General features: G+C 42.5%; 1 protein-coding gene across 1 annotated transcript; it reads left to right on the top strand.

Annotated features, from left to right (window-relative positions):
- The first annotated feature begins 67,169 nt into the window (after window positions 1-67,169).
- PLXNC1 (plexin C1) lies at window positions 67,170-127,357 on the top strand. Its single transcript, XM_067559809.1, has 30 exons — window positions 67,170-67,277; window positions 69,375-69,509; window positions 71,263-71,363; window positions 75,086-75,200; window positions 77,249-77,408; window positions 80,988-81,057; window positions 82,432-82,531; window positions 82,665-82,748; window positions 90,391-90,530; window positions 91,601-91,780; window positions 92,963-93,050; window positions 93,600-93,815; window positions 93,921-94,112; window positions 95,167-95,269; window positions 96,886-96,987; window positions 97,398-97,501; window positions 100,282-100,335; window positions 100,786-100,910; window positions 101,465-101,663; window positions 103,207-103,353; window positions 113,181-113,358; window positions 114,586-114,689; window positions 117,881-117,935; window positions 119,104-119,135; window positions 119,225-119,323; window positions 121,588-121,751; window positions 122,344-122,491; window positions 124,493-124,633; window positions 124,720-124,794; window positions 126,304-127,357. Exons 2-30 carry the CDS (start codon window positions 69,393-69,395, stop codon window positions 126,406-126,408), a joined length of 3,498 nt encoding a protein of 1,165 aa, XP_067415910.1. The 5' UTR covers window positions 67,170-67,277; window positions 69,375-69,392; the 3' UTR covers window positions 126,409-127,357.
- Window positions 127,358-128,415: the final 1,058 nt, after the last annotated feature.

Here is a 128,415-nt window from a genome sequence, read left to right as displayed (position 1 = left end):
TTGTTGGATAGTAGCTGTGGCTTTGTTTTAACAAAAAAAAAAAGTTATTTCACTTAGAGTCTGACTTGAAGTAAAAATGTGTTTGTTCTTGTTTTTCGGTTGTCTGGTTTTTGGTATATTTATAGTCCAGTGAGATGAGATATTCTTAAAGCTACTATTACCAGTAAGTACAGCTGCCTGAAAATGCCCTGCAGTTTTCTGAATTGTTTTATGAATTTGCTTAGCCTATGTCTGCACTTGCTGCCAAATTCGGCGGCCGTCGACGGGAGGTATGCAAGCTACATAGAGTAGCTTGCGTATTTCCCATCGACTTCCTAACTCCTACTTACTGTGGTGTCTTCAGTTCGCTGTGCCGATGGGAAATGTGCTCCTGTCGACACAGTGTTACTCCACCTGGAAGAGGTGGATTAATAGCGTCGATTTCTGGGTCGATTGAGCGGGTCTCCACTTCCGCTCAATTGATCCGGATAAATCTATCTGAGGGCGGCAAATTTGCCTCTGTTGGTCTAGACCAGTGGTTCTTAACCTTTCCAAACTACTGTACCCCTGAAGCCTGAGTCCCACCCCCACGGGGCTGAGGCATGTAACTTAGTTTCATGGCGCCCCTGTGGCTCCAGGCAAGTGCCTTTCTTGCCACCCCCAATACCAGCTCTGCACTTGCGACCCCTCTAAACCCCCAGGTTAAGAAACACTGGTCTAGACATAGCCTTAGACTAAGTTTGCACTGTGTTTCCATTCAATTTTCAAAAATGTTTTTTAAATGAGTTTACTGGAGGGAATTTTTGCAGAACCAATGGTGGATAATATTCATTGAAAGTGAAGTTTTATTTTATGAACATGAAAGCTTGCACTGGAAACCTGGTCTCTAAAGGCTTCAGGATGAGCACATTTTATGTAGTCTACTGTTAAAGAGCAGCTGTCATACCAGGGAAAACTTAAAAGCATTCTGATCTTAAATAATCCCTTGTGTAACTGTCCAGAGGCAATAGAGTTACCCCAAGGATAGGATTTGCTGTCTCCTTAGAAACAATTCTGTCTGTAATTATCTGTTTTGATGGGAGCAGGGTGCACTTTTTGATTTTTTTTTTTTTTTTTTTTTTTTGGCCAGGGAAATATGCCTACAAAGCAGAACTGTTGGTTCTTTGTTAATCTGCTGTTGCTTACTCACTACCTGAAGTCATAATTAGAGTCCCGAACTACTTAAACTCACCTGCTGTTGGGTTTTGTTATAAACTCAAATCTCTGCCCAAGTTCATGTAAAGGTCTGGAGACCTTTGTAGTTCATGTGAGATGATTTTAGTTTCACACACAAGTGAGGCCAAAGCTAAGGGTTTTGAGGTTCACACCCAGGTTAAAGGATGTGGTTCCAAATGACTTTTGCATTATTAATCATGTTTATTCCGGTAGTGCCTAAGGACCAGCCAAGAATGGGTACCCATTCTGCTATGCATTGTACAAACACAGTAGTAGATGATCCTTGCCCAGAAGTGCATAGTCTTGCATTCTGGGGTTCACCTGAACATGAGACTCAGGGTGAAATTCATTGGGAACAAACCCGAAAAGGTTGGAACCAAGGGAAATCCTTGCTAATGAAAACCACCAAGCTTTGTACAGCCCTAGCCATAACTCTCCATATGTGACAACATAACATTGCTTACTTGCTGTGGAGATGGCTACAATTGGAAGATTATTGGCCTCAGTTGAAGAGCAAGCATCAAGAGCAGCTGAACTCACAGTTAAGTAAAAGCCTTACTTTTTTGCCAGGAGACCCGGTGAGCTATGGTAATGAGGAGGGAGGGGAATGCATATGGGTGGAAAACCACATTACACACCAGCATTAATTCTTCCCCTACAGGGGACAATGAGACAAACTATGTTTAAATGCAGCTTTTGTACATAACTTTCCCTTTCACGTGTTATTGCAGTGCAGTGGCTAATTGGACTGCCTACGGCTAAGTGAAGAATGAGACATTACAGATAAGCCCTTGTATTGAGTATGGTCAGTCCTCAGGTGTGTAATGAGGCAGGCATATGAATTGTCAGCACAACACTGCCTTAAGTGCGCTACTGAAAATCTCTTATGGGGATTATACAATGCATTTATTATGAACAAGGTCTTTGTGTAGTAATTTTCATATCGAAATATCACAAGCTGGATTAATCTTGTGCCTGTGTGAGTACAAATAGATGATATGGTGTCAGTGCCGAAAAGAATTTGAAGCTTTGAGCCGAATTGTTGTTTACCGCCTTGTAAATCCAGAGCAGCTCCAGTGACTTCAACAAAGATTGCATAAAAATTACATCAGCGCTCGTATCGCTAGACTGGTTCTTAGTGCCTGCACACACAGCTGTGAGCCCCACTAGCATGTCCCAAGTTGAACCCTGATTTCTCTACTTCTAACCCTTTGAAGTAAAAGTGACCCAAATCCATCCTATACCATAAGGGTAGCATATGTAGAAATGATGATACAGGAAGGGTTAAGAGGGGTTTCAGAAGGACTAATTGGGTATCAGGAAACTGGAAGGCTTGGGAGTACAACTGGGATGTTTTATTTGCGGAGAGTTTTAGGTTTTCAGCAGGAGACATGCTGCCCAGGGGCTGCAGTGTGCTGGGCACAGTGCAGAGGCAAGGGGGCTACCCCACAAATGCCCCTTGCCTCCCAGTGGTCCCCTAAGGTGCAAGTAAATCTTGAAGGATCCGTGGATTTGGAGGATTGGAACTTCTGGCCCCGCCTGATTTAAGCACTGCTTGGAAACTCTGCAAGATTACTCATTACATTAGTTATTCCTCTGTGGGGAGGATGGGACCTTACCTGTGGCCATGAGCATACAATAATGGCAAACTGCAAGCAATCCAGATTCTCAGAGGCAAGGTGATTGATTAGAGCCAAGATACCAAGACTGCTTGAGTGTGAGGTTTTTACACCTTTCCTAAGTGCAAGTGAATTTTTTTTTAAATATATGCTCCTGACAAATCAGTTTGAGTGGCAGGCGGGAAGGGTAAATCTTGCTCTACATTTTCCCACACTGACTAATTGCAAATGCCAGCTTTGCATTGCTGGAGATGCTAGAAATTGTAACTCAAAACATGGTTTCCCAATCTTGGGGGGGAGTTAACACAAATGATTTCCGTATGCATGTGATTTTGCTAAAGAGCTATGTGGCTAGGTGTATGACAGATTGCATGTGCACTGGAGGGGGGGAAGGGAAGCTTAAATGAAACCATGGGGGAAATGCCAATTTGTCACACTGCTATCTGAACATTCTTTACCTATTATTGTTACAAGTAAAACCTAAAATGACTAGAATTGAAAGATTAGGGTTGTGTATATTTTGTGCATTTGATGGCACTTTGTGTATCGTCAGTTTCCCTGTTTAGTCAGCTAGTTAGACCTTACAGCCTGTATAGAACTTTTACACAGCAACAGAGGAGAGAGAACCAACTTTGAAAAAGATTCAGTGTCACTGCAAAACCATAAAGTGGTAAAAGGTGTCAGGGCAAAACCTGAAATTCTTTAATGCAGTTCTAAAAATGAATTAATGTCAAATTGATGGTGTCCCTCAAATAACTTGCCTATTTAAAGACCTATTCTAAAATAGTATAATTGCTGCTGTATGCTGAATTCCTTCAGTCTAAAATATAAAAGCAGTTAAATATCCTATAAAGCAAATTGTGTATCCTGGTGTTATAAAAGAAAAGACTAGCAGGATCTTACTCAGGGGGACAAGGCAATAGGCCGTGTTTATTGTAAATGTAAGAATATCAAAAAGCAGTCACATTCACACACACATTCATACCCAAGAAGTTCTGCAAGCTGGTGTCATATAATTACCAGTCCTTTTTATGCATTGCTTGAGCCAGCCTAGTGGCCAACTAAGCTGGGCACGAGGAGGGAGCCAGGCCTCTGTCGGTTGCGAATCTAATGCTCCACGATGAGGATCACAGAATGAGACCCAAAGTTTCCATGTTCTTACCTCATTTTTTATACTTGCTGGCTCTCATGTAAGGCTATGGCCCTGTCATACTGCCTCCAGGTTCAGAATGGTTGTTAATCACCAGCTAATTGCAAGCATGACTAGTCTCTTCTTTCTGTACTTTGTCCCTTCCCAGGGTGGATCCTTCTCTACTTTAGGGCTGTTTATCTGCACTTAGGGTCGTTGATATGCATTCTTTGTCCTTCAGGGTCAGGATGGCAGTCTGCATTTTTACTTCCCTTTCTGTTGCCCGCAGTTTAGGTTGGGTCTTTTAATGCCCTGCACATACATTCCTCACTCTCTCTCTCTCTCTCTCTCTCTCTCTCACACACACACACACACACACACACACACACACACACACACACACACACACACACACACACACACACACACACACACACAAAGAGAATTCATCAAGATATTTTAAGGTTCAGTAGTACGTGTTTCAGGAAAGAGTTTAGTTCAAGAAACTAACAAGATGGAGTTTACTTATGCCACACTAAACTGTACTATACCACTATCATAACAGTCAAGGAAAAATCTCTCTCTCCCTCTATTTCACTTATACAATAAAACAAGGAGCCTCAATCTAATTCATTTGCACAGCTTCTGGGGATGGCTCACACTGTCCAGCACCTTGAATATACAAAGTTATGTCAGCCTAGAGGACTGCTATGGTTGTGTTTTAAATTAGGACTTTATTAATAGTCCTGCTGATGCATCCTTTTAAATACCACTTGTGACACACACGCTTTGCCATACACAGCAATACACTCAATGCACCTATACGCAGAAGCCAGTGTCGTCCCTAATTCCGTGACTGTGAAAGTCACCCTTTGCCACAGTGTACTGCACAACATCGCAGCTTTCATTTAAAAAGAAAATGGTGACTAACCCTCACTGTTTCAGAGAACCTTGAAAATGTCAGATGAGGCCTCAGCATGACAATAGTTGAGAGGGGTGCACTCCTCCATGCAGCTGAGTGGGTGATTGTCTTTGGAACTGAAAGATGATGACCAGTGGTACACTGGAAATTGACTCTGATGGCCAAATAACAGTGGGGCTACTACAGTGATTGAATTCATTTGCATATTTAAATAAGTCTCCCATTTTTTAAATATATTTGAAGCTGGTGTAGCATTTCCACTAGAGTGCCACCAAATGCAAGCACCTTCCTGCAAAGAGTATGGGGGTCTTTAATATACACTTTGGCTTCATGGTTAGTTGCCTTTTGCTCATAGAGGGAGAAGAGGAAACATTGCAAAATGGTGTTTTCTCAGAAATATTAACTTATTCCCAGGAAGCAAAAGCATTGATCAATAAAGCTGTAGTAATAAAACAAATGTTTCCAGTCAATACAGACTATTTGTTTTCTTAGCTGCTAAAGAAAAGCCTTCCACTATATCACTTCATTAAGTTGTGCCTCAGTAATTCTGCCTTATCTACAAAATGCACAGGGGTAGCATCAACAATCAATATTGTTGCAAAGACATGTTTTTCCGTGAGTGCTTTTGTGGCTAGCCAGGCATAGCTTTTGCATTAGCTAAAATGGGGTGGGGAAGGAAAATTGTGCACTTGATTTGAAAAGGGGGGAAAAAATGATTGAGCATTATTGCAACCTCATTTCTCCTTTTCATTGCTAGAAATATTGTCATTTCATCATGATGGTGCTGTTTGCTCTTCAGGAATAGACATTGCCTCTGTTTATAGCCTAGTTATCTAAATTATGGAGCACACCAACCTTATTGCTTTTCCACTGTCTATTTCAACCTTGGGGAAAAAGCCAAAGCACATGCTGTAAACACTAGCTAAGAGCTTGACTTTGCCTTTTGCACTCTAGGTGAGCTGTGGGGGGTGTGGATGAGGCCATATGGCAGCTGCTGTCCCCAGAAGAAATTCTGACTAAGTCCTTCAGGGGGGCTCTCAGGTAGTGAAGACGGGTGCAGCAGCTATCCCCACAGCCACAGTGCAGGATGTTCTGCTTTCTGAGGAGGGGCATGGGGCCACACTCTTGTTTCCCCCCCCCCCCCCCCCCGGCTCCTTTCAAGCATCTTGCATCTGTTGTCCCCTGCCTCTTTCTGTTGTCCCCTGCAGAGGTGCATGGAAGGAAGAGGAAGAAGAGGCAGCTCCATGCATCTGTGTTTGTATTGGACACAATCTGGCCCTAAGCCAACAGAGCTGTTTCAGTATTAGCTATAATCTACTCCATGGGCCAGATCTTCTGGTGGTGGAAATCAGCATAGTTTCATTGCAGGCAGTGGAGTTCCTGATTTACACCAGCCAACGATCAGGACCTACATGTAGATTTTACTGCCTTCTAAGTCCTTTCTCCACTCCTTCGGTGGAATATTTGTAAGGCTTCTGTCTTGGGGGTTTATTTTCATTGGGGGACATTTTTAGCAATTTATCTAGATGTCCCAAATTTGGGGGGAGTGTTGGGGCTTTCTCTTTGTATATATTTACTGAGTAATATTCATTATATTCATCACTTATTACAGGGGTGTATGCTGCTATGAATAATCTTGGTAATAACAATGACTCCTGTAGCACTTTAAAAACTAACAAATTTCTGCAGGCATAAGCTTTCGTGGGCTGCAACCCACTTCCTCAGATGCATGAAATAGAAATCAGATAGGGGGTATATATATATATACATCCAAGGGTAACAAACAACAATGGGGAGGGGAAGTGCTAACAGTCAATTCAGTTAGAATACATGAGGCCTATTCACAACCATTGATTAGAAGGTGAGAATGTGTGAACAGTGACAATTACTTCTTGTAATGAGAGAACCATTCCAAGTCCCTGTTCAGATCCAGTCTGATTGTGTCAAGTTTGCAGATGAGTTCCAGCTCTGCAGTTTCTCCCTGAAGTCTGTTTTTGAAGTTTTTTTTGTAGAAGTATGGCAACTTTCAAGTCAGTTACAGAGTGTCCTGGGAGATTGAAGTGCTCTCCTACTGGTATATGGATGTTACCATTTTTTATGTCTGATTTGTGTCCATTTATTCTTTTGCGTAGTGACAATCCGGTTTGGCCAATGTACATGGCAGAGGGGCATTGCTGGCACATGATGGCATATGTTACATTAGTAGATGTGCAGGTGAATGAGCTGCTTACGGTGTGGCTGATGCGGTTAGGACCTGTGATGATGTCACTAGAGTCGATGTGTGGGCAGAGTTGGCAACGGGGTTTGTTGCAGGGATAGGTTCCTGGGTTAGTGTTCTTCTTGTATGGTGTATGGTTGCTGGTGAATATTTGCTTCTGGTGCCATAGGGAACTCTTAATGTGCATCAGCAGGGCCTGTGTAGCCCAATGAATGCACAACATTGGTGCACTTTAGAAATCACACCCTATAGTCTGCATTAGTGCTCTGTGTAGACAAGCTCTTAGCTAAAAGTGACCATTTTTGTTTTTCTGGTGTTTATTGGATGGACACCAATCTTTAATTTTTGTTTTATCTGTATCAGGGGTGTTATTGGCGTGCATTGGTTAAAATAAAAAATCGGAAGCCCTAAATATTATCTGACAAAACAGATCAGGTTCATTCTTTTCCCTTACTCTTGTTAACTAGTCTGCAAACTGAAAGCGGCTAGAAGACTATTTAGAACATATGAACTATTTGCATAACAATATTGAAACTGGGTTAAAGAACTGGGCAAAATATAAGGCAAAAGCAATTGTGAGATGGTCCTGGATAAAAGTGCAACCTTAATCTTAAAAATGTCAATGTTATTGGTTTAACCAGGAGGAAAAAAGATGAATCACTTATTCATGATGAATCGTGAATTATTTAAATTTGGCTCTTTTTAAAATAAATAATTAATGTGCATTATAGGCTTGAATCTGCAAGCCATCGAAGCCAGCAGGTGCTGAAGGCACTCAGCACCTTGCAGGATTGAGCCCCACATGTTGTATGTTCAGTGCATGTTCCACCCCACTGCTCTGTGCCAGGATCTGAACAGGACAGAGGAGAGAGCGCACTCCACATCTCATATTGCATCTAAGAGACAAGAAGCTTCAGTCCTCCCTGCGCCAAGCAGGGGAACCTTCAGGATTGTCTGTGGGGACGCTGCATAGTTTGGAAAGAATAAGATTAATCATAACTAGGAGGCGGCTGAAAATCTGTACAGGGCTAAGCACAATGGGGTTCTGGTCCATGACTAGAGCTCCTGGGCACTACTGCAATGCAAATGATAACGAACAATGACCGTAAAGCATCTCCTTCCCTTTTTTAGGGACAGATGCTACCTGCATTTGGGGGGGCCCTGCACTCTTCCTCAACCATCTGATCCACTGAAATGATCAATTGTTACTAAAGTAATTGCCACATTTTTGGAACTCCTGGGTACCATCAGAGAGTGAGAAGAGATCTGGATAGACTGCAATGAGCTCATGGGAATTAGCCATGGCTCACACTCTCACAATGCCTCCCCCAAACTGCAAGATCTACTTTCAGCAATAAGGAGGGAGGCCAGAGCATAGGAAGTGACTCCGCCAAGCTGCAGGAATCTGCATGGACCTTCCTTGACTTCTGGATGGGAGCCCTGGATAGGGTGACTGGATGTCCCGATTTGATAGGGACAATACCAATTTTCAAGGCTTTTTCTTATATAGGCGCCTATTTACCCACTACCCCCGTCCCAATTTTTCACACTAGCTGTCTGGCCATCCTAGCCCTGGAGAATCCTACTTTAGATGGCATGGACTCCACCCAGGAGGTAAAATGCTCTTCCTTTGCAAATGTGCCATCTATACTAAATGTGTAATGTGGATGCTTCCTCATTCCGGGCTCAATCCTGCGATGTTCTGAGCACTTTCAATGGGAGTTGAGGGTGCTCAATATTTTGCAGGATAGGGCCTTTGGCAATATTACCACTGTTCTCCTGATAGGACTAGAGAGACCAGGGACCAGATAGAGTTATGCACCCAAACCCTTTCAGTGCAGAACTGCAATTCTTCTAAGAAAGAAGACCCAGCTGGGCCTCCCTCCTTCATCCAACTGAAAAGACTGCACAGGGCACAGCCACTGACCAAGCGCACATGAAGGGGATTGGTCCCCAATATGCAGAGAGCTGCCTTCAGCACCAATGGCCAGACTTCTTAAGGACTAATCATTTGCACCATTCACACCCCACTGTAAAGATGAGTAGGAGAAGAAGGATGCCGGGGGACCTGTCTGCATGCAGCACCCTAGCCCAATACAAAGGCTGCTTGAAGGATGGCACTGGGGCAAAGAGCTGCAGGAAACCTCTTGTAGCAGCCAGGTCACCTGTAGTCCAACCTCTGCCCACTTCCCTAAAAATCCTCATGGGAAGGGAGTTGAAGGGAACTCATCTGCTTCTGTTTAGTAAAGGAGCAAATGCAAAGTTTTGAAAAAAATAACCTCAGCCGCTGAATGGCCAGCTGCCTCTTAAAAAAAAATGTATTCAAAGCCAATAGTGTAATATAGTTGTTTGTTTACCGAATCGGTGTATCATACCCATGTGTTTAAGTTTCATTCTGTTGTAAATATTGAATACTTGTTGCAGGGGAGGCATAAAAATGCAGAGTTATTTCATACCTATAAATATGTATATTTAGATCAGTACTGGACAAAAGCAAAGTACTTAGAACTTCACTGGTTTCAGGAGGATCAGGGAGTCATCCCACACCTCCTGGCTTGTGTTGTGACAAAATGTGTCACAACATCTCAGACATGTAAGAAGAAAGCCCACATGCTGCTTCTGATAACTATTCACCCTCAGGCTTTCTCAACAGATGCGAGCACTAAACTCCAAAATGCTTGTGCCGTGCTTACAGACTGGCAAATGGCCCAATGCGTCTACCAACAGAAGGAGTAGAGTTATGCCTTAGTTATTTACTCATTAGAATTCTTCTGGAAAGAATTATTGCAATATGTAGGACATGATCCCAGGGCTGTGGCAGAACGTATCAGTTGACATGAGCTATTGAACTCAGGAACTAGAATAGATCATTTTCGGCGAAAGTGTGATGCTGTCTAATGTCTTGTGCATTTCTAGCTCTAGTGGAAAGTTATCTACCCCCGTTGTAAATGTCTTCGTTAATATGTCGAGGTTAGTCTTTGCATGCATGAAGTGGCAGGTTGTTCATCTTAAACTGAACCGTGAAAACAGTCTCAACCTGGATATGTGGCTATTACCGTGCAAGCCCGGCAATTAGACTGAGGACAATTCCAATCTAAGCCCCGGTTTTTAGCTGTTTATACTGTTCTGGGTTCAAGTTTCTCACCTTGAAAGTGAATGATTTTGGAAACCTGAGTGTTATTTTGGGGAGCGGGGGACAGGGGGAGCATACTTTTAACCTATTAAAATACAATTAAGAATTGTTTTCTTTTTCCTTTGAATAATTCCAAAACAACTCGGTATGTCTGCACTGCACTCATGGAGTGTGACTGCCGCCTGAGTAGAAATATCTGAGCTTAGCTTTTATCTTGCTAGCTCAGGTCCTGAAGCAGTGAAGTCATGGCAACGTGCACATCAGCCTGAGCTAGACCTGAAGCTTGCGGATCGGGATTATCTTTTGGAGCTGGGAGTGACCACCTGGGAATTTCTTATCTAGGCTTGTTGCTTCTGACAACACTATCTGGCCTTAATGATTTAGGGACTGAGTGTGAACTCTCTACACTGCTGAGCAGTTACTCATACAGTACTCACATTGTTGACCCCTTACTCTCATTGCAGAGCAATTATTCAATTGGTCTCTTAATAATTATTTATATCTTTCACAATACTTCATTTTGAAAGAATCTCTGTATTTAGTTGCTTGAAGGCCTAATAGTGGTGCTCTGGATTGTTACATGGGAGACCCGAGTTTGATTCCTGCTCCTGTTAACTCGTGTCCTTGAGGCATCAATGCAAATATAAAAAAAATAATAATAATTAGCCTACTGCCAGGGAATATGCTCGTGTCAGATCTCATAAAATAAGCACAGTTGGGATTGGCCAGTGCTCTAAGTGGGAGACCTCCGATGAAAAAATGTCAGTTGCCTATAGAACATGCATCTTTCCTGTGCACCAGATTGCGGCTGCTATTCTGTCTGCGTCAGAAGCGCCTCTGGCAATTTATGGCTGAGCTTCTCCCTTCCCTTGTCAGGTTTTCAGTTATAAAAAATGGAATCCTCCCTACTCCCTGTATTTATTTTCTGTTAATATAGCCATTCTGCCTTGCAGTTAACTGCTGGAGCCCCCACTCATTTATCTTGGAAACTAAACAATCCATCCCTGGAGGTAATTCACAGGCATACCTTCCCCACTCACAAGCACAGACTATTTGCAAACAAGGAACGCTTTATTAGGGTAAAGGGAACACATCCATAGAGTATTTATGCATATAAAGAATAAAATACCTTCCTCCTCCCGCCCCCACAACTCTCTTCCAGTAACTTGGCCAGTAATCTAATTCCCTTCTCACCTGCCCATGAAAATGTCCCACAGGTTATAGACCCTTGTTTGTGCCATTCCACCCATCCACTGAATCCCACTCAGTTTGGATCAGTGAGTAGCAGTAGGATAAGTGTCTTGTGCTGGTCTGTCACAGCCCCCCAGGAAGCTGCTTGCCTGGAAGTGCCACCGACCCAGCTAATGCTTCAGATTTAAGGTGCTGAGCAGGAAGGCCCTCACCAGAATCCACTCAGTTCTGGTACTGGCCTCTAGTCTGTATCATGTCACAGCGATATGACCGGGGAGAGGCGCTAAAGGCAGTTAGGATCCAGGAGCAGAGCCATTGATGCTTAGTAATGATCTTTTTGCTACCTAGTAAAAGCGCTTTGAACTCTCTGGGATCCCACTGTCCCCTTCCCTCCAAATCCAAATATAATTATAGTGATTAACCAAGTGTCACTAGAAGAATTGTGGGTAGCATCTCTCTCTGGCAATCTCTTTTCCCTTTTCACCAATATAGGGAGTAGAGAGCTCATTCCCGTCTAGAGCTTCTGGCCATAAGGCTTACATTAAGGATATGATTTTAATTGCACCCTAGTCAGGGAATTCAGGAGGATATTTCCCATAGGAATATCAACTCTGTTCCTTTGCCTATATCTAACAGACATCTTGCCTACAGGATCTCACAGCATATATGGAAGTAAAACTACCTGCTACATATGCACATCTATAGGTGTAGAAAAGCGTGCAATTCCTTTAAATTATGTTAATGAATTATGTTCCTGACCCTGAACTTGTAACAAAAAACAGTGAAACAAAAGCAAGTTGGTGAGAGTCTCAGATAAACTTTGCATTAAAAGTAATCAATTTGCTGTACCTTGCAATCAAGAACAATTGCAAGGTATATTTGTTAAGCTTTCCCAGTGCTCTAGTATTATCAAAAATTGCTTCCATGTAGGGGATCTGTGAGACTCTCTTACTCCTGATTTGGCAGGGGCTGGGAGCAACACAGTAGTTATACTTGCACCTCCTCCAGGGGGTACATCATCAACATCATATAACCAGCGTAGGGGCTCTAGGAGCAGAGGTAGCTTCTGGACAGTGCTAGAAAAGGCTGAGAAGAACCTGAGACAGAGATGTTTAAAGACTTGCTTGAAATCATCAGTCACTAGCAGAGCTGGGCTTTGAGTTTGTGGCACTCAGCTCCATGATCCATCCACTGCCTTGCTAATGGCTGTGCCTAATTATGTATTGCAGCGGATAAAACCACAGAGAGGATGGCTGGCCCAGCCTCAAACCATCTCCAGGGGAGCTGACACAACTTCCTCCCCTGCAGCTGCAGAGTACTACGCTTTATGACCTTTAAAGCAACTGTTAACCCCCACATGTCAAAATATACAGAGTAAATATTCTTAAATCACACTAAGTAATTATCAAACAGCATTTATTATTTTGCCTATCTGTACAATTCAATTATCAATGGAAATCTTTTTCACCAGTTTGTGTATGGTGAAATTGACATTTACCAAAAAAATGTAATCCTTCTAAGCCTAGCTATAACCCTCAAAGTTGAATCTCATGAGTTAATACAAGTGCATTTTTTCCCTCTCAATGTTTATGAGAGACCTGGGAATTTTTTTTATCCTTTCTATAAAAAAACAAAACAAAACCTCCCGTAGTCACCTTTGACTTGTGGACTTTAGTACAAGGTTAATTTGATGATTACCTGTTCTGTTCATTTTCCTCTGAAGCACCTGGCATTGACCACTGTTGGAAGACAGGATACTGGGCTAGATGGATCATTGGTCTGACCTAGTATGGCTGTTCTTATGTTCTCTTTTTTCAAGAAATATCTTATGAGAGGGAAGATAAATCTTAGTACCTGTAGAAAAGAGGCACATTTTTTGTAAATGTCTGCATGAGTAGCCGCCACCCCAAAAACCTTACTTTACAATCATTAGTGGACAAATGTGCTGTCAAGGTTTTAATCTCAGATTCTTTCAAATAAACAATTTTCATCACCTGAATCAGCAGTGACACCCTGTGGCGACACAGCTGAACTACCAGATTGTTTCTATAGACCAGATGTTTCCAATTTGTGGTCCACAAATCTTCTGTTGGTTGCAAGGTGCTGGCTCTCTTCCTTGTTTCCAGTTGGGAAAACACAGCCCAGGTTGCAGGTGGTGGGTTAGAATGAAATGAGGAGGTTTTTAAGCTGAGGCTTGACAAAGCCCTGGCTGGGATGATATAGCTGAGGTTAGTCCTGCTTTGAGCAGGGGGTTGGACTAGATGACCTCCTGAGGTCCCTTCCAACTCTAATACTCTATGATTCTATGAAAAGGAAATGACTATTAATGCTTTTCCGCGAAGAACTGAAGACTAAGGCCCAAATTTTTAAAGCAGGTTAGGCTTTGCCATGCTCACTGTCACAGCACCTCACTGATTTGAGACTGTTTCATTTTCAAAAGGGATTTTGGTGCTTAAGAATCTAAATCCATCTGACCAGTGGAATTTAGATTCCTACATCATTGATGTTGCAACACTGAGTGCAGGCCTACTGACAGCAATTCTAGGCCCCAGGTCAGAACAGTCAATGGCTTCCCTAGAAAGGGATGGCTGAGGTCTCTGTGGGCTTCCACCAGAAATTTTTGCTGATTTATCATATGCCATCCAGGTTCCTGGGTGGCTGAAGCGGTGGTATCTGCTACTCAGCTTCCCAGTTCCTTGGACTCCCTAGGGAGATTACTAAGGAACCCAGGAAGGTAAGTAGCAGATACCACCACCTCCTCAGCCACCCAGGAACCTGCATGGCGCATGATAAATAAGTTGGGCTCAGGAGAGGGGTGGAGAGCGTGAGTGGTGGAGGCCTCGGGAGAAAGAAGTGTGTGGAGAAGAGGCGGATATGTATCTATCCTCTCATCTGCCCGCGCCCTTTGAAATCGCTGGGCCTCTGGGCAATTGCCCCCTTTCCGTCGGTAGGCCGGACTGAGTGCAACAATCATAGAATCAGAGAAGATGAGGGTTGGAAGGGACCTCAGGAGGTCATCTAGTCCAACTCCCTGCTCAAAGCACGATCAACCCCAACTAAATCATCCCAGCCAGGGCTTTGTCAAGCTGGGCCTTTAAAAACCTCTAAGGATGGAAATTCCACAACCTCCCTAGGTAACCCATTCTAGTGCTTCACCACCCTACCAATGAAAATGTTTTTCCTAATATCCAACCTAGACCTCCCCCACTGCAACTTGAGACCATTGCTCCTAGTTCTGCCATCTACTACCATTGAGAACAGCCTAGCTCCATCCTCCCTGGAACCCCCGTTCAGGTAGTTGAAGGCTGCTATCAAATCCCCCCTCACTCTTCTCTTCTGCAGACTAAACAAGCCTAGTTCCATCAGCCTTTTCTCATAAGTCATGTGCTCCAGCCCCCACTGGACTCCTTCCAATTTGTCAACATCCTTTCTGTAGTGGGGAGCCCAAAACTGGACACACTACTCCAAATGTGGCCTCACCAGTGCTGAATAGAGGGAAATAATCACTTCCCTCAATCTCCTAGCAATGCTCCTACTAATGCAGGCCAACATTCTGTTAGCCTTCTTGGCAATAAGGGCACACTGTTGACTCATATCCAGCTTCTTGTTCACAGTAACCCCACAGGTCCTTTTCTGCAGAAGTGCTGCCTAGACCGTCAGTCCCCAGTCTGTAGCTGTGCATGGGATTCTTCCATCCCAAGTGCAGGATTCTGCACTTGTCCTTGTTGAATATCATCAGATTATTTTTTTTTTTGGCCCAATCTTCCAATTTGTCTAGGTCATTCTGTATCCTATCCCCTACCTTCCTAAATATTTTTTAAAAATATGGGCCTTAATGCCTTAATCAACTAAATATACACAAACTTCTCTAAAGTTACTTTTCTATGGTGGTAGCAATTGCTGTAGTTACCACAGGGAAGTTACCTGATTACTAATGGCAGGGGCAGTGAACGACAACTGTGAATGGGAAGGAAAATGTCCACAGGTTAATCACTGTACTAAGATACAGTCTGTGCTATGAACAAGTCTGTTACCCCATCCCTTAGATATATGTACCTTCCAGAAAATAAAAACGGTCAAAGACAAGCCATATTAGAATCATAGAATATTAGAGTTGGAAGGGACCTCAGGAGGTCATCTAGTCCAACCCCCTGCTCAAATCAGGACTAACCTCAGCTATATCATCCCAGCCAGGGCTTTGTCAAGCCCCAGCTTAAAAACCTCTAAAGACGGAGATTCCACCACCTCTCTAGGTAGCCCATTCCAATGCTTCACCACCCTCCTAGTGAAAACTTTTTCCTAATGTCCAACCTAGACCTCCCGCCCTGCAACTTGAGACCATTGCTCCGTCATCTGCCACCACCGAGAACAGCCTAGCCCCATCCTCCCTGGAACCCCCTTTCAGGTAGTTAAAGGCCGCTATCAAATCCCTCCAAAAAATGTACCTTGACCCCGACGTGATTCAAATACACAGCCGTCTGATCTGGAGTCAGATGCGCTACCATTACACCACGAGGTCCTACATATGCTGTCAAGATACTGATACCACTTTAATCTATGGCCCTAAAGAGAAATCCAGTTAAATCTGTGTCAAATTTGCTGACTTGTTCTGGTCAAAACCTCCTCAGCCCTAAAAATTCTGCGGGGGGAGGGAAAAGTTTCAATGATTTGTTTAAAATGTCCTTAAAATTTATTTTAAAAGCAAACACTCAGAGCTGGACAGCTAAATGAAACATTTAGGCGTGGGCATCTATACTATAGACTTGTCATATAAGTGAATCTCTCAGGAGTGTGGAAAATCCACACCCTTGAGCAATATATTTATACCGACCAAACTCCTGGTGTAAACAGCACTGTGGCAACAGGAGGGCTTCTCTCATCAACATAGCTACCACCTCTAGGGGAGATGGAGTACCTACACTGCCGGGAGCAGCTCTCCTGTAGATGTGGGTAGTGTATTCACTAAGCGCTGCTGTGGTGCAGCTGCATCGGTGCAGTTGCAGTGCTGTGTGTGTAGATAAGCCCTTAGTGTGACCTGAACTGATCTGTGGGTGGGCTTTTTTTGGAACTGCCAGCAAACAAACAAATTAGTTATTTGCACAGCTTTCGCACAGAGTGAAGAGCAAGTTCTCTAGAAATGGGAACTGACTGAGGCAGGCTGCAAGTGGAGTGAGCTACACGCCCACAGGCTCACCACAAAAAAGGCATGATCGCTTCCCACTCAGACAGCAGGGGAAGAGCTCCAAAGAATGGGTCATGTCTTTCTTCAGAGCTGTTGATGAGGCTTAAGGGGAAGGTGTGAAAACACACACGCACCCACTCCAGCCCAACCTCTACAAGAGTAAAAACAGTGCAGGCAGAAGTCCAGCAGCAGAGTGGAGGCTACCCAGTTTCTTGCACTGACTGCAGCATGTCTGATTACCTGTCTTGTGGGCAGGTGTGGGCGTTGGTACAAGCAGCTCATGCCCCTCAGAGACTGAATACGGGCTCTTGAGGCTAGAGTGGCTGAACTGGAGGAGCTCAGGGAGACAGAAGTACACAGGGGAGACTTTCTGGGACTCAGTGGAGCAGTCGCCACCCCCCAGCCTGACAGCCTGTGTGCAGTTGAGGAGAGTGATAGCCTTGCGAAAGGAGAACATCAAGCTGGAGGGTAGGGAACTGAGACCCTCCTTTCATCATAGGAGCCTCTTGCACTGAGGCTATCTCACCAGGCCAGGTGATCACTGTCATTAAGAGACATAATAGTACTGGGATATTTGATTACTAGAAATAGATAGTTGGGTTTATGCTGACTGGGAAAACCACCTGGTGAATTGCCTGCCTGGTCCAAAGGTTGCAGACCTCTGAGAGCTCTAGACAGACTTATGTGCAGTGGTGGGAAGAAGCCAGAGGTTGTGGCACAGGTTGGTACCAGTGACATAGGGAAAGGCAGGAGAGAGGTCTTAGAGGCCAAATATTGGCTACTAGGTAAGAGATGGAAGTCTAGGACCTCCATGACAGTATTCTCTAAAACACTTCCAGTTCCAGTCACAGGGCCAGTTACACAGGTAGAACTGAAGGAGACTCTGTTGGGAGGAGGGATTTAGGTTTGTTAGGTACTGGGGAACCTTTTGAGAAAGGAGGAGCCTATATAGGAAAGATGGGATCCACCTAAACTAAAATGGACCCAGATTGCTGGCATGTAAAATTAAAAAAAAGTCATAGAGGAGTTTTTAAACTGAGGGCTGGGGGGGAAGCCAACAGGTATGGAGGAGCACATAGTTCAAACAGACACATCCCTTATGGGAGGATTTATTAAAGGGGATACTCTATATATCCTAGTAAAGAAGAACTATATAAGAAGTTGATAAAGTACAAGTAGGAACTGAAGAAAAAACAAGTCTCATTCAATTGCATCAAATGAAGGCAGACAACTATATTTTGATTAATTTTTATAAGTGCTTGTTTACATATACAGTATTAATAGGGGTGAACTTGAGTGCCTTGTAAAAAATGATATTGATATAATAGCCATTACAGAAACTTAATGGAATGATGATAATCAATGGGATATGGTAATACCAAGGTACAAAATTATATAGGAATGACAGAGTAGGTTGCAGTGGTGGGTGAATGGCACTACATGTGAAAAAGCAGAATCATAGTAAAAATCTGAAATAAATCAAACAATACCACATAATCTCTATGGATAGAAATGCCATGCTTGAATAATAGGAGTATAGCAGTTGGAATATACTATTAACTACCTGACCAGCATGGTGATTGTGGAATGCTCAGGGAGATTTGAGAGGCTACAAAAACAGTAAACCCAATAGGAATGGGGGATTTCAACTACCCCCATGTTGACTGGGAACATAGCACTACAGGATACAATGCAGAGAGAAAATTTCTAGACACTATTAATGACCACTTCTTTGAGCAGCTAGTCCTGGGATCCACAAGGGGAGAGGCAATTCTTGATGTAGTCTTAAGTGGCACACAAGATGTGGTCCCAAGAGGTGTGTATAGCTGGACTGCTAGGTAATAGCCACCATAATGTAATTAAATTTAGCATCCTTGTAGGGGAGAAATACCAAAGATACCCACCACAGTAGCATTTAACTTCAAAAAGGGGAACCACACAAAAATGAGGAGGCCAGTTAAAAGGAAGTTTAAAAGGAACTGTCACAAGCGCTAAAGGCCCAGAAGCAGCATGGAAACTTTTTTTTTTTTTTTTAAACTCACCATAGTAGCTCAAACTATATTTATATCCCATGGCTAAACAGAGGCAGTTAGAGACAGACAACTTTTAAAAATTGGAAATTAAATCCTACTGAGGAAAATAGAAAGGAACATCAACTCTGGCAAGTCAAGTGCAAAAGTATAGTTAGGGAAGCTAAAAAAAGAATTAAGGGCAATTAGCAAGACAAAAACTAAACAGCAAAAAAACCCCAGTAAGTACATCAGAAGCAGGATACCTGCCAAACAATCAGTGGGGCCACTGGATGATGGAGATGCTACAGGAGCACTCAAAGAAGACAAAGCCATTGCAGAGAAGCTAAATGAATTATTTACATAGTCTTCACTGCAATTCCCACACCTGAGCCATTCTTTTTAGGTGACAAATCTGAGGAAATGTCCCAGATTGGAGATGCCAATAGAGGAGGTTTTGAAACAAATGGATAAATTAAGCCACCAGGACCAGATGGTATTCATCTAAGAGTTCTGAAGGAAGTCAAATATGAAATTGCAGAATTACCAACTGTGGTATGTAACTTATAATTTAAATCAGCCTCTATACCACATGACTGGCACATAACTAATGTAACACCAATTTTTAAAAAATGCTCCAGAGGTGATCCTGGCAAATACAGGCCAGTAAATCTAACTTCAAAACCAGGAAAATTAGTTGAAACTATAGTAAAGAACAGAATTATCAGACACCAAAGATGAATGCACTATGCTGGGGAAGAATCAACATAGTGTTTGTAAAAGGAAATCACGTCTCATTGAGGGTCAAACAAAAATGTGGACAAGGGTGATCCGGTGGATGTAATGTACTTGGAATTTCAGAAAGTAATGAAGGCAGTCATTGAGATAAAAGGGAAGATCCTCTCATGGATCAGTAACTGATTAAAAGATAGGGAAAAAAGAGTAGGAATAAATGGTCCGTTTTCAGAATGGAGAGAAGTAAAGCATGGAGTTCTCCAGGGGTCTGTATTGGGACCAATGCTGTTCAACATATTCAGACATGATCTGGAAAAGGGATAAACAATGAAAGGGCAAAGTTTGGAAATGATACAAAATTACTCAAAGCTGACTGAAGAGTTAAAGGTATCTCACAAAACTGGCAGATGAAAATGGGCAACAAAATGGCAGATGAAATTCAAATGTTGATAAACGCGAACTAATGCACATTGGAAGACATAATCCCAACTCTATATGCAAAATGAGTCTAAATTAGTTGTTACTACTCAAGAATGATCTTGGAGTCATTGCGGATAGTTCTCTGAAAACATCTGTTCAATGTGCAGCCACAGCAAAAACAAAAAAAATCCACTAAATGTTAGAAACCATTAGGAAAAGGATAGATAAACCAGAAAATATAATGACACTATATAAATCCAGCGTACATCCCCACCTTGAACATTGCAATTGGAATTCAATTAGAAAAATTACAGATAAGGGCAACAAAAAACGATTAGGGGTATGGAACAGTTTCCACATGAGGAGAGATTAAAAGGACTAGGACTGTTCAGCTTAGAAAGAAAGGGGATATGGTGGAGGACTATAAAATCATGAATGGGGTGGAGAAAATGAATTAGGAAATTTACCCCTTCACATAACACAAGAACCTGGATGAATGGGGATGGATCAGTCGATAATTGCTCTGTTCTGTTAATTCCCTCTGAAAATATCTGGCAATGACCACTGTTGGAAGACAGGATATTGGGCTAGATGGACCAATAGTCCAATCCAGTATGGCCATTCGTATGTTCTTATAAGGAGCATGTAAAGCACGAAGGATACTTTCTCCAAGAATCAGGCAGCACAGACAATACTGAAGAGGTTTATTCACAATACTGGGAAGTCTGATAAATCAGCTTGAACTTCATGGTGTTACAGTGGTCAATTATATATGCTTTCTTATCGATTTCATAGTATGTTTAAAATTTTTTATCTATTCACTTACAAATACAGACATTGTCCCATCCGGAGAGAACAACAGTGATAATGGTCATTACATTCATGCAGAGACACTTTTAATCACTCTACTTACATCAAGGATCCTAGGGCTACACTCAGGGCGGGAGTAGGATGGAGGAAGAAGGGGGAAGGGGTCCTTACAGATAGGTGATAGGTGGCAGGTGAGACAGAAATTCTAAAAGCAAAGGTGCTGTTCTCATTGGAATTAGAATCACTAAGAGGACATCTGGCTTCCTGAGCCATCGGATGCTTACACTAGCCATTGTCCTTGAGGATCAGGTATGCCTGTTAGCCATTTAAATTAATTTAGACCTACAACTTGTCAGCTGAAAACAACCTCAAGCCTTACAGTTCCCTCCTGTTTGACAAATCAAACCTGTAAGTGAGATATGATCAATTATTTAGATACTTTGATATTCATGATCTATTTTAGGATTATACGGGGGAGGTGTTATGGAGAAGGGAGGAAAACAGGGGGTGGGGGCAAGAGTAGAGAGCATAGTAAAGTTGAAAACAGGACAAAAAGAGAAGCAGCAGCAGCTATTTGCAGGATAATCCACCAGGTGATGAGGCTGTAGGATGGGCCAGAAGTTGAATCTGCCAAGCGGGTTACAATCTGGGTGGAGAGTTGGACCTTCACACGGCCTTTAGCAGTGTTCTTATGAACGGTGGCAGACACAGAGGCAGCAGCAAGGACCATTTTAGCCAGCAGCTCCTTTGCTATTTGGGCATGGGTATTGTCCGGATATAGATTGCCATACCACTCAGGAAGTCTTGTCATTCCTGTGAAGATGCGGCCGCACAAATGAATGTCACTCAGAGTGAAGGAGTCTGTAATCTGTAGACACATGGAGGAGTTGGCTGGACGCTGTAGTGGGCCGTAGTTGTAATATGATGCAGTGGTGATATAACACCACTGCGTGGCAGACACTTGAACAGCAGTCTCAGCATCCAGGAGAGGAAGGATAGTAACAACCACAGAAGAAGAAGTATTCAAAGGGTGGAGGGTAGAACAAGAGCAAATGATATAGTCAGCAGTTTCTGTACAACAGTCCGAAGTTGTTATGAGCATGCCGCCACTGGGGGCGGGAGACATAAAGCCAGAAAGTCCTATTCGATAGACAGTGTTGTTAGACACATAACCAATAGATTTAAAATAAAAAGAGGAAGGAAAAACATGGGTGGGGATAACAAAAGGGTATGTAAGAAGAAAATCAAAAGAGGAGGTGGAAGAGGTTTCAGAGGATAGGGGGGAGGCAACAATTAACTGAGCAGATATATTTACCAAGTTTGCAAGGGCAGAGGAAGAGAGGGTGTGGGAGGGGGGAAAACCAAGGCATATATCTAACATCTTTTAACATATTGAACAAATCACGAGCTAACATATCACAAGCACATCCCTTAGATTGGGCTATAGTCATGCTGATTATGATATCGGAGGATTTTTTAATTGTTGTATAGAATCCATCCATGGCTGTGTCAATAGCAGTGAAAGAGTATAATAAGCCAGCATTGGTGTATTTTAGGGCCTGGGTAGTCTGGCTTTTAACCCAGGCATTGTAAGATCTATCCGCATTGGCATTAAGCAAGTTTATCATGGAATCTGAGCTTCCAAATAGTCCCCCATGTCACCTAGGATGCCTTGCTTTTGTCTTTTTACTGCATGGATGCAGACAGTATATTGGTGCACTAGTAACTTGAACTGTTCTTGTAGCCATTGTAAAGAATTAGGGTGGTCGAAACATACTTTTTGTAATGGTACAGTAAAGTTAGACAAATCATATTTAACTTTAACAGAAATCATAATTACATCATGGTCTTAAAAGTGTCTTATTAGATCCCAAATAGATAATACCATCAGGAGGGGTGGAGTGGAGCACAGGGCAGGTGGTAGAGGGGAAATAACCACATTTTCACCTGAAAAGACAAAATTAGTGCACAGAACGCATATTAGATAAACTTAGTTATACAGCTTAATTCCGGTTTTCTGAACCCAAGTTGGGGTTTCTCGTACCTTTATGGATGTATCTATATGGGCCAATACCATATGCGGACCTGAGTATTTTGGTTGGAGTACACCAGGATTGTATGTTCTTACCATGACATGAGCTCCCTCCTGTACATCCACACAGGAGGGGGATTCTGGAGAGTCCTGAGTTTCTTGTCTGTCTTTGACAGTCAGTCACAAAGGCTGCAAAACTTCATTTAAACGTTTGCTGTATTCCCGTGTAGTATCAGAAACCAGAGGGAGAGGAGCTGGAATTACACATCCTTTCCCCAAAGACATGGTCATTCCAGTAATGAGTTCGAAGGGTGAGACTCCTGTAGTGGCATTAGGATTTGCCCTCATTAAGAGGAGAGCCACCACAGGTAGTTGAGTCTCCCAGCTAGTTTCTTGTGAAAGTAAGGCTTTTGTGATTTTCTTTTTCAGTGTTCGATTGGCTCATTTCAGTAGCCCAGAGCTCTCAGGGTGGTATGGACAGTGAAATTTTTGTTTAGTGCCTAGAGCAGAGCAGAATTCCTTCATGATTCGTCCTGTAAAGTGGGTTCCCTGGTCTGAGTCCACTGAGCATGGCAAGCCCCATCGAGGGCAGAATTCAATGGCCAGTAAGTGGGCCACTGTGCTGACATCATTTTTAGAGGTGGGAAAAGCTTCATTCCATCGGGTGAAATGATCAGTTATGACCAGGCAATATTTTGTTTTCCTCTTACAGGTGGTAGGGGGCCTATGAAGTCGATTTGAATCTCTTGCATAGGACCCGTGGGTCGAGGCTGGTGTCACATTGCCACTTTAAGCTTTTTGCCTTCATTACATTTAGCACATACAAGACACCGTCGAGAGTAGTCATGTATGTCTACTGTCATCTTGGGCCACCACCACTTTCCCTTGATGTGGTATGGCATAGCTTTTGGGTTTGGGTGGGTTGGTAGGTGATAGAGATCACAAAGGTGAGCCACAATTGATTTAGGAGCTATACATTACTGATCCTTTGTGACCCAAGTGTTGGCATTATCAATTTTATAAGCATTTTCAATCCATGTCCATTTTTCCTCTCTAGTGGATTGTTCTTGTATTTCAGATAGTGAAATTTGCTTCAGGTCAGGAGTTTGGTGGCTGCCATTTGGAGATTTTCCTGTGGAATTGTTGCAGCCTTTTTAGCAGTCTCGTCTATAACTGCATTTACAAGAGAAAAGGGGTCATTGTTTCTGGTATGTGCCTTGATCTTAACCACAGATAGCTTAGAAGGTTTTTAAACTGCTTCCAATAAGCCTTCAATATACCCACCCACTTTTAAGAGAGGTACCGAATGAAGTGAGTAAAACCTATTAGTCCAAGAATCAAGATAGTCATGAACTACCCCAAATGAATAGCAGCTGTCTGTGTAAATGGTAACAGCCTGGCCTTCAGCCAGGAGGCAGGCCTGTGTTAGTGCCACTAATTCGATTACTTGAGCCGAGCAGGAAGGTGGCAAGGAACCTGAGCGGTGGCATGTACCTGATGGGTCGCAAACTGCCCAGCCAGAACAAGGTTGACCGGTGACATATTACCGGCATCCGTCAACAAAGAAAACAAGATCAGAAGAGGGGTAGTGGTTGTTCAGACACAAGTTGGTCCTGTATAATGGTGTCCTCAGAGGGCACTGATGAGGTTCCCCTGTTGTTGGCATTAAGATAGCAGGATTAAGAAGGTTAGAATGTGCAATTATAATGTGAGAGCTTAGAAGGGTGCATTCCCACTTGGACCATCGTGTTGAGGTGACCTTTGAGAAGTGGTCCCTGTCCAAGATTTTGTGAAGTGCATGAGGCACAAAAATTGTAAGGGGGGGCTCCAGAAATCAAAGGTGAGGAAACAGTAACAGCTCAAGAGGCTGCCTCTATGGCTTGAAGACAGTCGTTAAAAGCCAGAGTTACTGGATCAAGGCGGGTTGAATAGTAGGCCACAGGGCGGCGCCTGTCACCGTGGTTCTGAGTGAGTATAGCAATAGCATGGCCATCCTGTACATGGGTCCAGTGCTCGAATGGTACTCTGGAGCTGAAAGGAGGGCTGTTTTAAGCTGCGTTAAGCAGTGGTCATGCTCTGGTGACCAAGAGATGGGGTCCGAGGAGGCTTGGGCCCCTTTAAGAAGGTCATTGAGGGGTTGTGCTAAGGTGGAAAATGATGGGATATATTGTCTACAAAAGTTAAGGAGGCCCGTTAACTTACGTAATTCCCTAACTGTTGTCGGCCACGGGCCTGTAGCAATTGCGATCCAGCGGTCTGAAGTGAGGGCTTTGGAGTCCTGGGAGACCGTACAACCCAGATATTGAAGTGTAGCTAGAGCCATCTGAGCTTTCCGAGAGTTGGCCTTTAAGCCTGCATCGGCTAAGGCCTGGAGCAGCATTTGAAGGGCATGTAAGTGGTCAGAGACAGTGGAGGAAGCAAGCAATAAATTATTAACATATTGCAAACAGGTAGAATTGGCAGAAGCCCAGTTTACCGAAGAGAGGGCTTTTGCCATAACCCGGTGAAAGAGGGTGGGAGAATTATGATGTCCTTGGGGCAAACAAGTCCAGCTGAACTAGGTGGGGCCAAAGGTAAACGCAAACCAGTGTTGTGACTCTGGACGCATGGGAAGGGTCCAAAAGCCGTTTGCAATGTTTAACACAGTGAGGATGCAGTAAGAATGATCAAGGCCCAAAAGGGCGACTGATGGGTCAGCTACAATGTGCTCAAGTTTATCTGCATATTGATTAACAGTGCGGTAGTCGATGGTAAGGCGCCAGGAGTCATCAGGTTTTTAACTGGCCAGATAGGAGAGTTGGTGGTGGGGGGAACACGGAATAAGTATGCCTCGTTGGTGTAAAGAATTAATAATGTCACCTACCGCGTTTAAGGCCTCAGGCTTGAGGGGATATTGTTTGGTAGGTGGGGGAAGTTAACCGGTAACCTGGATGGGTGGGCAGAAATGAGCAGGAACCAAGCCACAAGATAACTTGTCCTCAGCCCAGACGGAAGGAAACCTGGAACATAATTCTTGAAAAGGGTTAGAGGTACTCCAGGTGAGTCACAGATTTAGCAGTGGCAATAGAAGAGACTTGTTGCTTCAAAGGGGAATGGTATGAGTGCGCATGAGTTTATCAGTAAATGTAACTGTGCTCTGAGCGAGATTAAGTGTAGCTGCAAGATCGTGGAAGGCATCCATGCCCAAAATAGTTCCCTCAGCATTTGGAGCTACATAAAAAGATTGAGTCCAGAAAAATAGATTGGATTCTATAAGAATGGGGTGGCTCCTGTAGGCAGTGATGCGTGTGCCTCCTACCCCTGAAATAGTATTGTTTAGTAATGCGGAGGGGGAGGTCAAAAGGGAAACGGACGCTCCCATGTCCACAAGAATTGTGCATGGCCGGCCCCTTATCCAGGTTTGCAAATGTGGTCTCGAGAGGTTTATATCTACCACCATAGCACTGACGAATAAGGGGGCCGCTGATTCCTAGCGGGTCATTGAGTTAAAAAATCTAGCCACTTCTTCCCTGCTCAGGTGTGAGTAGGGGTTGGCAGTGGGCTGAGCTGTCGGCTGGGGTTGGTTACCCGGGGCCGTCCAGATTGGGCATCCAGCTGCCCAATGTCCAGTCCCCCCACAGATAAAACATGGCAAAGTGGGGGGTGGGTGGGAGCGGGGCCAGGACCGGATTGAAAAGGCAGAGTACTGCGGGGGTTCAATTGGCCCTGGTCCCATACCTGACTAGGGTTTTGGGCTTTACACCTACAGCTTTTCTGGGTATGCCCAACACCCCCACAGGTATGACAAGTTATTTTACTTTTTGCTGTTGCCACAGAAATGCGGGCAGGTTTTTCTTTCTTATCTTTGGCTTGTCTAGCTTCACATTCAGAAGCCCACAGGCAAATAGATTCATAATCGGAGCCTGGGTTTACTCCCAAATTAAGGGCAGTTTGCAGATGGGAGCTGAAACCTTCCTTCAACATTTTTAAGAATGTCTGATCGGTCTTTTGGGGATCCATTTTTGCTCACGGTACTTGGCAGAGGCTTATCCTTGCCTTGCACGCAGCCCACTATCAGTCCCCAGTTACCAGCCCCATTGCCCAGGGCATTTTGAACGGCTTTTTTAAAATCAGTGCAAGCACGGGTCATATCAGCTTCTGATTTAAACTTAACAGAGGCTCAATTGCCATTTTGATGTTCCTTTAAAAGGACTTTGACCCATGAAAAGTCAGGGCATTTAGCTTTAGTCAGGATCTGGAGATCCCTAGGATGTAACCATTTTATTTATTTATTTATTTATTTTCAAATATCAAGTTTGGGTCTTTGGGCTTTAGATCTGGGAGATCCTCTAATAAGCCCCTCATTTCCTCTGTACTGAGAGGAGTATACTTATAAGTATGCTGAGCTGTTCTGTTACCTCCCTGTCCCATCCATTTTTATATTTGTTTTGTGAGCTGTTTCCAATTAATTTATTTTTGGTTATCTTCATTATCATTGTCTGAACCAAAATCGGTGTGATCCTCCTGTTGCATGATAGCAGCAATATGATTTTAACCTGTAAAGCACTGTTCTCCGTTTAGAGGTCATTTAATTTATGGTTCAGATCTGCCTTTTGACCCTGCACTGATGTGAAAGTCTTTTGAAGTTCCTCTAACTTTTTTACCTTTCTTTCATATTCACAGTAAAGTATCACAACTCCTTTCTCTAGCTTTCCTTTTGTTTGACCAGACCACCACAACAAGCTGTCTTTTACACTTACAACAGTCCATTCATCTTTTACCACAGCCTCCTGAACCTTTGCATTCTTTTCTTTTAGAAATTCAATGGTTTTTCCTCCCGTTGAGGGCATCATTGACGCACCCTGGGGCAATTCATACAACATTGTCACCCAGCATCCTAAAACCCACTTAAATGGTGTTTCAGGGGAATCGGTCGAGCACACCCTTGTACTCAGCACTACTGAAGCACACTCTGGTGCTCAGTACTTGGTGTTGCAGCCTTCACTGGAGCGATCCCTGCAACACGGAAACCCTGGCAATGCAGCCTTTGCCGAAGCGATCCCTGCACCCCGAGAACCTTGGCAATGCAGCCTTCGCCAAAGCGATCCCTGCACCCCGAGAACCCTGGCAATGCAGCCTTCGCCAAAGTGATCCCTGCACCCCAAGAACCTTGGCAATGCAGCCTTCGTCAAAGCGATCCCTGCACCCCGAGAACCTTGGCAATGCAGCCTTCGCCAAAGCGATCCCTGCACCCCGAGAACATGGCAAAAACTACAACTCCAAAACACAATCCCTGTTTAGTCCTCTTGTCTGTGCCTTATGCATGGTTCGTTTTATTTAAAAAAAAAAAAAAAAAAAGGGTGCAAAGGGGTATCTTAGTGAGTTCCAGACCAAAGTGAGCGCCAGAGGTGGTAAGTATAAAAGGAACTCACCTCTGTCCTTGGTCGTGGGCAGCACTCCGAGGATCACAGTCATACTCTGCTTGCTGCGCCAAATTGTAAAGCACTAAGGATTCTTTCTCCAAGAATCAGGCAGCACAGACAATACTGTAGAGGTTTATTCACGATACTGGGAAGTCTGATAAATCAGCTTGAACTTCATGGTGTTACAGTGGTCAATTATCGATTTCTTATCGATTACATAGTACGTTTTACATGTTTTATCTATTCACTTACAAATACAGACATTGTCCCATCCGGAGAGAACAACAGTGATAATGGTCGTTACATACATGCAGAGACACTTTTAATCACTCTACTTACATCAAGGATCTTAGGGCTACACTCAGGGCGGGGGTAGGGTGGAGGAAGAAGGGGGGGTCCTTACAGATAGGTGGCAGGTGAGACAAAAATTCTAAAAGCAAAGGTGCTGTTCTCATTAGAATTATAATCACTAAGAGGACACCTGGCTTCCTGAGTCATCGGATGCTTACACTAGCCATTGTCCTCGAGGATCAGGTATGCTTATTAGCCATTTAAATGAGTTTCGACCTACAACTTGTTAGCTGAAAACAACCTCAAGCATTAAAAACCAGCAGTGGCAATTTAGTCATTCTGTTCACCCAGTGTGAAAAGCCCAAAGTGTCCTTTTTTATAATGTTGTTTTTGTGTAAGTGGATGGATTGGAAATGAGGAAGATGCACAAGTGTGTTGGCTGAGCTGTGCGGTAAAAAATGTATTTTGCTTTCTTGCTAGTTGTGGTTGGGATTTTTAGCCTTCAGGTTATCTTGATCTGATGTAGAGGGAACTTCTGCATTCATTACAATGCCTAAAAGTAAAACAGGCCTTTCCCCCAGTGCTTTGACAATACTTGCTTGTGGCAAATGTAAATCCCCTGGTGTTCCCAGTCTTGTAAAGTCAACATCCTCTATCTTAGAATGTACCTTTAGAAAAACAGAAAATGAGGTATCCAACTGCTGACTATTTACCTAGTCACCATGTTTGATCAATTAACTGGGTATCACTGGCAGTTCCTTAGTGTTGCACTGAGATTTATACTTAAAACAGAACTAAAATCCCCATTTCATCCTAATGATTGAATTTGCTTCCAAATTTAGCACAATAACTCTTCAGAGGACAACTACATTTTTAGTATTGGACAGTGAAATATTTCTTAACTTTTATGGAACCACTTAAACACTTCCTCGCTGAAATTTTGCCCTGTTTTTCCTCATGTTTGTTTGGATTCCTCAATATAAGTAACCGCTTCACCTCTCACATAGTCAGACACCTTCCTCCTCCCTTCACAGGGAGAACAGAGAAACAAGCAACTCCTGGTCTGATAGTGCTATCCTCTTGTGACAGCTTTGAGTCCTGTAAAATGGAGGTTGCCCAGACGATGTGTGAAAGAGAAATAGAAAAAACAGAGATGGGGAGGATGCATAAGGAAGGGGTCAGATAGAAAGAGGATGGGATGGTTAGGAAAAAGAAAACGATGGCATAGGGTACTATAAAAATTGTATTGCCAGGAGCTTGGAATGCTAGCATTGATCTTGAGTGTGTTGCATAGGTAGTCCCTGGATGCTGTCACTATTATGGTGGTACTCTCACTATCTGAATATATATTTAATCATTCTTTTGCCTTCACCTCCCTTTGGACCTAATTACTTCTTTAGTGTTTACTAAAAACATTAATCTCATACATGTACGTATTCCCAGCTCTCCTTTAAAAATGTGCATTCCAAGAGGCTTTCAAACTCAATTGTCACTGTAAGCAGTGGCCCCTGTTGCATGGATGTAGAACTGCATCACCCAAGAGGGAGAAGCATTGTGCCTTAGGCTTGGTCTACACCTACCCGGTGATTCGGCGGCAGTTGACGGGAGTTACGCAAACTATGCAGAGTAGCTTGCGTAACTCCCGTCAACTGCTGTGCTACTCTTCCGCGCTCCATCTTCACTGCACTGCGCCAACGGGAACCACATTCCCGTCGACGTAGCGCTACGCCACTTGAGGGGGTAGATTAACAGCGTCAACTTCCAGATCGATTTGAGCGGGTCTTCACTGACCACTCAGTCAATCCAGATAGGTCAATCTGACAGCGGAGACTTTGCTGCCAGCAGTGTAGCTGTACCCTCAATGACACACATTTATCCGAGCTGCTGGCCAGTAAGAGGAACTTGCTTGCCTTAAGGAGGAGGGAGCCATTCAAGCTGGCTAGTTGTACTAGCCCAGAGCAGGCCTGGCAAGGACCATATTTCTTGCTGCTCCTATCTGGCAGTATAAACTGAAAAATTCTTGCTTTCTCCCTCCACTTGCACACTCGTGTAAGAATGGGCCACAACCCAGACCTTAAATTCACTGGATTTGTTGTGTAGTAGTGCTATTTCTTTGCTTTTAACATGATCTTTAATAAAATAACAGGTCTATTCTAGGTGTGTACAGAAACAGAGCAGCAGTTCACACTCAGAAAATTAGCATGGCACAGTGGGGCACATAATGCACCATGGAAAGATTTTAGTTTTCTGCATTTCTGCTAACAAGACCTATGCGTTTACTGAGCAGCAAGAGCCTCCACGGGTGTGCTTAGCTGTTAGTCAGTGGTACTAGAATACATAAGTGTTATTTAGAAAGGAAGTCTCCCACTAGATCATTTTGTGAATGAGTGCAATCAGAGAATTAGGAAAATCCACCATATTTTAACGGTCATTATAGACTGCAAAGTCTATGTAAAGTATTAGTTGTCCTAACCAGATTGAAATATTTTCCTGTTTTGGGGTAGATTCCCTCATTTTGGGTAAATTATCATAATTCCAGTCAATCTTCTATTTCGGATGAGGATCTGCCCCATTGTATCTCATCTAGGAGATTAAGAGCAATACAATGCTTAGTAAAGCAGGCAAGCCTATCTTATATCTCTTCCGCAACTAATCATTTGGAAGCGTTGGAGCACAGTGGGCATGACACCCAACACGTTGTGATGCATGTAGGTTTCGTGGTTTAAGCCACTCTTCGTTTGTGGATTGTACAACAAACTCTTCATGGTTTTTAAGAACATTATGTTTGGTAATGTCTCAAACATTTGGGACAATGAGCTGTGAACATTCATTGCAAGAGAAAATAAGCAAGATATTCCCACAAAAAAGAAACTGGCTCACGGGCATCTGTCATGTGGGGAAGCTGCTTGATCCCAAATACCCCTGCTTCATCTGCCATTTTCAAAATGACTTCAGTGAGGAAAAAATAATTTAGAAGGGAAAGAAAAGATTAATAGATTTCATATTGCTACAGCTGCTGCTTCCTTCAGACACACAGGTAAAGTACAAGGAAATGCAGCCTTCATGTTACCACTGTATTGATCAACAAGAATTCAAATGACAATTAATCATTTCAGACGGTGACTTCTGTATCCTGGGCAGGGTTGCCAACCTTGCATTTTAGTTTTTACTGACACGAAGATCTGAACTTGGTTTTGTTTTTTTTTACTGACCCAGTAAACTTTTTACTGACATTACTAAAAATACTATAAACAATATAATAATGTCCCAATATTATAATCATATCATCATGTCACAATAATGTCACTTTATGTCACTGTCTCCTGTAGGGTTCGAAAGAGGTGTGGGGGAAATGGGGGCAAGGAGTAGGTGGAGGAAACACAGAAATGCTGTGTCGGAGGACGGTGAGGAGCGATGGGGAAGGTTCTGGGGAGGAGCGGCCAGGATCCCGCTGCAGACAGGATCAGGGACTCTCCCGCTGCAATGGCACATCCCCCCTGTGGAGCACAGGGGCCCGCTGTGCATCTTAACTGGTGTCATGGGACTGTCACTGCACCCTGCTGGTGCTCAGCCAGGCTCACTGCACTCAGCAGCAGCAGCAGCTGCCATCCTGGGAGACGCCAACGTCCGACTTGACCCAAGTCCACTCTTAGCCGCCCGGCCAGCCAGTGCAAACCGGAGTCGGCTCTCGCTAGCCCAACACCCGCACACTGGACAGTGCCCCGGAGACCGGCTCAATCACCTCTCCCCTCCCCGCTGCGCTGTGGCAGGGGGCTCTCTCTGCCCTCCAGTCCCAGTCCTTCCCTGCGCCGGCTGGGCACGGAGCTGGGAGTGGGACTCAGAGCCGGGCACTGAGTGGCTGCTGCTTCCCAGTTCCTCTAGCTCAGTCCCCACTCACTTGTCCTGGCCCACCCGCCCTCCCCCCAGGCCTGCACCAGGGCCCATGGACCCCTCACAGCCCCCAGGCGTTCCGCTGCTGCTGAGTGGTGGCCAGATTTGGTCAGCCTGTGGGTGAGCGGGCCACGTGTAGTCATGGTGACTGTGGCGGGAGTCCATCCAGGCCAGTGGCAGGTCAAGATGGGGAGTGGGCTGCGGCCAGGTGGTGGGCGGTGGCTAGAGGAGGCAGCTTGCGGCTGCGGCAGCAGCTGGTGGCGCAGGGAGCCAGCAGCAGTGGTGGCTTGGGGCGGCCCGATACAGGGGCCTGGGTGAACCTGAGTGCCCCCTGGGCCTCTCGGGGGAAAAAGGGAAACTGTGATGCCGCCCACCCCGGACACGGGACAGCGCCGACTGTTCAACCTAACCTCCCCTCCCCCCAGCTGAGGCCCCGCCCTTCCTCACTGCCGATTGGTCACAGCGCACCCTTGTTCCCGGCCTGGCAAGGTGCCAGCAAGTCGGTGGGGACCAGCGGGGGTGGGAGAGCAGTAAAATTGCACATTTTTTTTTACTGAGTGTCTGTAAATTTACAGATGGTTGGCAACTCTGATCACGGGTATTAACTCAGTGAACAAACAGAGGCTCATTTGACAGAAACTAATTTTTCTTTCCATCTGCTTTAGTCTAAGGCTATTTAATTCACCAAGAGAAGTTTCAGTTGTATTTTTAGAAATTATGAAAATATAATGACTCATCTCTGCGAGTGACTTTAGAGAACTGCTCATTACATGGCCACTGATACTTTGGAAACCTTTGAAAAATGTTCCCCATAGAAACTGTTCTAATGTGTCCAAGCGTTTGGCTTTCCTTCAATTGGCTCTCTTTTCAGTTATCATTTCTAAAGATATCTGCATGAGAAAAAAGAATATTTATTTCTAGAGCCTGCTCTCGGGCAGTTGAGCCCAGATCCTCAGAGGTATTTAGATGCCTGCCTCTTTAGGCACCTAAGTCCACTATTTAGGTGGACATTCTCAAAACCACTACTTTGCTGCTGCCTAAGTCCCCACAGTGCCTAAATTTCCACTAGTTGGCATTCACAAAGCCACCATAGCAGTGGGGTGGCATCAGGGCCTATCAGCCTCTCCAAGCCTGACTCAAGCCAAAGGCCCTGAAGCAGGATTCTCAAACTAGGTAGGGGTGTACCTATTTCACCCATGGAGCCCAATCCTGTAGGTGTGCTCTGAGCACACCTTAGACCTGATATCTGTCAGATCCTGCAGCAGAAGGGCCAGACACAGGCCATTGATAGGTGCATGTGAGAGAGAAACATAAAAATGTCTAGGACATAGGCTACCTAAGCAGCTGACCTGACTTAGATGCCCAACTCCAGAAGCAAGTTTGTGGCTGAGGATCTCAAGCAGAGGGAGGGACCTATCAGCTAAGTGCACTAGGTTAGCTACTTAAGCACCTAAACTCTTCTCTTCTCCCTCCATCTCTCCTCACCTATCTCCTCCGCATGTCACTCACGATGAGCTTCGGTAGCTCTCCATTCAGCTAACTGGCTTCTGAGGATCCCTTTCTTAGGAATCTAACTGTCCCGGTGGTTTGTATGAGGAGCTAAAGGGCCTAACTCAGAGCTAAGGATTCCATTAGTCAGCTGTTGCAATGCTGAGTGGACAAATGCCTGAGTACTTTTGAGGATCTGGGCCATAATATCTTGCAACATCAAGCTACCCTGTCAGCTCCTAACATCCTGTTTCCAAAGGAAAGTCTCTGCAAACAAAAACGAAAAAGGGGAAGCCAAATAGAGATAATGCCATCTATATTGTATATCTGTGAATAAGAGGTTAACCTTGGGCAGATTTCCCCTCCCTGCTTATGAAAGGGCTATATGAAAGGCTGCTTGGGAGACTGATTGGAGAAAGACTGCCTTTGAGAAGGTCTTTTCCATATCTGGGGGCCATGGGCCTGGGCTCACCCCCAAGACTGGGAGTCCTCAGTTTACTTTCTTATGTTAACTTGTTTTGTTGTCTTGTTATAGATATAAATCACTGAAGAAGAGGAATAGAGCCTGCTGACTATGAGCTTTTTTCTGCTATGGCATTCCACTAGTTTACAACAGCCTAAGCAGAATCATTGCTAGAGCGAGGGCCTTTAACTTTGCTGTAGTGCCTTTGGAGAATGAGCTAGTTCTGTTCCCTCTTCTTTATAACAACCTTTTACATATTGAAGACTTATCATGCTTCCAGACCCTCAGTCTTCTCTTCTCCAAACTAAACAAACCTAACTTTTTAGTCTTTCCTCATAGGTCATGTTTTCTAGACCGTAATCATTTTTATTGTTCTCCTCTGGACTTTCTCCAACTTGTCCACATCTTTCCTCGAGTGGAGGTCTTATCAGTGCTGAGTAGAGTGGAGGAATTACTTCTTGGGTCTTGCTTACAACACCCTTGCTAATAAACAACCCCAAAAAACCATCAGTCTGGAATGTATTTTTTTTATGCAATGGTATTACAGTGTTGACTCATTTAGTGTCTGATCCACTATAACCCCCAGATCATTTTCTGCACTACTGTTTTCTAGGCTGTCATCATTTGCACAAATACAAAATAGGAAATTATTTCTTCCTAAGTGTAGTACTTTGCATTTGTCCTTATTGAATTTCCTCTTATTTCAGACCATTTCTCCAGTTTGTCAAAATCATTTTGAATTCTAATCCTGTCCTCCAAAGCTCTTGCAACATCTCCAAGTTTGATATTGTCTACACACTTTAGAAGTGTACTCTTTATGCCATTATCCAAATCATTTATGAAGATATTGAATAGAACTGGACACAGGACAGATCCTACAGGACCCCTCTGGATATGCCCCTGCAGCTCAATTGTGAACCACTGGTAACTACTTCGAGTATAGTTTTTCAACCAGTTGTGCACCCATCTTATAGTAGGTTTGTCTAGGCTATATTTCTCAAGCTTATTTATGAGCTCATGTGAAACCATATCAAAAGCCTTACTAAAGTCAAGATATAGCACATCTAGTGCTTCCTCCCATCCACAAGTTTTGGGATTTCCAAGCCATGTAGAAAGGCTAGATGGAATAAATTGGTTTTTGTTTGTTTGTTTGTTTTGCCTCAATGTATATTGGATGGAGTTGCTGTAGGATTATTTTGCAGAATGCGATTTGATGTACTGTGGCCTCTTAACTATGATGGATAGTTGGAATTCGGGAGAGTTAAGTCTCTGATTTGCCTATGGAGGGTAAAATGGCAAACTGTTGGTATCTCTAACTAATAAAATAATGAGAGCATTAACTGGAGGATGTTAATCTGTGATTAGGTTTATGTGCCGTATGTGATGGGTGAGTGAAGGTTTGAGATAGTGGATAGAGGTAAAAGGGTTTCAGATCTATAAATGGTGCCTGGGTAAAGACACACACAATGAGAGTTAAAGTTGTGTTGAGAATATGCAACATTATATTTTACAAATGTGCATTTACTTAATGGATTGTCTGCACTCAAAGTGTAAAATTTTATCTACTTTCCTGTAACTCCCTTGTACTTTCGTTTTCCATACTTAATCATAGGTCATTTCTTGGTGTATAGTAGTAGCAACTTTCACTTAAAAGTAACAAATATTTGTCTTAGACAGGATTTCTGGAATCTGACTCAATTGCCAACTGTTGTCATGTTATGAAATTGTCTGTAGTTGGATTAACAATGACAATCAAATGCTGGAATTGTAAACAAAAGTGGGCATTGATTTCACTGTTCCACCGTCTCGTGGTGTATGCAAATATTCTGGGAGATCAAAGAAAAGAGTTGCATTCACAGGGATTTTGCTTCTTCCATACCCTGGCCTATTCTTATTGTAGAGGCACTTATTATGCAACTCCATAGTAGCAAGTTGAATTAAGTTCTAAACTTTAAAGCAGGTGTTCACCTTTTGTTATATATGAAAATTACAGTACATTGTTCCCCAACTCATAGCTCTTACTTTGAGTACTGAATGAACATTCTGAGATGTTACAAATAAATCTGTTAGCCTAAATTTAAAATAATGTATAATGGGCTCTTAAGGAAATTTAGAGCTTTTTTTTAGATCTTTCTTTGACTTCTATTATTAATGAAATAATCCAGCAACAGAGACTCTTCAAACTTTCTATGTAGTTAAGACTTACTGAAATCTTGTGCAGAAGGTACATTTGAAAAATTAGTTTTCTAAAATTAGTTATTAAAGATTGTATCAAATTGTTATGATTGCATAGACTATAGACAGAGCCAGATCAACAGCTCAAGTCATTCTTAAGAGGAGCCATTGTACTAGCCTTCCTTTACAGCTAATTTGCATGCAACGATTCTATTGGTTGTAATGAACCAGTGCTGTGAAGGGAACTCTATACCTTTGTCAAAGGTACTTATTGGTAGATTACTTGGCCACCACTGCCACAGCAGTAGATGGTTCTATGACTGTATGTAGGTTCCTGTATCATCATTGTGACCCGTCCCGTGCCCAGGGTAGCCACCTGAAAATGCCAACGTCAGGGCAGGCTGCAAAAGGAGAGCAGATTCTCCCAGCACTGGTGGGTGGCACTGAAGCCAGACTTCCCAACCAGTCACAAACTGCGCTTCTAAATCCCCACAGAAGCCAGTATACAAATACACACAGCCCCTTTTACTGCAGTTCAGCTTCTGGCTCCCAAATCAGCACTAGGTCCAGTAAAGAGACCAGTTGTTTAAACTCTATGCTCTCTACTACAAAGGTTCCCTCTGACCCCCAGGGGTCAGCCACAGTACCAGTTCAATATAAGTTTGGATCTTACCCAAAATACCATGCTGCCAGCCAATCCTTTAGTAACTAAAACTAAAGGTTTATTGTAAAAAGAAAGAAATAAACCATAAAAGAAATGTTAAAGGATTAAAGCAATTAGATACATGGATATGATTGAAAGTCCATATACATCAAGTTTCTAGAAGAACTGTGGAGTTGCAGGCTTGTATAGTTCCTCTGGTGTGCACCCAACCTCTGGGTGGGTCTCAGTCCTTTGTTTCACAGCTTCAGTTCAGTTATAGATGAGCTGATCCAGAGGTAAGTTGGTACCTGAAGCTGAGTTCTGGCTGAAGACTGGTGACTGACGGCAAAATGGATTCCCAAGGGCTCTGCCTTATATACCCTCTGGCCCTGGCCATGCGGTTTGTAGGGTTTTACAGGAACTAAAATGGAGACCAGAGCCACATGGGCCAGTCCTGGTGCCTCATCAGGTATATCTCCGGCTTCTCTCCCTGTGCCCCTTTCCCCTGGGCATGTCTTAATGGGCCATTAAGCAGGCTATTGTCCTGCTGCCATCCAGTCTGGGGTGTTGCCCAGGCAGCACAATTTGAAATACAGTGATCTCAAATATATCTAACTTCCATTTCACATATTACACATGAACATAAGTATTATCATCTGACTTAGCATATTATAACCTTTCTAACAGTACCTGACACGGCATATCTCACATGAATTATTATGATTTTGACATATTGATGTCAAACAATATAACAAATGCTCCCCCACCCCCACCCCCCATCTACCCAGCATGACAATCATCATAGGGGATGATCTTTCACACCAACTGAATTGAGTTCACTGGAGAGGAACTCCTGCTGGGCAGGGAAAACACTTTCTCCAAAGCACACAAACATCAATAGGATATGGATACCACCCATTCCCCACACATTCCCACTTACCACCTACCTGGTTCATTGCCCTGGTTTCCACAACACAGGCCTCCTCTGCACATAACCTTCTTCCATCCACTTCTGTCTCCCCCCCAACCAGACATTGTTACCGAATCCCCTTATCTCCACATCCCTGCTCACCCACCCTGACATCCCCCACAAAAGTCTTTTCCCCCTTCCCACTGTAATCCCCAGTCATCCCTCCCATACATTTGTTTATATCCCATCATACCCCCTTCCACACCCACGAAACCATGATCTTACCCATCACCTACCCCCAAGTCTGCCTCTGGACTCTCACAGATAATCAAATTTGAAAATGAAGCAATGGGTGAGATTGTGTGCTGTGCCTCTTGGAAATGCAACACATACAGGCACAGCCGAAGGTGTGGGGGACCTAAGGTGGCTTTAAGGCACCTTTGTGTCCTCATGGTCCTGAGCTATTGAGCACTGTTGTAGCCCTAGTGTGATTTAACCAGCTGTGAGGGACCCCAGAGTTACAGCAGCCCATCCTTGGCAGCCTATGGGCAGGACCACTGTCTAGGATTTCTGCAGTGCTATCTGCTCTGTATGTGTGTATACACACACACAATGTATCCTGAAAAAACCAACCTAGTAAGTCAGTTGCAATTTAAGAGCCAGATTCACCTGTATGAATAAGTAAAGCTTAAGAGTACATATCAATAATGTAAGGATAGAAGACATTACAAAAATGTTGCAACTTTTCCAAAAACAAGTATTGCAAACCCAAGAAATTCAGAAGCAAGCTTAAAAGAAATCCATACAGGCATGGAAATGCATAGCTCAGGTACCCAAACCCAACCTGAACTCTGCCCTGTAGTGACATCATGCAATAATCATACAATTACAATTAAGGTAATTTACTGTTTATAGTCCTAAATGAGATTAAACTGTTTTTTTAAGGCTAAATGGGGGAGGAGGGGTTTGTTATTTTTCCTTATGCCGTTATAAAAATCAGTATTTGAAGTGCGCTGTACTAATCTTGTCATACTTTGGATTTACAGTAGAACCTCAAAGATACGAACACGTCAGGAATGGAGGTTGTTCGTAGCTCTGAACAAAACATTATGGCACAGTACCTTGCAGTCAGTGTCTTCCAGTTGAGGCTGGGAGAGATCTCTGCAAAGGTGGCACCTGGCAGCACTGCCAGGCTTGCAAGCAGCTACCTGCCTTATTCCTTGCCTTTGGGCTGAACTGTGGGGGCCTGCCCTGCACCTTTGGCGCTACAAGCCTCAGCCTGTGAACCTCAGCGTCTTCACCTCCTACCTGTAAGTGACTGCCCCTCACATGGCAAGTGGAGTTGGGGACAGGAAACCCAGATGTGCTGATCTTTAAGATGCAATACAGGCACAGTATAGTATTTGCTTTCTTCCCCTACCCCCCTGCCTGATTGCTTACTTCCGGTTTCACGTGGTGTTCGGTTGACCGGTCAGTTCGTATCTCTGGCGTTCGTATCTTTGAGGTTCTACTGCATGTAGTGCCTTGCATCTGAACTTTTTGAAGTTCTTTACAAACAATCTTTACAGCATCCCCACAAGGCAAGGCAATATTGCAAATCTCCATTTGCAGACAAGGAAGTATTCCACTCACCACTGTGTGGCACTGCCTTCTGGCAATTAGCTCCGCCCTGTTCAGTGCTGCCTTTCTGGCCTTCCACCATTGCAGCTCTCCTCCTGCTCACAAAGTCATGCTCCCTGCTTTGTGATTCAGCCCTCTGCCCAGGTCACACTGATTTCCTCTACCGGGGGTGGGGAACATTCAAGTCTGTCTGCACAAGTAGCCATAGGTGCTGACTTTTTGTTTTGCTGGTGGGTGCCCTACCCTGGCTCCACCCCCCAATAGTGCTGCACTGGGGCAGAAGGCTGCAGGCGGTGCCACTATGAGCCCCACCCAATCAGTCCCAATTCTGCTCCTGCTGCTACTGGGACTGTGGGAGGAGGGCTATGGGCAGCAGGGTCAGAGTGCCCAATTTTCCAGCCAGGGGCCCCAAACTGCCCCACCGCCTCCCCAATCCTAGCCTTAGCCTAGCTGGGCTACCTCCAGGACTTACCTGTTGCCTGACAGCTTGAGGTCGGAGGGAGCCTGAGTGGGAGCTGCAGGCACACACATGCCATTGCGGAGGGAGGCACAAATTAATGCAGGTAGGAGGAGGGGAGGCACTGCAGGTGGGGTGGGCCCAGCTCCCAGGTGAACAGCAGGGGCTGGTGATGCTGTGTGCTAATACCCAGTACGGCAACCAGACTAACCCTAACCCCTTGAGTTGCTTTTTTTTTTAATTATTATTATTATTATTATTATTACAGTGGAGAGGCATGGCTTGAATTGTGTCCCTGCCCTCCTCTGTGGCTGGGTCCCATCCTGAGGCTGCCAGAGGTTGGAGCAGAGGCCCCAGCCTCCAGGGGCTTGGTATCAGAATGACTCAGCCCTGCCCTGGGGGAGCAAAGAGGCACCATCCTGGGAAACAACAATTCACAGATGATTGATTTAACCTGATTAAATCAAACAGCTAATCAGCAGCGGGTGGGGCAAGACAAACTGCAGCCACAGTCTGTGGGTGAAATAGCTGATCAGCAGACTCCGCCAACAGCTAATCACCCCAACCATCCCAGTGGATGCTGAACATCCACTTTTTTTTTTTCTGTGGGCACTGAGGCCCCTGGGCACCCCCAAAGTTGACACCTATGCAAGTAGCATCAGGCAGTCCTCATGCATGCTGCCCTATGTCACTCCTGTAGTGACTCAGGCAGTCCTCCCATTCATTGCCCCAAGTGATGCCCCTCTACAGTGGATGGCCAAGGGAACCCAGGCCAACTTCTACTCTGGGTTCCAATCCAGGGCCCTACAGTGAGCAATTGAGTTCTGGGTCTTTACCAATCTGGTAAGTAAGTTGGAGAAATGTGCACTTGGTGGAACTACCATTAAATGGGCACATAATTGGTTAAACAACTGCAAACAAAGTAACTATTATTGTAATATCAGATTAGAGGGAGGTCTCAAGTGGGGTTCTACAGCAGTCTGTTCCAGATCTGATGTTTAACATCTTTATTAATGACCTGGAAGTAAGAAAAAAAAGCAGACTGATCCAATTTGCAGAGGACACAAAGCTGGGTGGGGGGCCTTGCCAACACTTTGGAGGATAGAGCCAACATTCAGAAGGATCTTGATAATTGGAGAACTGGGCTATAGACAACAAAATTAAATTCAGCTAAGACAAATGTAAGGTGCTAAACTTAGGGAAGAAAAACCAAATCCCCCAATACAGAATGGGGGATAACTGGGTTGGCAGCAGCATTGCTAAGCAGGATCTGGCAGTTGTGGTGGATCACAACCTCAATGAGTCAGCAATGCAGTGCTGTTGCAAAAAAGCAAATGTAATTTTAGGTTGCATTAACAGAGGTGTAGTATGCAAGTCTTGGGACATGATAGTACTGCTCTACTTGGCGTTGGTTTGTCCTGAGCTGGCATACTGTGCCCAATTTTGGTCACCAATGTATAGGCTGGATGTAGAGACAGACATGATCAAAGGGATGGAATGCAAGCCATACAAGCAAAGGCTGAAGGAACTGGGCATGCCAGCTTGATCAGTTGGCAAGAGCAAACAGGACAAATACCCACGTCGTAAAAAAAGTGGGGCGCAGAGGAACATGCAGGGTGGAGGAGCAAGTGGCAATGCCAGCCCCACATGGGAGGTGGATGGGAATCAGGGCTCGGGTGAGCAGCAACACAAGCCCCACATGGGGGGGACAAGAGGGTGGCTCACGCGAGTGACTCCAGCCAGCCCCATGCAAGGAGAGGAAAGGGCTCAGGCTAGCCCCAGACAGTGTCCCATTTTATCTTTGGGATATATGGTCACCCTAGCCATCTGTCTTGAATGAATTAGACACAACAAATCCTGCATCTTGGCAGGGGATTTGACTAGACCAAGGATTTTCAATCTTTTCTTTCTAAGGCCCTCCCACCCCCATATGCTATAAAAAGCTCCTTAGCCCACCTGTGCCACAACAACTGTTTCTCTGCATGTAAAAGCCAGAGCCACCATTAGGGGGGTAGAAAGCAGAGCAATTGCCCAGGGCCTCACACCACAGGGGTCCCTACAAAGCTCAGTTGCTCAGTTGCTCCAGCCTTCAACAGCAGCGCTCCAGTCTTGGGCCTCAACAAGTCTAACATTGGCCCTGCTTGGCAGCCCTCTTGAAACCTGTTTAGATCCCAGAGAGCCACAGACCACGCCCCCCAGTTGAGAACCACTGGACTAGAGAACACTTTTGGTCCCTTCCAACCCTATAATTCCTACTGCTCTCTTCCCTAGACTACTTCCTACTGTGCTGCTTCAAGCTTCTCTTTCATTAGCCTTCCTAGTCAGCTATCTCTCTCTCAGGCCTACTAGGTAAACCCTTCCTTGTGTGGGTTCTAGTGCCCTTACCTCCAGGGGAGAATACAAGTTTCCTCCCTGCTATTACTCTAGTGCTGTTACCAGCCTCCTGGCTTTATAGAATTCCTGCCTCTTCCCTCACAGGTGTTTTCCTTCTAATTAGACCCTCCACACAGTCTAAATCTCCCCTGTTTGCAGCTTCATTGTCTGATTGGGGCCATCTGGTCTACTTCAACTCATTGGCTGGTACTATTTGAGTACCAGGATATGCACCCACTCACAGTTGAAAGCCCCTCTCCCAGACTAAGGAGAGAAGCTATGGGACCTGGACTCAACTAATTATGGGGGACAACAAATGAAAAAACAGGGATGGTTGTGAAGGTCAAGGAGCTGAACAGAGGGAACCTGACATGGATACCGAGCCGAGAACCCTGGACTGTGCCCACTGCTCCTCAAAGGTAGCCAAGGAGTCAGCAGATGTGGCCCAGAGGAACTCTGCTCGGCAATGCGATCAGACGGAGGAACAGAAGGAAGCCCCACAGTTGCAGAGCACCTCCTCAGCCAACCTCCTCTCCCTGGTGTTGTAGAGAGCCGCCTTGGCCAAGGCGAGGAGGAGATTGACGAGGAGGTCCCGTGACTTTGTGGGGCCGTGGGTGGGATGCACGTAGATGAGGAGAGGAGAAGTGCAGCCAGAACCTCAGGAGGAAGTTCTGGAGGAGCCAGAATAGGAGCAACCTGGTGCACTCCAGGTAGATGTGCGCCAGGGTCTCCCTCATGCCGCAAAAGGGACAGGCTTCGGGATGGGGGGTGAACCACGCCAGGTATACGCCTGTGCTCACAGCTCTGTGAAGGAGCCACCAGCCGATATCCCTGGCGGGCCATGGAACCAAGGTGGAGTATAGGCTGGCCCACCGGGGTCTCTCACCTCCACAGATGGTAAGATGTCCTGCCACTTGATGTCAGAGTGGGACATGAGGTCGAGGAAATGGAGAGTGTGGAGCATGAGTGTGTGGAGATGTGCCTGTGCGCAGTTCGGAAGTGCACTGGCTGCAGGTCCTGCAGCTGGCTCGGGGTGTGTGGAGGAGGTGGTCGGGAGGGAGGCTCACAGGGCAAAGACCTGATGAAGAGGTCTGGAGGGCCTGGGGTGAGGGGCAGGTGGGGAGCACTCTCCCCCATGACCCGCTTGAGGTAGGCCCAAAGAGCAGGAGGCAAGTCTGCCCTCACCTCCTGGAATATGTGCCGGGGGAGGGGTGGGGGTTCAAAGTGTGGAGAGCCCCATGCGCTGACTCAGTGCTTGGGGATGCACCCACTCCCCCCAGTTGTAGTCCAGGAGATCTCCAATCTTTGTGATGCCTGCCAGGACCAGCCTCTGGCGCATCGAGTAGGACTCTGCCACCTGCACACTGAGATGGGGGTTGTGTAGCAGGGGCTCCATGAGGAGATCAACCCCCTCTGCGGCCGCCACAGACCTGGTTGCAGAGACCAGCCTCCAGATCCGGAGGAGGTCCTGGTAGAAGACCATCAGCTCGGAGTGATCTCATGCATGACCCCTTGGATGGCAATAAAAGAGCTGCCGGTCATATTGGAGGCAGCGGAGGAAGGTGTGCACAGCGCACTCCATGCTGGACTACCTGCACTATAAAGGAGCTTCTACAGGGCCTGGAGGCGGAAGGTGTAGACCTGGCTGTAGATGCACACAGACCCTGTCCTCCTTCCTCCAGGAAGAAGCTCAGGACCGCTGCAGAGACCCAGTGCTGTCCTGGCCAAGAGAACTCCAGAACTGTCTTCTGGAGTCTGGTTAGGAAACTCAGGGTAGGGACCAGGGTGTTGAGTCTGTGCCAGAGCATGGACAGAACCAGCTGGTTAAGCACCAGTGCCCTTCTCCTCAGGGAGAGGCACCAGAGCAGCCCTGTCCACCTCCAGAGCCGCTCAGCCACCCTGTCCTCCAAATCCTCCCAGTTATCTGGTGGAGAAGGAAGGGTGGCAGAAAGGTATGCACCCAGATAGAGCAGCAGACCTATGCTCCACTGGATGGTCTGAAGCATGGGTGGGAGCTCGCCCGTCACCCAGCCCTGACCATCAGGCTGGAGCTCTTGACCCAGTTGACTCAGGCGGAGGAGGGTGCCAAGTAGACAGCTTGGCAGGCCTCCACCCGCTCCAGGTCGCCTGGGTACTGGACCTCGAGAAGCACATCATCGGCATACGCTGACAGCACCACCCACAACTCTGGCTCGCGGAGCACCAACCCTGCCAGCTTCCTGCGGAGGAGATGGAGGAAGGGCTCGATGGCCAGAGCGTACAGCTGGCCTGACAGCGGACAGCCCTGAAGCACCCCACGCCCAAAGCTGACTGGTGCGGTCAGGCTCAACTGGACCCTGACCAAGCACTCCACGGAGGCATACAGCACCTGGAGAAAACTCACAAACTGGGGCCTGAAGCCAAAAGCCCTGGTCCACCCTGTCGAACGCTTTCTCCTGATTCAGGGACAGGAGGGCGAATGACAGACCATCCCTGTATCAGAGCTCAAGGAGGTCCCAGACCAAATAAACATTGTCGATGATGATATGGTCCAGGATGATGTAGGTCTGGTCGGGATGGACTACGTCCACCAGCACAGACCCTAGCCATAGTGAGATGGCCTTTGCTATGATCTTATAGTCCATGCTGAAGAATGAGACGGGATGCCAGTTCATGAGGTCGCAGAGGTCCCCCTTCTTGGGCAACAGGGTGAGCATGGCTTGCCTGCACAATAGGGGAGCTCTCCGCTCCCCAAGGACTCGGCCCAGACGATGGCAAGGTCCGGGCTGAAGATGTCCCAGAACACACGGTAAAAGTCCACAGTCAGCCCGTCCATGTCCAGGGATTTATTGGTGGGCATGTGACAGAGGGCTCACAAGAGCTCGGCCAGAGTGAGAGGAAGCTCCACCTGGTCCCAGTCATCCATGCCGACTGACAGCACTTTGTCTCAGAGCATCCTGCAGGCATCGGCATCAGTCGGATCTGGGGAGAAAAGGCTGGCGTAGAAGGCCCTGGCCCTCCCACGCATCTCCATCGGATCTGTGAGGGGGGTGCCATCCACTGTCAAAAGGCAGGTGATGTGCTTCTTGGCCCCCCTCTTTTTCTCCACGGTGCAGAAGAAGCGGGAGCCATGGTCCATCTCCCGTAGGAGACAGATACAGGATTGAACGAAGGTGCCCCGAGCCTGATGGTCTTCAAGGGCCCAGAGTTCCTTCCGCTTCTCCCAGCATGCTCCGCAGAGGGATGGATCCTTGGGGTTGGTGGCCAGACGCCTCTCCAGCTCTAAGACCTCCCATTCCAGCTGCTCTATTGCCACACCCCTCTGCTGGCTGGTTCCCTGAGTGCAGTCTCAGCAGAAGAGCCGGGCACGGACCTTCCCCACGTCCCACCACCATCGCGTCAAGGGAAAGGCGCACCTCTGCTCCTGCCAGGCCAGCCAGAAATCCCGGACGGATGCCACAAAGCCCACGTCTTCCAGCAGGCTATTGTTAAAGTGCCAATAGGCTGGCCCTGACCTCTCTGCCGTGAGGGAGGCCATCACAGTCACCAGGTGGTGATCCAAGAATGGGGTTGGCCGGATGCTGGAGGAGTGGGCTCACACAAGATGGTGACGAGACAGGTAAATGTGTTCCAACCAGGAGTGGTGTGACTGATCTTCCCCCACCCAGATATAGGTGAACATGTCGTCTGGGTGGTGGTCATGCCAGACGTCCACAAGGGAGTCATGGTTGATGATCTCACTGAGAATGTCTGCGACGGCCTGGCACTGCTTGATCCCCGTGCAATCCTGTTCCTTGAGGGCGGTGTTCAAATCGGGCGGGGAGGGGAGATTGGATCGATGAGGGGATTGGGAGCATCTAATAGGGGGTCCCAGCCCCAGGAAGGGACGGAGGAGGAAGGGGAGGGAGAGTGGGGAGGAACTGCAAAGGCTGGGGCATGGCAGGGAACAAACTAACACAGGGGCTGGGGCAGGCCAAACAAACTGACCAGAAAGTTCTCCAGGGAGCCAAAGCAAGGGCGCAGCAAACCAACCAACAAATAAACTGGGGGGGCAGCATGGGGGGAAGAGGGGCTGGTGGGGAGGGCGGTCCCCCCAGTCAGAGGCAGCTATAGGGAAGGGGGGGCAAGGCCAGAGAAGGGGAAGGACGGGTGCTTGGTCAGAAGGGGAGAGGCAGCAGCAGGGAAGGAGTGCTCGGCGGCAACAGCGGGAGCGGGAGCAAGCAGCAGCCAAGCCAAGAGAGACCACCAGGAAGGATGGTGGAGGCGGCAGGGGCCTCTCCCTCCCTCCCTTGTTGGAGGGTGGGCCAGCAGGCCCCTCTAGGCAGCAACTGCCAGAGGGGGCCCCACCAGCAAGTGGGGTAGGAACAGAGGAGGGGGCTTGGCTGGGGAGGAGAAGAGAGGACCTGGCAACAGAAACTGCTGCGCCAGGGCCAGGGGCAGTGAGAGCAGCACACCGGCCTGCCTAGCAGCCCCAGGGCAGGGGCCTCACTGCTCCAGTCATGAGTCCAGAGAAGCACTGTTGCGGCTTCTCCCTTTGCTGGCTGACCACGCCCCTTCTTTTGCGGCTCCCCTTCATGAGGTACAGAGAAGTAAGTTGGTGGTAAAGCGGGAAACAGAACCTGAGTTTCCTGTCTCAAATGCTTGCACTTTTGCCACAAACCATTTTTCCTTGGAGTCAATTTGTGACATAGAATATGAACACATTGTAGACATGTAGAACAGCAATATATCTCTGTTCCTTTCTGTATGCAATTCGGAGTTGCTTCTCTTTCTCCTTGCCACTGTACCACAAAACCTCTCAATAAAGTCGCCTTTGGGGGGAAAAATTATGGTATTGAAAACATCATGCTTTGGGTGTATGTTTGATTCCTGGGGTCAGTCATCTAAAATAATTTGTATTATGTAGAATCGAGACAAGCTGAAAATACATTATTCTTTCCTTTTTTTTTTTTAAACAAAAAAAACAATGCACAAAAGTGATGATAGCTGTCAGGATTCTGCTGTACAAAAATATTTGACTTTGTGGTAGTCTTTCCTTCACTTCAAGGCACTGGACTCTTCTAGGCTATCATATTACTTGCGGTGTAACAGTTCAGCTTCTTGTGGCAGTCACTTGAATTTCGTCTTCTAGGCCACAGAGGAGCCTATCTTTGAATCTAGAATCTCTTCATTTTATAAGGCCTGACAAGCAGAAAAGAATGCAGAAGGCCCAGTAATTCTTAAATCAGCCACCAAAAAAACAAAACAAAAACAAACAAAACATCACAGTAGAATTAAAATCCAGAATTGCAGAATTCATTGAGCATTCAGTGTATTAAGGCACACTTACTCTGTAAAGGAGTCTTTCAATACAGCCTCTTGCTTTTCCTGTTGTATTTAATCCATATTTAGATGTAGTAGAAAATTGACTTGTTGAAATATATTAGGTGAAAAGCAGTTATTGCCGTTTCCAGATATGGCACTCCGAATAAAACGCATGGTAATGTTAACCCTGCCTGTTACCACTATACAACAGGACAGGTTGGTTAGTCAGTGATGGAGCAGAATAACTTCCTTCAGACACAGAAGACATTTCTGACCCATGTTAAAATAAGTGGGCATAAATCCCCAAAAGTTATTTCAATGTAGGAAGAGTACCAAGTTTAAGCTAAATTCCAAATAAATAACATGTAGAAAAAAATAAAGTTCACTTGGTGGTTTCTGTTTTGCCAGATCTCTAAGTCCTAAAACCTGCTAAATTTGTCATGCAAATGAGAAGGATGGAAAGAAGGCAGCAGTTGAGTCGGGGAGAGAGAGAATAGTGAGTAAATTGTTAATGAAAGGTGTGTTCTGTCTGACAGTGAAGAAACTATGTAAGAAAGGGTTAAACTTTGTTTTAACTCATCTATACAGGGCCAAGTCCTGATGTCTTTACACAGTTCTCATTCAAGCAAAACTCACACTGGGTCAGATTCTGCTCTCATGTTATCCCACTGAAATTGCTCAAGGTGTAAATGACATTTGGTTCATTGAATTCACTGGGAATTTTCTCTGAGTAAAGAGTTCAGGATTTGGCCTTTAGTGTTTTGTAAATGAACAAAACAGCATATAATATTTGTTTATTAAACAAAACAACCTTAAATGTTTTGGATACATAAACTTCTCTTATCAAAACATGTTTCGCATTTACAATCTAAATAAATGATTTATTAAAGGAACAGAAGAATTAACTGTAGTCAATGAATTAAACTGATTATTTCAGGTCAGCCTGGGAAAATTTTCAAATATGCCTAAGTAAAAGTGGCTGGAGTTTGTTTCTATTCACCTAAATCTCCTTGAAAATGAGACAACAGTCTCCTAAGTTACTTGGAATGTCCTTCAAACTTTTAAAACTAGTAGATCTGATCCCCCTCCTTCCTTGTTTTTATCCATAGACTGGAAGAGAAAGACATGCTTTCCTGCTTTTTCAACTCCCAATAGATTTCTCAACTTTGAATTAATTAGTCCAAATGAAGAAATTCTTTCTGTGCCTGCTGAAGTGGTTACTGCTGTCAAAAGCTGGTTTAGCACTTCAACAAACTCTTGTTCTGGGTACTTAGCTCATGGCTACCAGCAGTTCAGTGGCGTAATTTTCTTTAAAATATCAACAAACAGGTCCTGCTTGAATGGTTCACCTCCACCCTGAATATTATGGTTGGCATGATTGATGGGTGATTATTAGATGCTCATGTTGTCACAGCAGCAGCATCTTTACCAGTTAGTTAGGCATCCACCCTGGTACTTTGGGTTGAGAATACTGGCAAGAAAATCAGATTGACTGAATGCTTGATCCATCTGCTTCTTTACTGTCTGCAATATTACTTTGCTGTAGGATATTTCTTTCTTCAATGTCTCTTGAAGATCTTTCCAAATTTCAACAGCATCAGCAATCTTTCTGCAGTTTGTCCAAGGCTATGGAAGCAGGTTTCAATATATTCCTCTTTAGACTGATATTGACTACTTTGGCTGTGGTAGTTCCATCTATTTTGTCACAAATTTCTTCACAAATTGACATCAGAATATGCCAGTTCCAACACCCCCATATGAGGGGGGGGGAAGGATACACTTTACCGAGCCCAAAAGCCCTGGGGGGCCTGGCCCAGGCTGCAACCCCCATTACCATTAGGAAAAAATTGAGGCTAAATTGTAGATCATGTCTTGAGGATATTTATAGAAAGAAAAATAGCAGGGTGCGGGGGGTGGGGCATTTTTCAGAAATGTAAAATATATAACAGTAATTTCAGAATTCAAACTTTTTTCATGGCTCATGAGATTGTATGTATGGGATGAGGGATTGTGGTATGTGTGGGAAGGGGCCCGGGTTACAAGTTTGTACTGGGCCCAAAAAACTTATGCTTGGGCCTTGGCCAGTTCTAAATAAATACCTGTAGCGCAAAACAGTAAAGCACTGAATTCTATCATACATCTTGGGGGAGAATTAGTTTGGATTCTCCTCCTGCTCATGCTGTGCCCTGAAAGCCAGAAACCTTGGGCTTTAGTGATTCTACAAGAAGAGCAACTTCCAGAGCTGAGGACTTTTCGCTGAATATAGCTTGTTGCCAGGACCCTAAAAATTGAAACTAGGGTCTGTTAGAAGTCTCCAATTGGTCTTGTGTGTGCCGGGAAGTCACGTAAACCAACACCTAAACCACATAAAGCTTTATAGTTTAACACTTTTGAATTGCACTGAGAAAAAAACTGGAAGTCAATGCAGCCGCTGGGGCACAAGTGTAATGTGTTGTGTGTGGGTTGCCCTACCAAGTCAGTGGACTCCTGGACTTGAACAATCCATTTCAGTGTGATCAGTTTGAACATTATTTCATTTACATGTTGACTAAGAACTCAGTCTTGTACAGGAAAGCACATCTTCAGAAAACGTGTCACACCAGAAGTTGCCGGCTTGCTTAGCATTTCTGGGATAAAAAATGCTATACAGTGTAGCAATTCTGTTCCATGTGCTCCAGTGCATTGAAAGGCCTGTACACACCCTTTAAGCCACTCCTGCAAAGTAGTATAAAAGGTTAGGGGTTTTGGATGTGGGAACAGGATATGTCATGGACTCTGACTGCTGCAACTGGAAAAATGCACTTGATAAATGTTACTTCAGAGCTAGGGGGGGAAAAAGATTGCGTTAAGCAATAACCACGGCAGGGTGAGGTCTGCACTTTGGGGACGGTGATGTACATTTGCAATGTACGTATTCAACTGCTATCATCTACATTACACCTTCTATTTGCAAATTTAGGGCTGGATTCTTACTTACATTAAGGTCACTTCACACTGCTCCAGCAGCATTAAAGTCTGCCCCACTAGGGCAGGAGAAGCTACATTTCCAGGAGAAGTTGATAAAATATTGTTTCTTTTCTTGCATAATTAGGTCTTTAGTTAGGACTCAGCAAAAGCAGAGTATCTGCCATTTGCTGAGCATGCAATACAAGGTTCTGCTTTTGCTGAGTCCTTATTGGAAATGATCTAATAGGCTTCAAGGAGCCTATAGTTAAAGGCCCTGTCGTGAGGTGCTATGTATCCATGACTGCAGTGGGAGTTGAAAGTGGAAGAAGGAGGCACTACATTAGACAACTACCACCCAAAGAGGGACAGATCCAAATGGCTGGCAACAAGCTTTATAATTTTTATTAACAGACTAAATAAAAATCACTGCAACCATCTTTTGGGAAGTGAATTCCTGCAACTGTTTAACCACATACAGCAATATGAGACAACAGTTTAAGAAAGGAAGCAAAAACCACAATATTAAATGTAATTCCACATTGTGACATGCTGCACCCCCATGTACACCCATATGGTGTGATTGTGTATCATTCACGTTCCCCCTTACAGTGTAATTGTGTATTGTTTAATGCAAAGTGTGTCATGTAAGATGTTTTTGGAATGCCCAGGGCACATTGAACATTATTGTTATAGTGATATGATTGTTGCAATGTCGTGTGTATGGGTTTGAGGCTTTGCTCTGTAATATTCCCAAATATGTGTCTCATAGCTTGAGACAGATCAAGGCAAAACTCTACAGATCTCAGAAGCAATTTGCACCTCGTTAGGACTTGTATAAAACAACCCAGCTCAACATTCCAGAAACAAAGGACTGGTCCAGATGTCAACAAGTGAATTCACAAAGGACCACAGTGACTCAGGGCATGGAGGGAGCCATACACAGACATTGTTTGTCAGCTGACCCTGAAGGAGGGAGAGAAGGAAAATTTTTTAAAAGGAAAGACATGTTGCAGGCAGCTCTCTGTCTTCCACTTCCATCTACAACCACTACCAAACAACTGACCCCAGGCGGAGCCTGGCTGGAAAGGAATCCAGCCAGCCTGTGTTGAGAATTATCTAAGACTGTAAGGTTGCTGAAAGTGTTAAGCTTAGTTTAGAATGCATTTGGCTTTTGTTTCATCTGGATCAAATCAGACTTATTTCCCTCTGACTTATAATCACTTAAAATCTTTCTTTACTTAATAAATGTGTTTGTCTTATCTAAAGCAGTTCATGTGGTTTAAGATTTCATTTGAAGTGACAAAGCTGGTGCATATCAATTTCTTTGATAAACTGACAAACATCTAAGCTTGCAGTGTGGAGTAGGCAGCACTGAACATTGTAAAATAGCAGTTCCTATGGTTGCATCTGGAACTGGGGGTGTCAGCTGGGGTCATACCAGTGCATAATCCCAAGAGTGGCTGGCCAGAAGCACTCAATCACTTAATTGAGAGCTGCTTGCTTGCTGTAGCTTGTGCGTGGGCTGACCCAGGATTGGGGGTTCACACAGCAGGGTAGAGCAAGACCAGCTCCAAGGGTGAGGGATGGGGGTGACACAGCAATACACCAGACCAGATTGCAGAGGGGAACATCACACACATCAACAAGATAAACATTTAGATAAAATTTAGATGAATCCCAGACTCCTGGGCAAATTTTATTTACCCTACTGCTACTGCTCTATCATGACTGAAGATGGCAAGGTTCTGTTTTATGCTTCCTTGAAATTAGCAAAGCGTATGGATTTTGCAGCTCGTAGGAGCACGGACAAACTTGTATAAAGTAGACTGTTATTTCCTGGCATTAGGTGAAGGACCATCTCTATTGAGATAAACTTTAGAAGAATCCCAGATTAGCCTGGCTTTGTTTGGAAGCAAGACGCCAACATCTAGGTTTCAGAAGCCAGCTAAGATCGCTGTAATAAAGGTGCAATGGTTACAGAAAGTCACAGTCATAACCACTCTCTCCAATAGCCATGGCTAAAGTTCCATGTAGAGTGGAAAATCAGCTGTGTATGGCCCTTGGTTCCAATGTGAGTGATACCCCCCACTACCCCTGGGGTGACCAACTGTCCTGATTTTTAGAGGGACAGACCCAATAGTAGTCTTTTTCTTATATAGGTGCCTAATACCCCTCACTCTGTCCCCATTTTTCACACTTGCTATCTGGCTGTCCCCCTCCCTCACCCATTCATACACACTGGAAGAGGTTAAAACTTAGGTCAGCCTGGCAGTCCAGGTTAGGGTGACCAGATGTCCTGATATTAGAGGCTCTGTCTTATAGATGCAACTCTCCCCATCCCTCTCCCCCACAACAAAAGTGTCCTGATTTTGCACACTTGCCATCTGGTCATCCTAGTCCAGGTGGCCCCAGCCCTGCTCTCAGGGCACCTCAGAAGCCTGCCAAAGGCCGCAGGGCCTCAGGGGTGGGTCGCTCCCATTTCGGCTGAGAGGGGCTGTGGGATGTTTCCCCCAGAGGAGCCCACGGGGCAGCCAGGAGCAAAGATGGGCAGGTGGCGGCAGCCCCCCTGGATCCTGGCGGGCGCATGGGGCGTGGAGGTGGCAGCCGGGCAAGGAAACTTGCGCAAGAGCGAAACGAAAGAGCCCAAAAAAAAAAAAGGCCCAAACGAACCCCCCTCCCAGAAACCGAGCCCAGCCCAGCCTCCCTCCCGGAGAGGAACTTCCCATCGCCGTAGACAGACGAAGGAAGCCGGGGCTGAGCGACACACGCAGCGCGGCTCCCTCCCGCAGCTCAGCATGCGGCCGCCGCCAAGCCGCTGAAGCAGCAGCCGAGCCGTGCCCATGGGGCCGCGCAGGAGGAAAGATCCCCGGCGGCCCGGCCCCGCCGCGCCCCTCCTGCCTGGGGCGCTGCTGCTGGTGCTAGCCGGGGCCGGCGGGCTCGTCGTCTGCCAGCCGCGCTTCGCTCTGCCCCTGCCCATCGACAACATCGCGGCGAGCGGGGGCAGCCTCCTGGTGGCGGGCGGCAGCTGCCTGTACAAGCTGCACCCGTCCCTGCGCCGCCCGCCCGAGGCCGTGCTGCACATGGAGGAGGGAGGCAAGGACTGCGCGCGGCCGGCCGGCGTCCGCAACAAGCTGCTGCTGCCCGTGCCCGAGCCCGAGCCGGCGGGCGGGCGCCTGCTGACCGGCTGGACGCTGCACGGCGGCAGCTGCCAGGTGCGGCACCTGGGCAACCTGACGGCGCTGTCCAACCAGACCGAGGTGGTGAGCTGCCTGCCGGGGGGCTCCACGGCCGGGACGCTCTTCTTCGCGGCCAACAACCACCACCGCTACCTGGCGCTGGCCACCACCCACAGCCTGCCCGGCTCCGCGCCCAGCTGCGGGCCCCCGGCCTCGGAGCTCAACACGGTGCTGACCGTGCTCCGCCTGCCCGACCTGAGCCTGGCCCCGCCTGGCGGGGAGTCGGCGAGGCTGCAGCGGGAGGGGACGCAGCCGCTGCACTTCGTGGACGCCTTCGTGTGGAAAGGGCACGTCTTTCTACCCTACTACCCCTTGGGCCCGGCCGCCCGCCAGGCGGCGGCGCAGCCCAGCATGGCCGTGCTGAGGACCGAGAGCACGCCTCTCCTCAGCCTGTTGAGGGAGCTGCTCCTGGACTGCGGCCCCCGCAGCACCCTCCTGTCCTCCAGCCTCCTGGAGGAGGCGGGCTTGTGGGCCGGGGTCTTCAGCGCCGAGCCGGCCGAGAGGCGCCGGGACAGCACCGCGCTCTGCCTCTTCCACACGCGGGAGATGGTCGGGGAGAGGGCGGGCGGCGACAAGTGCAGCTCTTTAACGAAGATCAATGAAAACCAGGATTGTGTGAGTCTCCCCTTTCCCTCCTGCTACGCTACATGCGCCCGCCGAGAAACAGATGAGCTGGCCCCAGACAGAATTCCCCCCCACACACACACACACTCCGAAAGCCCCGGCACTTCAGTGGGATTCGGATTCTGATCCGGAGCCAGCACACCCCGGCGCCTAACTCTCCCTAATGCTTAGAGAGAGTTTTAGATTCTAAGCATTGTGTACTCCTTTGATCTTCGAGGTAGGCAATGTCATTCCCTTTTTCCAGCCGTGGGAAGAGAGACATGTCCACGGTTACATCTCAAATGAGGGGTAGAGCCAGGATTGCAATTTAGGAGACGTTGCTTCAAAGACATTCAACCACCCAGCTCCTGCTGCTAGCCAGACATGGCTGTTGTTTCTGTAGTGCACCATGCACCTCTCTGGGTCTGTGTAATTGGTAATGATGAATAATGCATATTTGCCATGTTATGCAGAATCCAGATGTCCAAGCACAAAATTCTACCAAATTCTGTGAAGTTACATTAAATCATCATTCAAGTTACGTCACAGATTAATTTGGCCCACTAAATTTGCTACTGTTGTGCAATGTGCTGTGTACACGTTATTCACATTATTTATTTATGGTGGTGCCCACCTTGTGCTAGGTGCTTTCTGATGATTCAAGGATGGTCTTTGCTCTAATGGGCCTGCAAACTACAGACAAACAGAGAACAGACAAATAGACAGGGTTTAGGAGAAAGGCAACAACAGTAGATGTTGGCTGCTACTCCTCACTGGATAGGGTTTGCTTTTTAAAAGTATAGGGTCAAATCAAATCCTGCCTTCTAACCCAAACTTGAATTATCCTGTGGGAGATTCCCTGGTCACTCTCACTCCTGTCTCTTCAACCTCAGTGGGGTCAGGAATCCACAAGAGTAGAAGGTAGGAGTGGCAAACCCTGGTTTGCTATGTCCTGTGGTAAACAGTGGGGAAATCTACTGAAAAATGAATGCAGTGTTAATATTTTTCTGAGCTTCGGGGGTATTCTTCAAGCTATGGCCAAAGGAGCAAGGCTGACAAAGGAATGGGAGAGAGAGCCATGGAGAACCAGGCCTCTGTAAAGGGAGCCCTAATCTCTGGCAGATTCTGCAACACCCCAGGGATTCTGCAGTTTAGCCCCATTACCCCTTCTCCATTGAAATAGCCTTGTCCAGTAATGGATGGAGTATGTTGGAAATTGCATGAGGTTGCTTCCCTAACCATAGATAGAGAAGCACTCTGAGATCTTTCTAAATAAAAGCTGCAATATAAATGTAAAATATTATATTAAAAATAGCTAAAATAAGATTAAAAAATGTCCCCTTCCACATGGAATTGTAAGATTAGGTCTGTGAAATCCTGTCTGTATTGAAGACAGTGGCAAAATTCCATTGATCTCTGTGGAGCCAGGATTTCACCCTCTGTTTTTAGGTGTCAGTAACTCACCGTATGATTGCCCTGGTCATTGATGGTAAATTTAATGAAAGGTGTTAATAAAAACTCTTTCCTTCCCAAATAATGGCTATTTATAAAATGGATTTTGGTTGTCAGTTCTTTCATTGTAATTGTTTACATGATTTCTTTACTGGAGATCTTAGGTGCTTTATGAAACTGTCATCCATAGCAAAAGTGAATAATAAACTTCCAAATAGCACTCCAGACAAAAAACCCTAAATAAATATTTTGCACAGCTCACATACTAGAAATTATAGAGGGAGTTATATTTTGACTTTTAGGGAAATGGCTTATCTTCACTGGAAAAGTAGATTGTCTTAGAACATGACCATGAGGAGTTGTGTTAATTAACATAATGCTAAACACAGCTTTGCAGTCAGTATAGATAGGGATCGCTATGTTTAACATGTCACTAACTGGAACTCTAGAGTTCATCATGACCAGCTGACACAATGTTAAACTTCACTGGTCCCTGCGTACACTGGCCGTAAAGTCATGTTTAACACTGTTAGATAATGACTCCTTAGTGTTGTGTTATACCATGACCTAATTGTCTAATCAAGCCACCTCCAAAGGAGGCATGATATTCCCTTTTATTATAATTAATTGTTCATTATACACATTTGCAGGAAAAACACAGAACCAAATGTATGCAATTCAATTTTAAAAAGTCATTTGACAAACACAAAAGGCTAGGATAGGTAAACACAGCATGTGTGGTCACTCCATGCCTGCATGCATCATCTTCCAGATATTTCTACTCGCTTTCCTTTGTCCTCCCCTCTAAAATGTGCATGGTGGTTCACTTGCATGATGTAATGCCCTTTTGAGTCAAAAGTGCACATGGATTCAAAATCTGTAGAAAAATAATGCACAGCTTGCCATTCAATATGCAAAACTTAAAAAATACTGTAGAATTGACGGAGGTTTTGGGCACAAAGGAGCCCCATGTATCCCAGAACATCAACTGTGCGTGTGTAGATGTGTAGAAATGCAGTGGTGTGTGTGCTTAACATCCCAGATCTTTTAAAAACAGGATTGATATCTGGCTGCAGTCATGGCAACATGAATATGTTGTATTACTACCGCTGCCTGGAATTGGAGCTCTGAGCAACTCTTGTGGCTGGTGGACTTATATGAACATAACCCTGCCTTTTCCCAGCAAGCCTTTATATTTAAAATATGTGTATATTGCAAATCGTGGTCATTTTTGCCAGGTTCTAAATCTGTGGTGTGGTGTGGTCCAGGTCTGTGCACATGGACACATCATACTGGCTCTGCAGGAGTTCAGGATGCTACTTTTTGGTATTGGTGAGCAACCCTCAGAAAGAGCATATATTAGTGACGTGCCAGAGCTTTGTGACAGGTCTGTTTTTCTGATTAACTTGTTTGGGAATCTCCTACTTGTCCACATTCACACTGCTGCTTGCACTTCCTGAATGTGGCCTTTGCATTGTGGTTCTGAGTGACATGCAAAGGGTCTATATTGTTAGGGGTATAGACATATCTGATCATCTATATTCCTACATTCCATGCTACATTGGTTTGGAGATTCCACTATAAACTTGATCCTGAAAGGTACTGAGCACTCCTGATCCAGCAAAGCACTTAAGCATGTGTTTAACTTTAAGCACACGGATAATCCTACTGACTTGAAAGGAGCTACTGCTGTTTAAAATTAAGCATGGGTTTTAATACTTTGCTATATTGAAGCCAGAGTGCTAAGCAATTTGCAGGATCATGTATTTGTCTGTGTGAGTGAGTGAGTAATTGATGTGACACAGTATTGTTACTGTGGCCTAACGGAATTTATGCTTTTGTTTTAGCAATGGATTTAAGCATAGCATTCTAAAGAAGTACTTTTAAAAATCTGTCTACGCCAACTTTATTTCAAAATATATGACTCCAGTGCTAACCAAATAGCATGTTTGCTTATGAGACTGGACCAATTTTGCTTTGATTTCATACACTGGGGTTTTCAGCTGGCATTTTGACCTAGGTTGCTACATTTATTATGAACACATGATATGGAATTCCAAGCAACATATGACCCTAAATTAGCATTGTGGTGAGCAAGGGGGCAGAATTATGCCTCAAATAAAATTTTGCAAAGTTTTTTAGCTTTTTGTTTCACTTGTTTTTCTCTGATCCAAATTTCTCTTGCCTTAATTTTGGGTATATCAAATTACAAATGCAGCTGAAATATATGGCTTAATGGACACTGCAATAGAAATTACATGCAGAATGAGCACATTTTCTTCTCAAATCATTGAATACTTTTCCAAATGTGAAATCACCAGATTCAATCTGAATTTGTTTTCAGAAATTTAGCTGTGTAGTAGTGAGCCTTTTTGGATGCCTGCAATTCTGAAATGGAAGCTCCCTGACTAAAATACATGAGGAATACTGTGTATTCCAATGACCTTGGAAGTCAGTGGGAGTCTTTTCTTTCAATGGGCTTTGGGCCTGCCCTATGTCAACTACAGGAATATCAAACCCCATTGAGAGATTAGGATTTTGTGCATAAAAGATTAGCAGACATGATGCTGTAAATAGGGAGAATTTAAATGAGACACCAACTGCAGGAGGGCATTCTTAAAATAAGGGCTTTGGAGGCTGCCTCCTCACATTTAAGAATCTGTAACTGAGGTCAGCAGTTGCAAAACAAAAGGACTAAGCTGTGTTATAAGGAACATTCTCAGTTTAAAATTCTGAGTTAGGCATGTGTCCATATGGTGAATAGGAACATTTACCATATTGTATAATATTAAGATGCTTCTGTTATGAAATATTAAAATCTAAATGGCTACTGGAGGATAAGAGCTTTTTGCTGGTCTGCTATCTGGTATGTCATCACTAATGAGTGTAACAATATGATTTTGGTACTTTCGCCCATATAGTCATAAGAAATGAGTAGGTAGATTGAGTGTAGTATGTGGCCCTTCATTCATCAAGCATGATTAGAACCCTTGGGCCAGATTCTTAGCTGCTGTAAACTGGCACAGGTCTGCTGAAGTCAAAGTATGGAAGTCAGTAGAGCCAGACCAAATCACCCCAGGAGAGAATTTGGTCCTTTCATTTACAGATATTAAGTATATGACTTTTGTGCTAACTGGCCCTCAAGGAGTCAGTCTTTTAAGAAAAAACTTAAAGTCTTCAAAATACTGTTATCGTAATTAATTTTGTAGTAGTCCAGTCATCCAAAATAAATTAGCAGACTGACAGAGTGTAACGTCTGCTGTTTCGACATCAGTATAGGCTTCAAGAGCCAATATATTTCACTTGAGATTGTCATCAGTAACTACTGATTAAATCTTTGTGCCCTACAGGAATGAGTTCTAAAACGTCTCTGTTCAGTGTGGGGGAATTAAGCCATAGGAGTCCTGTAAACTCTCAAATAATCAGTTTCCAGCGAAGAGTTGCCATGAGTCATCTGCCTTGACTAGGTGTTTTTGCTTAACGTTTTTGAGACGGTTAGGGAGCTGTTGAAGAAGTGATTAGCTTCCTTGGAATCATGTGGAGATCAAAGGATGGTTAAATTAGGAGAGGAGGGCACTGTTCCAAAATCTATATGCAGTAAAAAAACAAAGTTGTGCCATTGCACAGATAGTTGCTACACATTTCTCATAAGTTCCGTGTCCTGATCAGATTGCTGAATTTCATGTTATTTTGAGGGAATCTGCAGGGTAATAATGCTTTAGAGGGATTTTACAGTCTCAGCTATGAATCTTCTAGATGAATAATTAGAATCAGTTTATCTTAGGCAAGAAACTCTATTCTGAGATTTATCTGTGACTGTCCTAGTTGGAAAGTGGTTGCTAACCAATAGGGAATGAACATACGAACGGAGAGAGAATCTACTACCAACTTGATGCATTGCAAAAAATAAAGTAGACCCTATTTTGCTACACATGGCAGGGCCAAAAAGGAATGAAGAGTTATGAGCCAGATCCTCAGTTGGTGTAAATAGGTTGAATTTCAATTAAATTAGTGGAGCCATCTCCATTTACACCAGCTAAGGATTTGGTTCTGTATCTTTACTTATTGAGCAGCTGCAGTGAATTCAGAACTGTATAAGCAGGAATACACAGTCCTTTCCCTAAGGAGCTTGCAATCTAAAACATTTAAATAAAACCAAGACAGAAGCATGAATTTAGCAGTAGCAGCTGTACTCAGAGGAGAAGAAATCTGAAAACTAGCTGTGAAATATAGAATATGTATAAATACATTTCATGCAAAGGGGTATAAACAGCTTACATTACAAGATGAAGTGATTGAAACAGGCTAAATTAATCCAGGAGAAAGTGAAGAAGATCGAGGAGCGTAGAGTAAAGCAGAAAAGTGGAATTTAAGAACTGGAAAGAGCAGCCATGTTGAACAGGATGGATTTTTCTTGGGTTCTTATGGTTCTTGGAAGTATTCTAGAAAAGAAGAACATGGAAGAGAGGAAAAGTACTGTATGACTAATGAAGCATAAAGGAAGCTCTGGCTATAAATACATTTTAGGGCTGAATCAAGACTGATTTTACTTATGAAAGGAAGAGCCTGGGAAGACACTGCACTGCTATAAGCCAGTTAGTCACAGTGGAATAAGTAAAAGGGCTAGTTAAAAAATAAATGCATGTGAAAAAAAGATGAGAAGGATTGTCACTGGAGGTGGCTCTTCTCTCTTCCCACACATATTGCACAGATTCCTGTAGTTGTGCCTTTACTGTGACTTTTTATTTTGTGTTCCTGCCACCAATCTTACAACAGTCCCTGTGCAACAGCCTGTTTACAATATTCAACTAGCCTTTGGCCTTCTCATCAGGGCTTGAGGGTAACAGAGAGCCTGTTCTGTCTGGCTAGGCTCAGTTAACCCAGTTCCTCCCTCTCTCTTCTCCGCAGTACTTCCTTCCTGTGCCTCTTATGAGGCCATGGCTGATGGGGTTATTGGCTCATCAGGGAAACCTGATTGAATAATTATCCCATCAGCTTCTTTCTGGTCAGAGTGCAGGCTCAACTGTTTGTGCTCTGCACACTATCACAAGGATGAAAGGGGTAGCTGCTGTACCTGGAAGGGAGGGGGCAAGGCAGAAAAGAGGTTGTAAAAGAGTGAAAGCAATTTTTGGTTTTTGATGGCCCACCAAATCAGTTTCCCCTTTCCATGTAGGCTTAATGTATAGTGATCCTCCATCTAGCAAGGAGAACTGGGGTGATGCTCTTTCAGACTTGTCAGGGTTGCTTCTTCAGTCAGACAGAGATAATGTTAAAGAATGACACTGCCCATCTGCTTGTATATTAAAATAAAACTCAATCACCATAGTGTTTCAATGTCTAGATGGTTCTTCCTTCCTTCCAGGGTATAAGTGTGCAGGATCTGCAAGGTACCTTGAGTATCTTGGCTTCCTTTCACTCTGGCACAACACACCCTGAAAAAATCATGATGATCCCAGAAGTCCAATCTGGGAAAGTTGGTGACCTTCTTGCTCCTTAGTCTTAACTACAATTCACTGTATGGGCCAAATTGTTCAAGTTTATCATCCTCTGATCTGATAAAAAAATGAAAGGCCAATTAAATTTTTTCTTAAAATGCTTGCATGCAATCATATGATTTCCTTATTTAAAACAGAGCACCACTGTAGAGAAGTCTCATGCCTAAATTGAATACTTTACATTTCTGTACTGATTCATCACAATCTCTCTTTTTTTCCAGCTGCTCGAAAAAGGTGTGTGTGTGTGTGTATATGTATATGTATATGTTTGTATCTATCTATATATATATATTTAATATAAAAATTAATTAATTTTTTTTCCAAATATACTTTCTGCAAACTAATTGAAAGTAACTAATTTAACACCGAGAGTTCTGTGGCACCTTAAAGACTAACAAATTTATATGGGCATAAGCTTTCGTGGGCAGAAACCCACTTCATCCAGGTGCCACAGAACTCTCGTTGTTTTGCTGAAAACAGACTAACACGGCTAACCCTCTGTAACTAATTTAAGTTACAGGAAAATATTTTAATTGAGAGTGGACTTATGTTATAGAAAAATATTTCAAAAAATAACAAACAGGTAACCCATAGAGTTAAAGGGGCAAAGTTATACAACATCCAGGGAAAATATGCAGGTTATCAGGAGGCATGGGGAGTGGTTGAAAGTCTGGGGAGAATAACAAGAGATAAGCTGCAGGGTCCTGGATGGGAGGTGATGGTGTGGGCGCTAAGAGATACAAGGGAATATATGGGAATGGAGGAACGTTACTAAGTATGCCTGTGGGTTACTTTTGGGGGTGTTTAACAAAGAGAGCAAATAAGTCCATACAAAGTGGTGCGTCCCTCATTAGGTCCGATGCTTCAGCAGTCGCCACGTCCGTTGGTGTGTCCCCCGCTGCGTCCGCTGGTGTGTCCCCTGCCGCGTCCGTCGTGGTGGTGGTGGGTTGGGTCCGTCGGTCCGGAAGGAGGGTCCTGCGGTGGCGCTCCGTCCCTCTCCTCGTGGTACTGCCAGTGGCCGGTGATGTGCTTGATGTAGATGTCCCGAGACCACTGGATGGAGTCCGAGACCATGAGGCGACGCATGAGCTTGGCATAGCGCCGACCCACACCGCAGGCCCAGAGCACGGGCTTGTTGCGGGGGTCCCAGGCGCCCAGGGCCCTGACGATCAAGGCATGGATCTGGACCTCGTAGCCCTGATCCCTCAGGGTGTCGGCCAAGGGGGAGTATTTCTCCTCCTTGCGGGCTCGGATGGCATGGAAGGCCGGGCTGCGGTTCTCGAAGGGGACCGTGACGTCCACCATGACGATCTTCTTGTTGTCCTCGTCGGTGATGATCTTCTACATTGGAAGATGGTCTTGTGGCTAAGTCACTGGACTTAGCCTTGGCCTGCTATTTCACAGATTCGCTCTGTGAGCATGGGAAGTTGTGTGATCTTTCTGTGCCTAAAATCCCCAGTTATAAAATGGGAAGGATAATGCTTCCTGTCTCCTACCCCTTGTCTGTTTTTCTAATTATGTCCAGATCTTCCAAGGGAGCTAGTTAGATTCATTACTTTGATGGAGCTTCATACAGGTGTAGGGATCTGCCTGTGAGAAACAGCGTCCAGATTTGGGGTTTTAGATTGTAAGCAATTTGGGGCAGGGAATGTCCCTGACTATGTGTTTCTAAAACATTTAGCATAATGGAGTCCTCATCTTGATTGGAGCCCCTGTGTGGTCCTAAAACACAATAAATAATAGATATAAAAAGACTTTTCTAAAGTGATATTATCCTAAGTTTTCTTATGATGGAATCACCCAGCCTTTCCATAAATTAATATAGTTTTACAGCTCAGCTTCAGCAAAGAATTGTGAGTGATGCTTGGAATTAAAGTTCCCACAGATACATTTAGTTTGGCATAGTGGGCCAAACACTGTTCTATGTCACGGTAGTGTAAATCTTACACCAGTATTCTGGTTCAGCCAGTTAATACAGTATTAATTTGTTATTAAAATATTTCTATAATATTACTACATGATAGCTATATGTTCACAAAGTTTTAAATTTGTGTTATAGTGGTATTTAATTATTATAGTATTTTTATCATAGACTATTGGATCTAAATTAAATATGGAAGCTTTAATTTTATGCATAAAGTTATGATGGAGAGGAAAGCAAGGGAATACACTGTACTTAATGCTTATAACATAGCCAATTGTATGGCACTTTCTAGTTCTTGTGTTCCAGAAATATGTAATATACGTTTCAGCTTCCTTTACTGTAAAGCAGGAAACCCAAAAAGGAAGGGTGAAGCATTTCATTTTTTGGCAAGAGAAAAAAACAACAGTACCTTTTTGTTTGAATCTATCCCTGCTATATCCAGCGTAACTGCATTCGTTACAAGACGCTGCTGAACATATTTCAGGTCTGAAGCAAGGTTCCGCGGAAGGTGTGACTCAGCTGAGGGCACACTAAGGATTGCACGGAGTGGGAGCCAGCAATTCATAGCAACCCTGGACATCATAGACTTAAAAACGGCAGAGCAGCTTTGCAGCATGGTACAGCAGGGGTGGGCATGTCGTCCAGCGTTTCTCAACCTTTTAAGTAGCAAGTACCCCCTAACTTCTGAAAATTTTAATAAGTACCCCAACGCTTAGTTTTCCACTCTGAGAAATACAATCTTTTCCCCCTTTACCATTGGACGACTGTATTTCTCGTAAAGCAGGAGAGTTCTGAGTTCTGCAGTGCTGTGTGGCTGTGGCAGATCACAAAACCCCCTGCTGTTTCTCCCCTCCTTCCTTCTCCCCTTCCTCCATATAGGACCATAGGTCAACGCCAGCCAATCACTATGGCCTGATGACGGGGTCATGTGGTGTTCTCCTCACACAGGCGGGAACTTGTGCAGTATGAGCAGGCACTAGTGGCCCACCAGAGTGGATAGCAGCGCTCCCCATGGCCGTCCCTAGGGGGATGCGGGCCTGGGGCAAATCACATTATATGGGCCCCTCTTAATATTTTTATACTGGTATAATCTGGGGCTGTCATAGTTGTCAATTTCACTGCTCAGCTAGAGCAGTGACATTGACAAGTAAGCCTGTGGGTAGAGCCTGGCCCAAGGACTGGGCAAGCCGCTTGGCTCTCTACCTGGCTTTCTGTGCACCGGGCTTTGAGCCGAGGGGTTGGGGGGGAGGAGGAGGGGAGCTGCCACCTGGGCAAGTTGCACGCGGCTGCCGTCTGTCTGCCAGCCCGGGAGGTGGGGGACTGCCACCTGCTCTGAGCTGCAGCAGAGGATGCTTCCGTGCAGGCTGGGTCCTGGGGATGTGGGCAGGCGGCAGGCAGCTGCTTCCCATCTTCAAGCCAGGGCATGGGAGGCTGTCTCTCAGTTCAGAGCCAGGGCACGGGTGGCAGCCGCCCAGCTCGTAAGGCGCAGGAGGATGCTGCTGGGCTCCCACCTGCCATCTACCTCCCAGCTGCTGTCTACCTCCCAGCTGGAAGCTGGGACCGGGTGGGAAGCGAATGGCTGCCACCTGACTTCCTCAGAAGTCGGCAGCTGCCGCCTGCCTCCCTTCACTGGGTTTTTCACCGCGTACCCCCTGCCTGTGTCTCACATACCCCCAGGGGTATGCATACCACAGGTTGAGAAACTATGATGTAGACAACTGGCCGGAGAAGTAGAACCAGTGACAGGCTTCCTATCTGGATAGCTATCCATAGTGTATCAAGGAACAAATGGCTGTAACTGCTTTTATTCTTCCTTTTCCTCCCCATTTATGTTAGTAATTATTTAGTATTTATATTTGCATAAAAAGAAGCTATTCTATGGTAAATGTACATATTCACTGAGTATTTGATTTTAGGTCACATCTTTGTTCCATTGAAGTCAATGGCTAACCAGGCCAGGTTGTGTGTGTAAAACAAAAGGACTGTCACATCTCTTTCTACATTTCCAAGAGTAGGTTGTATTAACACCCAGTTGAAAATAGAACAGGGTGATAAAAATCAATGATTTTTTAAAAACTGGATTTTTTAAATTTAAATCAGATTTTTTTTATTTAAAAAAAAATCAATCAATCAAATCAAATTTCTCTCTCATTTAAAAATAACAGTTACAATTAAATCACATCACAAACATGCTAAACCTACACTTACAATCTCATAAAAATGAATTAATGGCCCTAGTCTGTCCAGCCTAACTACTAGCTCTTGTTTCTTGAAAGTTCTGGGCTTTCAGTTTCTGTTTTACTTTCTCAGCAGACTAAAGTCACATGTGCAAAGAAAGACACAGGCTAGATAGGATTATTGTTCTGTGCTTATGTGGTGGCAGAGCTGGGCCAAGCAAGGCAGAGGAGTTAGTTAAGACACTGTCTTAAAGGCACAGAGAGAATATTTTCATCGTTTGGCATTATTCACTTAATACTGCAAACATGGCAAAGATGAGAAGATACTTAGAAGAAGAAATGGAAGGATGCTGCTTAATAACATATGGCTGCAGTGTCCACTTAATGCATCTTTTAGCCAAAAACCTAAGTACGTCTTCTGGCCTATTCTCATAAAACTTTGTGAAGAAAACTGTGATAAAATAGATGGAAGGATCTCATCCAAAGTATCTAACACTGGATTAAAGAGGAATGTAGAGGATATGCTTGATATGCTGAAGCCTATATCCATAGCCTTAAACAGACTTCAGATAAATTGTTGCTGCATTGCTGATGCTGTCGAAATTTGGAAGGCACTTCCAGAGACATTGAAGAAAGAAATAGCTCACCAGAAAGTTAAACTGTAGGCAATAAAGAAGCGAATGGATCAAGCACTAACTCCACCTCATTTTCTTGCAAACATTCTCGACCCCAGATATAAAGATAGATGCCTAACTTCTGAAGAAGATGCTGCTGCCATGGCATGGGCATCTCAAAAATCACTCCTCAGTTATGCTAGTCATAATACATTTCAGGACTGGAGTGGAACCATTTAAATTGGTGGAAATCATTAGCCAGGCACCTTGAAACAGAGTTCCTTAGTTGATAAGCCAGCTTTTCATAGCAGTAGCTTCCTCTGCAGGCACAGAGAGAATATTTTTATCATTTGGTATTATTCACTCAAAGCTAAGAAATCGACTGGGAGTTGAAAAAGCAGGAAAACTCGTATTTCTGTTTGTCTATGAATAAAAATAACTGTGGGAGTGGGGAAGATGAGAGTTAGTTATGGAAGTTTTACGGACAGCGTACGTTTAGTGTTGTGATGACTTGTCTGTTAGAGTTAATAAAATTTGAAAATTAAAAAGAAAAAAAGTTTAAGGACAGCCATCAGCCAGCAACTCAGGAGACTGCTGCAATTGCAAATGTGGAACATTTATGTAACATTTAAGATTTAGTTTAATAAAATATAAGTGCTATTGTGTTTGTGTGTGTGATTTATTTTTTACCATTCCTAATGTACTGCTGCTGTATCTGCAGCTTGACACAGGTAATGAGTGTTACGTACTATTTCCTAAATTAATAAAAATCAAGTGATCTAAAAAATTACACAAAGTATACCCTCCTAGATGTTGTAAAATGCTGTACTGAATTGTAAATTAACATGTTTTAGTGATCAGATTTGCCCCATGGTTTAAGAAATATGTGACGAAGTATCTGTGGGAAACTTGATTTAAATGAATGATTTTCTTGGTGATTTCAATCAGTGATTTAAATTAATCCACCCTGGAATAGACATACCTTCAAAAATTGTGGTTCATAAGGGGAGGGCACTGAGTGGCTTCCCAGGGATTCTTTTTTTTTAAATTACATTTGGCAGTATTGTTGAATAATTTTGTGACATGTTCTTCTCTTGTATCTGATTTTCAGAAAAAACAGTTATCACCGGTCAAAAAGTCACCTACCTTGATTCACTCTGATTTATCAGCTGTTTATGCTACTTTAGTTTTGAACAAGACAGTTTTGTTTTTGGGAACAAGAGATGGACAGTTACTGAAGGTTAGTGGAATGTGGCATTTTTTTTTCTAATCGTCGTGTTTTAATGAGTACATTTTTCCTGTGTTCCATATTATACATTGTATTGTAAACTAACATCACCTGGACATCTCTATATTCTGTTTTGTTTGCATTTTAAAGAAACTGCAATATTGTTACTTTCACTTGCTAAAAATTTTAAATGAGCAATTATTGGGTTTATAATTCCTTGGTGACAGAGGAACACAAGGAACAAAATAACATCTAGATGAGATTGTATGTCCTGTTTAAAATCCACAAATATATTTCGCTAATTAAATAATGCCTGTAATCCTTTATATTGTTTGTACCACATTCACTTAGTCTGTGTTTGTGGAGACCAAATGTTATTAGATTTCTTTAGTTGTTTTTAAAAAACAATTGTGTGCTGAGCTTCTCTGTCCATTAGGGACCAAGACCAGACTCATTTTACCAAGGGTGCTGAACCAGTTGACCTTTGCCAGTTTTGAATAAAAAACTTAGAGGTGAAAGGCTTCCTATTTCACTATCAAACCCATGAGGCAACTGTCTTATCTTAGATATTTTTCTAGAGTTCTGCAACTGCATTTCCTGTTTACCCTGCAAAGGATGACTCTTTTTGTTTTTATTAATCATAGAATCATAGAAGATTAGAGTTGGAAGGGACCTCAGGAGGTCATCTAGTCCAACCCCCTGCGCAAAGCAGGACCCACTCTGACTAATTCATCCCAGCCTGGGCTGTGTCAAGCCAGGCCTTAAAAACCTCCAAGGATGGAGATTCCACCACCTCCCTAGGTAATCCATTCCAGTGCTTCAACACCCTCCTAGTGAATTTTTTTTTCCTAATATCCAACCTAGACCTCCCCCACTGGAACTTGAGACCATTTCTCCTTGTTCAGTCATTTGCCACCACAAAGAACAGCCTAGCTCCATCCTCTTTGGAACCCCCCTTCAGGTAGTTGAAGGCTGCTATCAAATCCTGCCTCACTCTTCTGCGGACTAAACAAGCTTAGTTCCCTCAGTCTCTCCACATAAGTCATGTGCCCCAGCCCCCTAATCATTTTCATTTCCCTCTGCTGGTCTCTCCCCAATTTGTCCATATCCTTCCTGTGGTGGGGGGCCCAAAACTGGACACAGTACTCCAAATGTGGCCTCACCGGTGCTGAATAGAGGGGAATGATCACTTCCCTCGATCTGCTGACAGTGTGTCTGCTAGTGCAGCCCAATATGCCGTTAGCCTTCTTGGCAACAAGGGCAGCTTACTGTTGACTTATAAACAGACAGCTGGAGTGGAGTAGAACACACCATGAAAAACTTTCTCCTGTTTGATTCCAGTGTGCTAGAGACCAGTGTTTTTGATAATTAAAGTATAAAATTGAAGGCTTTCATGTTTCTTTAGCTCTCTGTTGCTTAGCCTTGTTTGTGGAAATAAGAGATAAAACTGAAGGCAAATTTTCCATTGATGTTTTAACTTGCTGATTAACATAAAATTAAAATCTCCTTATGTTCCCTGCTCCTTTTACTTTTGTGAGAGGAGAGAAGTAGAAACTTATGGATTTGGATTGGGTGAGGTATGGAAGGGGAATAGCAACTCACAAGCATCCTCTCATCACCCCCAAAAGTCACAGGGCAAAGCAAAATCCTGTTACTGGAGTCAGAGTCAGCAATAACTTGTGTAGGTTCCTTTTCATGCTGCAGAAACTCACCCTTGAGGGGAATTCCTGGGAAGCAGAGATCCAGGAAGCCAAGTCCCTTTCAGCATCACTCACACACAAGCTGTACGATCAAGGGACTGTAGGGAACAAGGGAGTTTTGGTAGCAGCGTAGAAGCATGGGGCCGTTATCCAAATAGCCTTTGCCGCTCTCAGAACCCATGGCTTTTTGGGGATGATCCCAGGAGACAGTGCAGGGGCCACATCCCACCTTCTGAGAGAAGAAAGAGGCATAAGCTCTGTCTGTCTTGGAGCTTAGCTCGTATTGTGGACCTCTGCATCCTCTACTTTATCAATAGAGATTCTTACACATGTCATCTAGTATGAGTATATTTCTCTCTTCTCGGTAATCAAGGGGGCTAATGGATAATTTTACATCTCACATTTTTAGGTTATTCTTAACAAGAACATGGAAGCAAATTGCCCAGAGATTTTGTATGAAATTGAAGAAGAAACTTCAGTTTTTCCCAGACTTGTACTTGACCCAGAGGATAGTAGCTACATATATCTGTCATCTGCTAATGAGGTTGGTACAATACTAGATAAAATGAGTAAGTGATTAACTGCTATCTTGAAGACTTCAGTAAGTTTTCTGTCATTTTGTAGCTAGAACTTGCCTTTGAAATACAATCAAACCTTGATTATCCAAGCTGCAGTTAGCCAAAGCTTGGCTGCATCCCCCCAGGTTTGGCTGTAGACCTGCAGAGCTCATAAGAGACTCGATTCTACATGGTGCTGAGCACTTTTGCTCTGATCCAGCAAGGCACTTAAACCCAAGCTTACTTTTATGTGGTTCCATTGAGGGAGTACCCATGGTTACAGTTAAGCTCATGGTTAAGTGTTTTGTTGGATCAAGACCAGAGATTTTGGAACCAGGTAGGATTGAACTCAATCTGCGTAGGAGGAGACCTGCTGTTGAACAGGTCTCATAAACTCTGTGGGGAACAAAGTGTCTCTGAGCAGCACGCTACTACTCTATAATGTGGGGAGTTTGCTCCCAGGCTTTGCAGTCTGTACTTGTGAATTACATTAACTGGAGATAGGGGTTTGAAATCCTGGCATTATTGAAGTCAGTGGCAAAATTCCCATTCATTTCAATGGGGCAAGATTTCACCCATGACCTTTATACCTTCACTTAAGATAAAGTCTCTTCAGTGCAAGTGAAAAATAATATTTTTACTCTAAAATCTAACAGAATGATTACAAATTGCTATAGGCACCTTTTGACTTTCAACGATGTAGAAACTCAAAGTACAAAATTTTCTGTTAAAAAAATTGATATAGATTCTTAGAGGAAAGAGCTTGATGTTCTTTAGTCTTGTTGTAAGAGCAAATTACTATGGAGAAACAACAGCTTTTAAGAATAAATACCTCTCCAAAACCTTGCCTAGAGACTTAGCAAGATAGTTCATAAAAGGAGACTTCTGATCCTGAATATGGACTCCTAAGCTTGTTAGCATGTTCCCCTAAGGATCTGAATCCCTTCAAATAAATTGGGTTCTGTTGTGTATATTTAGAATAAGAGATGACCGAGGGCCTGAGCAGAACCACAATAAACAAAACAAAAAAATCTAAATGCCTGCAATACAATTTCTAGGCAAATATTTTGAATCAGGAAAATTTAGCATTTATAAATAATTTTAATATTTTTCATTTAATTTATTTCATCTTGAAAATGGTTGATTGGAGTATTAGAGACAAATTTTCAAATATAGATGCATCCACAGTAACCTGTTTTTGCAAACTGAAATGGGATTTTGCATGCATGCTTGATAATTCAATGCATTTGTACCAATTTGCATGTGCAGTTACCCAATACGTACATGAAAATGCCTATTTGCATGCATGGATGCATTTTTTGCACATATATCTTTGGATGCACACTCATTGCACCATTTAAAATTTTGATTTTGAGGAGGAAAAATTCCATTCTCAGCTAAACTAGAAGATTCATCGTAAACAACATGCCCCTTTCTATTATACATAATTCACTATGCTATTCCAGTATTTCTCCTGTATCCACTTATGATAGCATGGGATTTTTTCAGAAGATACAACCTAATAGCTGGCTTTCAGGTCTAAAATTTACCCTACTTTGCAACTGTTACCTAATGAGGGAACTCCACTGGATAACTATTTTAAGTATATCGCTTGATTGCTGAAGATTTTTTAAAGGCAAACACTAAACATTCTTTTGTGGGGTTCATGAAAACACTGATTTGCCTTTTTGAGCAGAGCTAGTATGATTCAGCGTAAGTTATTGCTTTCTGTATTTTTAGGTGAGAAGAATACAGGTTGCAAACTGCAATAAACATGGTTCCTGTAAAGAATGTTTATCTGCAAAGGATCCACACTGTGGATGGTGTCATTTAAGCAAAAGGTACTGTCTGGCATTTTAGACTTTCATACAAAAACATTATAATTAAATATTAATAACTCAGGGCTATATTCAGAATTGACTTAAGCCTGGTCTACACTGGGAATTTACATCGGTATAGCTGTGTTTCTCAGGAGGTGTGAAAAATTCTCACTGCTGATTGACATAGCTATACCTCCACTCCACCCCCCAATGTAGACAACGCAAGGGTGACAGAAAAATTATTCTGTTGACCTAGCTACCACTTCTTGGGGAGGTGGATTACCTTTGCCGACAGGAAAACCCCTTCCGTTGACGTAGGTAGTGTCTACACTGATATGCTACAGTGGCTCAGCTGCAGCAGCGCTGCTGTGCCACTCCCGCATTTTAAATGTAGACAGGCCCTTAGTGTGTCTTCAAATATATGGGAATTTTTATGAAGCCCTCTAGCTAAAAATATGTGACACGTTTACTGTCGCATGAAAAGGGACTCCGTGCTTTCCAGGGGCTGTGCTAAATTCTGGACATTTAGGATCTCCCTATGAAATGTATGTGGGACTGGTGGGAAGAGGGAATTCTTCTGTTTTAAAAAATCATTTCTTGTATTAAATTGTGAAAAGGTGTCCAGAGATCCTTTTTTTTTTTTTTTTTTTTTTTTTAAATGCTAAGCATCTTTTGTTTGTGAAAATATAAAACTGTTAGGAAGATTTTCTTCTAGGTCTGTAGGGAACAACTTCCTAAGCATCTCAGCCTCCCATTTTTGCCATTAGTTTTATTGCTTTGTTTTAAGCTGCTTGGCAGGTTTGGCAAACCGCTGTAAATTTTAATCCCATCTGATTAGTTTTGCCTTGATGTTAACAGACCGCTGTTGAAAACCCACTTTTCTGGGTTGGCATAGGCGACTATTGGTGGAAAGTAATCTAGTTTCTTTTAATTTGTTTTATCCAAGTTGTCTTCTACCAATCCAGAAAAGATGTTCCACCCAAACTGTGTCGTTAGTGGTTAATGGAGGATTGGTCCATCAATAGCTATTAGCTAAGATGGTCAGGGATACAACCCAATGCTCTGGGTGTCCCTAAATCTCTAATTGCCAAAAGCTGGGACTGTATGATAGGGGATGGATCACTCAATAATTGTCTTGTTCTGTTCATTCCCCACACAGCACATGGGATGGGCATCTCTCAGAAGACAGGGTACTGGGCTAGATGGACCATTGGTCTGACCCAGTGTGGCCATTCCTATGTTTTTATGTTCTTTTGTTATTTATGTTACTCTTGTTGAACTTTTCAGGTTTCAGGTTTTTTATTTAAGAAGTTTATATATGAGAGCAATTAGACAGTAAATCTGTATATGAAAGGGAGAGATATCACCAAAAGTTTCCACCTGTTGGAGAGAGAGAAAATCTACTTTTTTTAAGAAATCAAATTACTGTAACATACAAGCTACCTAAAACCTACACGATATTTCAATATTAATGGATTTGTTTTTGCAACGTGAGGATGAAAAGTGAATTTTTAGAAAGAGTTGGAAGTGTTTTTAACAAATGTTTTCATTTAAGTTTCTACATATAACTAACAACAGAATACTTCATAGTACATCTTTATCATGTGCCAGAAATATATTTGGTGTTGTCAGCAGACAAAAGGTATTGTTATACCAGGGCAATGAACAACTTGTTCTATGTACAGTAATTTATCCTTATCTACTCTTTTACTTAAGGATAAATGTATATGTCTTAGATAAACTTATTAGCAAGTCCTGATTTTAAAGGGATAAAATTATCAGTTGATTTAGATGATGGTGTTCTGATGTGAAAATGTGCGCATCTTGTCACATCTGTGTACATGAAACAAAAAAGGTTTTCTCTTTTTTTATTAAATAAGGATTAGTGCATAAATTCTCCTTCTTTTCCCTTCAGTCAGTCAAAACTTTTAATAACAGAATAGGGCGTTTCATCTGGTTCAGTATTTAATTTCCACATGTAAACCTGTGCTTAACTGAAGTATGTGGGAATGAATCCAATTGGAGGTGCTAATATTTTTTATGCATGTCACATAGGGAAAGAATATAACACATCTGAGTTATTTTTCTTATTGAAGAGCAGCTTAATTTTCAAAGATATTATGCCCTTGCAGCTCCCATTGACTTCAGTGGGAAATGGATTATCAGCACTTTTGAAATCAAGCCAATTTTCTTCAGAAAGGGCAGACCTTGTCCAGGATCTGAAATAAACAGGATTTAGGAAATATTACTTCTTGTTTTTGCCATATAGGTGTTAGAATTTTCTTATTTAAATCACAGAAATTAAATATTCTGATAATCTACAATAAAATTTCACACACTCAACTCTTCAGGCAAACATCTTTGCCCTGGATATAATTTACTGTCTTGCTTTCTGTTAATATTACTGAAGTTAGTCTATCACCATGTTTATAAACTGTAAAATAAGGTAGATTATAGAGCTTTTCATTCCTTCTTTCTTTAACACTGAATACCTTTGATCAAAGTTTCCACTCAGTGGATCTAATATTGTTTTCGTGCGCACCCTTGTTATCTTACTGAAGTCAGTAGGGTTGCAAGAGTGTACATGAGAGCTGAATTTTCCCATTTAGTTCAAGTCAAACCTAGTCAGCCACATTGTTTAATTTCTTGCAGTAAAGATAGGATCTGAGCATTGTCTGTAAGGGCCTCAGCAGGTTCTTGTGCAACAGGAATTCAGTTTCCTGAGTTAGAGCACACAGAGAAAGTGGCCTCTTGCTTGACTCTTTTCCTGCTGCCAACATCTTGATTTTTAGACATTGGGGGTGGGGGAAGCAGATTGTGGACATTTTTTCTTTAAAGTCTTTCATTGGTTTTTCCTTTTAGGATAATTCAGTGTTTCTCTAAATGTGCGTTTATGTAGTGAACCCTGAAAAATCCCATCAAGTCCTCTGTCAGGATCTGTTACTTGAGAAATTTTATTCATTAAAACCCCCATTCTGCAAACACTCATGCACATGCTTAGTTGTAGGTACATGAGTAGTTCCATTTAAGTAAAGTTAATCATATGCATAAGTGGCAGGATTGAGGCATAATATTTTTCATTTCACATGGTTCAAACAAACCTCTTTTGAAGGTAGAATATTTTACATAGTTTTGTTATTATTTATCTCCTGGAAATGAATACTTTATTAAAACAGTCTCTCCATGGTCTTCTGTCCCAACATGCTTCTGAGCAGTCTGCTTTACAGTGTATATTTTCTACAACAATTTGATATTAATTGAACTTCATGTGCCTACCCTATCATACCTTTGAAATTTAATTTATACTTTAATATTGACAAATATATTTTGACATATTTTGTCAGAGATAAGGGTCTGAGCCAAAACGCTTTAGAGTCAGTGGAAAGAGTTTCACTGGCATCTATGGGCTTTGGATCAGATTTCAGGCCCCTCAAGACCATCTTTATTCACAAAAGCACTTACACATCTGTGTTAAGTCCCATTGACTTCAAAATACTTTGCTGAATGAACCTGAGGGCCCAAATGCATAAATGAATGCATTGTGTATTTATTTTGAAATGCTAAATACAACTAAAAGTTTTGTCTGACTGTATTCCTGTAGTTTTTTGTGGTAGCAACTGTGTTCCTGTTAAAAATCAGTAAGAAACTAAATAAATTAAAGCACAGCATCTGATACTGAAGTTAGTATAAAGATGTATTGACTAGTGAAATTTTGTGTGTGTATGTGTGGTATTTTATTTTAGGTGCACTTTAAAAAGAAATTGTTCACATTCAAATAACTCAAGGGACTGGGTTAACATATCACACGAAGCTGGTAAATGCCTTACAATCCAGATCTCTTTCATTAGTAGAAATGAGGTATGTAAAAACAGTTTTGTCTATTTGTTTGTCATTTTAAATGTGCTATTGCATCACTTATAGTAACTTTTCTTTTTTCGTCACTACACGCCATAAACTGGAACCTGTCATCTCAAAAACTGGCAAATATAGTAGAGACTCTAACTGGGTGAATTTATAGATATGATAGATGCTTCCTTTATACCTTTTTGCTTCTCTTCCACAAGATGGGTCATAAGGCCTTGCTTTATTATGCTGACCAAGGGAGTGATTTTGTTATATTGTGACTTTGACTTATCTTGTCCAGTGAGTGTGTATGAAATGTACTAACTGGGTTCCAGGTTTTATAAGAAGTCACAAAACACTGCAGCACATGAACACAAACATGATCTTTGAGACCATGACACTAGTGTTTGTAAAAATGTGGACAGGAAAATTAATAGATTAAAAAAGTCACAGGATCCTAGGAACGAGAAGTGGAATATACTTAGAGATGGAAGCCCACAGAGAACTTAATAGGGATGAAATTAATAAGGTTCTATGGAAGTTACTCTAAACGACTTACAGAATTTAGTAATATTAATACCTTGCTCTTACGTACTGTTTTTCATCAGTAGATCTAAGTGCTTTACAAAAGAGGTAAGCGTTTTTATCCCCATGTGGGAAAACTGAGGCACAGGGAAGAGAAGTGACTTGCCCAAGCTCACCAGCAGGCGAGTGATCAAGCTGGGGATAGAGGCTAGGTCTCCTGTGTCCCAGGCCAGTGCTCTGTGCACTACGGAATTGTTTTTAAAATTCTATAGGAGTTCCAAAAGAGTTCCCCTATTGGGGAAAAAAAAATTAATATGTATGTGGAATCTGATTTTACATATGCAGACTGATGCGGCTTTCACTCCTTCTGTAGTAGATCACATTTTTAGAATTTTTTTTGTGGTGTTTAGTCTCAATAGTCTTAATTTCATCCTTTTATATTGTATATCCCATGTACCATTTTAAATAATTCTTCTGTCTCCTCATTGATTGCATCCTTTAAATCTTTGTAGGCTGGTATCACGTCCCCTGGCTTAGTTGTTTCTTTGCCAGCCTATTCATCTTTACCTCTGTTAATCTTTCCTTATAATCAGTCACTCCAGCAACACGATCGTTTTTGCTTCTCTTTTCTTTATTCCCTCCATTTTTCTGACATATTTCTGGTAATAAGAAAATCACTGACATATGTTTGCTAAATACCATGAGGCCTAAAACTGTTTGTAGCCTATTTATAAGCAAGTGTCACTCTTACTGCTTCTGCCACCACTACTTGTGTCCCTCCTGCAGTCAGCACCACCACTATCACCTGATCAATTATTATTGACTTGAGATGGGTAAACAATTCATAATAAAGAATATATTGGGCAAATATAGCCCCTTAGTCCTTTTGAGAATTGTCCATGAACAGACTGCATTTTGTACTAATTTGCTCACTATCTGAGTTTGTTTGTAGGTTTCTTGCAAACAAATTTTGGTTTATGGATTTGCTTATCATCAGTTCACCACAAATATTGCTTTGAGTATTTATTTTTGAGCGTGTGGTTGGCCGCCCACTTGGTATGATATTCATTTTATTTCTTGATTGCATGAGCTAACATTTATAAATTACTTCCCCACAATTCAGTACAAAACAGATTTTGTGTTGTAATTAACTGCATTTTGGATATTGACCCAAAAATTAATTTTCCATGAACATTTATACAGACCCGCACAACTATTTGTGAAAAGGGAATATAAAGGGGCATAACACTGTCAAAGAAAAATTCAGTTAAACAGTTGCCAAAATATTCAAAAATATTTTTTCTCCCTGTTCATACACCTCTGATTTTAACAAGTTAGACGTGTAGTAGCTCTTATCAACATCTTTTTTTGTATCGTTCCCTGCTTGGAATTCCCTTTGATAGGCCTCTGGTGAATCTGTCTGCTTCTGATATAGTTTTCTTTGCATGTTATATAGTCTTAACTTGTGTGAAGACAGGAAGGCAATTTAATAAATATTATAAGCAGTCAATTGCATTTTTACTTTTCTTTTTTGTTAGATTGTTGTGACTGCAGTTGAAAATGTTTCAGTTGTCTCCAAAGGACGCTATATTTGTATCGTGAAAGGTATAAAAACCAACCAAGTGCTTTGTAAAATGGAAGAACAACAAATAATGAACTGTTCCTGCACTCTAAATAATGCAGCACTAATTAACAGGGGTATGTTTATTTAGTATTCACATGTTAAATACTTATTCATTATCCTTTACTGATTAAAATCAATAGTGAATACATGGCCAGTGAACATAAGATGTAGATCATGCTTTGTATTCAGGTGTTTCATTTGAAAAACACTTGATTCCTATTTTGACAAGTGATTTGAACATATAAGAGTGTGCTTGATAATTCAAGTTTTGTTAATATGTAACCCTTCGTTGAAGATGTCATAGGTCCCCTTCTGTGCCAGTCTGCAGAGGATTTGAGTTGTTTCAACAACCATTTGGGACAGCTTGGCTCCTTCGCTCAAGCTGTAGTAATTCAGGCTTTTAGCTCTGGAAGTCCCTGGTTCAGTCCCTGCTGTGTTGGCTAAGATAGCAGCTGTCACACAGACATTTATGATTATCATGTTATACACCTATTTTGGGCTCAGTTCTGCCCTTAATTACATGGTGAAATACTATTGACTTCAATCTGAATTACACTGTAAAACTGAGAGCAGGGTTGGGTTTTTTTTTTTTTGTTCTATGAAATATGCTTTTTAATAGCTTGTCATACAGTCTTTTAACTTTTTCTTGAAAAATAACTTTGTTTGGCTATTACTGGCAAGAGATGTTGAAAACAAATGTGAATTAGCAGTAAAAATCAAATTCTGTTCTCACGAGGGACAGCAGAATTTATCTTTTAATAGTGTTGTACCAGTGTAAATGAGAGAAGAATTTGACTGTGTATATCTGAATTACAGTTTAACATTAGTGAACCTTCTCAGTCAGGTTTAGCTGCTTATAGGAAACAGTGTTTTTACTGTATAACGTTTATCACCTGTAGACAATGGAAAAACTTAGGGTTCGGTGGTGATTAGGCTGAGTGAATAATCGTAAAGAATAATTTATTTGACAGATTTTGCCTCCTTGTGTTTGTGAATTGCCTGCAAACAGACTGTGAACTGACTGTGAACACATCTGTTCTTGATTTCATTGTTCAGGTATTCCCTGCAGTATTCTGCAGTAATTCTTAGTCCATGACTTTATTCACAAGCAGTTAGTTGTGATCATTAGAAATCTGAATTATTCTGATTGGACATATAGGTTATGTGGCATGTTTCCTGATGGTATGAGTGTAAGTTTTAGAATCAGGTTGTGAATTATTACAAGTCTGGAATTCAGGATTCAATCCTAAAAAGTAGCTCAGAAGATAATCCATGACAACAGGGTCTGTTCAATTAGTAACATGAAAAAATCTCCTGGGCATTGCTTCTTGGATCTGTGTGGATGTATACGAATCTTTTAAAGATCTGTTTTACTCTTTTTCTCTATTCCACCAGCAGTTTCCACCAGCAGAAAAGAGAGCTCTAAAACAAATGAAAGGCAAGGCTGCAGTCATATTAGAGAACACAAAAATAAAACGTCTTTAAATAGTACTGAGAGTTGGACCAAAAACAGTGGGATAAAGAAATTTAAAGTAGATGCCAAAACTTCAGCATTAACCTTTTGTCTTTTCCTAGGTATTGTAGCCCAAAAGATACATAACGGTATGCATAGAGCTGATCCTCTTTTAATACTCACATGTAAAGGGATAAATGAAACATCAACTTTAATTTGTGAACATTCTTGATTTTATTGTAGACCCCAATCCCACAAACTCTGCACAGATGAAGTCTTGTGCCCACTGAGAGAACTCCTTGCAGAGTCGGGGTCTTAAGACCTCATGCTACAGTCTTTGCTCAGGCAAAACTCCCACTGGAGTCACAGGCTTTACAGCCCTAACTGTTACTTAAATGTATTTCTATATATGATACCTTTTCTGTTTTGATTGTTAAAAACAAAAGGAAAAGCTTTTGTCATAAGTGTGTGACAGCTGGGATAATATGGAGGATGACTCTGGGGCTGTTCTTTGTAAATATATAGTAATGGACTTTTAAAAATGCAAGTTCTGTCATAGATACATTAGCAATGTTTATAATGCCTATTATTGACCAACTCCCAAGAGCCACGTTTTCACAGTTGTAGAATTTGTAACATTTTCCCCTCTTTTTTATGGGGGAGGGTCTGTCTCTTACTATATGTTTGTATAATGCCTAGCACAAATGGGGCCCTGAGCTCAAATGGAGTTTCTAGGTGCTATGGCCATTTTATTACTGTTACAATTACTGCTACATATTAGTTACTAATAGAACCATGGGTGTGGCAAGTATGTTGAAAAGTACACACTGCCTGATAATAAGTTTCCCTCACCCCATGAGAAAGGGCCGGTGGAAGACTGCTGTGATCTTCTCTCCAGGGAAGATGTTTTGAAAATAGCTGCTATTCAGTATAATCTGGAGCATTCAAAAGGCAGAATACTTATTCATCTCGGGCTCAGTGCAACTCAGACTGAAATCAGCGTCAGTCTTTCCGCTAACCTTAGTTGGACCTGGATTAGCCAGGGATAAAAGTAATTTGTTTCTAGTATTTAAAGAGGGGGATAAGCTCCGCCAGAAGCAAAGAAATACCTTTCCTTTGCTCATTTCCTCCCTTTGTTCAAACACTTATCAATAAATGGTGAATTATGACCAATTAAATCTCAGATCATGCAGTGACTTAGGCGCGTAGTTAGCTTTATGCATTGTCGGGCAATTTCTTAAAGGTTTTTACGTGCCTAAAGATTCAAATATACACTTAGGCACCTAGCAGGATTTATAAATTCCCACTATCTGCATCTTTAGACAACTAAAATACCTTTAAAAACCAGGCCACATTGCAGGAAAGTATTTACGCATGTGAGTAGTCCCAAAGTCAGTGTTCATCCTAGGGTTGACTTTGACCAGCTGACACATGCAAGAAGGTAGGTTTCACTTAAGTGTGGGCAGTTATTCATTCTGAGTATTGCAAAGCACACATTACAGCTTAAGTGGCATGTACCTGGCTACACTCTTGAGTGTGGTAGTCCGCTTATGAAAGAGGAAGGTATTTTTTCATTCCACAGCTGCCACTGAATTGTTAGTATAGTAATTACTGGCTGAAATAATAGCAAATTAACTCATGTAGTCATAAAATATTTAAACAGGATAAAAATTGCTACTGCATAGATAACACGGTCTGTAGAAGGGTTTGAAACCAAAGTGAGACAGAAAGAATAGATAGTATTGTTTGTGAAGAGAAGCACCTGTCTAGTGGTTAAAGCACAAGACTGGAAGTTGGGAAATTCTGGTTTTGCCAGCAACATGCTGTGTAATCTTGGGGAAGTTACTTAATCTCTCTCTGTGGTGGCGTTTTCTTATCTGTAGCATGAGGGTAATATTACTTCCCTGCCTCACAGGGGTGATGTCAAGCTTAAATCATTAAGGTGTGTAAAGATTTTGAGACTTTTGGATGGAAGGTGCTGTGGAAAGACAAAATGTTATCATTATTATTTAAAACAAAAGTGTGCATGTGAGAGGAGCGGGAAGGAAGGTGGAAGGGGAGGGAGAGAGAGAGAGAACAAACATACCAACCAGGATGCAGCTTGATGTACACTGGCTGCTAAGATTAAATCAATGAATATTCAGTTATTTCTTGTAGCATGATAACCAATGTACATCTAATTCAGGTAACTTTTTTTCAGATTCTCCAGCTGTTGAAGTGACGCTCATCTCTGATTCTTGGAATTTGTCAGAAACATTTGAGTTGAAAAAGTAAGAATTTGTTTTCTAAGCATATTCACTAAGGGCTGTGTATCTGAGGTGTGTGCATGTTATTTTTTTTTAAGTACTTAAAAAGGGGATGAACTCCTCCAGCAGTTCATTTTTGGAGTTTGTTTCTCATAAAGCAGGAATGCCATTTGATGTAGTAGTTGCTGAAAAATATAATTCCCCAGTTAATAGCAGAGAGTAACACCTAATGAAATAATAGTAATAATATTGGATCCCGAGTAGCAGTTATATCTGCACATCCATTCTTTAGGGCCATATGCTGCACTCATGTAGCACTCTTACTGAGAACAGTGGGAGTTATTCACACAGGATGTGGGTAGATTATGAACAAGATTCAATATTTGACGGAGTTGCCTGGAATAGCAGGGAACTGGATTTAATGATTCAAGGAGGTCCCTTCCAGTCCTATGTCCCTAAACCACTTAATCAACATTTTTCCTTTTCTGGCTATAATAAGCTCCAGCAAGGTCAGACTGGCATAGGTTTTGGATAATTACAGAATACCATTTTGGAGCCTTTTCGCTCCCTATAGAAGTGTTAAATGATGAACATTTATAAGCCATTCATAGTCTGCCCTGTTAAGAAATGGCACACAGCTGTCCAAGGAGCAGCACTGTGAAGGTATCATACTTCTCTGAGGCTCAATTCTGCATTGTCCCCTCCTTCCTCCCATTACTTCAGGGTGGATAATTATCTGCTACTGGCCCTTACCTGTGATAGCTGTCCCATTGGTGTGGGGCAGGGGAGGGGCAAACCAAGACCTCTTGGTTGGGAGATGGGGAGCAGCAGACACTCAGCGCCTGTTTAACCCAACACACCTAGAAAGGGGGCTGGGCAGGGGGAAGGGTCTGGGGGAGGCTGTGCAGGGGATGAGGATGTCTTATTGCTCTGCCTGCGTCTGTGTGGTTGAACAAGCCAGAATATGACCTGGCCCTTAAAGGACTTCAGAAGGCTCCAGTTACATGGAACCCAATATTTTCTTTCCTTCACATTTTTCATAAATCTTAGACTCTCAGAACTAAGATTCTGTTACTCACGTAGCATGCCCTGAAAAGCAATAAGCCATTGGGTGAGGACTAGAGGAAGTTCCCTGTAATCTAAGGGCCAAATTCTAGCTAACGCTAATTGGGTGTACTGGGATAGGGAATGGTTGCAGGGAGCCTCTCTTCTCTCTCCTTGGTGGTGAGACCCCTGGACCTATTGGAGTTTATAACACAGATAAGTGTTTTGCTCTTTTTAATATAGTTTACAGATTTACAGTGGTGTTCTGTTAGGTTTGTACTTGTTGCATAACTTGAAATTTCATATTCACAAATGTATTTCAGCTTAAACCCTATCTGTTTTATACATTACCAGTTGCTCAAGATGTATCAGCACGGGTGATTGTACCTTGTGTGAAATAAAGCATCTCTCTCTCTTTGCTCCCTGTAAGCCTGATGATTCTGGGCAGGATCAGGTAAAATTCTTTGGGATTTATTGAATTTAATGTTTTCTATAGCCTTTTTTTTTCTTTTTTTTTTTTTTTTTAATTTGAGCAAATGTATATTTCCTGTTCTTTTTGACATGACAAAATGTTTTGAATTTTTCAGGATGATTGTAATCTGATTGACAAACAAAGGAATGTGTCAGCCACTACTGCTTCCATAACAAAAGCTACTACACAGATGTCAAAGGTTAGCTAACATTTTGAAATTGATATAAATGATGCACAAATTGATCAGGAGGAAAAGTTCATATAAAAGGAGAGAAGGCTGGAAAGAAAGCAAGGGTAATGATATTAAGATAAGTAATTGGCTGTATAGTTATTGCACAAGCTTGATTATTATTATTTTTATTTATATTATATAGCATTTAGTGGCTCAAACCAGGATTCAGGCTCCACTCTGCTAGGTGTTGTACATATACATACAAAGATATAGTAATTCCCTCTAACAGCATTCAAAGTACATAGACAAAGGGTGGGTAGGAAGTAGTACCAGCCTTACTTTACAAATGGAGAATCGAGGCAAAGAGAGATGAAGTGACTTATGCAAAGTCACACAAGGAATCTGTGGCAGAACCAGAAACTGAACTCTCATCTCCTGTGTCTTTAGTATCTTAACCACAAGACTGATCTTGCTTTCTTGATGGTTCCAAACAATCTTAAATTTTTTATTAAAATTAAATAAACAAAATCAGTTACCACTGCTCAGCTTAGCCATCAGTGCTTTGCTGTTTTACTGTAGGTGTCAGAAGAGAAGTGGGTATTGAGGAGGGGTTTGATTGATGGATAATAGGTATGTAGAAGGTTGCTACTTATTTGATTTCTCATTTTCTACCAGATGAGTATGGGTGCTATAAATAGATACTCGGCGGAATACAGTATTCTTATCTCAGTATTCTTAGACATGCCTGCCTAATTCTTTATTTATCAGGATGAGTTGCCTCTCAATACAGCTGATGGGCTTGATGGTGAAGGTTTTGAACAAAATAAGATCACTTTTATTTTTCAAACAGAAAAATGGGACTGTGGTTATGAGCACTGCTGAACATCAATATTCTGGAGTTGATGTGTGAGTAGAGCATTAATATTGCAGAGAGAACAGCGCAAACTTCTCTGTCTTGTTTCCAAGTTCATTCATTTGGAACTGGTAAATATTTGGAACTGTTGAAAGATGGCTTTCTCCCACATGCCTTATCTTGGGAGACACAGTGACTGACAAAGCTATTGAAGCATTAAAAGCAATGGAAAGGCAGATATTGTTTAGACTTGATTAAAACAGTCAAAGGGATTTAAAACTGCCCCTGAAATTCTGCATTTTCCTTTGTCCTGAGGTTTGGAATTTTTATTTTGGCTTTAGAACTCTAGCATCAACAATGGCTGGACTTGCATAGGAGCACTAGAAAGGGGAAAAGGCTGCAAGAAAGCCTCTCCCCGTTGCAGATCCACACAGGCCACAGCCATAATTTGGCTGCAGGGCACTGGGCTGCAAGGGTAAAGGCAAGACAGCTAGTGCTGCTCTGAGTGATCTGTATCTAGTAGGCTGAGGGTGGGAACTGTGCTTCCTTACAACCCATGAACTATAATGGGGCAATGCTATCTACACCTTTCAAGGTGCAGCAAAAGCCTTTTACCCAGACCACTTCCCTCAGCAGCAGTTGAGGCGTTGTGCCGTTCAAAGCAGAGTGGGCCAGTTCACCATTTGGCAGAGCTGCTGGAACAGTTTTTATAGTCGGGGTGCTGAGCGCCATTGAACCATATACCATTGAACTGTATATATAATGGAAACCACTTCAAGCCAGGGGTGCAACAGCAGCCCCGCACCTCTAGTTCCAGTGCCTGTGCCATTTGGTGTAAACTTCGTCTAAGTCAGTGACAATATCCTGATTCACACCAGCTAAAGATCTGGCCCCACATCTCTGAGTCCTGCTGCTCAGACAGCAAGCTTCCTCTCTGTGTATCTCTCTAGGCATTTATACTACATCATCACTGAGATAGCTGAGCACCTTAGAGTTTAAAAATATCACTCTGTTTCTTTCCTGTTTTTCTCCCTGTTATTGCTGGGTGTCTCATTCAACTGAGTTGAAGAAATGTGTTTTGCATGTGCTAATGGGGAAGTTAGCTGTGGTGTTGTGATGCAGCCATGAGTGCTCTAGATATGGGCTGGCTGCTGACAAATCTGTCTCACCCACATTCACGAGTCTCGCCCTTGGAGTTCACGGTTTCATTGTTCCTGAGGAACCCAGGTATTGTGGGCAGTCAGTGGTCATGCTCACGTCTCTTGGGCCAGCACTCTTCAGAATATCAGCACTCAAACCTTAAATTTGATTCTGTATTCAGTGAGGAAGCTAATGATGTCTAGCCCAGGAAAAGCATTATTTTGCAATGAAACTTTAAGCATCTTCCTGTGTAATGTTTTCTACTTTTAAATAGTAATTAATTTAAATTAAGTATCCTACATGCCTTTAATATGAGCTCCTTTTCCCTGCTGAATGTGCACTCTCCTTTCTTATATGTCAACAGCAAAATGAAGCTTAGAGCAATTCTGCTTTGTAATGGGGTCTGTGTTCACCCCCTTGCTGCTCTGAGCTTCTTCCCCCACAAACCACCTGCAGCTTTGTGCTCCCCCTAATGCTCTTCATTTACAGGCTTTTCTTACCACCACCAACTATTTACAGATACAATCGGAGGTCAGGGCCACGCAGTCTTGGCCAGTAGATCCGAGCAGCTCACCTCCCACTGCAGTTTCTCCCCTTCAGGTTGATCTCTTGCCCCTTTCAGCTACTGCTCCTACCACCTCCCTTCAGTGAGCCTCAGGTCAGCCCCCGTGAGCCTTTATAAGGCCTGTCTAATGAGTCTCACAGCTAGTCCTCCTTATCCCAGTCCCTGCAGGCTCACTCAGCTGGCTCCACTCCCCCTTTAATTAGGACTCCAGTGGCAGAGGTCTGGCTTACCCCCAGTGCTCAGCCAGCACCCTCTCACAGGCTTGTTACTCAGTTTTGTGAATGTCCTTTTGTGCTGGTCTGGCAATGTAGCGGGATCTCCCATGGGCTTGAAATGTCCCACTGAGAATGTTCCCTGTGAAGAGGGCCTCCCCAGCCAATGTAGAACTGGCATAAGGGCTTTACACTAGCTCTGCTCTCACTCCTGGGTGTCGGACATGTTGTGGGTATAGCCAGAATCTATTGCACTGTGGTTATTTTTTGCTTCCCAGGGCTCATTGGTGGCCCAGTTATTCAGGACATAAATTAAAGGCAGCCCTGAAGCTGTCCTAACTTACTTCAGAGGCTAGACAGGCCTCTGCAAAAGACCCAGAATATGGGAATTGCGAAGATGGCTTAACGCACCAGAGTTCCCCACCATTCTCTGACCATGCACAAAGTACTGGAACAGAGTACCTGAAAATCAGGCCCTGCATTATAGTTACAGTGGAAAGTCGCTGTTTAAAAGATGGCTGTTCTAAGTGCTCTAAAAATTCACATGCTGACTTGGATTGTCTTGAAATTTGTTGTGCTTCATGGGACTGTGGGGTAGGGTTAGTGGTCCACATATGGGGTCATTTGAGCAAAGACTTCCTGATTTACAGCCCTCCTAAAAATTATGTGTTTTCAAAATCACTGGGTTCTTACACATGGGTTCTTGCACACACCTGATACTCCAGTTATGATTCTAATCCTTTGCAAACTGATCTGAGCCACTGAGGATTTATCTGTGCCAGGGCACAGCACTCACTGTCCCTTTGGAGAAGCAATATTTCAAAAGCTATTGAGGGTTAAGTTTAGAACTCCAGGTCAGCTCAAGCCTTTTGCCCTGAGACCAATGTTTCTGCTTTAAGAGCTGATATTTTGAAATGCTCTAAAATCCACATGCAGACTCTGATTTTACTTTAGAAGTATTGTCAAGGAAATTAGCACTGACTGAATAGAGGGAAGATGAAAGGCTCTCGTAAGCAGTTGGGGTAATGTGACCACAACTCATGCTCTGTTTCCTAAATAATGGGACTGAGTGTGATCAGAGCAAAGCAAGTTGCTGGATCATTGCGTCCAGGGGTTTCTGATACACCGTCCCCTAACATGAGCTGCTCATAACATTTTCAGATTCTTATGTATTTTTTTATGCAGAGCTAGGGAATACAGGGGGTTGGAGCCACACAAGTTGGGAGGGTGCAGGTTCTGTCCACTTGCTAACCTCCCCTTAGGGCTGTGCTCTAGGTCAGCTCCTCAGTGGCCATGCCAGCCATAGATGACAACCTTTATTGGTATAAGGAGTTATCCAGATACTGCTCTTGAAAACCCAGTCCAGTGACTAGAGCTGTGGTGAAAAACTGGGTTCCCAGAAATGTCATTTTTCTGTGTACACATGACGAATAAGAGATCGTTCTCCAAAGGATCATTGCTCTCTGGGAGCTCAGAGGCATTGACAGAGCAGAGCCATAATGGAGGGAAGTTGGGTGCCTTCCACTCCATTGACATACTTGGAAGGGGAAGGGAAGTGGCGCCATCGGTGATCTCCCCCACCCACACCCCCCTGCCCTACAACAATCCCTCTCTCTCTACCAGGCTAGGGGAGGGGCTCAGGGGCTCCTCTTCCCTCCAGGGCTCCCTGACCAGGGGACTCCCCTCCGCCTCCGTGATGCCTCCAGCAGTGGGGAAGGAGCTCCAGAATCTCCCTTCCCTCCAGTGCTTCTGCTTTTAGGGAAGAAGCAGAGGCCAGACCAGTGTAGGAGAGTGGGGAGATAGTCAGAGCTACGCATTGCGGGCTGTGGGGTGGTCTTCAGCTCTTCCCCCTCAAGCTTCCCCACAGCTGTACCCCCAATTCCAGTTCCCCCTTCAAAACATGCTTCTGCTGACTCAATGTTAGTACTGCATTGTTCGTGCATCCTCTGCCCAGCTCTTCAATCTGTGCCCTCTCCCCCACCACTCACTGATGCACAGCCCTCTGTAGGGAGGATCTGTCTGTGCGGGACAGGCAGAGATAAGAGAGACAAGAAGAGGGCGTAGAGGCAGAGAAGGCAGTAGCGTGCAGCCCAGTGCATTCTGTGGCCAAGGGGCCAGAGGCAGTGGAGAGGAAGAGCTGGGCTGTGGTAAATGGAGAAGCTGATACATTATTATCAAAACAAAACAAACACACGCACACACATGAGGAAATTAACTGCCCCAAAACTTGGTTAAGTTAAGGTTGCCTCACGATACCTTGCATCCTTCCAGAACATCAGATTCAGTGACATTAAAATCTGTGGAAGCCATGAAATGAAGAGTTAACGTAATGCTAATTTACAGAAAACTGGGAAATAGAGTTAAGCTTTACACCACCCCTCAACACAACCTTAACTCTGCCCTTCTAGCATGACAATAACCCACATGCTAGTGCTCTACCCTTACTGATGCTACAAAACTCACTGGGAACAGAGCACCTGGGCATTGTTGGGCAAAGTCTAACATCTTCTCTTTGTTAAGGGAAAACTTGGGTTTAGGTCACGTGTAGCAGACAGGAGCTACCTATGCTCAAACACTGAGCCTGTGCCACACAAAGCAGCCCAGACTTGCTAAATGTCCTGTCCTCCCCGCCCCCTACCTCTTCACCCTGGCCCTCAGGATTCCTTCTGAGACATTGCCTTCACTTAACCCTGGAGACCACAGTCATGTATGCCACTGGACTTCTAACAGTCCCTATGACAAAGATCCCTGTGTACTGCCCCTGACACAATCTGTGAAACTCTGGGCTGAAACGAAGCCATGCCTGATACCACATGTACACCTCTCCTCCTACACAGCAATGGTTATGCCAACCTGCTCCAACTAATCCCACCATCAGCACAGCTAGACATGACAATGAACACAGCTGGAGTGCATGCAGGTAAATGCTACAATTCAAATCTGTGGCACTAACCACAACACAAAAACGGTGGCTCAGTCTCTTAGCTGTTCTTCATATCTACTTATTATGGCATCACCCCTACTGAACAATTGCCAGCTCCACAGGGGCACAGTTAAGGTTGCATTGCAGGGATGGCATTTCTCTTAACTCTAATTTCCTCATCTTCAGAGATTTCAGTGTAGCAATGGGCAGCCTTAACTCTTCGTTAACAGAGTTTTTGGGCCATTAGGGAGAGGGGATCATGGGATCCAGGAGGGTTTATAGAGCCACATGCCCCCTCCAGAGTCAGGTTTTTGAGACTGAGAATGCAGAGCCTCTCAAGTGGGATTCTAGGAAAAGTTAGACCTGTTGGGGTCCTCTTTTGTTGTTTTAACATGATTTTTCTCTGAAGTTATGCTTTATGCCTGTGGTTATAGAAACACTCTTGTTTTAAGAAGGCTGGTTTGAGTCACCGTAATCCATTTGTCACAGCTCCTGAAGGAAAGAATCACAGGTGCCAAACTCAGTCAGACTTGCTGGGTAAGCATGATCCATCCATAGGAAACTGTAGCCCAGGGCCCAGTCTGTGAGAGAATCACATGATTCTACCCCATTTGAGGTAAAGACATGAGGCCTGAGACCTGAGAGGGGGCATGCAGAGAGGGGTCAGAGCTGAGGCCAGCTTTGCAACCATAAAATCATAGAGAAAGCATAAGTAGTTCAAATTTGGGATTTAACCAACTTAGAGTTCCTTTCACTTTAGAGGTGTGAATGACACTGCTCTGAGAATAGAGAGAGGAAGCAGCAAATCCTGAGGAACATGGTGTGCTCTCATAGAATAAATTAACCATGTTTTCTAGACATGCATGCATGAAATGAGCTGGAGAACATATGGTAGAAGCTTTCAGTATTTAAGCAGACATGCTGAACCAAACTCTAAATGGGGCAAGGGAGTGTGTCAGTGGATGTGCCCACAAATGAGCTCATTAAAAATTTGAATAATCACAAAACTGGAAATCCTAATGGGTCATTTTTAACTTTTAATGTAGCCAGCTTTAAAAAAAAGATTTAAAAATCATTTACCCTTGAAGGCCTCAGCCAATTTGTGGTTTCAGAGTCATATCTTCCTTTGTTTTTAGATATTTTTTCTAACCCTTGTGTGAAAAATGCACACAGAGGAAACTGACTAACTGATTATAATATAGGGGAAACAGCAAAACTAACTACACATACACTGCTGTCAAATGCACCAAGTAAACAAACTGAAAACATTAGAGAGAATATTTACTTTTGTAACAACAGTAATTATTTAAAAAAAAAAAAAAAAGGCCAGAAAGAAGTGTGGTTATTAAAATTGGCCATGTTCCTTTAAAACATTACAGCTTAGCTACTGGGACACATCATACACATTGTCATTTTTATACACAGGAAAATGCACATGTAAATTACTTTTCATTGAAATTTGGCTATATAGTACTTAAACACTTGAGTATGGCTTTAAAAACAGTGTCCAGTGAACCCAACTTTAGTCTGTTTCTTGTCTTTTCATTCTAGAATTCTAGCCAGCCGTTGCATTTTCAAGACATGGGGTGTAGCTACACTTTGTTTCTCTGTTTCTTTCAGTTATAGTGATTGTAGGTATTGTTTCAAGGTTGTGCTGTTTCTGAGTTGTTAAACAGTAACATATAAAGCTGCTTTTTAAACTGGATTTCTGTGATGCATATCTTTCAATATGTTAGCCTGCACTTCCTGTTGGTAGTTTTATTTCAGCAGAAATGCAAACGTTAACATTGCTAAAATTAGATGACGTGAAAAGGCGCTATGGTTGTTCAGCACCTCTCAGGATCAGATTCAAATATGTTATAATTAACAAGAAAGATGGATTCTGATTCATTTAAAAATATTTTAAATGCGCAAGCTTAAAGTTTGTTTTTTTTCAGTACCTTGTTTTTTACCAGATTTTGTTTTGTTTTCATTAGCCCATCCGCCTTATTTCCATAGAGCCTTTGTGGATATCAGTGTTAGGCAAAAGGGAAGTGACAGTCAAAGGAGAAAACTTTACAGAAGCGTCAGACATTACAGTGGTGTTGACTGGAACCAGTAGCTGCAAACCAGACAAGTGAGTTGAAATAATGCAAGTATTGGTGTTTATATTTTTAGCACAGTGAAAATTACACACACACACACACCCCTGAGCCAAATATTGTCTTTGGATGCATAGGCAGATGTGCAGCTCTCAGTGGCTTACAGTCAAGGACAAAATATGGCCCATTATTTACATTAACGATCCCTTAATTAGCTGAGTGCTGAATACATCCTGTAAGGTGCAGTGTTCTCAAGTCCCACTGAAAACAGTGGAGGAAATACAGCCCTGCATTAGTGCACAGCCCAACGGATGTCGTGGGTAGGTGGGCAGGGCAATTTGCACTTCTCATTCTGGACCCTGGAGCTGCCAGAGTAATCCTGCTTTCAGCCCTTGGTACTAGTAAGGGGTGTTGTGAAGGCTCCCCTATCTCGCCCTCTAGCCTTTGCAGCAGGCAGAAAATAACCGGGGCAAAGGAATGCCTCAGCCATCTTTTGATCCACCCCAACCAGGCTTCAGAACTCTGCCCGTACTGGAGACTGCTGTGAGAATGGAGGGCGTAGACTGGGCAGTGCTCAGTGGGACTGTTTGTGTGAGTGCCCATTCATCAACGTGAGTCAGAATTGCACAGTGTAACCTTTAGTGAAACCAGTCTTGAAGAGCCACTTCAGAGGCACAGAGATGCACAGTAATTGTGCAGTGGACGCCTGACATTGCGTTACACAACTTCATCACATAACCACAATGCAGTGTTTGGGTACTTCCTGGGATTATTGTGTGGCACGCAGCAACTTCATACAGCAGACTACCTGCTTTCTCCTCCTATTCTTTTCTGGCTGCTCAGAAGGGAGAGTCTTTTCTCCTCTCCATCTCTTCAGTTTGGGGCCTGCCTGCAGTGACCTGGAGAGGTGATGGTGGCTTCTGTCAGTTTGTTCAGTGCTACTTGGACTGCATTGCATGTGAATTCTGTTCAGACCCAGGGATTCCACAGGATCTTTACACAGGGCTCGAATCAGCTACATGTAGCTCTAGCCTCACAGGTTGAGTATCTCTGTCCTTAGTTAAAATGCTGTAAAGACATCTGCATTTTTTTCGTTCTCCTCCAGCATACAAGTCAGCAAGGTGTTTAATGACACACATGTGATTTTCTCTCTCCCACCGAGACGCAAAGAGGCCAAGAGTATATGCATAAAGGCCAATGGGGGTACATGTTCATCCCCAATCACAGTATATTATGTCTCTCAGCCATCATGTACTAAAATGGAGCCAAACATCACCTGGGCCAGGTAATTCTTGTTTTTGTTTTATTTATTTAATTATTTTTACTTTTTATAGATTTAATAAAGTTTACTTGTACTGTGTTAATATTGGTAAACTTAACTGGCCAGGTCGTCAGCTGGTGTAAATTGGGGTAGCTGTATAGGATTTCAGTGATGCTGTACTCATTTACACATGATAAGGTTCTGGTCCAATAATCCAGTTCATCACTGTTGTAACTCATTGGGTGCATGCTAGGGAAGAATTGAACCCAATTAATTGAATTGAAGCAATATTTAATGTGCAAAGATGATCACTGTGACTAAAAGAAAAATGATACATTTGTATTAAAGTACAAAACTATTTTTTTAAAACTCTCCCTAATAGTAAATGAGAAATAAACCTTGGTACTAAAGTGAGATCTAAAATGAAAGTGCCAGCGTAGTACAAACGTGTTTTGATTTTTCCCCATAATTTATTTTGTCTATACATTGCAAATTTCCCCTTCATCTCCTGAAGACTAGTTGCAGAGTTTCTCCCTCACATTAAAAGTATATTTAAAAAAAAACAAAAGTGAGCTGAACATAAAATGAAAATTCCCCTTCCTCCAGTAATATGTACGAAATTCCCCCACCGACTTGTCTTTGGGCCCGATTCTGCAAAGTGCCAGATGCGTCCTGTCAGGTATGGAGCACCCTCAACTCCTACTAAAAAGACAATGGGAATTATGCATAGTCCTAGGTTGCTCCAGGAACAGTGAAACAATGTGAGTAGATTTTCAGCTCTTGCTCTAGCCCTCAGTGAGCACAATCTTGGTTAATACAAGCTAATGCATTGTTGCTAACTGAATGGGGGAAAATGTATGAATAATTAAGAAGTAGTACATACCTGTAGATTATTAGGTCAATTGGGACTTGCATTTGCTTTTTGGTGAGCAAACCAGATTTACACAGTGAAAGAGGCATGTAACTATATTGAATCTTTTAAAGTACTTTCAAAATAACTTGTATAACTGGAAAATCAGTCATGCAAATTAACTAGCCCGGCAACTTGTTTTTATTTTATCTACTGTTACCATGGCAAAATGTTATACACTAGTAGTTCCTTCTTGAATAAAAAGTTTGAAATGTAAACAGCAAAAACCAGATACCTATTTATTTGTGGGGAAACACTAACATTAACCCCTCAATTTTTTTAAAATTTTTTTATAGTGGTGGTCGCAACATAACCCTCTTTGGGAGAAATTTTAATGTGACAGACAGAATCATTATCTCAAACGACCAGACACCAGATTTCAATGTAAGTCTTGAACTCCTTGGCAATAACAGAATTCGTGTTTTTAAAGGAATCACTTTTGTTTTTCAGCTCTTGCAAAAGCTTGAGCACTTGCTTTATTTTACTCATCTCAGTAGTCCCACTGAACTAAAGGGGACTACGGATATAAGGAAAATGATGCATGTACTTAAATATTTGCAGGGTCATGGCTTAACATAGTTAATTCCCCTGCATAGTCCTCCAAGGCCTCAACGTTCTAAGGATTCTCCCCTCTGTTTGTCTCTCTCTTCGCTTCCTGAAAGGCCTTGCATTGCAGCAAACCTCTCCAATACCAACCTAGATGCAGCCTTAGAAGAGTTCATGGCAGGTGTTATGACTGGTGCTTAAAAGAACAAAGATGTGACCAATACAGAAACTACTTCAGATATAGTATGTGGAGAATTGCTTCTGAAAAGAAGGCGTATCAGTTTTCCATGGGATGTCAGCAGGAAGTGCTGTTGAGTGCCTCAGTTTCTTGATGTATGTACCTCGGAGTACTTCAACATTCTGACAGTTTTGCTGGCTTTTTCCTAGGCTTCTGAATGTCCTGCATGTCCTGGAAGTACTTCTCTGTGTATTTTCCGAACACCAGGTGTTAGCCAAGCAACAGAGAATAAAATTTTGAATGTGTCACTGAAAGTGGAAAATGTCTTTTTACCTTGTACTAAGTTACAATATCATCCTGACCCTATATTTATTGAATATCACCTGAATACTGAGATGGACCCTAATCTGGAATTAAAATTATATGTAAGTTTAAAAAAAAATCATACTCATATCTAAAATATTCACATGATAGTTTTAAGTTTTACCATGTTTTATAACCATTTCCAATTTCGAATTCGTTCTTTTCAGAAAAAAAATGACATCTTAGATATTTCTGAAAATGAGATTGAAGTTTCTCTCTCTTACAAGAATGGTACGGATTCGGAAACGATAGTATTCAATGTTCAAAATATTACCAAAACCCCAGCGCGTAGTACTATACTGTGCAAAGCCAAAAGGGAAATACTGGGCAAGATTGAGTTATCCACTGTGAAAGTTCATGTAAGTAAAAATTCTTTCTGTAGTAATTTAACATTGTTTGTTTTTTATGGTTATAAGAAAGGTCATAAGATATTAATTAGCTGATCATAAATATGCTTTATAATTAAAGAATGAAATAGCTTTATAACCTCTCTTACCTAAAATATTTCACAGCCAAGTTATCTTGCTGTAACACTGGACATGCTCAGGTTATGTGAACTTCCGAGATCTGTCCATGTGTGTCTGCTAAACTATATGAAAACTTCGAGACCTGAGGGCTATCACAGGGTCTCATGAGGAGTTCCAGGGACTGAATCCTGCCCCCCTCAGCCTCCCTGGAGCAGAACCAATGCAGGAGAGAGCAGGATGCTTGCTTTGCCGCTGTGCTGTGTCCGTCTGTACAACCTTCAGGGTGTGGCTGGTAGAACTGCAACTGTGAATCTTCCCTGTTTGAAGAAATTCCCCACAAAGGTTGGGGAGGTAATGCAGGGGCTAGGCTAGAGAGGTGTGAGCCTCTGTAAGAACAAGGAAAGGACCTAGGCTTGGTGCAAGACCTTCACCAGAAATGTTGTTTTCCTTTGGTGTTGACTTGAACCTTACGTTGCTTTTCTGCAGATCAGGTTAGACATCTGTAATGAAAAGAGCCGTTTTTTTCTGTGAAAACTTGTTTTTACTCTCTTGAAAATGCCAACATTTTTGTTTGCTGTGATTTTGGTAGATATTTGGCTGGTTTGAGATAAAAATCTGCCTTTGCTTACACTACATTAATTTCAGTGTGGCTTCAATAAAGTACAAGCGATGGCAGAATTTGGCTCTTTGTTTGTCAGTGGTTTTACATTTTTCCCACAGCACTGTTCTGATCTTTTGGTTTAACAACAGATGCAGTAACTGTTCCGTTTTGGTCAGTTCATATATGTTTTTCCAAACTGCTTCTTCCTTCCCAGGGATTTACATAGTCAGGGTTCATCACGTGAACTGAAGAGTCTAGTTGCTTTATCCATTGAAACATGATCTTCTGCAAACATGGAATAGAGTATCTGCATTCCACTAATACAGTTGTATATTTTTCTATTAGGTCACATTAGGAAAATTTAAGCAGGAAGTTGTAAAGGAATCATCGCACAAGTATTTATATGTTCTTATTTTGATCCCTATCTTACTAGTGGGTGTAATTGTTGGTAAGTACTGTAATGTGTTTTTAGTTTTTTTGATTTGCTGAAAGAGATAATTACTGTATATACCTTAAAAGTGTCCAGGATTGTCCAGGATGATCACAGAAAGTCTGATGTTTTTCCCAGGTCCAGTTGGAAACAGATTACTTTGCTCTGGTGGTAAAGTTCATCATCACAGACTAACAAGGCTGTTTCAGTAGTCAGTTCTTCCAAGAGATGCACCAGGTGGTCATGCAAGATCTAGGAACTACAGCCCAGATCCTCAGAGGGTCTTTAGGTGCCTAATTTCCATTGAAATCAGTGGGAGTTGGGTGGCTAACTACTGCTGGGGATCCGGGCCTACATTCCTACATCATAAGTGAGCCCCTTTCCAGTTGTCAAAACAAAGCTCCTCTCCTTCCCCCCAGGGATGAGTGTCCTCAGCGCAGTTGCTTATCATTGAATGGTAGTTGTGATCATCCCATTTTAGATGATTCATGAGTTTAATTAATTGTAGTTAGTTTGGTCGGGTGTTTATTCTCCTGTATTTATTTTTCATCCATTATTTTCAGTATTTTAATTCTGCCATATTTTTATTCTATCTTGTTTTGTAGTCGGAGGAGTATTGCAGCCTTTACTGCAACCCTTGCCAATGCTTCTCCTCTCTCAGAAGAGTTAACCAATTTGGAAGGACACATACCAACTTAAAATGTTTCTCTTTCTTGTAAAATCAATCAAGTTTGAAGAGTCTTGTCACACTGTCTGTTTGCTGCTGCTTAGCATGCAAATTATGCATAATTGAGTGTGTTATCTGTTAAAAGAACATCAGCCTGATGCTTCTGAGATCTAAATAAAAGGAATGGACTGTTATTAAAGAGTGCCTTGCACAATGGGATCCTGTTGTCAGCGGACTGTGTCATAGGCAGTCGAGCCAAGTGGTCAGAGCGGGAGTCAGGCCTCGTGGTCTGAACAGGAGTCAGGCCTGGTGGTTGGAGTCTGAAAGCCAGAGCCAAGGGTTGAGACGGGATCAGAATCGGGGACCAGGGCCGAAGATCAGAACCCAAGGCAGAGTCCGAATACCAGAGACAAGGGTTGAGACAGAGCTGGAGGCAGGAGTCAGCGCCAACGGTCGGAACGGATTACCAGATGTCAGGGAAGGCAGGAGCCGGGCTGTTCTTGAGGAAGGAGCACGGCTGGGACAGGCTAGGAACAAGGCTGGGTGCAGGGCAGGGTCTGGACTAGAGCTGTGGTGGAGCAGAGCAGGGCTTGATGAGAGATGAAGCAGAGACTCCATGGGTGTGTGTGTTGAGCAGCCATTGAGCTGCTGCTGCTGCAGAGCATAAGAAGAACCAGTCTGTCCGTCAGAAAGCCTCGCTGGCTTGTTAGGGTGTCAGGAGGATGAAGCAGGCACAGCTACAGGGCCTTACTCCTGACACCTGGTCCATGACTGCGGCTCCTAAGTGCTACTAAAATGGAAATAAATAATAATTAATAATACAGAAGAATGTTACTGGAGATCCTTTATTTTTCACACTCATTTTTATTTATAAAAATAAATAAAATAGTTAGGATCAGTATATAAAAAGGATTTTTTCTGCTTATTTCTATATTCAGTATCTAATACAATTTTTTTTTTTTTTTAGTGGCAACCATAGTAACTAGGCACAAATCCAAACAGTTAAACCGCAAACTGAGTCAACAAATAGAACTATTAGAATCTGAAATTCGGAAAAAAATACGTGATGGTAGGTCTGCAGAGCTTTCTTTTGTTTAATAAGTGTATCGTTTCTGAAATTGAAGTGCCATGGAGAGACTCACATTATTAAAATATTTTATTTCATAGACTCCATTAAACAGACATAGAATAGTTTGTAATGTGAATATCTGAGTTCCTTGCTAATGTTGATGTGCAGTAGTAGCTAATTCTAGAAGCTAATAGCATTGCATGTTAACAATTCACTTCAGCAAAACTGGAGATAAAAAAAAAATGAATCCAATCAATGTTTTCCATCCCACAGAGATTCAACTAGAAAAATAATGCATCAAATCTTAGAACTGTTTTTAAGAACATCTTTCCCGGCTCATATTGAAAGCTGTGATTGTGAAGATAATTTTATGTTATCAAAACTAACATACCAGGGGGTTGTTATTTCAGGATTTGCAGAACTACAGATGGATCAGTTAGATGTGGTGGATAGTTTTGGAACTGTTCCCTTCCTCGACTACAAACATTTTGCTCTTAGAACTTTCTTCCCAGAGGTAAATAGTTGCTAGTCTTTTAGGTGTAATCCTTCTGTGGTAATGAGGACAGTTGTCGAGTAAGGCCCAAATAGCTGATGTAAATGTCACATAGTAACTGTACATTATTTTCACGAGACCTTGTATACTACTCTTAATGCAGTAGAATAGTGCTGGGCAAATAATGCAGGGGAGCATTTAGATCTGTTGATTGTAGGTTCTGTAAAACTTCATATGCCTCAAGTCTAAATGTTGTAATTAAAGTAACCCTGGTGTCCCCTTAATGCATATATGTATAATGGTTGTGTGTGCCATGTAAGAGTCTCTCATAGCCTTGCCTCACTGGATCTGCCTCCCTTCACGAGACTATCATCCCTAAACCTGCATTGTATCTGTTGCTTTTTCTCTCACACGCACTCACCTGTTGGTACAGAACGTAGTTAAATTAACGTAAACAGTTCAGCTAACGTATTTACATGATGGGTCGGCAAGATGAGGAGAAGGCCTTACAAGTTCTTACTCACAAGCCTGCACATGAATTAATTTCAGTAAATTAAATTAAAAGTAGGAAATGAGAAATCCAAAGTGATGTTGATGACTGTTTCAAGCTGCTGATATCTTGCCAGAAATGTTGAGAGAAGCGATAGTGGCCCCAAATCAGGACAGCACTAACCACACGCTCAATTTTAAGCATGGGCTTTTAATGTCCTAAATAGGGACGGCCTTAAGCAAGTATTTGTATGTTCTTTCAACTGGGGCCAGCTTTGCTTGCATCACCATCACATTTATTAGCATTAGAGGAATGAGTGAAATAATTTCCCTTGAATATCTGGAATGGTACCAAACTGGGGAAGAAAATACCAGCCTCAAATATCTTTCAAAGTTATATCATGAGACTAACCAAACCCCTTGAGTTTTTAGTATGCGTACTAATTAGCTAAAAGCAGCAATATGAGTAACTGCTTTTCAAGAACAAATATTTAAATGGAAAATGTTATGTTGTATATCTGGCTCAAAGGAGAAGATGGCCCTAGATGGTTTGTATAGTGCCTAGTACAATGGAATCCCAAAATTGATGCTGTAATATGAATATTAAATATGACTAATAATAAACCTTTCCAAATTGGATACTGATCTCATTTACACCAGAGTAAATCAGGAATAATTCCACTAAAATCAGTGGAGTTACACCAGTCTACAGCTGAGAGATCATAATAGGGCTCTTGTTTCTATAAATTCTTCATTTCTTTTCCTTTTGTTTTGTTTTTTTTACCAGGGATAGATATTAGCATGAAAATATTATCATTATTTTAGGAGTTAATCTGTTCTTTCTGCTTACTCCTCATAAAAAATCTTAATCCTCTTATGAAACAAACAGGATGGGGTTTGTAATGTGTTATGTGCTATCAAAGTGGTCAAGGTGACAACTGGTATATGCCACACTTACCTCATGTATTTGAAGACATATATAGATTATATGACCATTTCACGTTTTGTGACTTAAACCTATAACTAGCCCCCACTGCTTTGATTTTCATTATTAACTCTGGTATTTTAACTTCTGCTGGTGTTTTGTTATTTATATATCTATATTACAAATCTTATTACATTATTCTTTATATTTAACCCTAATTTTCTACCCAGGCTTTCATGCTTTGCTTCTCTGTCTCTATCCTTTTCCTGAACTGTTTTGTTTAATCTTAACCATGTCTACTTTGTGTAATTCTTTTTAATTCTTACCATATTTCTATTTTGTTTATTATTTGCATGTAACTCTTTACACCTTGTGTGTGTGTGGTTCTTTTGGTGTTGAGGGTGGGTGCTTACAGAAGAGAGGCAGTGGAAATGTGAGAGGAAACATTGGGATAAGGGTCAGGGGATAAGAGCAGAGAAGTGGTAAGATTGAACACACAGAAAGAATTCTCTGTGTCAGTGAAAAAGTGGATAACAGTAAATGTCAACAGAAAAGTCTATTAAGTGCATCTGAATGAGTTTGGAGGCCAGAGATACTGATTTGGAGAAATACAGGCTCTGATGTCAGAACCTCATGGACTATGAGGGTCTGCTACCTCCTTACTGCGAAGGCCTCTAGAAACTGGGGTCTTTTAAGATTCGCCCTTGGAATGCTTCTACTGACTGCTAGCAAGGCTTGCAACGCAGTGGTGGTCAGGGTTATTGGGACCCAGTGTCCCTTATGACTCCTCTGTGGTTTAATAATACTGACTTGCTACACAGGGTTATGGGAGTCTTAATTTATGAATGTTTACACAGCACTTTGAGATCCATATATGGCAAGTGTATGAAAAGTATCAGGAGGAGTAATAATTGCAGAGGAAAACTTTAAAATTGAGTTAAACCCAGCGGTCCCTGACATCCAGAAGATTCAGACTATTTGTTTGGTGACATCCTGGAGTAATGCATTCTGGGGTATCCCTCGCACATCCGGAAAAGCATCAGATTTTCATGTAGTAAACAGTCTTTCCTATAATATGTTAGAACATGGCTGTGCTGACTGATCTCCACAGCCTGGGATTGAGGGCATTCCACAGCCCACCAGTAAATCTGGCCTAGCTCAGTCCTGAGTTTCTCTTTGCAGTTTTCCTTTATGTTACATGTTATACAGCAGAACCTTTGCAGAAATCACAGTGCTGAATACATAAATCGCAGGTGCATTTAGAAGCTCAAATCTCCTTTACTTGGTAAAATCTGTTGCCTTGGGTACATGGTTCGCCTTTTTAATATTCATGTCTTAGAAGCCTTGAGATTTCTAACAGTAATATATTGCCTGCCTTTTATTTTAGTCAGGAGGCTTTGCATCCATTTTCACTGAAGACATACACACTAATGTGCCACCGGTAAGTCTATGTAATGTAATTTTACTTTTATTTAGTGGTTATTCTTTTCTGTCTGTGTGTGATCATGGTCATCACCATAGAATCTGAGCACCTTCCAAATGATCAGTCTATTACATTTTCTCTACATTCCTTCCTACATGGAGAAAAGTTACATGGCTTTATGTATATAATGCAGTTATATATATGTATGTATGACAACAGGATCTTATAATGGAAAGTATTAGGCAACTTTAACTGCCTGTATATGAAGTGTGGGTGTGTGTGTGGGTGGGAGAGAGAGAGAGAGAGAATATATGCTATGAGTGAAATCCTGATTCCATTGACATCAGTGGCAAAACTCCCATTGATTTCAATGGGTCTGGGATTTCATCTTACTCTTTCTTGTTTCTAAGAATTAAGGACCTGTCATACCCAACTACAATTTGCCTTATTTTTGTTTAACTGTTCCAGAACAGAGACCCCAGACAAAAGAGTGAAAGCCTCGACATGTTGCATGCTTTAATTTGTAACAAGACTTTTCTTGTTATTCTCATTCACACGCTTGAAAAACAGAAAAATTTCTCTGTGAAAGACAGGTATAGTATGGTTATATTTTATAATCTTCAAGCCATAGAATTAAAAGAAAAATAACATGGATTAAGACACACACACATAGTTTTGATTCCATACAAAGCAGATTTAAGCTTTTCCAAAGTATTTTTCCTTGTTCTGCACCATGAAACAATCCATTAAAAAGAGATCAAAAGATTTATATATGCCTATAGACACTGAACCAGCAAAATACCTCATCTCAGAGCAAGCAGTTCTTGCTTTATAAATTGGAACTTTTCTTTCATTGAAACAGAAGCTTTTCTTCTGCAGAATTAAATTTAGACACACAATATACATTTTGTTTAAAATTGCTGGACGGGATGATCCTGTGTACTTTATATTTTATGTAGATTTTAGTGGGTGTTTTGGATACCTAAAGAATAAAGGTTTAGCATCATAACTGAAAGGTGTATGTTTGTTTGAACTAATTTCACAATAAGATGTTATGAAAGGCTTAGGATTGTATTTCTATTGTCATAAATTATTACAAAAGCAAATTCCAAACCTTTTAGCTCTGACTTTTATTTTTTGTAAACAGGTGCTTGTTTGCATCCTTCTTGACTATTGCACTACAAACTAAACTAGTCTACCTGACCCATATTCTAGAAGTCTTGACCAGGGACTTGATGGAGCAGTCTAGCAATACGCAACCTAAGCTCATGCTAAGGCGCACGGAATCTGTGGTAGAAAAACTGCTGACAAATTGGATGTCTGTTTGCCTTTCTGGTTTTCTTCGGGTAAGTTTGAGTCTTTCCACCACCTCGGACACAAGAATGTGGAATATTTTTAACATAGAACATGCTGACTTCTTCCATGCAGAACTTAGAGGAGGGATCTGTTTGTGCATGAAACCTAACATTCTGTATTATTAATATACACACATTCCTGTCCTGATCACTTATATAGACAGCTGTCATCATGTAGAGGTAAGAAAAGAGCAACTGTATAAATGATGCTAACAATATGTACTTGGGTTGGTCTTAGGTAATTTTAAAACGCTGACATTTTCTTCTGTTGCTTCACATATTATCTTCCAAACCCCATGAGATATTTTCTTGTCATGGCAGAAGAATCACATTGTGGTTCGAACGCAGTGTATCCTCTTCCTCAAAGCTACTATAGCGCTGTGCTTTAAGAGAGTTTAAAGGGAAACTGTCATTTTGAAAATCTCACTTCTTTGAATTTTTTCTCTTGTTACAGATAACACCTATGACTACTAGAACTGTCAGAGGTTAGGGAAAAAATGATCCCTCTCATTTTACAGTTTGTTTAATTTTTAGTGCATTTGGTTGCATTTGGTGTACAGACAGTTTTGTTGTTTGGGGTTGTACTTCCTGTTTCATGCACTAATATGGTGACATCTCTGCCATGACTTGTTCTGCAGGGAGCTCATGTGCTCTGCCCTAGGGCCTGCAAGGGGGTGTTTACTACTAATACAGCAGCAGAGTAGATTGGGGCCAGCAGCTTAGATCTTTTTCCTGAGACCCAAGCACAGAGCCAGGGAACAGCCAGGGGAATCCTGTCTTTCACACCCCAGACCTCTTTGTAGGGCTGAGGAGCAATGGTAGCTTGGGACCCCTACACGGGGTCGGGGCGTGAGTGACACCTGGGAGGGGAATCTCATTTTTCCCTCCTGAGCTGCTGTGTGGAGCCAGGGAATAAGAGGAGTTGGGGGTGGGAGAAGGAGCCCCCTTTTGCACTTCCCGTTTCAAGGATGCACTTTACCTCCAGTCCCTTCCAGGGAACCTCAAGGGGAGAAGCCTGGCCAGGAGGAAAGGAGGTGCGCTCACTCTTCACCGCAGGACTGGGTGAAGAGTCAGCACTGGTGTATGTGTGTCAGCGCCCTAGTTCTTTTGTGGACCAGAGGACCTGCAGGGGGTTACAGGTGTCCTCTCTGCAGGACAGGAGGAGGCAGAAGGGGATGAGGAGAATTTGGCAGATCCCTCTGAATGCTCCAGAGGCAAGCTAAGTCAGGCCAGGGGGTGAAGGCTTTCTCCACCAGCTGCCTGCCTGTGCCCTGTGTGGGGCTCTGAACTGTCATGCCAGGGGCCCCAGGTGGCTGAGTGTCTGAGTAAGAGAAACAGGAGGTGGGTGGGGATTTACAAAAAACAGATAAACCTGGACAGAAAGTATTTTTAATTGCAGGGCAGCTGAGCAACTTGGCCAAAAGGAAGTTAGTTTCACAGGCTTCAAATTGTTGATGTCCCACTCGAGTTCCGATGGGAATGCAGAAATAGAGCTAAACCCTGCTGCTTCTGTGTATTTGGTTTTATTTCTTAGGAGACAGTTGGAGAACCATTCTATAAACTTGTGACAGCTCTCAATCAGAGGATAAACAAAGGTCCGGTGGATGTAATAACTTGCAAAGCCCTGTATACACTAAATGAAGACTGGCTGCTGTGGCAAGTGACTGAATTCAAACCAGTGGTATGTTTGCCAAGCTGCTTTTCCTCCAAACATTGAAATGTTTTTTGAAAGAACCCACAACATTCCTCTTATGGAAGGATGCTAAATTAAGGCTCTTAGATACTCCAGTGATGGTGGTGGTACAAGTACCTAGATAGGTAAAAATGGGCAGAAAACAAAATTATTGACAGTTTCAAAACACAAGAGATGTGAATTAACCCGTGTTTCACCAATCTGATACTTTCCGCTTCACAGCAGCAGTCTAATAGAGCACTATATCGAGGTCTCATGTTACTTCCAGTTTATTCTTATTATAAATTATATGTTATACTACAGAACATTTGCAAGTACATTATGAGTTATTAAAATAAATATTTAAAACTAGATTACACTTACCAAGTGCATGAACATAGAAAATTTTGTGATGCTGGATGCCTGTGATTTTATTGTGTTTGCTTACTCAGTAATCCTAAAAATTCAGTCATTCACTGTGGGCCTTCTTGTCATTAACTGCAAATTAGTAAATTTGTAGTGTGGTGGATTTTTATTACTTGCCTGATTAAAAACAAGGTCCCGATGAAACTTAAACTAAATCATAAAATTCCAGGTTGGTATTGTCAGAACTTTCCTCTATACGTAGATTGTTACATTCACCAAAACAGATACAAAGTTCTTACCATTTTGCACTTATAATTGCAATCCAGCTACTGCTGAAGATATTTTCAACCTGAATTACAAAGATATCTGTCTCAAAAAAAAGCTGATTGCAAAAAGTTAATTAAACATATTCTGTTTCTTGTGTACTACGTTGGGTCTTTCTTGGTTTTTTACTGATTTGGAAGAAATATTTGGCACTGCACATTTAAAGTACTGTGATAGAGAGCTTTAGCTATAGTATAGTATAGTATAAAACCTATTAGCTGTCTAGACCAGAGGTTTGTCAGCTGTGATCCATGCACTGGTAGTCCACAGAGAAGTGGCTAGTCATTGGTTCTCCTCCTTATTTCTAGCACTAAAACATTGAAACAACATTAGCACATTGAAAGAAGTTTAACACTGTATTAAGGGTGAGATTTCAAAAAGCACCTAAGGGATGTAGGTACCAGTGGGAGCTAACCTGTTACTAACCTAACACTTTCCTGTTTTTTCAAGTACGCAGTTGCTGTTGTTATCAGAAAAGGGAGAGAGTTTGGTCTGTGTGATTGCAAATGGAAGACTGATCACTTTTGTTAAAATTTTGTTCACTGAATCTGGTCCAGAGTTAAACATATAGTTAAAACAGAAAATTACACAAACGTGAGCCTAATCCCAGAGAAGCATTTGATGGAATCTGTGGGTTTGAAAAGTTAAAAAGTTCAAGAGAGACAAACTTTTGAAACTGAAAATTTCATGTGTGGAAGAGCTGGAAGATGCAGATTACTATCAAAATGAATGACATTTCCTTGAAACAAATTAGCCCTTTGCATTTATAACAAGATGTGCTTGCTGCTCCATGCTTTGCTCTGTAATATGTCTGAGAACAACCACATGGTCTGCACCTGATCTCAGTCATCTAAAACCTGCTTGTTTCTCTCTAACTTGAAGGTCTGTTTGATTCTTGATACATTCCAGGATAATGTGGCACATGATTTTCCCAGGCACTGGGGGTAATATGATTTCCACTCCAGTTGGTAAGGTCACCCTAGTTTGGCAATTTTACTATACGGCTTCTCTTCACTAGGTTGGGTTCTTTTCTTCATACCATATTCTATCCAGAAACATAAGGAAAGTCTGGAAGGCTGTTTCATCATTTGCTTTAAGCATCTGTCCGGCAATATGATCCTCTCCAGCTGCTTTCCTATTTTTGAGTTTATTGATGGCTTTTCTAACTTTTTCCATTGTAATATCTTCTAAATCAATACGTAACTCTTTAGTGATAGGTCTTCATCACATGTTTCTAATAATTTGCTCAGGCTTGATCTTTTGGGCTCGAACAATCAGATCAGCTTCATGTGAAGAATATGATGGGCATTGGTCAAATCCGCAAAGAAGCCGTATCATGAAAAATTCCTTGCTCAGGCCACATCAGTAATGAAAATAGGAATTTGGAATGTGAGAACAATGTATGAAGCTACTAAAACTGCTCAAGTAATTAAAGAAATGGATGACATCTTGATGTCCTTGGAATCAGTGAGTGTAGCCTGACAGGTCAGAACAAACTACTCTTCAGGGAAACCAGTAATAAATACTATCATCTCCAGGTATGTGGATGATAGACATAAAGCTGGTGTAGCAATCTTAATGTTGAATGAAGCAGATCAGGCATTGACTGAGTGAAAATAAGTCAATAGATGAATTATTAGAGGTTGCTTTCAGACTAGATTATTCAAACGATCAATAATACGCTATGCACTAATCAGCAAAAAGCCAGATGAGGAAAAAGATGCTTTTTATGATTTGCTACAGGATGTGTTAACCAAGGTCCAAAAACATGATATCATGGTGACTATGAATGATTTCAATACAAAGGGTGGAAGTAACAATGATGGGCTGGGTAAAGATATGGGCAAGTGGGGCATGGGTTTGGTCATGAACCAAAATAGTGAATGATTAGTAGAGATTTGCAGTGTGAACTATCTAATGATAGGTGAAGCAATATTTTCTCATAAAGAAGTCCAACAAAGTGACATGGTACTCCCCAGATGATACTACAAAGAACCAGATAGGTCACTTCTGTATTTGAAAAAATGTTTTGCAGCTCATATGTGCATACAGGGGGAGCAGACATGGGCAGTGACCATAACCTTTGTATCGCTTAATTGAAGATCAAAGTGGATGAAGGAAGTTAAAAGACAACTGTGTGTCGACAGTGCACAATTAAAAGACTGAAACACAGAAAGTACTTTCAGCTTGAACTGAAAATATGTTCAGTGTTCTAATGGAGTTAACTGAAGTGAACCAAGACTTTGATGCTCTGTGGGAAAATATTGGAGTGTGCTATCTGGAAAGTGCAAAGAGAGTTCTAATAACAATGAACTCTAAAAGGGAAGAATGGATTAGCAATGCTACTTGGGCAACAGTGGGAAAAAAAGAACTCTAAAGCAACCCAAAAATTCTTAAATGCTAAGTCATGAAGAGACAAGCAAGTGGCACGAAGAAGAATACAGAGCTCTAGGCAGAGAGGTAAAAGGTGTGTTAGAAGAGATAAAAGGGCATATACTGATATAAAATGTCAAGAGGCTGAAGACGCTAGCCCAAGAGATGACCTTACAATCTTGTACAAGACAATCAAGTAGCTAAGAGGAAAGTTTAGCAGTTTGGAGATGCTTTTAAAGATGCAAATGAAAAGACTCTTAGCACAGAAGAAGATCAAAGGAAAAGATGGACAGAACATTTTCAGTAATATGGCCTACTCTAATTTCTCCTTGTCTATTGTATTTTGTAATCTGAGAGACGGGTAGAATGCTAGACTGGTGGGCAATTTCACTGGCAGATAAAATGTTGCCAGTTCCTTTTCATCTAATATAATCCTCTACCTTTTAATGAACAATATTCTATCTCAGTTTTTCACTCAATCTGGTAAACGGAAAAGTACTTCACACAGAACACTGACATGACAGAGATTTGAGATTCCATGTAGAACAGGAGTAAAAACGATGTGCTATATGTAGTAACTTTCCTTTTCCCAGGTTATCTTTCTGTTCTTTGAGGCAAGAAACATTATTTTGCATACATCTCTGTCTTACATAGTTGTCATCTGCTACAGTTTATTAGCTCAGGTGCTTCACTTAACTAGATCAATCACAGTTTGCTTTAATTTACAGAAACAACTATAAATCTGGAAAAATGTCTTTAAATACTGCCTTCAAATCTCCTTATTACCTTGTTCCTAGCAAGAAAAAAATGCTCTTTATTTTCCCTATCCTTTAGCCAGTTTTCAAGTCAGTCCCCAGTCAAGTAGTTCCCTTCCAAATGTTTGCCCTTGGTCTCCTTCAAACAGTTGTTAAGCCTTTCTTGCAACCTGTGTTAATCCTTTGGTGCAGAGTCATTACTTGCTACTGCTAACTACTTATTTGTAGTGCATGAAATCTCAACTCTGGTATAATTGCCAGCAGTTTTATGTTACCGCACAACTCTTTCTAAGCAAGCACATTTATGCTTAAGATAAAAGCATTACATAGAAAACATATAAAAACAATAGAAGTTCCTATAAGCATGCATAAAGCTTACCAGAGGTCACCCACCAGTCTTATAGGGCCCTAGTAGGTCAAGTCCTTCCAACCCCTGCCCAGGGATTGGGGCCCTGCCTCGGACAGAAGGTCCTGTCCGTTTTCTGGATAAGAAAGAAAGCCCTGAGTCAGTTTACACTCAGGCTGTTTACCAAAAAGTCCTTTCTTTGCCTGCTGGCCTCTGAAGAATCCAGTTTGAGCTAGCATGCAATACTCACCAGGTGGTGGTACCTCTCTGGAGGTGTTACAACCTGAGTCAATTTGCCTAATCACCCTTCACTGCTCTTCATTCTTGGAGGAGCTGTGGTCACTCTCCCCTGTGGAATTACACACAATCCCTGGCTCACAATGATACATACACTTAATACAGTAAGATCTCCCAAAGATATTGCAGGAAATTGCCATATCTGTCACACCCTTCACAGAGAATGTCCTGCTAGTAGCTCCCTCTCTTTTACACCAAGGGTGTTCCCGCTCCAGTGACTGCAGCTGGAACAGAGTCACACAAGGAGAGAGGCAGTCTCTAGACAGCATCTAAGCATTTATGGATTCACAGATCTAAGCCTTCCATAACATACGGATAATACTTCTCTACCTCACAGGGATGTCAAGGAGATAAATTCACTAATGTTTGTGAGATGCAACGTACCCTTGCATATAAATAAAACAAAAATCTCCTCTAAAAACACAGAATCAGAGTGATGTAATGGTACATGTACCAATAAGAAAACCAAGAATTATTTTGCCTGTCTCACCAACTGAAATTTTCATATATCAGATTTTGCCTGATTGCTCAATGCTTGGCATTAGCAAGCTGTAATTAGAATCTAACCTTCATGAGCACCACATCTATCCACAAATTGTAAAACTGAAAAAGAAATCACAGATGATGAAATTATGAAAAGGCTCTTAAGATTGCTAGAGGTGCTGAAGGTCAGACAACATTAAGCGGCATCATGGATGGAAGCACAGAAATCTTGAAGAAACATTAATAGGTACTTTTCTACTATTTCTGGCTTTGCAAAGGAAATAAGGAAAAGTACAAATTAATTTAAGGAAAGACTTAGGCAGTGTGGAATCAAAGAATTAATCATAGAATTGATTATAGAAGGCCTGGCCTGAAACTGGGTAGCCTGAACTGTGATGGAAGCCCTCAGGTTAAATCATTGACAGGATGCCCCAAACTGAGACTGAGATAAAGATGCTAAAATCCCACAGGATGTCTCAGGACCACAATTTAAATGCAAACTCCTTTTGTGAACTCTAGTCCTTTTGATGTCTGTAAACCGACATCTCCTGTTCTGATAAGTATCAGTACGTGCCCCCCTGTCTTCCTGGTCCCATAGGAACTTACTCCATACAGATTAGCATTTTAACGTGTATTGTGTAGCCACCCATCTTCGGGTGATAGCCAGGTACCTGATAACCACATTGTATAATCAAGTGACTCTTTGGTCTTTCCTGTGAAAACATCTGGTGTACCCCATTGTACATATAATTGTCTTTCCTGAACTGTTAATCAAATTCCACTTTACGATCAACATGTAAATAAACCTAAGCAACCCCTATATAAGTCTTTTGTATCTGGTAGCCAGGTGAAGTACATTTGCCCAGCATCCAGACATGCTGCTTGACTTCCCTATAGCCACCTGGGTTTTCCCTATGGCTATAGTATTCCCCGTAGCTATGGTTATGTGATTGTGTGTGTCACAATTAAAGCTGCACTCGATCCAACTCTAAAATGTAGCTGTGTGACTTTATTTTTCCTCGACAGAAGAAATTACAGGCCATTTAAGCTAACCCAGTAATATGATGTTCATTGCCTTCGAAGAGAAAACAAAGCACAGACGGCAGTAGCATGTTTAAGTAATCTGTCTTGCTGGGACTATCACAGAATAGGCAGGGAAATGTGCAGCCTGGGGAAAAACGCCAGTCAGGAGGGAGAGAGATGCAGGTCTCTGCCCTAAAGGGGTGATGGGCGAGGAACAGGGAGTCTAGAGTGGGTGCCCTTGAAGGACTACAAAGGGGAAACACAGGTGTAGTTGTCGAGCTGTGACGGGAATCTCAGCTTTCAAACCTATTTTCCCTTCTCACCCACTTTGACTAGAAATAGCTTGAATGTGATTACTTTCAAGATACACTGCAAGGCCCATCTCTTAGGCTGCTGGGGAAGCAGAGGCATGATAGGGGCATGATAGGATCTGATGTTTATATTGGGCTTGATTTTTACTGTGGCTGATTATTTATTGTTTGTGTGATGTGGAGTAGCTTCTAGGTTTACTTTCAATTGGTTTTATTTTTAAAATTTTGGAAAATGTACCTAGATGCTCTTTTTAATCTAGTGTTATAAATTGAAATATTGGCCTGAACATAAGACTAGGATCCAGGAATTCCTGATTTCTCATCCCAGCTCTGGCACTTACTATTTGTCTTTAGGCAAGTCACATAACTCCACTGTCTTCTTTCTTTATCGGTAAAACAGGGACAGTAATGTTTCCTACTCTGCAGTGATATTGTGAGGATTAATTAGTTACTATTTGGGTAGCAGAGTAAAGAACTAAGTATTATTATTATTTCTCCCTATGGTGGTAATAGTTCCTTTGCTTGATTTGCCACATGATGTTACAGGTTTTTGGCTGCCATCACAATCATTCTTGAAGCTTCATTATACTCCATGACAAAAACAGAGCTTTTAAAGCCACAAGGATCTTCCTTTCCAGGGGTAGAACCACAGTGGGCAGATGCCAAGTGGCAAACATGTTTAATTGGCAGTTTGCCACATTACATCTGTCCTGTTTCCATTATTACATAATTATAATCAATGATTGCATTCTCCCCCCTTCATCAGTAGCCATGGGAGTCTATATCGGAGGGAGTGGTAGAGTTAAACGCATGTATGGCCTGCTTGCTCTCCTAAGCATTTTCTGATTTGCTTTCCAACTGATGATGCTGGAGACCAAACTCCTCCATTTATCCAAAGAACATGGAGAACAGCAGTGCATGTTTCCCTACATCTCTGTTAACGTGCCTTGGCTCTGAGTTGGAGACATTAATCTCAATTGCCATTCAGTCTTAGGCCTCTCTGCTGAGATTGCCTGAAGGCTGTCAGATGTAGTGAATTTTGTGATGTGGACACTTGTTCACAAGGACCTTCACTAAGGCAATCAACTCATTTTCCAATAGACTACTGAACAGCCATAACATTAAGCAATTTTTAGTTCCCTCCAACTTGTGTTGGACTTGATCTAGTAACCCAAAGGCTCTATGCCATTACCAGGTCTTTTAGCTTCACATTTTGCCTTAACAAAGGCTAGATTCAACCAAACTAATCCCAGATGAAGGGCAATGTCTTGGGTGAGTTTAGACCATGCCATGCACTGCTACATGTCTTCTATGCCTTGTGGATTATATAGAATGCAAATTGCTGCTGTTTGTCTGGTGGTCAGTGCAGAAAAGGAGGGAGGGCTTAATTTCTGGCATGCTAATATGTGAAGAGCAGAGCACAGCATCTTCCATGGAGCTATTTACGTGAAAATGCAAGTGCAGGAAAGGAGACTCAGCCAAGGAAATGGAACTTTTGTTAGTCCAAAAGCAAGAGAGATTCAAACTGAAACAGGAAAGTTTGTATTATATTGTGGGAAAATCAACTAAACAATAAACATGTTTCCAAGAAGGTGAAGAGGAATCACCTTCAGTTTACGAATCAACAAGCACCCTTGAAAGAATTTAGTTAGGAGTCCAGCTACTAGCAGAGGAATGAACTAGAGGCTTGATCCAAAGGCCATTGACATCAGTGGGAGTTGTCCTATAGACTTCAGTGACCTTGGATCAGGCTCTAGATAAAATATTAAGCCATTTTTTGCCCAAATGGTTCTATTATTTATTTGGATTTTATGATCCAAAGCCTACTGAAGTTGATGGGGAGACTTGCATCAACTTCAGAGGACTTTTGGATCAGGCCCTAAGTGTAAATCACTTATACTTTCTTTTACTAAGTATCCTGCATCAAACTCAATGCAAGGCATTTCAGCCAGTATTCATTTCTTTCTGCTGGCGCAATGTCCACCCGCACCATTTCCACATCTCCTCCTGTTCCGTTCAGTCTGTCCTTTCAGTGGACTCATTATCCTGGTAGTTAAACATCTCTGTGGTTAAGTCATTCTCAGTTACTTCAATTACATCATATTTCATTAAATCCTGATGTTTGCAATTTTTGCAATCTTGTTTTTAATACGTCATCTGTTTGTATAGAAACAAGGAAGTTAATTGATGTCTCTTCTGGTTCTTTCCTTTTTTTCCCTCACCACAACGTAGTAATTTCCACTCTCTGCTAGTAATAAAAAAGGAAGAACCACTCTACATTATTATTATTATAATTATTAATATTTCTAAATCTGAGAGAGAAAACAGTGAGGCTGACAGGTCTCTACCTCTTATAAGAAGAGAAAGGGGGGGAAATGACATTTTTAGTTGCTTATGCTTTTAACAAACTTTTCTCTAGTGAGTCACACCCGCAATTCTCATGTTTCAGTTAGGGTTTATTAGAACACAGGTGTTCAACTGCTTAAATGTGGAGCGTTCTTATTACGTTAGTTTTTCCTTTATGGCTTGCATTCAGTGACAGACTTTTAAAACAACATTTGTTTCAGTCACATAAGAACAGATTCTAGCCGAATCCCCTTTATTCACACACACTGTGGTGAACAGAGTAAAGTTACCTCTGCTATAAGCAGATTGCAATATTAGCAAAGCTTTGTTTATCACTGCCTCAAACTAAACACCTAGTCATGCATCCATACTCATCTCCCTCTCCCTCCTGTTCTCATTGGTCGTCGCTAGCAGTAAATTTCAGGCAGTAGATCTGTGAGGTCTAGCTGACAAACTCCCTGGATGTGGCTTACCAGTAGGCTGAACTCACTCGGCATACAGTCTGGCAGACAAGCTGGATCCCCATCACATCTGATTATGAGCTATGTAGACCTCCTCAGACAAGCCTGGTTCTAACCAGTATGTCAGTGGACCACCTTGTGCATGTCCAGCATCATACACACATTCTCTCTACCTCCACTCCACGCAGTCACTTCTCTCCCTGTGGAGAAATGGTTGGATTCTGATGGATGCATATTTCCATAGGAAATGTTCCTTGTGATATGCTGTGCTCTTCAATAACAATGCCTGGTGCTTAAGAGTATTTTAACATCTCTTCCAATTTTAAGAAATAGTCATGCTTATCATGGCTGCTTGCTGAAGAAGTGACCTTCTCAAACCTTCATCCACTTGCAACTTCATTTTCTAGGAATCCTACATATATAAAAGAAATGCATATTTTAGATTATATACTTTCTTCTGATATTCAGTGGTAACTCCATAAATACGTTTGCACAAATGTAGTAGGAAAAAATGCATATTTGAAAATATACAAGTGCATGTCTATGATTCTTCAAACACTGTGAATTAATTACATTTGCGTGATTCATTATTTAACTCCACCAAACAAACATTTCAACTGGAAAAACAGATTAAATATAAGTAGATAGCTTGAAAAGCTTAGTATAGTGTGTCTAACTCAGTATACAGTATTTGCAGCTGTGAAGCCTATCTCATTCGCCGTAGATTTGAATAACATTTGCATTCTTGCAGGCACTGAATGTCTTCTTTGAAAAAATCCCAGAAAATGAGAGTGCAGATACCTGTCTTAATATTCAAGTTAATGTTCTGGATTGTGATACTATAGGGCAAGCCAAGGAGAAGATCTTTCAAGCTTTTCTAAACAAGAATGGCTCTCTTTATGATCTTCAGCTCAATGAAGCTGGTCTTGGTAAGAGAGTATCATTGTGTTATATTTCCGTTATCCTCTTATGTTTGCTGCGGTCTCTGTGAAGATCCCTACTTGGTAGATCCTACCACTGACTTTGGCTACTGATAGCTAATACTGATTGGTAATAATTAATTCTGGGGCAGTTCATACATCTAGTAATGCTGTGACCCTTTGCTTGCTGCCAAGTTTTATTTTTACAAGTTAATGTATTAAAACTACAATTGCTTTTACCTGCACTGAGATTTTAACAAATATTAGCTAACACATGTTAAAAATACCTCCTTCCACCCTAGTATGCATATAGCCAGAGTGGCAGGGCACACTTATGCGGTAGAACAGCACCAGTCCTGGTGCGTAGGGTATCATAATAACAAAAATAATCCCAACAGCACACAAAACTAGGCTCTTTCTTTCCCTGGGACATTATTGTATTCCTTAACTACCCTAAACAGGCAGCCACTAAGGGTATTCTACATTGCCAGCTACATGGCGATCGATGCAGTGGGATTGATTGAGTGGGTCTTGAAGACTCAATCAGTCAATCCCAGATGTGCTCTCAGGTGTACGCCAGTAATCCACATTCACAAAAGGAGTAATGCTGCATTGATGGGAGGGCATCTCCCGTTGGCTCAGCACCATGAAGGTGCCACACTACGTGAGTGGAAGTACGTCAACGGGCGATACGCAAGCTTTCATCGCCCACCGGCGGCAGTGTAGACCAGGCTTAAAAAAACTCTATAAGACTGCCAAGGGGATGAGGCGTGAGATAGTTACAAAGGCAGATGACAAACAGCATGCCCTTAAGAAGCATAAGACCATTGAATCTTTATCTGAAATGTCTATATAAACTGTAAACAAACAAACAAACAGAACCAAATAACCTAATCAGGTTCAACCAAACATTCAGTTTTAGAAACAATTCCATAAAACACTCATGAAGCATCCATTTGGCTAGATCAGTTGAAAGCTCCAGTCTGGACTGTGGCTTGAGTAGGACAAGGTGAGACTTCCAATAGCCTCATCATCCAGATGACCTTAAGTGTACAAAGGGTTTGTATAGCAAATCACGCTCATGCAAACTCCTAGCACATGGACAGTAGAACTTAGATTGGGACCATTAGTCCAAAAATGATAAAATAACTATGCCATGTTTTGCTTTACAAACGTATTCGTTTTATGGGAACAGATTTAGCATGTAATTGTTTTTTCAATATGATTTTTTTACAGAACTCCAGTCTGGTTCACAGCACAAAGAACTGTTAGATATAGATGTTTCCTCTGTGATTCTAGAAGATGGGATAACAAAGCTAAACACCATAGGTCACTATGAGGTAGGAACAAAAATAGTGCAATCGAATTAGGAACCTGTTTCTCCCATCTCCCAACTACTGTCTGCCCAGAAATACCTTGATTGATCAGATGTCTGAACATTCACCAAGGTGGGGAAAGCTCTGTAGGCTGACATGTAGAAAAATTTTATCGCATACAATATTGATGGAATGTTCTTACTGTTGAGTCACATGCTATTTCAGCTTACTTGTGGAGAGGTTGGTTTGTTAGGGAATCTCCCAGGATTAGATATCTCAGATATGCTGTATTTGTCAGTGCAGTCCAGGGAATAATAATAATTAAAGTTTCTGAGGCTCAGTGTCCAAAATCACAGGCACCCAAAAATACCGATCACTTTTGAAAACTTAGGTTCTCAATTTTTGCATTCCCCAACTTTTTTTCTTTTAAATTTTAAACCAAGCTACCTTAACATTGCATTAATATAGAGCTTTTGCATCTAATTTCTGAGAGATTTATTGGCTTTTTCTTACCAGAAGTAAAAAAAAGTAAAAAGAAGCTACACCTCCAGCTCCTTTTACTACCCTACTCGTGGATGGCACATCAGGGCTTGCACACTCAGTGGAGGCACTGGTGTGCTTTTTACAAGATCTCCACCGTTACCTTCATAAAAGCAGCCAACAGCCTCAAAAAAAAGGCCATGATAAGAGATTACCATGGGGCCCTACTCCCCAGGCAGGTACAATGCTAGGGAACAGTTTACAACCCTGTTCTCCAATCTCAGATTTTAAATTTCCTAAGCTACAGCAACTCCAGTGAATTCTAGGGGCACAAAGCTGAAGAAATGTGAATTGGACGTGAGATCCAGTGATCCCTCATTCAAAAAAACGTTTCCTACAAAGTATAAGGCGCCTAGAGGAATGGACAAGAGGCACTGTCAAAGGCAGACTGCTGCCTCTTCAGCTGTTTTTGAAATGCACCTGCCCCATGCTACACAGACATGAGTGTGTTCCCCTCTGAAGCTGTGCCTCTTACAGATTAATAACATTTTAACTGCCTATGGGAACGATTAGGACATGAATGGGCAATTGAAGCATTAGGGCAGAAAAGAAGGGCCTCATTTTTTATATGTCGTGGAAGAAGAAATGGTGGATTTGGTCACAATAACAATAGTAAAGAGAAACTTGTATTCCATTAGATGCTAAGGGCTGGCTTTTGTCACAGAGCCGACCCGTTGTAGGGGTGGTGCAAAGCTGCCCTGCACCAGTGGCATCAGATTCTATAGGAAACCACAATTCCTCCCTTGTCCTGGGGGTAACTGGCATATATCAGTATTAATCTACTGCCTGCCCTCTGTGCTGGCCAGAGTGTGAGGAGCTAGAACCAAGGCTTGGCCTATTCCATGTTCCCGCACTCTAGGGAGGTAATAAACTGGTGCCTCGTCCTGTGTATCCAGATCTGTGGTTCAAGTCAGTGGCTCTCAACCTTTCCAGACTACAGTACCCTTTCAGGAGGCTGATTTGTCTTGCCTACCCCAAGTTCCACCTCACTTAAAAACTACTAGCTTACAAAATCAGACGTAAAAATACAAAAGTGTCACAGCACACTAGTACTGAAAAGTTGCTTACTTTCTCCTTTTTACCATATAATTATCAAATAAATCAATTGGAATATAAATATTGTACTTACATTTCAGTGTATAGAATATAGAGCAGTATAAACAAGTCATTGTCTGTATGAAATTTTAGTTTGTGCCGACTTTGCTGGTGCTTTTCATGTAGCCTGTTGTAAATGTCTAAGCAAATGTCTAGATGAGTTGACGTAGCCCCTGGAAGACCTCTGCGTACCCTCAGGGGTGCACGTACCCCTGGCTGAGAACCACTGGTTCAGGTAGCCCACACAGAGATGTAAGGGGGACTCTCACTCCCTCTCTCTGTTGTGTGGTGCTTGGTCCAAATCATAGTCTAATCCTAAAGAATTTGCCCATCTTTAGAGTGGTCTTAAAGTGCTATATACTGAAACATTCCTGCAGCTCTTGGATGAGCTGTGCAACGCTGCATCATTGAATGGAACCTACTCTTCATAAATATACTTATAAAATATTCCGTGTCTGCCTCCCAGGAGCAAGTGTAAGGGCAAGATTTCTTTGGCACAAGACACAGCTTTCTACAAAGTATCGTAATGCTCATGCTGGTTTCCAGCAGTGGGCTTGCTGCCAAGGTTTTAAAAGACATTTAAATTATTTTGGCAGAGATCCCATAGGGTTGGGCAGTTGTTTTTGTAATTAGAGAGCAGAGTGTGCTGCATACTATGCTAGCACTTGGCAAAACACGGGATTCAACATCAGACTATTGGCGCAGCACTACACGGGATTAGCTTTGGATCCGTTCTTGGACAGTAACAGTCTGACTCACCGGTTTCTTTTTAAGAGAAGATTTACTGCCTTAGCAGTGGAGTTTATTCATGGAGGGAGGATGAGGATTTTCCTAGAAATCTTAAGGCACCTTCCTGAATACCTTAAGCCTAAAAAACTGATGTGCAGAAATCTACAGTACACAAGTTTGATCTTCATCACTTTAGAAACTGAAGACTGAAAATAATTATTAGTAACTTGAGGCCAGGTTAGCTGCATCCCCTCAAAATGCAGATCTCACCCTCCCCTGGAAAAAGTGATAGCAGCATCAATCACCTACCTCCACAGCACCATCCCCACATGGGGAAGGTTTGGATGGGAGGCAAGACTAGGACGTCGCACATCATCCTTGTACCCATCCGGGAGGGAATCCACAGAAATATGAGTGTGAAGGGAGAGCACAAAACAGTGTCTGGGACTGATCAGGGAAACCTCAGGAGATATATCCAGACCATAGATAAACCAGCAAAATCTGGCAAAGAGGAAAACCTTAAGGGGCTGATTTTCAGAGGTGCTGAATTTCTATAATTCCAGTTAAAGCCAGTGGCAGCTGCAGCTCCTCAACATCTTTTAAAATAAGGCATATGGCCCAGATCCTCAAAGGTAATGAAGTCAGTGAGAGTTCAGTGCCAGAATACCTTTGAGGACCTTGGCCTAAATGCCTCGTGGGAACCACGTGTGCTAAGTAGAGAATGAGAATGCTGGCACAACTCACATTTTGTATTATTTGATGTGTATCATAGGGGCGAGGGCACGAAACCTAGGGCTTTGTTAATTATGGACACGTATATTTCAGTAAGAAATATTTGTTTTTGCTTTCAGATTTCAGATGGCACAACTATAAAAGTCTTTAAAAAGAAAACTAATTTCACATCAGGTAACAAAGGGACTCAGAATGATTTTATTTTTATGTGAAGACTGTCAGAAAGTTGTAGAGTTTGCATTCATAGAATTGGAAGGGACCTCTCAAGAGATCATCAAGTCCAACCTCTTGCTCAGAGCAGGACAAACTAGAGGTGCTGGGGATTGAACCCAGAGCCTCATACATGCAAAGCATGCACTCAAATCACTGAGCTACCTTAAGGGTCTTAATTGTTTGTATCTCATAAATACAATATAAGAAACATGACCTGGAACTGTAAGTGAGAACAGGGACAACCATTTTAATCTGACTCTGAGCCTGTGACAGGCAACACCTCAGCAGAGCATTGGGAGGAAGAGGTTAACTAAAAAAAAAAAAGACACAAGAAAATGTACAATCTTAGGTAATGGCATGTATAAGGGCGCAGAGACAGAGTGGCAAGATGACAGGCAAAGAAGCATAAACATCACAACTGTTGGCTACTGAGAACATAAACTGAGCACAGAAAACTTAGGAAGAATTGTATGAACTATAGTAATAACTAAGCAGTTAAAGACTTTGTCAGCTCCATTATTCACTTTCTAAACCTAGAACTTTTGACTCAGCTGTTTCAGTAACATACAAATAATTATAAGATACACGTTTGGTGTCAAGCGCCACTGGACTGTGGTCTAGGATTGCTGAGGGCCTAAGTTGCCCTCTCCCATTCCAGAAACAGCAGGATCCTCCATTGCTGGTCTCTTTTCTGTGAGCGCATGCTTCCCCTACATAGACTGGCCGAGGCAGAGGCTGACTTTCATCTCCCTTCCAGGATTTGTCTCCATTACAAAATTGTAACCAATTCCTCCCATGCTTTCCTCTTGCACCAGGAGAGAGGTAATTTGCTGCTGGCCTACACCAACAACAAATTATGACAGCCCCCTGTGCTGGCTCAGTTTTGCTGGTGAGAGTATGGCGGGGCGATGCCCCTCCCTGCCCACCTGCTGAAGAGGGAGCAAGTGAAACGCTGGACCTGTGAACTCTGATCTAAGGTCTGGTAGCCTGCCTGGGAATGAATGTACAGTGAGATCCTTACTCCCTTGCAAGAGCGCACAGTCCATCTCAGTCTCACCTGAAATAAAGATGCCCATTGCTGTGTGCATTCAATTGACACCAGTTCACTCTCTTTCTCCATTTTCCTTAGATGTGGAATACTCTAATGAACACTGTCATTTGGTGAGTTAAATAAACCTGCCATTTAATTGTTCATTTATTTAATGCTGAGCCATCATATCGGGATAACGTCTATTCTCCCCTGACTGTAGATTTTACCTGACTCTGAAGATCCACAGGGAGCTACACACAAAGGAAAGCAAAAATTTGAAGTGAAAGAAATGTATCTGACAAAACTGCTGTCTACCAAGGTAACAGTTCAGGATTCATTTTGGGGTAGGTCTGGTGGCATGTGTGACTCAACAGAAATTGGAGTGGAAATTATGCAAACCTGATGCACGTATATGATACAATATTAAACTGTAAAATCACTAATAGCTACAGATTTTTATCATTTGCAAAAATAACTGTATCTTACAAATTGGCAACGTAGAGCGATCTAGTGATACATTCTGCTTTCTCAGCATAATCGTTATCTCCTTTCCTTTTGAGGATAAGATTGTAGTTATTGAGGAGATGGGGGTTATTACTTGTACAGGCAAAGAAGCAAAGGAGAGGTCAGTGTTTATTAACTTTCTGAGTGAAACCTGGCCTTGTTGGAGTCAATGTGAGTTTTACTGTTGACTTCCATAGAGCCGGGATTTCACCTTCAGGATGGATAGACCATGGCCTAAAATTTTCCAAAATGATTAGTGACTTTGAGTGTCCGTCTTGAGATACCTTAAAGAGACTTGATTTTCAGAAAGAGCTGGGCACCCAGTATTGTTTGAAAATACAAATTACTGTTGAAAATGTGGGTCAGAACTTTTATCATTTAGGGAACTTACTCATACCGTGCACAATTTTAGGAACAATCCCTACCACTACTACCAAAAAAAAAAAAAAATACCCTCATCAAATTAGAGTGAGTTATTTCTAGTGAATCCAGCAGACTATAAATGAAAAAGGTCTTAACAACAGCATATTATTTTTAAAATATATTATCAATTCACTTACTAGGGAGCATTCTGTGTTATTCAGAAGGTCAGACTAGATGATCCTTAAGGCCTTCCTGTCCTAAAATCTAGCAGTCTATAATCATTTAAGGTTATGGAAGCATCCAGAATGTGCCAGGTGCTTTCCAAAGAGAAAGATCCACAAAAGTTAGTCCTGCCCCTGAAACGCCCCAGATGCCTAGTAACATCCAGTGCCATCAAACTGACCTAGAATCTGACTACTGTGGAAAAGACCAGTTTAGAGGCTGAAAAACTACAAAACAGAAATAGTCTTTTAAATTTCATCTACTACCTAGAATAAGACAATGCTTTGAAAAATATCATACTAAAACCCTACCTGTGTGTGCTGTGGGCTAAATGAAATGTCACTGTGTTGGGCAACTTTTATATAAGCTCTAGTCAGCCTTGGTACCACAACTTTAGTGGCCAGCAACCTATCCAAGAGTCTGTCATCACCTCCATTTTAGTTGGCCTCGGGACTGGGATTCAAAATCCCAATCTATGGCCCAGCTAGGTCAGTATCCTGTCTTCAAACAGTGGCCACTGTGAGATCCTTCAGAGAGAGTGAACAGAACGGGGCAATTCTCAATCCATCCAGTCCCAGCTTCTGGCAGTTGGAAGTTTAGGGACACCCAGAGTATGGGGTCGAGTCCTAGACATCTTGGCTGATAGCCATTGATGGACCTGTCCTCAGTGACCTTATCTAATTCTTTTTTTAACCCAGTTATACTTTTTGCTTTCATAATGTTGTTGTTGTTGTTGTTTTTTGCCATTTCCTGCTTCTTAATAATATTGTATGAAGAGTGTCCATAGAGTTTTTGTTAACCTGCCCTGCCCGTCTGCCACCTCTGTTTTTTTGTTGTGTTTGTTTGGTTTGCCTTATGGAGAATCTTTTCGAGGCCTCTGACTATCACCCAAAGCTGTAATCTTAAGACTCAACACCACCTCTCCTCTCAGTTGTGAACCAGGGAGGGAAGACAGCAGCTCGGCTTACAGCCGCATGTGATATCATTAATCAGGTCCTATAGAAATCTTGATCAGATCCTCCCCTCCCAAAAGAGAATAAAGTGAGCATCTGATGTATTCCTGGTCTCTCAAATGTCTTTTGGAAAGAGGTAGAAAAAATATACCTTAGTGAAAATTGTGAGATGTTATCTGTATATACCATAAAGAAGCAGGAAAGGGCTCAAGACAGTCCCGCCTCCCGCACAGAGTTCATCTTTACATTTAACACAATTCTCCGTGTTGACAAAGCAGTGTAGCATAGCTGTTGAGCCATTAGCACAGCTCACAGTGGATAGGCCTTCCGTTTCTTTTTTATTTGTGATTCTGTCCATACTTCTTGAATCAGTTTTACTCATACCGTATAGGCCACATGCATGCACGTGCCTCAACCCCCTCACCTTCATTTCTGTGTATGTTTCACTTGGATTGTGTTTAATCCCCCTCCCCCATCCAGCGTGAGAGATCTTGTCCATTTCACCTATAATAACAGGACTGCTAATTTTCTTGCTTTTCAGGTTGCGATTCATTTTGTTGTTGAAAACCTCTTTAAAAGCATTTGGAGTTTGCCCAACAATAAAGCCCCATTTGCCATCAAATACTTTTTTGACTTTTTGGATGTTCAGGCTGAAAGTAAAAAAATTACAGATCCTGATGTGGTCCATATATGGAAAACCAACAGGTTTGTATGTGTGTGTGTGTGTGTGTGTGTGTGCTCTTTCTCAGTGTACTCGTGTGAAATTGGCACAGGATGCTTGTAACCACGAGAATAAGAGTGCAGCAAGTGGCAACAAAAATATGACTATACAAGCTACCACAACATCTCTATTATATAATCTGTGGAGGAGTTATGCTGTGACTAAGTAATGATGATTCTGAAACAGTCTTACCCTGTTGCTGTTTGTGAAAAATGTATCTCTTAAAATTGAGGATTGCTCACTCACTTTTGTGGTTTGACTCTATGGATCCAAGTTGTCTGCCTGGAGCTCTAATACATCAGCTAGATTCTGGTATATAGCATCATAGCTTCTAGAACTTTGAGTCAACACACTGCTTTTCAGAGGGTGATTTGAACATAAATTGGTGCTGGCTGAAGCTAGAGAGTGGATTTGGCTTGTTTGGTAACTTTGTGACATTCACTAATGTTCATTACTGCATGAATGAGCTGTTCAGAATTGTGCCTGTCTGCATAGTAAAATGCATTCCAAATACTGCATTGGTCAGTCATCTGACTTGAGCTGCTGAATTAAAGTGCTTGTCCTTTCTCTGCATAGTCTTCCTCTTCGCTTCTGGGTGAATATATTGAAGAACCCCCAGTTTGTCTTTGATATTAAGAAGACACCACATATAGATGGCTGTTTGTCAGTAATTGCACAAGCTTTCATGGATGCCTTTTCTGTAACAGAACAGCAGCTGGGAAAGGTAATGCTTGGCCTTCATTTCCCCCCTTCTTCCCCCCCAACGTTTCCAGACCCAAAAAATGTTATTTTTAATGGTATAATGCTTTTTGGATTAAATCCTGGCTAAAGTGAAAGTCAGTGGCAAAACTCCTATTTCACCCTTTGTTACTCTATCTCATAGGAAAAAAAGAAATGGAACAATCCAGACAGATGTAGCTAAGAAAGAATTTAACTAGGAATTGTCATATCTAGTCTAAATTGCCGACATTTTATATAGTTCATTTCCATCTTACAATTTTTAAAGAAAATGATGAAGAGGGGAAAAAGTTCCACAATATTTGGTCAAAGTTGCAACTGTGATTAACCAAAAGTTTTTAAAGATGTTAAAATTATTAGACCAGAAGTCCAATTTTTTCTGCCATACATTAATTTGGCATGTAGCAAAGACTGTTGATAAACTGCTAACCATAATCATAATAATAATAGGTAAATTTGAAAAGCATTGTGGTGTAATGCAGTTCCTTTTTGCAAAACGTTGGCTGCTTCTCTGAACAAATCCAAACTTCTTTCCTGGAGAAATCAGTTTGAAAACCTCAAAAGTACAGCCTCTCTTACAAAATTTCCAGAACTTCTTGATTATTGAAGTATTTCTGAGCAGGTCAACCATTTTTTTCTACTATTTCCCCTTCTGGTTCAAACCAGAAAATATATTGTTAAACAAAATGGTTTTTTAAATGTTAACTAGACAATGTTGAGCCTCAAAAAAGTTTCAGACAAAAATTGAGTTATTTCCTATTTGATCTGTAGCAGTTTGCTCATCCAAAATAGGTGGATATTAAATAAAGCAGGATTTTATAAAAAAAAAACAGATACCCAGTTATTTATTTGACAATAAGACCTTAGATTTCTTGGAAAGAAATTTAAATGCACTAATAATGTGATGGAAAACTCCAAACCACTGTGGCCTACATGTTAAGATCCTACCATTGTTAGATTTATGCTTTCTGTTCTGTCCAGCATTCCATTAGAAACCATTGCTGATACAAAGGCTTATATTATCCATTTAAAAAAAAATCAAGCTGAAATGTGCTATACGATAATCAGTGCAGTTAAGAGTATTTTAGTCTTACAAAGACCACAGATGTTATTTTCTTGATTTTTGCATGACTTTTCTAAGCTTTAAATTAAGATATTCTTATGTCACTTGTCAAATAAACTTATTAGTTTATTTCTATTTAAAAACACTAATAGTATGGCCAAGATATTAAAAAAGTTAATTATAAGCATACACATCATTTGCTTCCCCAAATTAAAAATAAATAAACTATTATGAAAACTATTATGAAAGCTGTTAGACCTTGAAATCTTAGGTTCAAAGTGGGGCGTTAGCTCATATCACAAATCTCTCATATTTTGAGGGTGACTCAAGGAAGACTAGAATTGGAATAGCTGGGTTGGCTTGTAAGTCAGTATTTCTTTAGACTGTTAAAGCCAAGGGGAAAATCCATTTGGCTCTGCCTGACCCTCACCCGGGCTTTAACTCATTTTCCTGGGCACCAGATTCACATAATATTACTGAAAAAACAGGGAGACCAAACTGTCCTGTCATCCTTAGAGAGGAGCCCACTACAAGGCAGGGTTTAGGTCCACACTGGCAGGTTAATGTAGAGAAACTCTCATAACTGCCGCCCACGTTCTGTACATAAATAGAATTTCAGTCTCAAGACTATTGGTTCAGCTTTCACAAGCATTAAATTCACAGAAAAAAATGTTTTGCAGGGACAAATATTTTAGTTAATACTCCTGAGCCCAGTAGAAATAATTCTACAGTAACTGTCATGATATTCAGCGTGTGTTGCAAAAAGCTCGACTCTATTAGCACATGACCACTCTGCAAACAGAAGTGAGTCACATGAAAGAGAAAATGCAGTAAACCCACTATGTGGAGGCAGAAGCTCGGGCAAATTTGTGCTATTAAAATGGACTAGTCTTCATAATATGGTTTTTTTTTGTTTTGTTTAAGGAAGCACCAACAAATAAACTTCTGTATGCTAAGGATATTCCACTCTACAAGGAGGAGGTGAAAGCTTACTATAAAGCAATCAGGGATTTGCCTCCGTTGTCCTCCTCAGAAGTAGAAGAATTTTTAACTCAGGAATCAAAGGTATCATTAATAAGCAGAGACTTTACTAACTTTTTGTTCCTTTTTAAAAAGTAAGACTGTCTCATCTGATCTCTCTTCTCTTTTAGAAACATGAAAATGAATTTAATGAGGAAATGGCCTTGACTGAAATCTACAAATATATAGCAAAATATTATGATGAAGTAAGACTACCTGTTATTCCTATTTATGCAGTTAATGTAGACTAATCACTTCAGGCATTGTTGTTTAACTTTTCAAGCTAAGCAGGGTCTAGTCTGGCAAGTACTTCACTGGGAAACCACCAAAAAAATGTTGGAGAGAGGCTACTGGTAATTCAGAGATTCTCTGAGTCAGTATAGGACCAATACCTTGCATTGGGGTAAGGGACTGAGCCATACAGAACAGATTCTGAACACACCTTGTTCCCTGCCACCACTTTTCACAAAAGTGAATTTAAATTCTCCATGCAGTTGCAAGAATACTGTGTTCTATGCCTTCTGTCCCAGAGTGTTCGGAAATATTGCTGAGTGACAGTTAAACAGCTGTCACACCCACATCCTCTCCTCACGGAACCAGCCTCCCACTGGCTTCTCCTCCCCAGTCTCAGCTGTGACTGTCAAAAGTGGTACCTCCCCACCCTCCTGTTGTACCGGCCGCCCATTCAGCAAGTGACCACTCAGACATCCAGGACAGAAAAATCCCTGCACGTTGCTGTGGCTGTGGGCTTCCCCACTCCTGGTGAAGAAAGGGTGCTTTCACTGGTGAAAAGGGTGCTGGTGAAAAGGGTGCTTTCAACTGGTGAAGAAGGGGCCAGTTGGGATTTAGTGCTTGGAAGAGTCTCATCCTGGTGCCAATTCCCAGCGGTTTCGGCCTCATTCCTAGCAGACCAAGCCCTTGCTCCTATTCAGCACAGCACTGGCAGGTCCCCCAAAATAACCAGGCCTCACTTATTTATTAGATAGTCTCCTGGTCAGTTTAACCACTCAACTTACCTGGGTTCTGCATCAAAGCATGTCCTTTGCCATGTAAGATAATTAGTAAAGATTCTGGTAGTGGTTTTCAAAGTGTTGCTTATCTGACTTTATTAGGTTAGTTGAACTGTTGCCTCCAGAGCTTTTAATTATAATCCCTTCTAATCTAGTAATTAGGTTTTGTTATTATGTGGTATCTAAACCTACCCCGCCCATCTCTCTGCATCCCCATGTATCTTTTGATCAATAGCAACCACAGACTTAGTGACCCTTCCTCTGCCACGTTTTGCATTTCAGTGCTCTGCTTCACTTCCTCTGATGTAATTATATATAGAAGTGATACACCTGATCGCCACCAGCTTACATGGGGAAGGGGAGTGTGATATACAGGAGCAATTCCAAATCCGTCACTCTGCCCCAGGAGATTGCACTGACACTAGGCTGGCCTTACATTTTGTAAATAAGTCAAGTGGTTTTTGTTGGTTTTTGTTTTTTAACTGGAGTTGCTATTTTCAGCAGAAGTGGTGTAGATCCTGTGATTGCAATGACTTGTGAAGAAAGGCACAGAAATAGCATGTTAATGTTTGAAGAAAATGTTAGAGGCACAAGTTCAGACAGAGCTTACCACTGACATCTTCAGATGAGAAGAAAGTATGAGTTTAAAAAAAATAGAACAAGTACCAAAAAAGTAAATCATTGTTTCTAACTGATTGTCAACAGATTCTAAGTAAACTAGAGAGAGAACGGGGGCTAGAAGATGCCCGGAAGGATCTTCTGCATATAAAAGCCTTATTTGATGAAAAGAAAAAATGCAAGTGGATGTGAAAGGAGCACTCAGGCCCACGACGATGATGTGGTGAATTTTTAAACTAGAACTGCTGGTACCAAACTAGTGTTTTGCCTGGTTATGTGTGTATATTTTAATGTTTGGACATTGTTCTCCACTGTGACCATTTAAAGTATTATTTAAGTGCAGGGTATAAACAACAGACGTGCATACAGGGCTAGATTTTCAAATATGGGCTTGTGAGTCTGATGCTCATGTGTTCATCCTGCTTAGTATTGTTCCGACAGGTTAATGATCCCCCAGAGTCAATAATGAGTCAGTTAGGGAATAAATGAGTTTTATTATAAACACAGGAATAATATAGATTTTTAACTAGTTATACTCATCTAAACAAACAATTAACTATAAAATATAGAATAATATAAAAGGATATAAAAACAATTAAGCACAAAACATAAATTGATATAAAAAGGTATTAAACAGGCAACTAACTATAAAGACCTAAACTAATATTAAACAGACACTGGTTCCCTGCCCAGGAATCAAACCCTGGTCTCTCACATAGCAGACAGGGACACTTACCACTATGCTACAAAGACAGTTAGCTGCTTGCAGGAAACAGAAAGGGGGGGGGGTCACACAGAAGGTTAACTATAAGGCACAGTGGCAGAAACAGTAAACTACAAGACAGAATGCTTTTACACAGACACACACAGATTTCACACAGCCAGTTACTTGCAAGACAGAAGGATTTTACACAGACACACAGAGATTTCACACAGACAGTTACTTGCAGGACAGAAGGATTTTACACAGACACACAGAGATTTCACACAGACAGTTAACTGGCAAAACACAAACGGACAGTTAAACAGACAACGTAGCTGTAAAATACAGACTGATATCTTCTCACCATCACACAGGCGAACACACAGACTGATATCCACAGCATTCCTCGATTAATTCGATACGGCTGGCAAAACTCGATTCACGCTCGGGGGGGGGGGGGGGGGGGAAGACGTGAGCGGGGAGAATCGGGACCAGGGGATCAGGCTGGTTTCGATGAGACTCTCCGAGGGGGCTTGGGAAAGACCCCTCTTTATGAACTAAATGGGACATGAAGGGCCAAGGAACATGATATGGGCTTCGTGCCAGCACTGGATTGGCCGGGGGACCCTTGCAGTTTTCCTAGTTGCTGGGGAGTTTCGTCCCCCTGGTCAGTTACATTCCTCATATATGACATGGGAGCCAAAGGTGCAGCCGATTCTATGGTAACGCCCTAATAAGGTCAGGTCGTGGGTTGACTGTTAGCCTGAATGGATGAGGGGAGTGGGGGGGGGCCAAGTGCAGGAATTGTGCAGCAACAAGTATATTCACACATTCATGTGCCCAGACCCTCCAATTTGGCCCACGTGTTTTAAAATTAAACAAACATACAGAAACCAATTTACAGTAGACGCTTGTTTGCAGCAACACCTTGTAAGAGCAACCATCACTTACGAGCCACATTCCCCCAGGAAACACTTTCCCAACTATGAATTGTCCACTTGCTAAGATCAACCTAGCTGCCTCATAAGAGCAACAATTGTGTGACGTTGTGACGTCACATCCTCTGCTTGCTTGCATCATTTTTTTGTGGCAAAAACAGACAAAATGCCAAGAAGTCTCTCACTGGAAGAAAAAGTGCAGATTATCCAAGAGTGTCAAACTCCGGGGGCTACTCAAAACCCAGATTCAGTCAAGTGGGAGTAGCACATGTCAGTTGTATGCACAATGTGGAAACAGAAGGATAAGTTTTTTGGCTAAATACAAAGACAGACAGTCGAACAGCTGCCGTAGGCGCAGGAAAAGCCCCTGATGTCAACTAGGCTTTCTTTTTAGGCGTCGAGAAGAGGGCACAGGGACCACTGTTTGCTGGACCCACAAACAAGGAAATAAAGCCCTTCAGCTTGCTGCTTCACTTTGACTCAGAGAGTTTTAGGGCAAGTGATGGTTGGCTACCAAATGGAAGAAACGCTTTTGTCACTTACTTACAAAAAAGACCA

The sequence above is a fragment of the Emydura macquarii genome, unplaced genomic scaffold (assembly GCF_026122565.2).
Source record: "Emydura macquarii macquarii isolate MOO-44397 ecotype Brisbane River unplaced genomic scaffold, CSIRO-AGI_Emac_v2 contig_2205, whole genome shotgun sequence".
In the NCBI taxonomy this organism is placed as follows: Eukaryota; Metazoa; Chordata; order Testudines; family Chelidae; genus Emydura; species Emydura macquarii.
This window is presented reverse-complemented; position numbering and strand designations above follow the sequence as displayed.

What these genes read in the sequence shown, in the direction of transcription:
- PLXNC1 (XM_067559809.1), top strand. Translation starts at nt 69,393, where the DNA reads ATGGAAGCAAATTGCCCAGAGATTTTGTATGAAATTGAAGAAGAAACT. An exon ending in GAAAACTAATTTCACATCAG is followed by an intron (nt 117,936 to 119,103) that starts GTAACAAAGGGA and finishes CATTTTCCTTAG; the next exon opens with ATGTGGAATACTCTAATGAA. An exon ending in CAAAACTGCTGTCTACCAAG is followed by an intron (nt 119,324 to 121,587) that starts GTAACAGTTCAG and finishes CTTGCTTTTCAG; the next exon opens with GTTGCGATTCATTTTGTTGT.